We start from the raw sequence: 144,179 nt of genomic DNA on the forward strand, positions 1-144,179 counted from the left end.
TTTCTTTTACCAATTTCCTGATTTACTAGGATTTTACCAGAGAATCCACCCTACCAATACCCTTATGATTTTCACAGTATCTCTATCCAACTAGCTGCTTCATAAAAGAATTCTGCGAGATTTACCAAAATGTGAGAAAATGGTAGGAGAATTAGATGAAGTTGATGTGTATATGTTGTGTGTTTGAGGGAGAGCGAGAAAGATAGTGAGGGAGAGACAGAAAGCACACTTTGAAATGGAGAATAAAACTAGGCCTGTGTGAATCCCTGCAGCATCTAGTAACCTTGTGATTTGTCTTGGAGGCCAATGTCAGAACATCATTCTAGAGGGTGAAACCTCACAGGGTGTCAGGCCCTGATGGTATACCTGTTAATTGAAAACCTGTGCCAATCCAATGATGGGAGTGTTTAAGGATATCTGTAATCTCTCACTGCTATATTTGAAGATTCCCACCTGCTTCAAAAGGCCACAATCATACTAGTACCCGAGAAGAGCAAGGTGAATTGTTGCAATAACTATTGCCCAGTTGCACTCACATCTACTGTGATGAAGAGGCTGGTCATAGCCAGAATCAACTCCTGCCTAATCAAGAACCTGGACCTCTGTACCTAATTCTACAAATGAGTTCTTGACTTCTTTATCGAGAGACCACACTCAGTGCAATTGGAAATAACACTCCCTCCTCAAAAGCAAAACTGATGCACCTCAAGAATGTGTGATTAGCCCTCTGCACTCCTCTGTCTACACACATCTCTGGGCACAGATCAAACACCATTAATAAATTTGCTGATGATACAACTATTGTTGGCAGAATTTCTGATGCTAAAGAGGAGATGTACAGGAATGAGATAGGTCAGTTAGTTGATTGGTGTCGTAACAACCTTGCAATCAACATCAGTAAAACAAAAGAGTTGGCTGTGGATTTCTGGAAAGGGTAGACAAGGAAACACATGCCGGTCCTCATCAAGCGATCAGAAGTGGAAAGAGAGAGCAGTTTTAAGTTCCTGGGTGTCAACGTCTCTGAGGAACTATCCTAGGCCCAAAATATTGATGCAATCCCAAAGGCATGAAGCAGCTATATTTTGTCAGGAGTTTGAGGAGACTTGGTATAACACAAAAGACTCTTGAAAATTTCTAAAGATGTACCATGGAGAGCATTCTAACTGGTTTCAGTACAAGTTATACTATTCCCGGATGATGGTACATAAACAAACTGAGATTTGGAATGTCACCAAAGACTAGAAAATTTCTACAGATGTACCATGGAGAATATTCTAACTGGATGCATTATTATCTGATATGGAGGGATGAATACACAAGTATGGAAAATGATGCCGAAAGTTGCAAACTCAGCCAGCTCCTTCAGTGGGCACCAGCCTCCCCAGAATCAAAGACATCTGCAAAAGGGAATGCCTCATAGAGGGTGTATCCATCATTAAGGACTCCCCATCACCCAGGACATGCCCTCTTCTCATTGATACCATCAGGGAGGATGTACAGGAGCCTGAAGACACATGCTCAATGTTTTAGGAACAGCTTCTGCCCCTCCACAATCAGATTTCTGAATTGTCACTGAACACCATCTGACTATATTTTTGCTCTGCTTTTGCAGTACTCATTTAATTAATTTATACAGTTTATGTATTCCAGTGTACTAATGTTGCAAAACATAGAAAACATAGAAAACTTACAGCATAATACAGGCCCTTCTGTCCACAATGTTGTGCCGAACATGTCCCTACCTTAGAAATTACTAGACTTCCCCATAGCCCTCTATTCTTCTAAGCTCCATGTACCTATCCAGAAGTCTCTTAAAAGACCCTATTGTATCCGCCTCCACCACCGTTGCTGGCAGCCCACTCCATGCACTCACCACAGTCTGAGAAAAGAACTTACTCCTGACATCTCCTCTGTACCTACTTCCAAGCACATTAAACCTGTGCCCTCTTGGGGCAGCTATTTCAGCCCTGGGAAAAAGCCTCTGACTATCTACACAATCAATGCCTCTCATCATCTTATACACCTCTATTGGGTCACCTCTCATCCCCTGTCGCTCCAAGGAGAAAATACCAAGTTCACTCAACCTGTTTTCATAAGGCATGCTCCCCAATATAGGCAACATCCTTGTAAATCTCCTCTGCACCCTTTCTATAGCTTCCACATCCTTCCTATAGTGAGGTGACCAGAACTGAGCACAGTACTCCCAGTGAGGTCTGACCAGGGTCCTGTATAGCTGCAACATTACCTCTCAGCTCCTAAATTCTATTCCACGATTAATGAAGGCCAATACACTGTATGCTGGCTTAGCCACAGCATCAACCTGTGCAGCTGCTTTGAGCGTCCTATGGACACGGACCCCAGGATCCCTCTGATCTTCCACACTGCTAAGAGTCTTACCATTGATACTATATTCTTCCAGCATATTTGACCTACCAAAATGAACCACTTCACACTTATCTGGGTTGAACTCCATCTGCCACTTCTCAGCCCAGTTTTGCATCCTATCAATGTCCACCTGTAGCCTCTGACAGCCCTCCACACTATCCACAACACCTCAAAGTTTGTGTCATCAGCAAACTTACTAACCTATCCCTCCACTTACTAATCTGAGTCATTTATAAAAATCATGAGGAGTAAGGTTCCCAGAACAGATCCCTGAGGCACAGCATTGGTCACCAACCTCCATGCAGTATATGACCCGTCTACAACCACTCCTTGCCTTCTATGGGCAAGGCAATTCTGGATCCACAAAGCAATGGCCCCTTGAATCACATGGCTCATTACTTTCTCAATAAGCCTTGCATGGGGTACCCTATCAAATGCCTTGCTGAAATCCATATACACTACATCTACTGCTCTTCCTTCATCAATGTGTTTAGTCACATCCTCAAGAAATTCCATCAGGCTCATAAGGCATGACCTGCCTTTGACAAAGAGCCATGCTGACTATTTTTAATCTTATTATACGTCTCTAAATGTTCATAAATCCTGCCTGTCAGGATCTTCTCCATCAACTTACCAACCACTCAAATAACACTCACTGATCTATAATTTCCTGGGCTATCTCTACTCCTTTTCTTGAACAAAGGAACAACATCCACAACCCTCTAATCCTCTGGAACCTCTTCCGTTCCCATTGATGATTCAAAGATTATCGCCAGAGGCTCAGCAATCTCCTCTCTTGCCTCCCACAGTAGCCTGAGATACATCTCATCCGGTCCTGGTGATTTATCCAACTTGATGAAACAACAAATTTCACAACATATGTCAGTGATAGTATGTGATAGATATTCACTTCTTGGGATTTTTTTTTACTGACCTTGCTTTCTAAACACAGATGCCATTTGTAAAATCAAAACCGGATGTAACTAAACTTACAACTTACAGTTTGTTTAATTTCTGGTCTTAAATGGAAGCTGCCTTCAGTTCTTTTAATGTAAATAGAAAGTAGCAATCAGCTTGAATTTGAAAAGACAGCTGTACAAACAAGCTCTGCACTTTGAAGACTGTGCCAGTAAAGAGTTCCTGCACCTTCTTTTTTTCATGTCAAGATGTAGTATAGGACAATGAGTTGTTTTATTTGGGTTGTTTCAAACAGACATGCTGACTCGTAAGATGCTTAGTTCAAGAGAGCTTGCAAAACAGATGGATTAGCACATCAATAACTAGTGTGTTTAGAGTTGAAATGTTTATGTGATCAAAGAAGTTCGTTTTTACTGAATTCTGATTCTGATTAATTTTGAACTGTCTACATTAAGCTGAAATCTACTGTATGTCGCTGAAAATGCTTTTAGACTGTTTGAGTTAAAAGGATATCTGAGGAAATATCATTAGAATGTGAAATCATCCAAGAAGCTGAAAAAGGGTATAAATGTAGAGAGGCTTAGTAGAAATGGGGTAAAGAACATCAAGAAGCCATGAACGAAACAAGGGGTGAACAACCCATTCCTCCGGCTTTGGTGTCTGTGTCAGACAATTCATTTCTCTGCATCTTTATATGTTTTTCTACTTGATAGGAATTGTACCAGTGCTTTGGAAATGCTGAATGCTTAGTCCTTCATGTTTAAGAAATGTTTTGTTTCAGGAATCCTTTGAGTTTAAGAAGTCCTTAATGCTTCATGCTTTGTGATTGATGTTTTGTGATTTCTAAATTGTTTTAGAAATGATTAGACATTTTGAAATGTTTTGTAATGTTTCAGGATTCAAGGTAATGATTCAATGATTCATGACAAGATGTAATTTGTCTGTGAGAATGCAAAATATTTAAGATAGAAATTCTCTATGAGTTTAAGTATGTTTTAAGAATATTGCTTGGATTTAAATATATATAACTGTAGATAAATGAATGTGATTTAAATTATTTTGTTCGCTGGGAGTATCTTTTCCTTGGTATGGAGATGGGACCACCACTCAAAAAGTGATTATTGGCAGAGAATAAACAAGGAAGTGAACTAGTCTTAGAAGTTTGGGTAGTTACAGTATAATCTCACTTTAATGAGAGTACTTGTGGCTGTATCTGATAGGGCTTAAAGTCTTCATTTAACTTTTGAACTTTGTGTTCAACAAACCAAATACCATCACAATTCAAAGCTACTTAGTGTAGGTGTGAATCAAATAAACTAAAAGGACTAGACATGTGAGAGAGAATAAATTGCTAAGGAATAAAATGACAATGAATGGTATATTTGGAACTGGCTTGGAGTGAATGGGTTGAGGTTTCTTCACCAAAGAAACATATTTGTTCTGACAGTTATGAAACAATAATCTGGCACCTAATCTACCTGCTTCTATAGATCAAGTAGCCCGCTCTAAGAGTATTTCAGATATAGCACTTTGGGAAATGCATGCAGTTTTCAGTGAAAGGTAAGTTTTACCAAATGCATCAAGAAATGAAAATGAGCTAAAGGGTTTTCTGGAAACAAAATCAAAGTAATACTACAAGTATACTGGATGGAAGAACAATAACAATCTGGTTAAGTCTAGAGATGTGAGCTAGCATTTCAGATACACAAGTTCAAATCCCATTACAGCAGCTAAGGTATTTAATTTCAGTTATCTAATTCACATAACATTTATTAAGGAAAGCTAGCCTTAGTAATGACAACCATAAAACTACTGGATTGTTGGACAAATGCATATTACATTGTGAACCTCCATAGGAATGACTCCATAACCACAGAAATATGGTTGGTCCTTAGCTCAGTTTGAGTAGCTAGCTATTGGCCTGTAATGCTATGAGAAATTGGAGTGCATCACCAATTAACAACCTGGACAGTGGATTAAGGCATGAAACAATCATTGTATAAATTTCTATGGGTGAACATCACAAGATGTCCTTAAGTTGTCCCACAAACAAGCAGAGGTCTTTTCATTGTCAACCACACACAACATTAGCCAAAGCTTTGTGTGGATGACAATAAATATCAACAGCTCTTGTCAAGATGGCATCAGGCTGGCTTCTTTATCAAAGTCGTGGCTCAGACTGAGTTGTTTTTTTAAGTTCATAGAGATGGTTCTGGGACCTAGTGGGGAGCTAGAGTGAGATTAAGTTTATGAATTAGAATGTGGAGGAGTTAGCAGATAGGCCAGGGTCTAGGCCTCTGCCCTGTGCTTCATGTTCAAAAGCCAATGATGTGGTCAAGTGACAAAGGTCTAGGCCTCTCCTCCACACTTGTAGGCCAGCGACATGGATGTGTGACAAAAGACATCCGTAGATATCGGACTTTCCCAGGTCAGTGAAACTGAGGATGGATGTCTGTTTGAGCAAGAGGCACAAAGTCTGGCAAATCAGCAAGCCTGCAGTTCGAACCCTGAAGTATAAGGTTCCACCATTGGTTAGTCTGGGCAGTCGATAGTGAAGATCAAAGCTCGAAAGTGATTGGAAGTCTGGATGTCAAACTCTGATGTCCAGAGCCTAATGACTGGAGACTGGAAGTCCAGAGCCCTGTTCCGGAGTTTGAGGCTGGAGGCTGTCCGTGTATGTAGGTGGGAAAGAGGGAGGAAAGGGCCTTGTTTTCCTGTTGTTGCTTTGTTGATTTTCATTTTGCTCTGTTCTGTGTCATTCTGTTGAGCATATTGGACATGATACATTGGTGTGGTGACATTTGTGGACTGTCCTTTGCACATTCTTAGGTTGTGTTGGTTGTTATCACAACTGATGCATTTCACTTTGTTTTGATGTACATCTGATGAATGAATCTGAGGTTTTTCCATTACCATCGCTGAGGCTGCAGGAAAACAGAGATGCACCTTCATAAACGACAGCTTCTAGGAGTCCATGATGTTGATACCAGATCCCAAGAATTCTCAGATGTTATATGAGCACTGATGCTGCAGATCTCTGGGGATTCCACTCCAGGTTATCCATTAAAATCAATGCTGATTTTATTATCATCTGCACAAGTGCATTGTATGCTCAAGTGATATGAAAATCCTACTTGTAGCAGCATCATTTTCAGAAGTAATTGAAGTAGACTCTGTGTTACCCCCCTGTAGAGCTTAAGGTTTTGCAGGTTGATTCAAGAATCGAATGGTTGAAAGGAAGTAGTTGTTGTTGAATCTTCTGGAGTTTAATTCATAATTCTAGACCTCCTGCATCAAGAAAATGGCATTGTTACAGTCCCGTCTGGAGCCCGCATTCTAGGTCTTGATCCGGTCTGCGGACTCCAGACTCCAGGTATTGCAGCCGTCCCTCCTGTCATCCTTAAGCCAAATAGGATCATCTTGGCTTGAGAAGGTGCACCTGTTGTCTATCAGCTGGCAGGTGGATATAAGGGACTCTGGGACTGAGCCCAGTTGAGGGAGTTGTCCTGCTCGGAATATGTTTTGTACTGTTTGTCTTGTATGAGTTGGTTTGCCATGTTCCAAGGTGTTTTGTTTGATCGGCTCTGTTTGTTCTGGTCGTCTGGGCTTGGAGGGCCCATGGCTTCATCTTCAAGTTCTATGAGTAAGCCTTGGATTTACCCCGGACCAAGTTCCCTTCTAATCTCTTGCCTCTGTTGGGTAGCAGGCTGGACTGCCGTTGCCTGGTGGGGGGACTCTGTCCCCATCCTACCCCTCACTTCTGATGGGTTGTGCCTGGTACCTGTCCAGGTATCCTGTGTCTTGCCTGGGACTCTGTGTTCCTGCCTGGGAGGTGGCCCTGACCAGGGGTATGCAGCCATGGACACCAAGACCCTGCCTAGCCACGGACCACAGAATAGTACAGCACAATGCAGGCCCTTTGGCCCACAATGTTGTGCTGACCCTCAAAACCTGCCTCCCATATAAACTCCCACCTTAAATTCCTCCATATACCTGTCTAGTAGTCTCTTAAACTTCACTGGTGTATCTGCCTCCACCACTGACTCGGGCAGTGCATTCCACACACCAGCCACTCTCTGAGTGAAAAACCTTCCTCTAATATCCCCCTTGAACTTCCCTCCCCTTACCTTAAAGCCATGTCCTCTTGTACTGAGCAGTGGTGCCCTGGGGAAGAGGTGCTGGCTGTCCACTCTGTCTATTCCTCATAATATCTTGTACACCTCTATCATCCTCCTTCTCTCTAAAGAGTAAAGCCCTAGCTCCCTTAATCTCTGATCATAATCCATACTCTCTAAACCAGGCAGCATCCTGGTAAATCTCCACTGTACCCTTTCCAATGCTTCCACATCCTTCCTATACTGAGGAGACCAGAACTGGAAACAGTGCTCCAAGTGTGGCCTAACTAGAGTTTTATAGAGCTGCATTTCTTAAACTCTATCCCTCGACTTGTGAAAGCTAACACCCCATAAGCTTTCTTAACTACTCTATCTACCTGTGCGGCAACATTCAGGGATCTGTGGACATGTACCCCCAGATCTCTCTGCTCCTCCACACTACCAAATATCCTGCCATTTACTTTGTACTCTGCCTTGGAGCTTGTCCTTCCAAAGTGTTCCACCTCACATTTCTTTGGGTTGAACTCCATCTGCCACTTCTCAGCCCACTTCTGCATCCTATCAATGTCTCTCTGCAATCCTCTACACAATCCTCTACATTATCTACAACATCACCAACCTTTGTGTCATCTGCAAACTTGCCAACCCACCCTTCTACCCCCACATCCAGGTCGTTAATAAAAATCACAAAAAGTAGAGGTCCCAGAAACGATCCTTGTGGGACACCACTAGTCACAACCCTCCAATCTGAATGTACTACCTCCACCACGACCCTCTGCCTTCTGCAGGCAAACCAATTCTGAATCCACCTGGCCAAACTTCCCTGGATCCCATGCCTTCTGACTTTCTGAATAAGCCTACCATGTGGAACCTCGTCAAATGCCTTACTAAAATCCATGTAGATCACATCCACTGCACTAACTTCATCTATATGCCTGGTTACCTCCTCAAAGAACTCTATCAGGCTTGTTAGGCATGATCTGCCCTTCACAAAGCCATGCTGACTGTCCCTGATCAGACCATGATTCTCTAAATGCCCATAGATTCTATCTCTAAGAATCTTTTCCAACAGCTTTCCCACCACAGACATAAGGCTCACTGGTCTATAATTACCCAAACTATCCCTACTTCCTTTTTTGAACAAGGGGACAACATTCGAACATTCGGCTCCCTCCAATCCTCTGGTACCATTCCCATGGACAACGAGGACATATAAATCCTAGCCAGAGGGTCAGCAATCTCTTCGCTTGCCTCGTGGAGCAGCCGGGGAATATTCCGTCAGGCCCCGGGCACCTATCCGTCCTAATGTATTTTAACAACTCCAACACCTCCTCTCCCTTAATATCAACATGCTCCAGAACATCAATCTTACTCATATTGTCCTCACCGTCATCAAGTTCCCTCTCAGTGGTGAATACCAAAGAAAAGTATTCATTGAGGACCTCGCTCACTTCGACAGCCTCCAGGCACATCTTCCCACTTTTATCTCTAATCGGTCCTATCTTCACTCCTGTCATCCTTTTGCTCTTCACATAATTGAAGAATGCCTTGGGGTTTTCCTTTATGCTACTCACCAAGGCCTTCTCATGCCCCCTTCTTGCTCTTCTCAGCCCCTTCTTAAGCTCCTTTCTTGCTACCCTATATTCCTCAATAGACACATCTGATCCTTGCTTCCTAAACCTCATGTATGCTGCCTTCTTCCACCTGACTAGATTTTCTACTTCACTTGTAACCCATGGCTCCTTCACCCTACCATTCTTTATCTTCCTCTCCGGGACAAATTTATCCCTAACATCCTGCAAGAGATCCTTAAACATCGACCTCATGTCCACAGTACATTTCCCTGCAAAAACATCATCCCAATTCACACCTGCAAGTTCTAGCCTTATAGCCTCATAATTTGCCCTTACCCAATTAAAACTGTTCCTGTACTCTCTGATTCTATCCTTTTCCATAATAATGCTAAAGGCCAGGGAGTGGTGGTTACTGTCCCCTAGATGTTCACCCACTGACAGACCTGTGACCTGACCCAGTTTGTTACCTAATACTAGATCTATTATGGCATTCCCCCTAGTCGGCCTGTCAACATACTGTGACAGGAATCCATCCTGGACACACTTAACAAATTCTGCCCCATCTAAACCCTTGGAACTAATCAAGAGCCAATCAATATTAGGGAAGTTAAAGTCATCCATGTAACAACCCTGTTATTTTTGCACCTTTCCAAAATCTGCCTCCCAATCTGCTCCTCGGTATCTCTGCTGCTACCAGGGGGCCTATAGAATACCCCCAGTAGAGTAACTGCTCCCTTCCTGTTCCTGAATTCCACCCATACTGACTCAAAAGAGGATCCTGCTACATTACGCACCCTTTCTGCAGCTGTAATAGTATCCCTGACCAGTAATGCCGCCCCTCCTCCTCTTTCCCCCCTCTCTATCACTTTTAAAGCACTGAAATCCAGGAATATTGAGAATCCATTCCTGCCCTGGTGCCAGCCAAGTTTCTGTAATGGCCACTACATCATAATTCCATATATATATCCAAGCTCTCAGTTCATCACCTTTGTTCCTGATGCTTCTTGCATTGAAGTACATGCACTTTAGCCCTTCGATCTTACTACCTTTACACCCTTTATTCTGCTTCTCTTTCCTCAAAGCCTTGCTACTTGTTAGATCTGGCTTTACTCCATGCACTTCTTCCACTGCTCTACCACTCTGGGTCCCATCCCCCTTGCAAATTAGTTTAAACCCTCCCGAACCATGCTAGCAAACCTACCAGCAAGGATATTGCTCCCCCTCGAGTTCAGGTGCAACCCATCCAATCTGTACAGGTCCCACCTTCCCCAGAAGAGATCCCATTGGTCCAAAAATCTAAAACCCTGCCCCCTACACCAACTCCTCAGTCACGCATTCAACTGCCATCTTCTCCAATTCTTACCATCACTATCACGTAGCACTGGCAGCAATCCTGAGAACGCTACCCTTGAGGTCCTGTTCTTCAGCCTTCTGCCTAGTTCCCGAAACTCACACTTCAGGACCTCATCCCTCTTCCTACCTATGTCGTTGGTCCAAACATGTATCATGACTTCTGGTTGCTTTCCCTCTCATACCAGGATGTCATGCACCCTGTCAGAGACATCCCGAACCCTGGTACCCGGGAGGCAACAAACCATGCGGGCTTCCTTCTCACGTCCACAAAATCTCCTGTCTGCTCCCCTGACTATAGAGTCCCCAATGACGACAACTCTCCTCTTCTCCGTCCCATCCTTCTGCATCACAGGGTCAGACTCAGTGCCAGAGGCCCTGCCACTGTGGCTCACACCTGGTCGGTCATCCTCACAAACAGCATCCAGGATGGTAAACTTATTATTCAGACCCAGTCTAAGCCATGGACTCCAAGACCCAGCCTAAGCCATGAACTCACTCTGAACCCCAGGATTACCTAGCACACCCTGTCTCTTTTGCACACCCTGGTCTCCCCATCTGGTTCTATCCTTTAGTTATTCCTGTCCTGCCCCTAGTACTTCAGTGCCTGCGTCCTGCACTTGGGTCCAGCCTCTTGTCCCCATGTGACAGGCATAGCCAGGATGGTGAGGATCTTTGATAACACTGGACAACTTGAATACTTTTGAGTGTACCTTATGGATTTTGGGCTGCTAGTTATGAAAATAACCATTAAATTTCCATGTCATGCACCATTTAAAAATATTACTTTAGTTATATTTCAATTCATAATTCAAGTCAAAATAACTGATACCAAGATTAAGGAAGGCATTTTTGTTGGTCCACAAATCCAACAGGTCATCAGTGATAGGCAATTCAAACAGCTTTCAGTGAAACCAAAGAAAATCACATGGAAGACATTCAGGCAAGTTGTAGAAAAAGTTCTTTGTAACTGCAGAGCACCAAACTACCTGCAGCTGGTTAACAACATGCTTCAAACATACAAAACCGTGAAGTATAGCATATGATTAAGATTCATTTTCTGCATTCCCATTTGTATTTCTTCCCTGCAAATCTTGGTGCTGTCAGTGATGAACACGGTGAAAAGTTTCACCAGTCATGGAGAAATGGCATCAGGGCAATTGGAATTTTTCAGTGCCGGCTGATTATTGTTAGACACATAAGCAAGAAGCCTGAGATACTGAGTATAAACAAAATCAGCAACAAAACATTTTTAGCTTAGTTGAACTATTGTAAAGTGTCAGCACTGTTATGCAATTAACTGAATGGGGAAATACAGATTATAAACATGAGAGATTCTGCAGATGCTGGAAAATCAGAGAAGCACTCACAAATTGCTGGAGGAACTCAGTAGGTCATGCAGCATTCATGGAGAGGAATAAATAGTCAATGTTTCAGGCCATGACCCTTCTTTTTTTGCACTACTTAATTAATTTAGTTTGTAATATATAGTTTTTTTTATGTATTGCAGAGTGCTGCTGTCACAAAACAACGTGCCACAAGGATGTTTGGTAATTTAGTTTAGTAAAAAAACACATTTTTGATACACAGAAGGAATCAAGGGATTTGGGGTTCAGATGGGATATGTCTCCTGGAGTAAGTGATATTAATATATAACAGGGATGCCCTCAGGATGTTTTATGTTTCCTTCTTGCTTCCATTCTTCATGTTCTCATTGAGAAGGTACATTCCTGTAGTGAACTACTTTCAACTCAAACCAGTGAAACTGATACTGAATAGGCAAAGTAATTGGATTGATTTTGAAATCACATTTTCAGCGGACTGATAAGGGACATGAGAACAATATGATTACTACGTGGCTGGGACAAGATGCTCTGAATTAAAACAATCAAACTGAATGTCACTGATGGAACTAATATTGCTGTAGCATTTAAAACTTAATCTGTAAATGCCGGATTCAGATCTACATTCGACACTGAAATGACATTTTAAGTGACAGCAATTGTCTTAAAAGCAATAGGTATGAGATTGATTTGAAAACAGCCTCCAAAGGCTCAGAGAACACTGTGAAGAAAGCCATAATTAAAACTCTTGGCATTATAACCCTGGTATCACCCAAGGTTCTTTCAATGGTGATACATAGAAAAGTATTCAAAAGTGATGTAATAAGAATTGATTACAGATCTTCAAAGAGGACATAGTGAAAAGGTTGATTTTGCTTTGCGATAAGGCATATCCTGAGTAGGATGGATGAAAGACGCTGATGCCTATACGATTACTGTTGTAATGTTGCCTAAACTTTAATGACAGTTAGCTAAAACAATTATGCCATGACACATTCAGTTAGCTCCTTAATGACTTACGATCCATGAGAACATTGCATACAAGGGATAAACACTGATGTTGTTTACTTTAGTCATTACTTTGAACAAAATAAATCATTTTGCCAATATGTAATAAATACTTTTGCTGTAAACAAAAATAATTTTCCTCATTAACAATTGCTTTATGGACCACAATGATAATTAAAGAATATAAATTAGTGCAGAATACTTTCCCACCTCAATCTTGTGGCAAAGTTACTATGAATGGAAGCACTCTCATTTTTATGAAGTAATTTGAAGGGCTACTTATTTCAGAGGAAAGATTGCAAATGGACAGCAACCATGACATTGATCCAAAACTGGTAAGTAGTTTATTTTTGTCATATGCACCAAGAAGCAATGAAAACTTTTGTTCTGCAAGACATCTTCCAGATCATTCCATGCCTAAGTGTATCAGGTAGAACAAAATAAAAGCTAATAACAGAATTCAGAATGTGGTGTACAGTTACAGAGAAAGGACATGAGAAAGGATCTGGCCAAAGTTGATTGGAAGGGCACACTAACAAGGATGACAGCAGCACAGTAATGACTGGAGTTTCTGGGTGTTTCTGAATCGAAGGTGCAGGATAGATACTCCAATGTCTATTGTTTTTATGATCTAAAGTACAATGCAGCCAGGCATGGGTCACAACCAGATGAAAAGTTCATTTTTCATACCAAGAGTCTTACAAGAACAGAAAAAAAACTGGTTGTGTATATTTTCAAGCTTTTGCATGTTCTGCTTCTAGAAGTGAGGGAAGAGAGAATGACCAGAATGACAGGGTATTTGATTTTTGCAGTTACTTTTCTGAAGTAGCAAAATGTGGAGACAGAATCCAGGGAGAGGCGGCTAGCTTTGCTAATGGACTGTGCTGTGTCCAAAACTCTCTCCAATTTTGTGCAGATTTGGCTAGAGTGCTTGCCATATCAAGCTGACAAGCATCCGAAGAGGTACTTAAAATGACTCTGAGTAGGTTCACATTAAATATTATTCAATTAATTCCTGCTAGAAATGGTGCTATACAAAGTCATAGAAAATGGAATTGTGCAAGTTGTGGAAACATTTAGGAGCAATGACCATAAATCTGTCTGTTTGATAGTTGTTATGTAATGGGATAAACTAGTCCTCAAGTTAAAGTCTTGAATTGTGGGAAGGCTGATTGCATTTGCATAGGAGAGGACATGGTGAAAGTAGATTAGGAGTAAATGCTTGTACTAAAATGACAGATGACAAATGGGATTTTTTTTAAAGAGAATTAATATGAGTTCAGGACCAACATGTGCTGACAAGGATTAAAGACAAAGATGGCAAGATTAGGGAACTTTTGGTGACAAAGTACATTGCAGGTTTCAACAGGATACTAAAGGAAACATATGGCAAGTGCAGACAAATGGAATCAGTGGTGTCTCTTGTGGAATACAGAGTGTCAAGGAGAGAAGAAAGAAATTAGGAGGCTGAAAAGGTGCCATAAAATATCTAGTTGGTAAGATAAAGGAGAATCCCAAGACATTCCATAAATATACCCTGAGCAGGAGGGTAGCCAGAGCAGTGTGAGTCCACTCAATGGCCAATGCACAAATTTATGTATTGAACAAGGTGATGCCTTGAGGCTGCTACTTTTCATGTTATATATTAATGATCTGGATGACAAGATTGATGACTTTATGGTGAGGTTTGCAAATGATACAAAGATAGGTGAAGGAGCTGGTAATGCTGAAGACATGGGCAGATTAGTAGAAAGGAAAACTAAGTGGCAGATGGAATACAGTGTAAGGAACTGCATGTTCATGCACTTTGGTAGAAGGAATTAAAGTATACGTTGTTTACTAAATGGGGAGCAAATTCAGAAATTAAAGTTAAAATGGACTTGGGAGTCCTAGTGCATAATTCCCTAACGTTTGACTTGTAGGGTGAGTTGGGTGGTAAGGAAGGCAAATGGAATGTTTGCATCCATCTTGAGAGGGCTAGTATATAAAATCAAGATATAATGCTAAGGCTTTATAATGCATTGGTTGGATCACATTTGGAATATTGAGAGCAGTGTTGGGCAATATATCTAAGAAAGGTGAGCTGGAGTAGAGACAGCCCAGGAAATCATAGGCCAGTGAGTCTTACTTCACTGGTTAGTAAGTTGATGGAGAAGATCCTGAGAGGCAAGATTTATGAACATTTGTAGAGACATAATATAATTAAGAATAGTCAACATGGCTTTGTCAAAGTCAGGCTGTGCCTTACAAGCCTGATCAAATTTTTTGAGGATGTGACTAAACACATTGATGAAGGAAGAGCAATAGATGTAGTATATGGATTTCAGTAGGCCATTTGATAATGTACCCCATGCAAGGCTTATTGAGAAAATCAGGAGGCATGGGATCCAAGGGCACATTGCTTTGTGGATCTAGAACTAGCTTGCCTACAGAAGACAAAGAGCAATTGTAGATGAGTCATATTCTACATGGAGGTCGGTGACCAGTAGTGTGTCTCAGGGATCAGTTCTGGGACCCCTACTCTTTGTGATTTTTATAACCGACCTGGATGAGGAAGTGGAGGGATGAGTTAGTAAATTTGCTGATGACACAAAGGTTGGATGTGTTGTGGATAGTGTGGAGAGCTGTCAGAGTTTACAATGAGACATTGATAGAATGCAAAACTGGGCTGAGAAGTGGCAGATAGAGTTCAACCCAGATAAGTATGAGGTGGTTCATTTTGGTAGGTCAAATATGATGGCAGAATACAGCATTAATGGTAAGACTCTTGGCAGTGTGGAGGATCAGAGGGATCTTGGGGTCCAAGTCCATAGGACACTCGAAACTGCTACGCAGGTTGACTCTGTGGTGAAGAAGTTATATGGTGCATTAGCCTTCATCAACTGTGGGATTGAGTTTAAGAGCCAAGAGGTAATGTTGCAGCTATATAGGACCCTGGTCAGACCCCACTTGGAGTACTGTGCTCAATTCTGTTTACCTCATTACAGGAAGGACGTGGAAACTATAGAAAGAGTGCCGAAGAGATTTACAAAGGTATGGCCTGGATTGGGGAGCATGCATCATGAGAATAGGTTGAGTGAACTTGGCCCTTTCTCCTTGAAGTGACGGAGGATGGGAAGAGACCTGAAGCTTCACAATAATGAGGGGCATTGATCATGTGGATGGTCAGAGGCTTTTCCCCAGGGCTGAAATGGCTAGCACGAAATGGCATAGTTGTAAGGTGCTTGGAAGTAGGTACAGAGGAATGGACTACCAGCGGCATTGGTGGAGGCAGAAATGATAGGGGCTTTTAAGAGATTCCTGGATAGGTACATGGAGCTTAGAAAAATAGAGGGCTATGGATAAGTCTACGGTAAGGGCATGTTTGGCACAGCTTTGTATTGTGCTGTAGGTTTTCTATGTTTCTATGAATTGGAGACGGTTGAGAAGGCATTTCCAAGAATGATATTTAGAATGAATAAGTTAACGCGTGAGAAGTGTTTGATGGCTCTGGCTCTGGGAAAATCTATTAGAATGAGGGGAAATTCCCACTGAACCCTACCAAATATTGAAAGAGCTGGGTAGAGTAGATGTAGAAAGGTTGTTTGCAATAGAGTCCAGGATCAGAGGGTATAGTCTCAGAATAGAAGCACATCTTTTAGAACAGATATTATAAAGAATATTTTAGCCAGAGGGTGGTGAATCTATGGAATTCATTGGGTAGTATATATTTAAAGTGGAAGTTGATAGGTTCTTGAATAGTAAAAGTTACAGAAAGAAGGCAGAGGAATGGGGTTAAGTAGGAGAATCAATCAACCATGATCAAATGGCAGAGAAGATTTTAAGTCACAGTTACAGAGAGATATAGCACAAAAACAGACTCTTTGACTCACTGAGTCTGTGCCGACCATATCAACAACCTATTCTTACTTAACCTGTAGTTTCCCCTTTGTGTTCTTCTTGCATTACCTTCCTCTAGATTTTACCGTACAGTTACACACTACGAACAATTTGCAGTGGTCAATTATCCGACCAAATTGCAAGTCTTTGAGGGGCCAACTGGAGCACCCGGGGGAACCCTTCATGACCACAGTTAGAACAAGCTGTGTCCACACAGACATTGCTAGAGCTCAGGATTGAACCCTGGTCTTCTATGCTCTGAGATCACAGCTATCTGAAATTTGACTGATCAAATGTCTGTTCCTCTGGCCCGTAGTCCTATGGTCTTATGTAGAGGGGGGTCTGAAAGGATTACTTTTTATCTGTATCCAGCAATCAAAAGGATGATAATAACTTCAGGGAATATAGACTATCTTACATCAGTGGTAAGGAATCCATTTATGCTATTATTGGAGGAGATGCTAAGGAATACCTTTTACATAGATTTGGAAAGGCGAGGAAAAATAGCACAGTTTTGTGTGGTGAAATGCCTGCTCATTTTAGTGAGCTTCTAGAAAAGGTGATGAAGAATATTGATGAAAGTAGGGTGATGATCATTAACTATATGGAGCTTTGTTTGGCATTTGACAAGATCCCACAATGGTACACTGTTCCAGAAAGTAGGATGCAAATTGGAGCCCAGTGTGGCTTGGAGATAGGAGGCAGTGGATGGTTGTGGAAGCAGCTTTCTCTGATTGGAAGTCTGTGACCAGTGATGTACAACAGTTATTAGCAAAGCTTTCCTGTCTGTGATATATATTAACAATTTCAGTGTAAATATAGGTACAATTATTTGTAAGTGTATTGATGACATTAAAATTGATAGTAAGTAAGTTGTCAACAGAATGCTAGGATATTGATAAGTTGAAATTCGGGCAGAGCATTGACAGATGAAATTTAATCCCACCAGCTGCATGGCAATATATATTTGGGAAGTCGAAAAGGGGGTATGATGTAAATAGTAAATGGGAAGTGCTGAAGAATATCAAACAGAATACCTTGGGGTTCAAGTCCATAGTTTCCTGGAAGTGGCAATAATCCTGTTCACATTCAAGTTTATTGTTATCCAACTCTACATATGTGCAACCAAATGATGCAATGTTCCTCCAGACCACGGTGCGCTCACAAAAATTATATTACACACAGCACATAAAAGAAAGTATTATCACAAATAAGTTAATAAAATATAATTCAAAATGCAGTAGTGTGCCGCATAGGTAAACAGTAACCAGCTTGTGGTCCTAGTGGTGGCAGGGTATTCATTAGTCTCACAGCCTGAGGAACAAACATGTCACACAGTCCGACAGACTTAGACCTGATGCTCTAGTACCCTCTTCCTGATGGTAGTGGGTCAATAAGATTGTAGTTAGGGTCCTCAACAATACTTCAAGCCCTTCAGCTGCATTGCTCTTGGTGAATGTCACAAATGGTGGGAGAGGGAGACTCTAATAGTTTTAGTGATTTACATTATTGTCTATAGAATCATACAGTCCGATGCATTGCAACTTCCATACCACACAATGATACAGCCCGGTGGGACCCTCTTGATGGAGCATCTGTAGAAGGCTCTTAGTGGTGATTCAGTTGAGTCCACATTAATCAATGCAGGGACATTGGCTTCCCTTTTACTGAGTGTGATGACTCAATTGTGAAATTCCTATGGGAGTACGGTGAGGTTGAGTGTTTCCTCTGTTTCCACAGATTTATAGGGTGAAGTCAACTGAAGTTACAGGCAGATGGGTCACCAATTCAACAGTGAACTCGGTGATTAAGTGAAGTGAGAATGTGAATGGAGTGCCAGAGATAACCAAAGATGAAGCCAAAGCAGTTTTGGGTGAGCAGATAAGGAGGAATTGGATGGACTCGGAGTTCTCGTGCATGGGCTTGAGTGTGCTGTGACTAACCCAGACCCCAAGGGATGTCTGACAATAGCTGTGATGTTGAAGGGGTGAGAGATAGGTTCAGTAGGGTGTCCAAGCTGCACACACAGAGTCCAATCCAGAAAGTTTCCTCCCGCACTGGAATCCACCAGAGCCTCTTGTGCATACAGAGCAGAAGGAGTGAGGAGAGGACAGACAGAGTGAGATGGCCATTGGAATGAGGAGAGCTTGCCAGGTAGAAGAACCCTTGTCTCTACCTGGTTACGCTGTTTTCCCAGACACCATGGCCATTTGTTGCATTGGGTGCTGGTTTCTCCTATAGTCTCCCAGTAAAGGAGACATCCTCTCTGTATCCACTCTATTAAGCCCTTTCAACATTTAGTAGTGCAGTAAGTGCACAAGTTGTCTCTTCCCCAATGTTCCCACACTTGGTGGGGGTGTGTGTTTGGGTTGTCACTAAGGAAGCTCTTCCTAATGTCATGGGTTCTGGAGGCATTGTTGAGGGCTTCTGCAGCCTGAAATGGAACTGGGGTCTACTGATGATTTGAATGGGCATTCCATAAGAGCAGAGGACCATAAGATATAGGAGTCGTATTAGGCAATTTGGCCCATCAAACTCACCCCACAATTTCATCATGTCTGATCCATTTCCCTTTCAGCACATTTGCCACAGTCCAATCCATGAGCTCCACATACCAGTTCACAATCTGGTCCATCGTTCTTTATTCCAGGTTTTCCAGTTTTCCCTTGTTCTGTTGGGTGCTCTAATTGAGGCACCTGATGCTCATTTGGGACTGGCTACATAAATAGCTTCTGAGTTCAGCTTCATTTGCTGGACTGTTCCCTTCCCTTTGCCTGCATTGCTGGCAAGTTCTACTGCTGGAGCAAGACTGGAACCTTGCTGTGTCTAGATGTTATTTGGAGCTGTCTCTGTGTCCATGCTTTTACTCGGTAGTTCTGGCTGTTTGCCACTACCTTGTGTTGGGAAATGTCTCTCTGTGTTCTGTGTACAAGTTCTGGCCCTATGTCCTGCTCCCAAGGCCCCATGTCCTGTTCCTAAGGAGGGGTTCTGGCTCTGTGTTCCATGTCCTGATGTTCCCTTTTGCTCAAGGCCAAGGCTCTGTGTTCAGGTGTCCCAAGATTGAGTCAAAGCTTTGGGTTCTTGCCCTAACCACATGCCTCATCCTGTGCAGGAGTTCCATGTCTAGTCCTGCAGCCAAGCCTTGAAGAATCCAAGCCAAGTCCAGGCCAGTAGCCACATCATGTCCTCACCCAAGTCAAGACCCAGGTTCTGAGTCCTTGTTCAGTCTCTGGCTCGGAGTCCAAGCCCAGGTTCCCAGTTCCCAGTTCCTTGTCCTGGACCCGCTTTCCTAGCCAAGGTCCTAGTCTAAGTCTGTGTTCCTGTCCAGGCTCCTAGTCTGTGACATGTCCTGTCCCTAACTCAAGTCCAGTCTAGTTCCTAGTAATTCAGTGTCTGTGTCTTGCATTTGGGTCTGCTCCCAGACACCATTCTCATCTCCTTGTAACTATTCACAGTCTGACTAATCAAGAGCCTATTAACTTCTGCCTTAAATATACGCAATGATTTGTCCTCCACAAAAAACTCTATCAATGAATTCCATAGGTTCACCACTGTCTAGCTCCTCATCTTCATTCTAAATGGACATCCCTCTATTCTGAAGCTGTGCCTTCCGGTCCTAGGCTCCCCCACTATAGGAGATATCCTTTCTGCCACTCTGTCCAAGCCTTTCATATTCAATAGATGTCATTTTTGAGATTGATGGGCTTCTCCTGGGTTGGCAATTCATCTTTCAGTTGTCCAAGAGGGTGTGATGTTAATGGGCCAGCAATGATTTCTCTTTGCTGCTGCACTCCACTAATATCATGAATTCTACAGTGTAATCCAGCACAGAGCATAAGCCTTTTTGCAGATGAAGTATCAGATCCAATGCCCTCCTCCCACTTCTTGGATGGTTGAAAACCTGGCACATCTCAGCAGTGAAATCCTTATATTTGTTGCAAATGGTGGTCTTATTGTCCCAGTTATCAGTGGCCCAGGTCAGGGTATGCCCAGTTAAGAGAGGCAGGCGATATTGACATAGTCCATAGAATACTGGGAATTTTGGACCTTCAAGTATAAGACACATTGGTACAGGAAGTTGTGGCAACAGATTGGAGATCCTTCAAGGTGTCTGGCATTAGGAATCCAGAGCTCAGACAAAAGAGCTCCACATCACTACAACCGACTCAGAAGCCAGTTGGCTGCAGGCCACAGCCTCAGTTCAACGCAGAGACCAGTAAACCTCATGGAGAAATGAGCTGAACTATCCCGACACTTGCCTTCGGCTCTGACACTCTAATCTTTTCAAACTGATTGTCTGATTGTTACCACATTGCTATGATTACAAGCTCGCTGTGATGCACATTGACCAGCTGGCATATTCCAAAATGAAAATAGTTGCCTCATTTCAAAAGTACTTGATTGGTCTTGAATCAACTGAGGATCTTGTAAAGTGTCAGATAAGTTCAAGGCTTATTTTTTCTAGGGTGGTATCACTGATCTCATTTTCATTGAAGGGACTAGAAAAGAAAGTTAAATTCCACGTTTTGCTAATGCCTGTGCTTTTTTGTTAGTTACTGCTAAGTTCCCCAGATAACTGAATTGCATTCTGTTCCTGCAGTCACTTACTTGTGAGTTCTTCCCTGTCTTGCTTAAAAATAAGTGGTCAGCATGAAGTCATTCAACTGCAAAACACAGACCCTGGAGACTTAACAAATGGTCAGCAATATATCACAAACCAAAGTCTAATATGATAGGATATTTGGGGTAGCTTTTTATCTTTGCTCTGTAGCCAGTGGATGTTGTATTGTGTCGTAATTACAGAGGTAGCACAAAATATTTCATTACAATTGGCTGAGCTCAATAACAGAGGACCTATGTTGTCAATTTACAATCAGTGGAGAAGATGAAAAATTACCCCACTTTTCCCTATCCAGCTTGATCTGGCACTTATTGAAGAATAGGCAACTACTGCTTTCTGTAGATGGATTCGAGTCACTAAATCATTTATTCGGTTCACATTTGCTGATTAATCAATTGGTTCAGTGGTTTGTAACTTAAGCCACGTCCTGAAATGTTTATTGTGCCATCTTCCCTCCCGGCCTGCTTGTTTCTGCTTTTGCCTTCAAATCTCTGACCTCTTTGAGCAAGCTGTTGGCCACCTCAACAAAGACTTGGCATCATCAACACAAGAGATTCTGCAAACCCTGGAAATCCAGAGTAATACACACAAAATTCTGGAGAAATTCAGTAGGTCAGGCAGCACCTTCGGAAAGAGAACTGCAGGAGACAGAAGAAAGTTGTGATTGTAGGGGATTTTAATTTTCCACACATTGATTGGGACTCCCATACTGTTAAAGGTCTAGATGGGTTAGAGTTTGTGAAATGTGTTCAGGAAAGTTTTCTAAATCAATATACAGATGTACCAACTAGGGAGGATGCAATATTAGATCTCCTATTAGAAAATGAGTTAGAACAAGTGAAGAAAGTGTGTGTAGGGGAATACTTTGATTCCAGTGATCATAACATCATTAGTTTCAACTTGATCATGGTTAAAGATAGATCTGGTCCTCGGGTTGAGGTTCTAAACTGGAAAAATGCCAAATTTGAAGAAATGAGAAAGGATCTAAAAAGTGTAGATTGGGACATGTTGTTCTCTGGCAAGGATGTGAGTGGTAAGCAGGAAGCCTTCAAAGGAGAAATTTTGAGAGTGAAGAGTTTGTATGTTCCAGTCATGGTTAATGGCAAAATGAATAAGAATAAGGAACTTTGGTTCATGAGGGAAATTGGAACTCTGATAAAAGAAGAAGAGAGAGATGTATAACATGTATAGGCAACAGGGAGGAAATAAGATGTTTGAGGAATATAAAAAGAGTAAGAAAATACTTAAGAAAGAAATCAGGAGGGCTAAAAGATGGCATGAGGTTGCTTTGGCAGTCAGGGTGAAAGGTGAGCTTCTACAGGTATGTTAAGAGCAAAAAGACAGTAAGGGATAAAATTGGTCCTCTTGAAGATCAGAGTGGTCGGCTATGTATGGAACCAAAAGAAATGGGACAGATGTTAAATGGGTTTTTTGCATCTGTATTTACTAAGGAAACTGGAATGGAGTCTATGAAAACAAGGCAAACAAGTAGGGAGGTCATGGAACTTATTCAAGTTAAAGAGGAGGAGGTGCTTGATGTCTTGAGGCAAATCAGAGTAGATAAATCCCCAGGACCTGATATGGTATTCACTCGGACCTTGAAAGAGACTAGTGTTGAAATTGCGGGGGCCCTAGCAGAAATATTTAAAATATTGATATCCACGGGTCAGGTGCCGGAGGATTGGAGGATAGCTCATGTAGTTCAGTTGTTTAAAAAAGGCTCAAAAAGTAAGTCGGGAGGTTATAGGCCGGTAAGCTTGACATCAGTAGTAGGTAAATTATTGGAAGGAATACTAAAAGATAGGATCTACAAGTACTTGGATAGACAGGGACTTATTAGAAAAAGTCAGCATGGCTTTGTGCATGGTAGGTCATGTTTAACCAATCTATTAGAGTTTTTCGAGGTAGCTACCAGGAAAGTGGATGAAGGCAAGGCAGTGGATGTTGTATACGTGGACTTCAGTAAGACCTTTGACAAGGTCCTGCATGGGAGGTCAGTTAGGAAGATTCAATCACTAGGTATACATGGAGAGATAGTAAACTGGATTAGACATTGGCTCAATGGAAGAAGCCGGAGAGTGGTAGTGGAGGATTGCTACTCTGATGGAGACCTGTGACTAGTGGTGTGCCACAGGGATCAGTGCTGGGTCCATTATTATTTGTCATCTATATCAATGATTTGGATGATAATGTGGCAAATTGGATCAGCAAATTTGCTGATGATACAAAGATTGGAGGTGTAGTGGATAGTGAGGAAGATTTTCAAAGCTTGCAGAGGGATCTGGACCAGTTGGAGGAATGGGCTGAAAAATGGCAAATGGAGTTTAATGCGGACAAGTGTGAGATATTGCACTTCAGAAGGTCAGACCAAGGTAGAACATACAAGGTAAATGGTAGGACACTGAGGACTGCAGTAGAACAGAAGGATCTGGGAGTACAAATACATAATTCCCTAAAAGTGGCTTCACAAGTAGATCAGGTCGTAAAGAAAGCTTCTGATACATTGGCCTTTACAAATCAAAGTATTGAGTCTATCAGTTGGAATGTAATGATGAGGTTGTAGAAGACATTGGTGAGACCAAATTTGGAGTATAGTGTGCAGTTTTGGTCACCTAATTACAGGAAGGATATTAATAAGGTTGAAAGAGTGCAGAGAAGGTTTACAAGGATGTTGCTGGATCTTGAGAAACTGAGTTACAGAGAAAGGTTGAATAGGTTAGGACTTTATTCCCTGGAGCGTAGGAGAATGAGGGGTGATTTGATAGAGGTGTATAAAATTATGATGGGTATAGATAGAGTGAATGCAAGCAGGCTTTTTCCACTGAGGCCAGGAGAGAAAAAAAAAACAGAGATCATGGGTTAAGGGTGAAGGGGAAAAGTTTAAAGGGAATGTTGGGGGGGTTGCTTGTTCATGCAGAGAGTGGTGGGAGTGTGGAATGAGCTGCCAGCTAAAGTGGTGAATGCGGGCTCACTTTTGACATTTAGGAAAAACTTGGACAGGTATATGGATGAGAGGGGTTTGCAGGGATATCGCCCAGGTGCAGGTCAGTGGGACAAGGCAGAAAAATGGTTTGGCACAACCAAGAAGGGCAAAAAGGCCTGTTTCTGTGCTGTAATGTTCTATGGTTCTAAGAAAGTCACTGTTTCAGGCCAAGACCCTTCATTAGGACTGGTCTGACTATCTGTGTCCTGCTGAAGGGCTTTGGCCTGAAATGTCAACTGTTTATTCCTTTCTATGGATGCTGCCTGATCTACAGAGTTCCTCCAGCATTTTGTGTGTGTAACTTGGCATCAGTTTTGTTTTGCTTTGGTAACATTCCTATAAATACAATGGGGCTTGTTGCTGGTTAAAGATGCTATATAAATGGCAGTCCTTGTTGTTAGGTCCTTATTTTATTGTGGACTAATTTAGAGGTATGTTTGAAAAATATTTTGCCTAGGCAGATGCTCAACAGTAACTTATATTGTGGTTGAAAATCTTGTCTCTTCCCACACTCATAAGGAAGGTGTAAGCTCCCAGTGAAAGTGCTCCTTTTGAACAGAAATCAAGATTAAAATATCTCGGGAAGGAGGAGTTAGTTGTGACAAACCTTTGTTTCTGCAAGAACTGACAAAAGCACTGGCCCACAACTCAAAATGCATTATTTTTAATTAAGTTTTAAAACACCAAAATTTAATGGGGTAAATTCACTCAACTGCATTGAATCACATATCCTAATGCTGTTTACATGCTTTGCAATAATTTTATCTCAGTGCCAAAGCAAAAAGATGACTCATTTGAGAAGTAATAAACATGTATAATTATGCATGATTATGTAGATTAAGATGCAATTAGGTTTTAATTTCTATAATGAATTGTTCTAAAAGAAATTTGAAACTTTGTAATTGCAGCACAATATGAACATATTATGAAACACTAGAAGTTTTGTGTCAGTATCTTATTTCAGTTTGATTTTCAGTGAAACTAATCTGTGGTCAACTGTTTTAAAGTGACACCTGCATTTATGTACACCCATTAGCCACCTTATTAGATACAACTGTACACCTGCTGGTTAATGCAAACATCTAATCAGCCAATCATGCAGCAACACCTCAATGCATAAAGGCATGCAGATATGGTCAAGCAATTCAGTTGTTGTTCAGACCAAACTTCAGAATGGGGAAGAAATATGATCTAATGGAATAATTGTTGGTGCAGTGTGTGGCTCAGAAGTATCTCAGAAACTGCTGACCTCCTGGGATCTTCATCAGACTGTTCAGAAAATGGTACGAAACATTTTTAAAAATCAGCGAGTGGCAATTTTGTTGGCAAAAATGCCTTGTTAATGAAGAGGTCAGAGGAGAATGGCTGGACTGACAGGAAGGCAACAGTAACTCAAATACTCAAGTTACTCTGCTATCTTCTCACAGTCCAAAGTCATACCGGTTGGTAGGTTTATTGGTCATTGTAAATTGTCCTGTAATTAAGCTAGGATTAAATTGTGGATTTGCTGGGTGGAGTGGTTTAAAGTGCCTCCCCAGTGCCGTGTCTCAAAAAATAAGCAAATAACCACACATCAACACCGTGGTGTACAGAAGAGCATCTCTGAATGCACAACACATTAAACCTTGAGATGAATGGGCTACAGCAGCAGAAGACCACTAACATACATTCAATAGTCACTTTATTAGGTCAGAAGGGACCTAATAAACACACACTCAGTGACCAGCTTATTAGGTGTAGGTGGTAGCTAATAAAGTGGCCAACGTGTGTATTTAGTAATCATTGTTATTGCCAATGTTGTGGTGTAGGAAAAAGAGAAAGTTTACAAATAAACTGCAACATAATAATGAACCGCATTTGGTGCTGCTCATCAAAGGATAAATTTTGCTCAAGAAAATGGAGAAGGCTCACCTGAGCTTTGTTTAAACTGTGTCATGGTAATGCTTCCATCCACTGAACAGCAACATAATGTTTCAGCTGTAAGATGATATCTCTAGCACAGGAGCAATGGCATTAAATCTGTGGAGCCACAAGAGACTTCACATACTGGCATCTGGAGCAACACACAAGAAGCTAAGTTCCTCCAGACTTTTTTTTGTAAGTTGGTTTATTATTGTCACATGTACCATGGTATAGTGAAAAACCTGTTTTGCATGCTGTTAATACAGATCAGTTCATTGCAATAGTTTACTAAAGTAGTATAAGACAAAACATTAACAGAATGTAGAATAAGTATTACACCTACAGAGATAGTGCACAGAGATAGGTCCATATAGTCCGTGAGCCAGGACCCCAAATTTGGGCCACTGCTACCCTCTGGGGGAAATAATTCTTATAGTGATTTTTGGCAAGGTACATACCCCTAGCGCTAGAAAATATGTGATAGCATTGCAGCGGTGGGAGCTTTCCCCTTTGGGCAGATTCCTGTGGACCAGACTATTGAAGCCACAGTGAACAAAGACACACAGACTCCTGGAGGCACATCACGGTTCAGCCTGAATGCTGGAGCTACCGAGCGTTACTACATAACAGCTGATCACTGCAGTGCATTCCTGGGACAGTTAAGGGAGATGGTGCAAGGCAGCAAATCAGAGCTTTGTCAGGCAGAGCTACAGCGGCCAAGAATCCGGAAAGACGAGGAAGCAGTTTCAGCAGTGGTTAGCCTCATACATGAATGGGTCAACCCATTTGCAGAGAAACGGGACCTCATTAACATCTCTTCAGAAAAGGTAGCCCAAAGGACTTTCCCTCTGACCTGATGAAGGCATGAGATTGGTGAGAAATGCTATACAACCTTCAAGGATGAGAGACTAGAGTAAAGAAATTCCATGACCCAATGAAAACCAACAAGCTGAAAACATTCAGTGATATGTGTAAGAAAAGAGAGGTGAAATCAAATGGGAGGGCGATCTTTTTGAAAGCAGACAGGTCTTTGTTTGGATGCATTATAGTGAAGGTACAAAGTGCAGTCTACGTATGGAGGATATCCTTTCTCATGCCCTTGGACCATTACTCTGGGTCCCATTCACACTAGAAGGATTTCTGAGAAAGACAAATAAAGCTACTTTAACCACAACATTGCTGAAAGATGTAGCAGTAGAAGAGCAACTCCCAGGAAACTCTGCTCCAGTGGTTGATGGAATGAACTTGGTCCAAAGAGTGAAAAGTGATCGTTACTTTCAGAGATGTTGCCACAAAAATTCTGGGTATGGCTCTGAGGGAAGGCAGTCAGAGTAGCAGAATAGTTGTTGCATTTGACACACACAAGGAGAACTCTGTCAAGAAAAGTGAAAGATCTCTATGGGGTGAAGAGACTGGTCATGTGTTGCAAGGTATCACAGGCACACAGATGGTGAGGCAGGGCAGGGGCTTCCTGACCAAAGTCAGTAACAAAAATAGTCTCATTAGCTTCATAGTCTATGAATGGAGGAAGGCAGAGTACAGGGCAAAGCTACAGGAGAAGATTCTGTTTGCAACTGTGAATGACAAATGTTACAGAATCACATCTCAAGACAGTGAGGAGGTGTCAGCTCTTCAGTGGCAACAAGAAGCAGATGGCTACCTACTTCTCCATGCTGCCCATGCCACAAGAGAGGGATAGTAATCTGTAGTGATCTCCTCAGAAGATACAAATGTCTTTATCATTTTGTGACAAGATTGAAGCCCCATTGTTCCAGAGGTGTGGCACTAGATCCCATACAAGGCTTGTAGACATCAGGAATGTTGCTGCCACTGTTGGCATAGAGGTTTGTAGGGCTGTCATCGGGTTCCACGCATATACAGGATGTGACTAAGTGCTTTTGCAGGCAAAGAGAAGACAAGTGCCCTAAAACTTCTGACCAGCAACAGGGAAACTCAGGACACATTCTTAGGGTTAGGTCAGGAATGGGACCTCTCCCCAGAACTGAATTGGAGGCATTTGCGTGCCTCCTGTATGCCCCAAAAACATCGACCACCAAGTTCAATGAGCTCTGGTATCACTTTTTCTGTGCCAAAAATAGGTGAAATTGGAAGTCATCAACTCCCACCATGCAAGGACTGCTTAACAAAACATGCACAGTGAGCCATCAAGCAGGCTGGTATATGGAGAAGATGTTTGGAGAAGGACCCACAAGTGCCAATCCCTGATGGCAGAGGATGGAAGATGGAGAGAGAAGAAGAAGCTGAACAGTTGGTGGTGCACTGGATGTAAGGTCAGCCAGCACCTGATGCCATCCTGGATCTACTGGCCTGTAACTGTCCAAAAAAATGTTCACTCCCAAGATGAATGTGTGTTGCAAATGGCCTCAGGTGTACTGACGTGTGTAGACTAGCAGACTGTAAGAACCAGGCATCCACCTCAGAGAGTGTCGAAAGTTCAGACGAAGATGTGGAAGATGTGGAAGACATGGAGAAATATTATGATAGGTTATGAAAGTCTGGAAAACAAAGTATGGAAAACAGCCTTTGATTAAATATATTCATTTTACAACCAAATGGGGCCTAGGTTATGGCCATGTGGAACCCCACATTTGAATTATTGTACTGTAATTCTATATGCTATGACAAAAGCTTAAAATTGTTTTGATTTGATACAACAATATGGAAAATATCATGACATTAATGAAACTCCAGAAATCTTTCCAAATGAGGCTTTTTACCTTTTGGGGGATGGTGTAACATTTTCTGCTGTACTGATGCTAATATGGAATATATACTAAATGTGTTGACTTATTTGAATTCCTGAATAAATTCTCTACAGATCCATGTGATTATATGTGTCCTAGGGTTTTTATTGTCTTTTCCAAAATAAACAAAAGACAATTATTTTTTCTAAAAATGAAATGATTCTCTCTACTGAAATTGGGCATTGTACTGCGAGTGCCACCAATGACATAGTTTTCAATGTAGAATTTTATAACAACATTTGACGAAAAGTGATTGAACTCAGCCATCATTGTGACAATATTTCAATGTTGAGGGATCACTGATGACAGAATACCACTAGGTTGAATATATATATATATGTTGTACTTTAGATTGGCCACTTTTCAGAAATGCTTATTTTAGGGTAATGTTATAAAATTCATGAAAGCACACATAAAGCTACCACTTATGCAAAGCTATCACATACTTTCTAACTCTAGAGATGTACACCTTGCCAAAAATCACTATGAGCATTACCCCCCTCAGATGGTACCGACAACTCAACTGGCTCATGGACTAATACTTGTCTTACCTATATTGAGGCACAGTGATGACATGTATGACAGGACTTCATTTCATTGACCCAAAATTTCTCCTAAGTTTCCGTGGAAAAAGAAGGAATATGGCTGCAGAATTTGATAGTGTTTAGATCCTGGCCATAGTTCCACTAGTGCAGTGATGGGTTCAGAATGACTTTGCAGGATTCCCCATAGTTTTCAATGTTTCCTCAGCTGGCTACCCCAAACTAAATGCTATGAAAGACAAATATTTCATCCACCTCCTTGATTTGCCTTCCAGCAGTTATGTGATGAACAGCTATGAAATCTAAAATCAAATTGGAGAGCCTTTCATCTGCCTTAGCATTTCTGTAAATAAAGAAACATTGATGAATTAACGCATAAAATTTTGGATAAAAATATATCCCACAGACAGAAATATTTATTCAGACACCAAAGGAGGCCAGTCAGAACAATAAGTCCTGAAAAAAAATACCATTTCCTCATTTCCCTGTGGAAATAATTACCATACTCCTCATTTCCCTGTGGAATTAAGATGCAAGCATTTACCCCCCCCCCCTTTTTAAATTGTCCAATCAGCACAGATAAACAATAAACAGCACGCTGGACTTGTGACAAGACTTCAGTGGTGGCAGAGTATTCATTAGTCTCACAGCCTGAGAGAAGAAGCTGTTGCATATTTTGGCAGTCCTAGTACCTGCTTGTGGACAATCTCATCAGTGTTTTGGCCCTACAGCTACTGGATGAAACGTTTTACACCCCAAACAGACTCACGTCCTCTCTATCAATCTGGGCATAATTCTTCTCTGCAGCAGTAAGGGAATGTGATGCAAAGGATATGCGGCATTCACTTCCATCACTTCCATCATAAGGACATGACTGCACCTAAACCATAAGGTGAGGCATCACAGGGAACACAGGGAAGCTTCACGGGACAACGTGGATTGCAATGTGTGAGTTCAGTGCTTTGACCATTGCCATTTCTTCCCTATCTGGAGTAACGAGTTTAAAGGGTAGAGCTGAGTAACCAGGTTTGGCTGTTAAAGTAATTGATAAATCCTAAAAAGGACCACAACTGCGAGATATCTTTTGGCCTTGGGGCATCCACCACTGCTTGAATTTTCTCAGCATACGCTTGTGTAATACTTGTGTGTCAAAGGTGTGACCACAGTAAATAATGCTTGGTTTAAAAAATGCACATTTATCTCTTTGGGCTCTGAGCTTCAAATCCTTTTAACACTGTCTTGAGATTTTGGAGATGTTCCTTGTCATGCATACTGGTAACAATGATGTCACCCAGGTAACACTGAGTGTCTGGATAACCTTTCAGTACCTGGTCCATAGCTTTTGCCAGAGTGTACATGCAGCTGCTACTCTTAAAATGAGCCTATTATACTGATAAACCTTTTTGTGAGAGTTATGGTGAAAAACACTTTGGACCCCTCTTCCATCTCCACCTGTAGGTAGGCCCTGGTTAATTTCACTTTGCTGAAGTGAATCCTTCCAGAAAGACTTGCAAAGATATTCTATATCCTGGGCAGAAAATGTTGATCTACTTTCAGAATTGGGTTGATGGTGACCTTAAAATTACCACATACCCTGACAGACCCAACATTCTTGGCTACTGTGCCCTCTAGCATTGCCCAAGGGCTCCACTCAACCTTGTAAGGAATTCCTTCAGCCAACTACAATTTCGCTCACTGCATACTTTATCATGGATAGTATAAGGAATTTGAAATTTTTAAAACTTGGGTGCAGCATTTTCATTTAATACTGTTTTAGCCTTTATATGTTTGAGTTTTTCAATGCCATCATTGAATACTACTGTGGCATAATCCAGTAACTTTTATAATTCACTTTCAGTTGACTCTGTACAGGCATATGGCTTGCAAATGGTGGATGGACCTCCAATCGAGTTGTAGCTGTCTCAGCCAATCATGGCTCCACAATGCTGGCCCACCTATTTTACCATAGTGTTGGTTGTTATATTTCTGTTACAAATGTCAATCCTGCAGGAGTTATCTTTTCTTCAGTGTAATTTCTTAATTCAATTCCTGCAGGTTTCAGTTCAGTATCTTCAAAATGCCGTTCAAACTCATTTTGTGGAATGACTGAAACCATTGTGCAGTGTTTAATTCCATTTTAATTAATTTGGTATTCACTTCTGGTGTATTCTTTTTCACTTGTTAGTTTTCACCCTGCATATCTCAAGATTACACATTCCTGTGTCACTCTTGTCATTGTTAGATTTTTTTTAAAATATCAAGCAGATTAGTGCTCTTTTTGGAAATGGAACTTGAATTTTCACCTTTTTTCTCTTCCCTGTCCAATCCATTTATTTTTGTCTGCCCAACATGCTCTTAGTAAGTATCCTACTTTGTGGTATTTTCTTCACATTTCATCTTTCAAACCTACATTGGTCTGATGTATGTGAGCCTCTGCCACAATGGGAACACAATTTGTTTTGTTAGGCAGATTTGTGTTCAGACATTTATTCATGCTCCCATTCATTCTTGACTGCAACTTAATTGCACCTCTCACTACTGCTTCCATTGGTACAGCAATTCCAACTGTGTTTTTAAATGTGAGTTCGGTTTCAGTTTGGTGTGATTTTTGAATGCTTTCTTATAACATTACACAAACCAAATAACCTCTCATTGCATCATTAGGCTTAACACTGAGCTGACAATGCGCAACAATTCAGTCAATTCTGCCATGTACGCTGAAATGGACTCCCCTTCCTTTTGATTCTGCTTATGAAATTTCACAATACATGCCAGTGATAATAAACCTGCTTCTTATTCTGATTATGATTCTGAAGTTTTCTGCAATCAGCAATGGTTTTGGTTCCAAATATTCCTACAATATGTTCATCAAAGTAGCAAAAGCTAATTTTAGCTGGTTTGATTGGAGCATTTAAACTTCAAAGCAAATTGTATGCCAGTAATACTGGCACTCATTTTTCATTGGCTATTTCATTTGCTTCAAAATGCTGCTCAATTCATTTAGTATACATTCTCCAGTTACTTATAGTTCAATCTAACAGATCTATCTTTCTGATATAGCCAGGTATTTCTGCTTTTTCGCAAACAAGAGAAAATCACAGATGCTGGAAATCCAAGCAACACACACAAAATGCTGGAGGAACTCAAATTTTCTCCAGTGTTTTGTGTGTATTTCTGCTGTTTTGTTATTTATTGTTATTATTACCCAGTACTCACTGTTTATGACCCTGTGAACTTACATCGTTTTTGTGTCTTTTTTTTAACTTGACTGTCTCTGTCTCCTTTTAATGATACACGTGCAGCACATTTTTGTAACTCAAGCATCACTCTCCCTCTTCAGAGAAAAAAACTTGCTGCATTTGAACAAGTATCTAGTCATCTTGGGGTTGTTTAAAAACTATCTTAGCACCACTGTCATGTTTTGTAACTCAAGAAAATAATTGAGAAACACAGAAACCAGCTAAATGTGTCTACTTAAGTTTCTTTTATTTATTGATTTGTCACATATGACTCAGTTGTGTGATGACTTAAGCAATTTGCTTACTTTTACGTATAACCCATAATGAATTATATAAACAAATAAAAAATGCTTAATCAAACAATATCATTTACTCATTACTCAAATAATACTGAAATATTAAACACACTATGACCCTAAGCCTATGACTCTAGATGTAGCCTCATACAACCTGAAGGGCAAAAGCCTGCATATATTTGCACTATTTACACCCTTCATAACTTTGTATACCTCTATAAGATCTCCCCGATTCTCCTGTGCTACAAGGAATGAAGTCCTAACCTATTCATCTACATATCTCCTGCCCATTAGTCTTTGATAACCAAAAATATATGTCCTTGCCTCCCTTAAGATAAATCCTTAAAACATTGGTTCTGCCCCCTTATTTCAAGATACTTAAAACATTTTGCAGTTTCAGCTCCACCACTTCAAAACAACTTCTTTCCCTCTGACCTCAGATTTGTGAATAGTCCAGCAATTTCTGAACACTACCTCATTATTCCTTATTTTTGCACTGTAAATTTGTTTTAGTAATTGATGTATTGCATTGCTGCCATAGAACAACAAATTTCATGGCACCTATAAGTGAAACCAATTCTGATTTTGATAGAACTTAAGCAGAGACAGTGTAGGACTGAGCCCAGCAAACTTATGTGCAGAGTTGGGAGAATCAACAGGCAGAGGAATATGTGCAAATTATTTGCAATGTATTGAAAAGATGTAACATATTGAAGGACACTTATGATATAAATGACACCAAATGCAGCTCTAAAGTTTGTCCTAATAGCTTGAGACCCAAAGTTGCAGATTGACAAACCAGTTCTGTGCTGAGGGAGTACTACCCTGTCAGGTGCGCATTTTACTGGAGACAAAGGCCCTATCAATATTCTTTGGTGGATGCAGGAGCTCAGATGACATTAAATCAATAAAATTGCTCAATAATGTTCTAAAGCATGTTATCTGGAATTAAAATTGGTTTATGAATTGTTACATGTTCTGACACGAAACGAAAAGCTTTGTTCTGCAAACCATCTATACCGAGCTTTTAAAGACCTAAGTACATCAAGGTAGTGCAAGGTTAAAACAATAACACAATGAGAGAATAATTCCAGGAATGAAAGGGGTATTAAATGAGCAGCGATCGAAAAGTCTAGTTCTGTACTTGCTGGAATTTAGAAGAATGCGGACGGGGGATCTCATTGAAACATATCAAATGTTGAAAGGCCAAGGTAGAGTAGGTGTGAAGAAAATGTTTCCTTTGGTGAGGGAATCTAGGACCAGAGGGTATAGCCTCAAAATAGAGGGATGTCCTTTTAGAAAGGAGGTAAGGAAGAATTTCTTTCGTCAGAGGGTGCTGAATCTGTGGAATTCATTGTCACAGGTGGCAGTGGGTGCATTTAAGGCACAGGTTGATAGGTTCTTGATTAGTCAGGGTGTGAAAAGATATGCGGAGAAGGTAGGAGAATGGGGTTGAGAGGGAAATGGATCAGCCACAAAGAAGTAGCAGACTAGATTTGATGAATGGCTTAATCTTACTCATAAGTCTTTTGGTCTTGTGGTCTAGTCTATTGTTATGGTTACTGTTCCAGAGAAAGTACAATATAGGTGGACAATAAGAGCAAGACCATGAAGTTTAATCAACACACACAAAATGCTGGTGGAACACAGCAGGCCAGGCAGCATCTATAAGGAGAAGCACTGTCAACGTGTCAGGCCGAGACCCTTCGTCAGGACTAACTGAAAGGAAAGATAGTAAATTTGAAAGCAGTGGGAGGAGGGGGAAATGCGAAATGATAGGAGAAGACCGGAGAGGGTGGGATGAAGCTAAGAGCTGGAAAGGTGATTGTTGAAAGTGATACAGAGCTGGAGAAGGGAAAGGATCATGGGACGGGAGGCCTCGGGAGAAAGAAAGGGGGAGGTGGGGAAGCACCAGAGGGAGATGGAGAACAGGCAAACAACTAAGTATGTCAGGGATGGGGTAAGAAGGGGAGGAGGGACATTAACAGAAGTTAGAGAAGTCAATGTTCATGCCATCAGGTTGGAGTCTACCCAGCCGGTATATAAGGTGTTGTTCCTCCAACCTGAGTTTGGATTCATTTTGACAATAGAGGACCCCATGGATAGACATATCAGAATGGGAATGGGACGTGGAATTAAAATGTGTGGCCACTGGAAGATCCTGCTTTCTCTGGCGGACAGAGCATAGGTATTCAGTGAAACAGTCTCCCAGTCTGCGTCGGGTCTCACCAATATATAAAAGGCCACACCGGGAGCACCGGACGCAGTATACCACACCAGCTGACTCACAGATGAAGTATTGCCTCATCTGGAAGGACTGTCTGGGGCCCTGAATGGTGCTGAGGGAGGAAGTGTGAGAGCAGGTGTAGCTCTTGTTCCGTTTACAGGGATAAGTGCCAGGAGGGAGATTGGTGGGAAGGGATGGGAGGGACAAATGGACAAGCGAGTCGTGTAGGGAGCGATCACTGTGAAAAGCAGAAGGTGGGGGAGGGAAAGATATGCTTGGTAGTGGGATCCTGTTGGAGGTGGTGGAAGTTACGGAGAATTATACATTGGACCTGGAGGCTGGTGGGGTAGTAGGTGAGGACAAGGGGAACCTATCCTGAGTGGGGTGGCGGGTGGATGGGGTGAGGGCAGATGTGTGGGAAATGGGAGAGATGCGTTTGAGAGCAGAGTTGATTGTAGAAGAAGGGACGCCCCTTTGTTTAAAAAAGGAAGACATCTCCTTCGTTCTGCAATGAAAAGCCTCATCCTGAGAGCAGATGCAGCCAAGATGGAGGAATTTTGAGAAGGGGATAGCATTTTTGCAAGAGACAGGGTGGGAAGAGGAATAGTCCAGGTAGCTGTGCGAGTCTGTAAGCTTGTAGTAGATATCAGTAGATGAGCCATCTCCAGAGATGAAGACAGAAAGATCAAGGAAGGGGAGGCAGGTGTTGGAAATGAACCAGGTGAATTTGAGGGCAGGGTGAAAGTTGGAGGCAAAATTAATGAAGTCAACGAGCTCAGCATTTCTTTCTCCCGAGGCCTCCCATCCCATGATCCTTTCCCTTCTCTGGCTCTGTATCACTTTCGCCAATCACCTTTCCAGCTCTTAGCTTCATCCCACCCCCTCCAGTCTTCTCCTATCATTCTGCATTTCCCCCTCCCCCCACTACTTTCAAATCTCTTACTATCTTTCCTTTCAGTTAGTCCTGACAAAGGGTTTGGCCCGAAACATCAACAGTGCTTCTTCTTATAGATGCTGCCTGGCCTGCTGTGTTCCACCAGCATTTTGTGTGTGTTGTTTGACTTTCCAGCATCTGCAGATTTCCTCATGTTTGCTCATGAGGTTTAATGTTTGACTTTAATGTCAAAGTTGTCCACTCAAGAGTCTTACTGTATAACTCTGGTTAGAAGTGGTCCTAGGAGGTGGTGCACAGTTTCTGCCCAGTTGAAGGAGGGAAGAGAGAGAATTCTCGTTGTGGTGGAGGGGGTGGGGATAGGTTACATTTGGTTATTCTGACTGCTGCAGTGAAGGTGCGAGAAATGTAGACAGACTCCGGGGGGGGGGGGGGGTGGAGGTGGGGGGAGGTTTTTTTGTGATGGGCTGAGTTGTGTCCTCTTGTTTTTTTGTAGTCTTGGGCAGAGCAGCTGCCATACCAAGCTGTGATTGACCTGGTTATGATGCTTTGTGTGTTGCATCCGATTACCATTTGTGAGATCTTGCTGTGTATTGATTCTTCCTTGCATCACCTAATCCGTGATAGGGACAACACTTTATTGGCAGCTCCATTCTAAATGTCGCATAGAAAAGCTCCGGAAATAAAAGTTCTTCCTTTCTATTAGAATCATATTGAAAATGTTGCCCTATTATAATATTTTATTAATGATTATATTATGGCCATGTTCTGTTGTGACACACATATTCTAATGTAAATCAGTACTTAGGGGCTTGGCCCTTAATGCCACCTCCCTCCCCAGTTCCGGTTGTTCTGTGCCATGGCAACCTGGGGGAAAATGTTCTGCGATCACAGTTCATGCTGCAGCAATTATGGTGCTCCCCTAACCACTGCAAACTGAGCATTCAGCCAAGGTTCCCAGGTGGAATGTCAGAACACATTGAACCCATTTTGAAAATGCGTAGCCTCAGCAGATGGTCCTGTCAGGGTGCAGTGAGTCGTGAAATTTCCTCTGTCTGCATTTGTTGAAGGTTTGACAGTGACCCCGAGGGCAAAACGCACACACAGAGTAAGTCAACAGGGCTCCGGCTCTGCAGCTAGGGTTTAACGTTTTGATTGGCTGTAATCAATTTTGGAGTTCAGAACAGGTTTGATGCATGGTGGCTTCTGAACTGATCCATCACTATCTCAGGCTTCCATTTATCTGCTTAGAATTCAATGAGAGTTTCCTCACTGTGTCTCATGTTAACATACCTGTGCCCAGCACCTTAATTAAGCACAAGGTCAATAGTTAGTGAATGTGGGAGAAAATTAATGAGGTAGAAAGCGTAGAATGTAGTAGAAAATTAAAGTGGTTGAATGTGTAGAAATTACCAATTTTGTTGGTGTATATACATAACAAGGAGAGTTTTAAATAAAGTAATAATCCACAGATTGTTATCCATACACCTCATTAAGGAATTGATTTAGAATGTTAGGAAGGGAATTTGGCAAAACACACACCAGTTCTCACTGAGGGGTCAGAAGAGAAAAGAGAGAGCAGCTAAAAGTTCCTGGGTGCTAACATCTCTGCAGATTTATTCTGGGCCGGACATATACGTGTATCACAATGAAGGCACACCAGAAGCTACACTGCATTAGGAATTTGAGGAAATTTGTTATGTTACCAAAGACTCCAGTGATTTTCTACAGATGCTCATGGAGTGCATGCTAACTGGTTGTGCCATAGCCTGCTCTGGAGGCTCGAATGCACAAAAGTGAAAGAGGCTGCAGGAGGGTTGTAAATTTAGTGAGCTCCACATGAGCACAGCTCTCCCTGCCATCAAAAACATTATCAAGAATTAGTACCTCAAAAAGGTAGCATTCATCATTAATGATATTTGATATTCAGAACATATTCTCTTTTCATCACTACCATCAGGGAGAAGGTACAGGAGCCTAAAGACCCACTCTCTACATTTTAGTAGCAGCTTCTTCCTCATCCCCATCAGATTTATAAATGGCCCATCTCAGAAAGGATGTGCTGAAACTGAAGACAGATCAAAGGTTCATGAAAATGATTCCTGGATTGAATGTCTTGTTATATGAAGAGAGTTTGGTGGCTTTGGGTCTGTATTCAACAGAATTTAGAAGAATGAGGGGTGATCTCATTGAAAACTATCACATGGTGAAAGGCCTTTGGTGGGAGAGCCTAAGACCAGAGGACACAGTATCAGAATAGATCATAAAACCTTAAGACAGTAAGACATAGGAGCAGAATTAGGCCATTTGGCCCATCAAATCTGCTCAGCCATTCAATCATGGCTGATCCATTTTTCCCCTCCTCAGCCCTACTGTCCGGTCGTTTCCCCATAACCTTTGATGCCATGTCCAATCAAGAACATATCAAGCTCTGCCTTAAATACACCCAATGACCTGGCCTCCACGGCCGCTTATGGTAATAAATTCTACCCATTCATCACTATCTGGCTAAGGAAATGTCTTTGAATCATTGTTTTAATTAGCTGCCCCTCTATCCTGAGGCTGTGCCATCCGTTCTACATCTACTCTGTCTAGGCCTTTCAATATTCAAAAAAAATCAGTGAGATTCCCCCCTCATCCTTCTAAATTCCAGCCAGTACAGACTCAGAACAATCAAACGTTCATCGTATGATAACCCTTTCATTCCTGGAATGATCCTTCAAGGAAACCATGCTGACTTAGTCCTATCTTATCCTATGTTGCCAAGTACTCCATAACCTCATCCTTAACAATTGACTCTAACATCTTTCCAAACACTGAGGTCAGGCTAACTGGACTATAATTTCCTTGCTGCCACCTTGCATCTTTCTTATAAAGTGGAGTGACAGTTGCAATTTTCTGGCACCGTGCCAGAGTTCAATGAATTTTGAATCTCTACACTATCTCTTTCAGAATCCTAGGGTGCAGTTCATCTGGTCCAGGTGGCATACATAAATTTAGGTCTTTCAGCTTTTTGAGCACCTTCTCCCTTGTAATAGTAACTCACTTCTCTTCCCTCACACCCTTCAACGCCTGGCACACTGCTAGTGTCTTCCATAGTGAAGAATGATGCAAAATACTCATTTAGTTCATCTGCCATCACCTTGTCCCCCATCATTATTTATCCAGCCTCATTTTCTAGTGTTTCTATATCCACTCTAATCTCCTTTTTTCAATTTTTACATACTTGAAAAAGTTTTTACTGTCCACTTTGCTACTGATTGTTAGCTTGCTTTCATAATTCATCTTTTCCCTCCTAATGATTCTTTTAGTTGTTCTTTGTAGGGTGTTAAATTTTCCCAGTCCTCTGTCTTCCAAATAATTTTAGCTTTGTTATATGACATTGCTTTTGCTTTTACAGTAGTGTTGATTTCCTTTGTCAGCCATAGTTGTACTATTTTGCTATTTGAGTATTTCTTTATTTTTTGGAATGCATCTATCCTGCACCTTTCCCATTTTTACTAGAAACTCAATAACATTGTTGCATTGTTGTCATCCCTGCCAGCATCTCTTTCCAATCTACTTTGGCCAACTCCTTGCTCATACCACTGCAATTTCCTTTACTCCACTGAAATACTAATAGATCAGATTTTACTTTCTCCCTGTCAAATTTCAAACCAAACTCAATCATAATGCAATCACTGCCTCTTAAGGGTTATTTTACCTTAAGCTCCCTAATCACCTCCAGTTCATTACAAAACATCCAATCCAGGATAGCTGATCCCCTAGTAGGCTCAATGATAAACTGCCCTAAAAAGCCATCTCAATGGCATTCAATAGACTCGCTGTCTTCAGATACATTTCCAACGTGATTTTCCTAATTGTTCTACATGCAACAAACTCCCATGACGTGATTAACATCCTCAAATTCAATAAGGTCATCCATTCGCCAAAATATCAATCATTAAAATACTTCCCTTTCCAAAAATGACAGAATCTCAATCATTCAATGGGTTTATCAATAGCACAGAGTAGTAATCTTTAATCTTCACACTCATCAGTCCAATAATTGTCAATCAGTTAACGCTACTCCTTAAACCAAAAATAAGTTCTAATAATTTTTTTCCACATTCATCAGTAGTGAGGAATTGCATTAGCTAGAATACTTCCCAGTTACTATTAGCACTGAATTATGACCATTCTCATTCCTCCCATAATATGGAATTCCATTCAAAGTTTAAAAGTTCAAAGGTTCAGAAGTTCATTCACTGTCATAGTAGACAACTCTGAAATTCTTCAATTATCTGGGTAGCCATGAAACCAAGAAAGAAAAGAAAGGTAACAAATCCCCTCCCAGCAAAAAAAAATGAATAAAAATGGAACTGGTACATCAGCCCCCAAATCCCTCCTCACACAAAGAAGAAAGCAAACAAGATGGATCAATACACAGATCTCCTGCCCAGCACAAACAAATCAGAGAAGATTGGGTAAAAAAAAACACAAAATATAAAAACTATAAGACTGAAAAAAGAGTCTATCATCCAAGTCCATATTCAGCACGCAGAGAAAAACTGGGCAACACTCTCTGGGTGCAGAGGCAGTCTCTTCCCTCTCCAGTACAGAGCAGCGGATCAAAAGGCAAACAGTTGGTGCTCACTCCCTCCACTCACTTCAATCTTCCTCAAAAAAAAACTTTACTTTAATCAGCAAACAATAGGAGCTTTAACGAGCAAAATGGAGCCAAACATTGGCTTATGCCCTGTCCTGCAGCCTGTGCACTACAAGGTTAGTGCATGCTGCCTCTGACTCTTAGAATCCTCTCGGAGACTGTGCTGGAACACCCAAATGATCTCCAAACTTCTGCATACACCTTGATGTTTCAATCACTCTCATTGTTTTAATCAGCGAACACTGGTAGCTGTAATCAGTAAAATAGGGTCAAGCATTGGCACACTTGCTGTCCTGCAGCGTCCTCACCACAAGGTTTGCTCATGCTGCCTCTGCTTTTCGAAGATTGCAGAGCACTAAAGTATCCAAACGATCTCCAAACAGCAAAACACAGGCTCCAACAGTTCCAGAGTCATATACAAGATGAGAAACAAATGTAAAACACATAAAATAAGTGAAAAAGATGGTTTCATAATCTATTCAGAAAATGTTGATCAAAGGAGCATGGTATACTGACACCATTTTTACTGGAAGGTCCATTCATAATAGAACAATTCTCTTCATTCAATGGGAAATAAATTCTAATCATTGTTTACTTCAACAGCATAACAACTTCTCATTTGTTCAAAAACACATGAATATTTTGAATCCTGATGAAAAGTTTCATTTTTAAACATTGACCATTCATTTCCCTCCTGACCTGTTGAGTTCCTCTTCCATTTTTTTGTGTGTATTGCTCAACATTTGGTGTCTACTTTGCTTTCATAATGTCTTGAAGTGCTTTATAGCCACGAAGGTTCATCTGAAGTGCAATGTTGCAATAAAAGAAATGCAGTTAACTTAAACAGCAAGATCTCACAAAGATTGCTGACTTGAACTCTTTTTTTTGAATTTGATTCAAAACTAAGTTATTGCCTGCAATGCTTGGATCAAATCTGAAATCCTTTATCATGTACAACTAAGAGAGTAGGCAAGCCTTGATCTAATGGGTTAGATAGTCATGTATCTGAACTGCTGTCTGAGCTCACCGCCTTTAATAGTTACCTGCTTTTAAAGCATACAGGAGGCTGGATAGGCTGTACTTCCCATCAATCATGCAGTATGGACTATGACTAGTACCCACCCTTTTGGCACACATACTGAGGCTTTGCAGACACACTTAAAGTTGTTCAAATTGATTTGTAGTTAAAGCAATAAAAATAAGAAAATGATTTTAAAACACATTTAAATCTTATATATTAATTGAGAACATGAACATTTTAATAAAAGAAAATAATTGGGTTCCAAAGTTGTACTTGTCAATTTAACGAAGGCCAGCAACCCTACTTAAGTGAAAACACATTTATGCCAATAAGCCTTTGAATAAAAATGAGGGGTCAGGTGTGAAGTGCATCCAACCCCTTAGGTCAGTGCACCATTAGTGAATCCAAAATTGTAGTGGGAGTTCAGATTTGTTTCATATATCAATAAGCAGGTGAGAACCTTAGAGAGAGATTAGGCAATCAGGTGGCACTCCTGTCAGAGCCCATAACCAAGCCCATCTGAATCAGAATCAGGTTTATTATCACCAACATGGTAGTGTTGGGGGGTAGCACAGCTCTTTACAGTACCAGTGACTGGGGTTCAATTCCAACCGCTGCCTCTAAGGAGCTTATACATTCTCCCCATGAATTTTTTTTTGAAATTCAGAGACATATGTGATTATCTGTGTGGACTGTAGTTTATATTGTTCTCCTATTTTTGTGCGTTTTCTTTCTCGTTGCCAATTGGTGAGTGGGTGACATGTTACTTTTCTGGGTGAGGGAGGGGTTGGGTGTTTGATGTTATTGTCACTGTTTTTTTGTGTGTTGGGAGTTTAGGGGTTAATGGTTTGATGATTCAGCTGCCTTATCCAGGGGGGCAAGGGTGACGTTCGGGGATTTGGGATTGGTGAGTTTTGTCTCTTTTGCCTTTTCATGCAGAAGGGTGGGCTCAATGACTTCCATGGGTTTTCTGTATTTTTCTGTATTCTGTTTTTCTGCGTACATACTTTGATAATAAAATGAACTTTGAACCTTAGACCGAGTGGGTTTCCTCCGGGCACTCGGGTATCCTCCCGCAGTCCAAAGACATACCAGTTGGTAGGGTAATTGGTCATTGTAGATTGTTCCATGATTAGGCTTAGGTAAAATTACTAGCTGCTAGGTGTTCAAGGGGCTGGAAGGGTCAATTTCACACTAAAGAAAGCTAATGGCATGCTGGCCTTTATAACAAGAGGAATTGAATATAGGAGTAAAGAGGTCCTTCTGCAGCTGTACAGGGCCCTGGTGAGACCCCACCTGGAGTATTGTGTGCAGTTAGGGTCTTCAAATTTGAGGAAGGACATTCTTGCTATTGAGGGAGTGTAGCGTAGATTCACAAGGTTAATTCCCGGAATGGCGGGACTGTCATATGTTGAAAGATTGGAGCGACTGGGCTTGTATACACTGGAATTGAGAAGGATGAGAGGGGATCTGATTGAAACACATAAGATTATTAAAGGATGGATACTCCGGAGGCAGGAAGCATGTTCTCACTGATGGGTGAGTCCAGAACTAGAGGCCACAGATTAAGAATAAGGGGTAGACCATTTAGAACTGAGATGCGGAAAAACCTTTTCACCCAGAGAGTGGTGGATATGTGGAATGCTCTGCCCCAGAAGGCAGTGGAGGCCAAGTCTCTGGATGCATTCAAGAGAGAGTTAGATAGAGCTCTTATAGATAGCAGGGTCAAGGGATATGGGGAGAGGGCAGGAACGGGGTACTGATTGTGTATGATCAGCCATGATCGCAGTGAATGGTGGCACTGGCTAGAAGGGCCAAATGGCCTACTCCTGCACCTATTGCCTATTGTCTATCTCAATAAATAAAATGTCATGGAAGTTGCTATTTTGCGGCAGCACTACTGAGTTTACATGAAATATACTATGAATTAAAGTAAGAAAATTTTAAACTAAGTACTGCAAAAATAGTGTGGTAAAGTTTATAGGTTCATTGTCCTTTCAGAAGTTTGATGGCAGAGCAGAAGAAGCTCTCCCTAAAACATTCAAGCTCCTGTACCTCCTCACTGATGGTTGTAATAAGAAGAAGGCACTTCCTCTGTGGTGGGGATCTTTAATCATGTACATTGCCACTTTGAAACATCACCTTCTGCAGTTGTTTTAGATGCTGGGGGAGGCTCGTCCCCATGATGATGCTGGTAGAGTTCACAACTTCATACAGCTTTTTCCAATCTTATGCAGTGACCCCTCCATACCAAACGGAGATGCAACCATTTAGAGTGCTCTCCATGGTACATTTGTTGACATTTTGGTGACTTACCAAATCTCCTCAAACTCCTAATGCACCATCTTCTGAGAATACGTTTATACCCAGAAGAGGGAGCCTGAATATTGTCCAGTCCACTGAAAGCAGTCCTGTAAGCAATGCTCTTATTCTCTTGCCTATACCTTTGTAATCTTCACCACTGGTACTGCGGTCTTCGGTCTCTGCCTGTACACCAGCAGTCCTGCAGCCAAGTAATTGGACTTGCCAAAGTGCAGTATGAGATGTCTTGATGGTGGTGTAACAGTGGTCAACAACTCCTCTATAACATGCTTGTGAAGCAGTCTTGATTTTTGTACTTAGGTCTGTGCAGTGGGACATGATTCTGTAACCTACCCAAAGGCCAAACTGCAACCACTGAACCAGAGCAGGTACTTGTAATAATTGAATTTATTGAGAGAAGGTAGGTCATCCACATAAAAAAAAAGATGAATCCTTCTGCTCTGGGTAATGATCAGAACTAGGACATCTGTGGCAAGTCAGGAGACTCCTCATTGAATCTGACAGGAGAATGCAGTCTTCCTCTTATTCCCAGCTTTTAGCTTGGAAATGCCAGAGTGGAACTTACCCCAGGTTAGACCTGACATGGCCTGTCATAACTGAAATAAATGCACCTACAGAGCAATAAGTAGATATTTTTTGTAATTTATTCTTTTGAAGTGAATATAAATTTTCTGATTTATTGGTCATTTTGAATTGCTTTGACAATTTTCCAATAGTGACTTCTTATTGAATATATGAGAGCATTTCAGAATCAGAATCGGGTTTATTATCTTTGACATATGTCATTTTGTGGCAGCAGAACAGCTAAAAATTACTAAGTTGAAATAAAAATGTTAACAAATCAATAAATCGTGCACAAAGAGAGCAAAAAGGTGAGGTAATGTCCATGGGTTCATGGATCATTCAGAAATCTGACAGCAGAGAGAAAGAAGCTGTACCTAAAATGTTAAGTGTGCATCTTCAGCTCCTGTGCTCCCTCCATTATGGTAATGATGGGACATGTCCTGGATGGTGAAAGTCCTTCAAGATGGATGCCACTGCGAAGAAGGATATCAGTGACAGCTCTGACAGTCAGTGAGCCTGGAGTGGGCCTTTGCCAGTCATTACTACAGCTGGCCTTTTACATTGGTTAAGTATCAATGCGTCCTTGGTCTTGTAGATGAGTTAATTCACATGATTGTCATGCCCTAGGATTAACACCCAGAGGTTAGCAAAGTCTGGAGGACAAAGACAAAAGTCAGCACATTCAGAGGTAGAGGCTTGACGGTTGAAGCCCCTGGGTTGGGTTGTCCAGAAGCCCAATGTCCTCATGTCTGCAAGTACAGACCTGAGACTAAAGGTTGGAAGGCCGAGGTCTGCATTCTGAGAGTCTGAGATGGATTGGAGGCCCGGAGGCAGCCAGTCCTGGGTTTGGAGGCCTCTCTGCGTGAGTAGGGAAAGGCACTTCTTTTGCTGTAGTTGTTTTACTCTGGTTTGCCGTTGTGGCCTCTGCTGCTTGTGTTGTTCTGCTGGACATTGTGCTCATGCGATGCTGGCACTGGAATGCATGGCGACATTTGCAGTCTGCCCCCATGGTGTGATGGTTGTTAAAGGCAAACAACGTACTTCACTGCATGCTTAGAAGAACATGTGACAAATAAATCTGCATATTAAAATTAATATAAATATGGGAGCTGATCTCCAGCCCTAGATAGCATCACCCAAGAGAAGGCAAATGGTGAGCTTTGAAGTCTCACTTATGTGTACTTATTGATTCAAATAGATCAGGAGAAAGCAGATTCAAGCAACCTGTTTCAAAAGCACTTAGACTCAAATAATACAGTATCATCTGTTAGGTTCAAGGCATTCTTGAACTGATACATTCTGCCCAGTCACCTTCGCTTTCAGATTGAAATATTTTAATCTATATAGGGCTTCATTGGGAATATCACAGGCTAATTTTAGCATCTTGGCCCCTTGGTTATAGTTGACAACTCAAGCAGGGTGAAAATTACCCCCTTTATTACACTTAATGCAAAATATAATGTTGAAATGGGAGAAAAATGTCCCAACAATTTTCTTACGATTGTTGCTCAGGATGTGGTAATCAGTTTTCATTCACTTCAGGGATGATTAACTCTCATAAAGAACTGGATAAATATGCAGTAAGGACTTGAATGATATTTGATGCAAATTTACATCCTCAAGTGTCAATGTATGAATCTTCCACTTAAAATTGATAGTCCTTCAAAACCAAAGACTAACTTGATGAAATGCAAATTTCTACCCGCTTTGTTACCGGAAACGGATTCCAGAAAATGTAACCCTTGATAACACCCTTTTTCAAAGAAGGAGCATCCCTATATACCTCCTTCTCACTCCTATAATTCTCACATATCTCTGAGAAGGCACAGTCATGATTCCCTCTCAATATCCTACTGCCATTAATGTCTCCTGATACAGAGTTAATCTTTACTCTACTTACAGTTGAAAGTCTGTGATGGCACAGACATTTTTTTTACCTGGGAGTTATGCAGACTAGTACAAGTTGTAGAACTTACTGCTCTTTAAGAAATCCAGTAAAGCTTGAGAAATAACCTTACAACTGCTGAATATATTAGAAAAATTTTCCATTGAGGTGTTCCATTTTTAAGGAGTAAACTTGTGCTCGCATTTTGAAATTGAGCTTTATTTTAAGATTTGTTCTTATCAACAAGGTTCTGAAAATTGCTATTTTCCTGAACCCTAATGCTTTTTTTTCTTATGTCAAGTGTCTATTTTATTATCTTATACTTACAAAGAGAGTGAAGCAGGCCTTTTCACCTATTGTGTCCATGCTATCTCTCTGTGGAGTAGTTTTCTTTGTCTCATTCCTGTTTCCTCATTTCCCTGAACCCTGCAGCTTCTTCTTTGTCTCACACCTTTTAAATCCTTTTTGATCTTTTTTGGCATGCTCCTACACCAAGGGGTAACCATTCTGAACAATTAATTTCCCATTTATAATTAGCTATTCATACATTTCTGTTTTGCTTAAAATTTATTAAAAAGTCCCTCAGGCAATAGCATCATCACAAAGCTGCATACTGTATTTAAGAAACTACCTGTATGCTTCCCCTCTTCTACAGCCTCCAGCTCCCTATCACTCACAGACTCCTCCCACTAGTACCCCTTCCCCACTACTCACAACTGCCCTCCACATCTCCCTTGGTTGATCCTATGCTCCACCTTTCACTTCTTTTAGATTCTTTCATCTTTGACCTTTTGGCTATTCTATCAGCTTCTAGATCCATTCCCACTTTCTCCTCCTCCATCTTCCTATCACCCTTTATCAGCTGGGCACACATTTCACCCCACTAGCTCTCACTTAGCATAACTGAGAGCATCCTGACTGTCTGTATCACTGCCTGGTATGGGAACTGTACTTCCTTCAGTTGCAGGACTCTGCAGAGAGTGGTGTAGACAGGCCAGTGCATCTGTAGATATGAACTTCCCACTATTCAGGACATTTACAAAGACAGGTGTGCAAAAAGGGCCATCACTGGAGACCGAGTCACCCCAACCACAAACTGTTCTAGCTGCTACCATCTGGGAAACGGTACCGCAGCTTAAAAGTCAGGACCAACAGGCTCCAGGATGGCTTCTTCCACCGGACTATCAGACTCTCCTGTTGTACAGACTATTTATTATAGATTACTATAAATTGCACATTGCACATTTAAATAGAGACGTAACATAAAGATTTTTAGTCCTCATATATGAAAGATATACGAGGGGTGATTGATAAGTTCGTGCTCTAAGGTAGAAAGAGTCGATTTTTGAGAACCTAGCACATTTATTTTTCAACATAGTCCCCTCCTACATTTACACACTTAGTCAAGCGGTTGGGAAGCATATGGATCTTGCACCTCCAGAAAGTGTTTATAGCAGGGGTGATTGATAAGTTCCTGGCCTAAGGTAGAAGGAGATAAGTTATTAACTTCAAATTTTCAACATAATCACTCAAAGAGTTGAACTGCATGTGCACATAAAGAAAGCTGTATAACTTGTCTCCTTCTACCTTAGGCCATGAACTTATCAATCATCCATGCTGTGGACACTTTCTGGAGGTCCAAGATCCGTATGCTCCACGACCGCTGGACTAAATGTTTAAATGTAAGAGGGGACTATGTTGAAAAATAAATGTGCTAGGTTTCCTAAAATTGACTCCTTTTACCTTAGGCCCCAAACTTATCAATCAGCACTCGTAAGTAATAAAGTTAATTGAATTATTTTTACACTGGCAATATTCTATCTAATTTTCAGTCCACTGTATGTGAAGGATTTCATTTCCCCCCTGAAATGCTGCCCAATACATTGACCTACCCCAACTTTTAGTGTGTTGCTACATGTTTAAGAACTATTGTCACTTTGCAGTATAAGTCAAAAACAAATCACAGAAGCATAGTTTTCCTTCCAGTTGAAGGTAAGGTGGTTCCTGGTAGACTTTGAAGGAGACAATCTGTGGTGAACTATGTGCCTGTCGGGACACGCCCCTGCTGACTGCTCCTGTGGCTCCTCCCACAGGCCCCTGTATAAAGGAGACCTGCGGCCTGAAGATCGGCCTCAGTCTCCAGGACCTTGTATGATAGACACTCACTCCTGGTTCCTTCTTCCAGTCAATAAAAGCCGATATCTCGCCTACGTCTCAGTGTGAGTTATTGATGGTGCATCAATTTTATTGACTGGAAGTTTTAAAACATGGAACCCGTTTTGCGTCCGGACCGGTTGGATTTGGACCCTCAAGACCCTGACGCGGCTCTCGCTTTTGAACACTGGCTTGCATGCTTCCAATCGTACTTGGCGGAGCTTCGTGCGACTGAACCCGCCGTTATGCACAGAATCCTACTCTCGAGGGTCTCCTCCAAAGTTTACTCCTTTATCCGGGACCTGCCGACCTACGAAGGGGCACTGGACGCCCTCAAACGACAGTACCTGCGGCCGGTGAACACCGTCTACGCAAGACATCGCTTAGCTACCCGGCAACAGCGGCCTGGCGAATCGTGCGCTGAGTTTCTCCGAGCACTACAGACACTCGTCCGACCTTGCGACTGCAAGACGCTCACGGCAGAACAGCATGCGGAGCTGCTGGTGCGAGACGCCTTTGTGACGGGACTGAGGTCAGTGTACATGCGCCAGCGGCTGCTGGAGAACTCGGATCTTACCTTAAGCTCGGCGATAGAGAAGGCCAACGCTCTAGAAGCTGCGCGGCATAACGCCGACGCTGTCCAGTCGCGCGATTCCCCGCCGGTTTCGTGGACGCCTCAGACCCCGCCACCGCCGGCTCCCGGGAGCGAATTCGCCAACGCCGCCGCCAGTCGCCATTCCACGAGCTCCCCGACCCAGACCACGGCTGTGGCCCGTAAGAAACTCGTGCTTTGTTATTTCTGTGGCCAAAAGAAACATCCTCGACAACGCTGTCCAGCGCGAGAAGCGACCTGCTCCAGCTGCAGAAAGCGGGGCCACTTCGCCAAGGTCTGTAAGTCTCAACCTCGAGCGGAGTGCAGCGCTGCGGGTGAAACGTGGGGGCCGCCATCTTGCATGCCGGGATGTGGGCGGCCATCTTTGTCGACGTCAGCACGCCCCGCCCCCGATCCTCGGATGCTGACCGGGTACCCCGGATGTGAGCGGCCATCTTTGTCGGCGTCAGCATGCCCCGCCCCCGACCCTCCGATGCTGACCGGGTACCCCGACGGCGATCCAACTCTGGCCACTGTGACTCTCGACCAAAGCGCCCCACACCAGCTTGCAAGATCCATGATGGACATCCAGGTGGAGGGGCATTGGACTGGATGCCTGTTTGACACGGGCAGCACTGGGAGTTTTATTCACCCGGACACAGTGCGACGCTGCGGACTTGCAACGCAGCCGGTCAGTCGGAGGTTCCATTTGGCCTCTGGGTCGCAGTCCGCAGACATCCGGGCGGGTTGTGTAGCGACTTTGGTGGTGCAAGGCACAGAATATCGGGACTTTGAACTGCTGGTCATGCCTAATCTGTGTGCACCTGTGCTATTGGGGCTGGACTTCCAGAGCCATCTCGAAAGTGTGACTATGGCATACGACGGGCCCCTCCCACCACTCACTGTCAAGAATCCTCAGTTTTGTGGGACTTCTTCACATGCCCCGCTACTGACCACACACACACACGGACACACACATCCCATCCAGAACCAGGCCAACAGCTGCGCTACCGACACTTGCAGCCTCTCCACTCTCAAGATCCCTCCCCCACCGCTGTTCGCCAACCTGACCCCCGACTGTAAACCTGTGGCAACCAAAAGCAGGAGGTACAGCGCGGGGGACCGGGCCTTCATTCAGTCGGAGGTGCAGCGGCTGCTCAGGGAGGGGATCATTGAGCCGAGCACAAGCCCTTGGAGGGCCCAGGTGGTTGTTGTTCGGACTGGGCAGAAAAATAGGATGGTGGTGGACTATAGTCAAACCATCAATAGGTTTACGCAGCTTGACGCATACCCCCTACCCTGCATCGCGGATATGGTCAACCAGATTGCTCAGTATAAGGTGTACTCGACAATAGATCTGAAATCCGCTTATCACCAGCTCCCCATCTGCCCAGAGGACCGCCCCTACACCGCCTTCGAGGCGGGCGGCCGGCTCTATCACTTCCTGCGCGTCCCTTTCGGTGTCACGAATGGTGTCTCTGTCTTCCAGAGGGAAATGGACCGGATGGTGGACCAGTACCAACTGCAGGCCACATTTCCCTATCTGGATAACATCACCATCTGTGGTCATGACAGGCCAGATCACGACGCCAACCTCCAACGGTTTCTCCAAGTGGCCGCAGCTCTGAACCTTACTTATAACAGGGACAAGTGTGTTTTTGGTACCACCCGCCTTGCTATACTTGGGTATGTCGTGGAAAACGGGGTTATTGGGCCTGATCCCGAACGTATGCGCCCCCTGTTAGAGCTCCCTCTTCCCACCACTCTCAAGGCCCTCAGACGGTGCCTGGGGTTTTTTTCCTATTACGCCCAATGGGTCCCCCATTACGCAGACAAGGCTCGCCCCCTGGTCAAGTCTACCTCGTTTCCCCTCTCTGCTGAGGCCTGCGCGGCCTTCAACTGCATTAAAGCGGACATTGCCAAAGCTACGATGCATGCAGTGGACGAGACCGCTCCCTTCCAAGTGGAGTGTGATGCCTCCGATTTCGCTCTGGCTGCTACCCTTAATCAGGAAGGCAGACCAGTAGCATTCTTTTCTCGCACCCTCCAAGGCTCTGAAATTCGGCACTCCGCGGTGGAGAAAGAAGCCCAGGCCATAGTGGAGGCTGTTAGGCACTGGAGGCACTATCTTGCTGGCAAAAGATTCACTGTGCTGACCGACCAGCGCTCGGTTGCGTTCCTGTTCAGCAACCAACAGCGGGGCAAGATCAAAAATGATAAGATTTTGCGGTGGAGGATAGAACTCTCCACCTACACCTATGATATCCTGTACCGGCCTGGCAGACTCAATGAGCCCCCTGATGCCCTATCCCGGGGAACATGTGCTAGCACACAGCTCGACCAGCTGTACGCCCTTCATGCACAACTTTGCCATCCGGGGGTCACCCGATTTTACCATTTTGTGAAAGCTCGGAACCTGCCGTACTCCCTGGAGGACATCAGGACGATGACCAGGGACTGCCAAATTTGTGCCGAGTGCAAACCGCACTTCTACTGTCCTGACACGGCACAACTTGTCAAGGCCACCCGCCCTTTTGAACGCCTGAGTGTTGACTTTAAGGGCCCCCTTCCCTCCACTGACCGCAATGTCTATTTTCTCAGTGTTATTGACGAGTTCTCACGGTTCCCCTTTGCCATCCCCTGCCCCGACACCACTGCCACGTCCGTCATAAAAGCCCTGCGCCAGCTCTTCACTCTGTTCGGGTATCCCTGCTATATCCACAGTGATAGAGGGTCCTCCTTTATGAGTGAGGAGCTGCGCCAGTACTTGCTAGCTAGGGGCATTGCTACCAGTCGGACCACGAGTTATAATCCCCGGGGTAATGGCCAGGTAGAGCGGGAGAATGCCACAGTGTGGAAGGCCACACTTTTAGCCCTTAAGTCCAAAGGGTTGCCGGTCTCTCGATGGCAGGAGGTCCTCCCTGAGGCACTGCACTCTATCCGCTCTCTGTTATGTACGTCCACCAATGCCACCCCTCACGAACGCCTATTCCCTTTTCCCAGGAAGTCTGTCACTGGGACCACCCTACCAGTTTGGCTGACGTCCCCGGGGCCAGTGCTGCTCCGGAAACATGTGAGGAGCAATAAATACTCCCCGCTGGTGGAGAGGGTTCACCTTCTCCATGCGAACCCCCAGTATGCTTACGTGGTCTTACCTGATGGGCGGGAGGACACGGTCTCCATCCGCGACCTGGCACCCGCAGGTGCAGCAGACCACTACCCTGAAGGCTCTCCGGTAACTGTGAACCCTGCACCAGAGGTGACACCGTACTCACCAGGCCCTACACAGACTCCTCACGACACTTGTATACCGGGCGTTTCGTACGCATTTATACCAGGCGCCTCGCACATGCATGAGGGATCACCGGCGCCTAGTGGGCAAGAACACGCGCAACCCCCGTCCCCTGTGCAATCGCCAATGTTGCCGGCACCTATGCGGTCACAGCCGGTGCTACGTAGATCGCAGCGACAGATTCGACCGCCTGATCGGCTTGACTTGTAAGAACCTTCGCTACATGAGGACTTTTTCAAACGAAGGGGGGGTGAATGTGGTGAACTATGTGCCTGTCGGGACACGCCCCTGCTGACTGCTCCTGTGGCTCCTCCCACAGGCCCCTGTATAAAGGAGACCTGCGGCCTGAAGATCGGCCTCAGTCTCCAGGACCTTGTATGATAGACACTCACTCCTGGTTCCTTCTTCCAGTCAATAAAAGCCGATATCTCGCCTACGTCTCAGTGTGAGTTATTGATGGTGCATCACAATCATTGAACACCTTTTTATTCTGGGACAATGGAGGTCCAGGTGTTTCTCCTTAGGTTTGGAGCGGCATCTCTGTTTCTCCTGTAACCTCTGACATATCAGAGGATGCACTTTGAGGCATAAGGACTTCTTTTAAGCTCAGGTTTGCATTGTCATAACACAACTGAAGAAGGACAGGAACAAGTTGAATATGTGAATCAGAGTATTTATTAATGGTCAGAAATCTGGAAGGCTGATTTTACTGGGCCATATAAGCCCACTTCTGAGAGACAAGGCCATGGGAAGTAGCTGACCCATGAACAACTGACAATATGCTGTATGAAATGTGGACCAGAAATTGATCAGCCTCACTTAAAAGTTCATTACAAACAATTTTATATCAACATGAAACAAATTTAAATAAAAACATACACAAACCACAAATATATATATATATTTATGGTTTGTGAACATGAATATATGTATTTAAAAATCCCTTGTTATTTATTGCAACCCTACAATTCACTCTCATTGAATTCAATGGGTTTCCATATCCATGCCAGATCTAATCTTGTGTGGAAGCTGAGAGCAGGTTCCTTTGTGGAGGTGTAGGGTAATGTCAGTAACTCAGTAATACCTACTGTTACAGCTGACCGGTCCAAGTGCAGAAAAGAGTAAAGATAAAGATTAAATATTAGCTTTATTTGTCACCTGTACATCAAAACATCAAAATATATGGTGAAATGTATCATTTCATCGACAACCACCAGTTGGAGGATTGCAAGTGTCACCACGATGTCAGCAACAGCATACCATGCCCACAACTTCCCAACACTAATTCTATGGTTTTGGAGTGTGGGAAGCAACTTGGGCATCCAGGGGATTCCCACATGGCCACAAGAAGAACATGCAAACTCCTTACAGACAGCAACGGGAATCAAAACCCAATCGGTGATCGCGGGTGCTGTAAAGCGACTGAGATAACTGTGCCTCCCAATTGGCATTATCATTAGTGCCTGGGCAATATATTGGTGACTTTGATAGCTGATAATTGTTAATTGGTTTATTATTGTCACATGTACTGATGTACGGTGAAAATCTTTCTTTGCATGCCATCCAAGCAGATCATTTTGCAACATCAGTACATCAAGGTAGTACAAAGGGTAAAACAGAATATAATGTGACAGTAACAGAGAAAGTGCAATGCAGGTAGATGATAAAATGTGAGGTTAAGAGTCCATCTTAAAAAGTCTGTTCAGTAGACTTATTAACAGCAGGAGAGATGCTGTCCTTGAGCCTGCTGGTATGCGATTTCAGGCTTTTGTACCTTCTGTCCAAAGGGTCGAATGGGGGAGTGGAAGAGATATTATCCAGGTCGGAGGAGTCTTGGAATATATTGGCTCTTTAATGAGGCAGTGAGAGTCTTTAGAGCTTTGGGGTACATCTCCTGAATTTTTTCAGTCTGAAACTATGGAACTGTTGTCATTTACAACCAAAATCTGAGCAGTGCACTGGGCTGAATAATTGAAGGACAACAAATAATGATAACGCAGCAAAATTTAAAGTACCACTTCATTTTGGCTTTGCTTGAAGCAGAACCTTTCATTTGAGAACATGATACCCTCTTTGACAAAGTGCTGTCACTTGCTGGTGTTCATTTTGGAAATGGGTGCATGTTATTAACTTAATTAGAATGAAAACCGCACAGTTTCCTTTACAACTCCATGATTGATATTCTTCATAAGAGCTCCATAAAATTGACAGACAAAGGAAAGGCACATTGTGTGACAAGCCACAATATTTGAGCTGTATCTTATAAAAATATTTCCCATTTTTAACTCAGGAGCAGGAGACACAGCTCTTGTTATGATACATGTTGAAGATGTGGCTGGACTAACTCAGTTATCCAATGATCCACATGACTCCCATCCTTGACAAGCTAGACTAAACCAAAAGTCAGAACCTAATCTCTTGCCTAGTCACCATGGCTCGCTGTCAGTAAGCATTCATACATTCCAGATGCTTATGAATTGTCTGGAATTATAAGCTTGCAGGGAAGAAATTCAATAATAAAAGCAGAAAATGCTGAAAGCACACAACACGTCAGATGCATCTGTGGAAAATGAAATAGAGTTAATATCAGGTCTTCTTTTTTCATCCGATACTGCCTGTCTTGCTGAGTGTTTTCAGTATTTCTAGTTTATTACTTATCTGCAGTTTTTGTTCTGATATTCATTTAAGGAAGAATTACTTTTCAAGCAAGTATAAATCCGCATCTCTGTCTGATATGGGGGGGGTGGTGTGGGTACTGCACAGGATCGAAGTAAACTGCAGTGAGTTGTAAGCATAGTCAGCTCCATCATGGGCACTAGCCTCTGCAGTATCCAGTCCAGCTTCAAGGTGCAATGCCTTAAAAAGATGACATCCATCATTAAGGGCCCCCATCGGTCTCTTGGCCTAAAACATCAACTGTACTTTCTTCTAAATTTCCTCTTAGTCTAACAGGGAAAATCTAGACCTGAAGTCATTGAGACAATTGTGGTTAATTTAAGTAATGTGGATACAAGAATCTGTAGGTGCTGAAAATCTGGTGCAGCTGGAGGAACTCAATGGGTCAGGCAATATCGATGGAGGGAAATGGACAGGTTGACTTAATTTAAATAAAGATTCTTCAGGTAAGTACTTGGTATTTCAAAGTAATTTGCACCAGATTGAGGAAATATTATCTTCCTGAGCAAACATGAGGAAAAGATGATGTTCAAGTATATATTAAGGTCAATAAATTTTGCATTGATTTCAATAAGATTGTGAGCGAGACACAAGATGCTGTAGGATCTCAATAAGTTAGGCATCATACATGGAGAGAAATTGACAGTCAATATTTTGGGTCAAGACACTTAATCTGGACTGCTTTATCATCTAGTCGTGGTGAAAGTACTTGACTCAAAACATGACTGTCCATCTTCCTCCAGAGGCTGCCTGACCCATTGAGTTCCTCCAGCATATAGGGTGTTGTTCCAAATTCTGGTATCTGTAATCTGTTCCATTTCTATGAACTTAAGTATCCCCATAAACCAAGGGACTTGGGGTCCCCAGACCTGTCAGTTAATGGTATAGGTCCATAGCATAAAAATGGTTGGGAAGCCCTTGTCACTGTCAACAATGAGATTACGCTCTGGGTTAAATTAATCACCATTGCAAGGTTTGTCTAATTGCTTAGGTTTGCAGGTGTCAAAGTTGACTCTAACACTTTGCTCAGTGGTACAATGACACCAATTAAACCCTTTTAAAAAATATCCTTTTTTCAGTTTATGAAGAAACAGGCTACTCACAATTGTCTCACGATGATTTTGAAAGACATTTTTAGGTATTTAAATCATAATCAGTGGAATATGATTAAAGTGAATGATTGAACATCTCTTTTCAGAATGAGCCTATTTTCATCTGTGTTAATTAAACAACAGCACATTACCACTTTTAATTAAATCAAGGGATGTTTATAATGCAAAATCTGTGTTCTAAACACAGCTGAATTGATCATGTTAAGGTCAGAATATATATTCCATTTCCTTATGATTTAACATCCCACAAGCAATTTTTTTTAAACCCCAATATTTTTTTTTTTGCTTTTAAGTATTTTATTTTGATACTTGCTTTACTACTGTATATAACTGTCATTTGAATTGTCAGATTACATCCTTGGAGAGTAATGTCTATAACAACTTAAATGGCAAAAAAGTCCTAGGAGTTATCAAGGATGTTGTATGATTTTAACTACTTAGTAACATTAGTATTAGTGACCTATATCAACATGGCAGGTTCTAAAGAACTACTTTAATGATAGAGAGTACAGAAGTAGAGGGGCGTAGGAAAGAACTTCCAGAGCTCTTAGTCTAAAGGGATGAAGGAAGGGTGACAGCGTGACCAGAGCTAGCCAGGAACGTGTATGATTGACGGATGGTGATCCATATAGATCCAGTGGTTGGCAAATTTACAGCTTAAGCCTTCTGAATCTCACACAATGTCCTGGGTTTACTTGACTCTGTTCAATCTATGCTTATAACAATACAACCATTAAGAGAAAGAAGCAGTTTGGCCATTGAGTCTGCTACACCATTCAATCATGGCTGATTATTTCTCAACACAATTTTTGCCATCTTCTCCCTGTAATCCCCTTAACAATCAAGAGCCTATCAATCTCTGCCTTAAATACTCCAGCATCTTGGCTTCTATAGTCTACTGTGGCAATGGATTCTACAGATTTATCACCCTCTGGCTGAAGAAATTCCTGTTCATCTCAATTTTAAAGGGGCATACCTTTATTCTGAGGCCATGCCTCAGATCTTCAGCGTTCTTACTGATGGAAACATCCTCTCCATGTCCACTCCATTCAGACCTTTCAGTATCAGGCAGGTTTCAATGAGATCTTCTGAACTACATTGAGTACTGGCCCAGAGACATCAAATGCTCTGTACTCCTTTCATTCCTGGTATTCTTCTTGTGAATCTCCTCTGGAGCACCTCCAGGGACAACACTTTTTTACCTTAGCTACAGGACACAAAATTGTTCATAGTATTCCAAATCAGGAACCAGTAGTAACAATCAGTGAATTCCAGCCCAATGTCTCATAGAGTTATTGAGTACTAACAGCACAGAAACAGGGCCTTCAGCTCATCTAGTCCAAGCCGATCCTCTCATCCACGTACCATCAGACCATAAGATACGGAGCAGAATTAGGCTACTTGGTCCATCAAGTCTGCTCCACCATTTCATCATGGCTGATCCAATTTTCCTCTCAGCCCCATTCTCCTGCCTTCTCCCCAGATTCCTTCATGCCCCGATCAACCAAATATCTATTAACCTATGCTTTAAATATACATAAAGACTTGGCCTCTGTTGCTGCTTGTGGCAAAACATTCCCCAAATTCACTACCCACTAGATGAAGAAATCCCTTCTCATCTCCGTTCAAAAAGGATCCCCCTCTATTCTGAGGCTGTGTCCTCTGGTCTTAGACCCTCCCACCATAGGAAACATCCTCTCAATATCCACTTTATAACAGCTTTTCACCTTCTGATGGGTTTCAATGAAGTCACCCTTTATTGTACTGAATTCCAGTGAACACAGCTTCAGAGCCACCAGACACTTTTCATATAACAAGCCATTCAATCCTGGAAACATCTTCACAAACTTCCTTTGAACACTCTCCAGCTTCAGCACATCCTTTCTAAGAAAGTGGCCCAAACCTGCTCACAATATTCCAAGTGAGGCCTCACTAGTGTTTTATAAAGTTTCAATATTACATCCTTGCTTTTATATTGTAGTCCTCTTGAAATGAATGCTAACGTTGAATTTGCTTCCTCACCACAGACTCAAATGACAAATTAACCTTTAGGCAATCCTGCACAAGATTCCACAAGTCCCTTTGCATCTCAGATTTTATATTTTCTTTCCATTTAGAAAATAATCAAACCTTTTATTTCTTCTACTGAAGTGCATGACCATACACTTCAACACTATATTTCAACTGTCATATCTTTGTCCATTCTCCTAATCTTTCTAAGTCTTTCTGTAGTCTCTCTATTGCTTCAAAACCACCTGTCCCTCCAGCTATCTGCATATCATTGGCAAATTTTGCAACAAAAGCATTAATTCCATCATCTAAATCATAATATATAACACCACTATCCACTGGCACCCCGTCAGAAAAGGCTTGCTTTATTCCTACTCTTTGCCTCCTGCCAATCAGCCACTGCTTTATCCATGTTAAAATCTTTCCTGTAATACCATGGGCTCGTACCTTGTCAAGCAGCCTCATGTGTGACACCTTGTCAAAAGTATTCTGAAAATCCAAGTACAGAACATCAACCAATTCTGCTTTATCTATCCTACTTGTGTTTTCTTCAAAGAATTCTAATAGATTTGTTAGGTAAGATTTTCCTTTGAGGAAACCATACTGACTATGGCTTATTTTATCATGTGTCTCTAAGTACCCTGAGACCTCATGTTTAAGAATCAACTCTAACATCTTTCCAACCACTGAGTTCAGACTAACTGGTCTATAGTTTCCTTTCTTCTGCCTTTCTCCCTTCTTGAAGAGTGTTTTCCAGAACCATTCTAGAACCTAGTGATTCTTGAAAGAGTTTTACTAATGCCTCCACAATCTTTTCAGCCATCTATCCAAGCTTCTATCCAAACCCTACACCTAATTTTACAATTGAACCTGCATCTACCTGTGTCTAGTTGATGAGGCCTAATTTGGAGGGAACATTTAAAAGATGCTGCCAGGACTTGAGAACCTGAGCTACAGGGAAAGGTTGAATAGGTCAGGGGCAGGTTATTCTAAAGAGAGTTGGGGAATGAGGGGAGATTTGACAGTGATATACAAAATTATAAGGGGCTTGAATGGGTTGAAATGAAAACCAGCTCCTTCCATTGAGTTTGAGTGAGACTCAAGCTAGAGGCCAAGGGTTAAGAGTGAAAAGTGAAATGCTTAAGGGAATCATGAGTGGGAACTTCTTTGCTCAAAGCGTGATGAGAGTGTGGAATGAGCTGCTAGCAAAAGTGGTGGATTTAGGTTTGATTTCTACTTTTACAAGAAGATTGGATAAGTACATTGATGGTAGTATTATTGAGGGTTATGATCCAGGTGCAGTTCAATTGGACTAGATAGAATGATATTTTAGCATGAACAAAATTAGACCAAGAGCCTCTTGCTGTGGTGTAGTGTTCTCTGACGCTATGTCTCTATGACCACTTCTGCTGGCAGCTTATTCCACACTCTGAGTGAAAAAGCTCCCCCACAGATCTTTCTTGAGTAGTTTACAGTTCATCCTAAACATATGACCACTAGTTCTAATCATGACCAACTTAAGGGAAAAAGATGAATACATTCACTGTATCTATACCTCTCTTAATTCTGTACAGTATACCTCTTAAAGATTTCCCTTCATTCTCCTGTATTCCCGAGATAAATGCCCTAATTAATTCAAGTTTTCCTTATAGCTCATGTTCTCAAGGTCCTAGCAATATCCTTGTATTTTTTTTCAGCTCTTTTTTGCTAACCTATTGATATCTTTTTGTAGGTAGGTGACCAGAGTAGCACACAATGCACTAAATTCAGCCTCTCCATTGTCTTGTGCAATTTCAACATAGCATCTCAATTTCTATATTCTTCCTCTAGACATTGCATTTAAACAGAGAACTTGGCCACTAACAGTGAAAAGCATCCATGTATAAGTGGCCTGCTGTACTCTCTTCCTGATATTCATCTCTGCCAAAAGAAATACCTGCTGAGGAATTCATCTGCAGATCTGGACACACAATGCACATTTAACTATTTCCTTGTTAAGGGGCATAAATCGTTATAATGATGGTTAGAGTCCAAAAACAGAAGAAATTTAACACAAAACCTAGAAGTTATGGCCAATTTATTACCTCTGTATCAAATAAACATCTAATATTCTGCAGCAGCAAAGAATCTGTGAAGGAATTCAATGGGTTAAGCAGCATCTGTGTGGCAGTGGGGTGGGGGGGGGGGGTGTAGAGACGGGGAAGGAATTGTCCACACTGAATCTTCATGCAAGGTTTTTGACCCAAAATATTACTTGCTCCACCCCCTGAGTTATCAGTGGTCAATATTGTGATGGGTTGCATCATTGTCTGTAACAGCAATTCAAATCCACAGGAATATGAGAAACTGAGGGAAGTAGTGAATTTAGCCTGATACATGAGGTGCTTCCTTAAGAGGACAACATCTGTGATCAAAGATCTCCAGCATCTGGGTCATGCCATCTTAATGCAGCTACCATTGGACAGATGGAACAATAGTCATATGTTCCACACATCAGTTTCCAGTACAGTTACTTCCTTGGTGCCATTTGGTCTTGAACCAACCTTCAGAATCTAATCTCTACTTCACTATAGCAACATTAACTACTTTGAATTACAATGACCTTTTTGTTGCTCCAATTCTGCTTCTTTCTTGTATAATTTAGCAGTAGTTATGCTTAATATATGTTTTTTTCTTGTAAATCTTGTGTATCTGATTCGCTGCTTAATATGTTTTTTTCTTGTAAATCTTGTGTATCTGATTCGCTGCTTAATATGTTTTTTTCTTGTAAACGTTGTTTATCTGATTCACTGTTGCTTTCATGCTGCTGCAGGTAGGTTTTCTTATTGCACCCATGTATAGATGTACTTTTGTATATGAGAATACACTGTACTTTGACATTGACTTTCATCCTGAGTGGTTTGTTGCTTTAGCCCTAAAAGTTTTCACCCATTTAACCTTGCCTCACTCCACCTCCTTGTTCTAGAATTCTAAAACCTTATGGAACAGAAGAAGACCTTTCAGACAGTGATGACTCTCCTATCTCAAAGACTAGGGCATGAAATGAGCGAAAGCTACTCTAGTCAGTGGTAAAATGCAATAGCAGCTATGGGAAAAGTATGGGAAAAGTCCTTTCAACAATTCACCACTCAGGTCTCTTGAAGCAATTGCACCAAGACAACACACACAAGAAGCTGGAGGAATTCCCCAGGTTAAGCAGCATCAAGGGAAATGAATAGACAGTCAACATTTCGGGCTTAGGTCCAGTTCTGAAGAAGGAGTTCGGCCTGAAGTGTTGACTGTCTATTTATTTCCTTGGCTGCTGCCTGATCTGCTGAGTTCCTCCAGCATTTTGTGTGTGTTGCCTTGGATTTCTAGCAGCTGGTAGTGGGCAGGGCTTCTGGTTGTTGAATCATTAGGTTTTCTTCTATGGGAGGTATGACTTGTTAAAAAGTGACAGGTTGCAGCTGCACCCAAGGGGGACCAATATTGTTACAGCCAGGTTTGTTAGAGCTGTTGTGTGGGGGGGGGTTAAACTAATTTGGCAGGGGGTTGGAAACTGGAGTGAAGGGAAGGGTCTCAGGATAGGATGGGTGGTAAAAAAGTAAAGATAGCATGTAGTCATACTGTCGGGGAGGGCAGGCAGATGATGGGACTTAGTTGCAGTCAACAGGCTGAGTATCAAAATATTAGAAATGCAGACTCAGAAAGGATGGCAAATACGGTACTCAAGGTGTTGCATATAAATGTGTATAGTGTAAGAAATAAGGTGGATGAACTTGTTGCAATATTACAGATTGCCAGGTATGATGTTGTGGCCATCAATGAATCATGGCTGAAGAATGGTTGTAGTGGAAGCTGAATGTCCAAAGTTACACGTTATATTGGAGGGATAGGAAGGTAGGCAGAGGGGATGATGTGACTCCAGTGATAAAGAATGACATCAAATCAGTAGTAAAATGTGGCATAGGATTGGAAGATTTTGAATCCTTGTGGGTTGATTTAAGAAGCTGCAAAGGTAAAAAGACATTGATGTTAGTTATATATTGGTCACCCAACAGTGGCTGGGAGGTGGACTTCAGACTACAACAGGAAATAGAAAAGGCGTATCAAAAGACAATGTTATGATAGTTACAGGAGATTTTAACATGCAGGTTAATAGGGAAAATCAGGTTGATAATAGATCTCAAGAGAGAGAGTTTGTTGAATGCCTGAGTGATGGCTCGTTAGAACAGTTTCTCATTGAGCCTTCTAGGGGATCAGCTATACTAGATTTGGTGGAACGTAATGAACCGGGGCAATTGAAAGTAAAGTCTGATGTAGCAGTATTTCAGTGGAGTAAGGGAAATTACAGTTGTATGAGAAAGGAGTTGGCCAAAGTAAACTGGAAGGAGCTGCTGGCAGGGATGTCAGTGGAGCAGCAATGGTGTGTGTTTCTGGGAAAAATGAGGAAGGTGCAGGACATATGTATTCCAAAAATGAAGAAATACTTAAATGGTAAAATAGTAAACCATGGCTGACAAGGGAAATCAAAGCTATTGTCAAAGCAAAAGAAAGTGCATACAATAAAGCAAAAAATAGTGGGAAGATTGAGGACTGGGAAGTTTTTTAAAACCTACAGAGAGCAACTAAAAAATCATCAGAAGGGAAAAGATGAAATATGAAAGCAAGCTAGCAAATAGCGTGTTGTGTCCTTGAGCAAAGCACTTAACTACACATTGCTCCAGTCCACCCAGCTGAAAATGGGTACTGGCAAAATGCTGGGGGTTAACCTCGTGATAGACTGACATTATGTCCAGGAGGGAGTCTTGTACTCTCAGTCACTTCACACCACAGAAACCAGTGTAAGCACTGGCCTGATGAGCCTATAAGGCTCGGGACAGACTTTAACTAACTTTAACTAGCAAATAATATCAAAGTAGATAGTAAAAGTTTTTTCAAGTATGTTAAAAATAAAAGAGAAATGAGAGTAGATATAGGACCACCAGAAAATGAGGCAGGAGAAATAATAACGGGAAACAAGGAAATGGCTGATGAAAAAAATGAGTATTTGCATCACTCTTCACTGTGGAAGACACTAGCAGTATGCCTGATGTTGTGCTGAGTGAAGAAAGAGAAGTGGGTGCAGTTACTATTACAAAAGAGAAGGTGCTCAAAAATCTGAAAGACCTAAAGGTACTTAGGTCATTCAAACCAGATGAACTACACCCTAGGGTTCTGAAAGAGGTTATATTAGAGATTGTGATGGCATTAGAAATTATTTTTCAAAAAATCATTGGACCCTGGCATGGTGCCAGAGGACTGGAAAATTGGAAGTATTACTCCATTCTTTAAGAAAGGAGGAAGGTAGCAGAAAGGAAATTATAGACCAGTTAGCCTGACAGTGGTTGGGAAGACGTTAGAGTCAATTGTTAAGGATGAGGTGATGGAGTACTTGGTGACAAAGGACAAGATAGTACAGAGTCAGCATGGTTTCTTTCAGGGAAATCCTGCCTGATAAACCTGTTGGAATTCTTTGAGGAGTTTACAAGTAGGATAGATAAAGGGTGCATATATGAGGGTGCTTACCAAGTTAAGAGTTCATGGTATTATAGGACATAAGCATTGGTTGAGGTAGGAGGCAGCAAGTGGGAATAAAAGCATCCTTTTCTGGTTGGCTGCCAGTGACTAGTGGTGTTCCGCAACGGTCGAAATTGGGACCACTTCTTTTTATGCTGTATAGAAATGACTTAAATGATGGAATAAATGCTTTGTTGCCAAGTTTGCAGATGATACGAAGATTGGTGGAGGGGCAGGTAGTGTTGAGGAAATTGGGAGGATGCAGAAGGACATAGACAGATTCAGAGTATGGGCAAGAAAGTCGCAAATTAAATACAAAGTTGGAAAATGCATGGTCATGCACTATGGTAGGAGAAATAAATGTGTGAACTATTTTCTAAAATCCAAACATCTGAGATGCAAACGGACTTGGGAGTCCTTGTGCAAAACACCCTAAAGGTTACCTTGCAGGCTGAGTTGGTGGCAAGAAGGCAAATGCTGTGTTAGCATTCATTTCAAGAGGTTTGGAATAACAAGAGCAAGGATATGATGCTAAGGCTTTATAAGACACTGGTGAGGCCTCACCTTGAGTATTGTGAACAATTTTTGGCCCCTCATCTTAGAAAAGATGTGCTGGCATTGGAAAGGATCCAGAGGAGGTAAATAAGGATGATTCCAGGAATGAAAGGGTTGTTTTACGAGGAATATTTGATGGCTCTGGGTCTGCACTCACTGGAATTCAGAAGGATGAGGGGGGATCTCATTGAAACCTTTCAAATGTTGAAAGGTTTAGACTGATTAAATGTGGAAAGGGTGGTTCCCATGGTGGGAGAGTCTAGGACAAGAGGACACAGCCTCAGGATAGAGGGGCACCCATTCAAAACAGAGTTGCAGAGAAGTTTCTTTAGCCAAATGGTGGCAAATTTGTGGAATTTGTTGCCACACACAGCTCTGGAGGCCATGTCTTTGAGTGTACTTAAGGCAGAGATTATTAGGTTCTTTATTGGACATGGCAGCAAAGGCAAAGGGGAGAAGGCCAGGAACTGGGGTTGACAAGGAGAAGAAAAATGGATCAGCCATGGTTCAGTGGCGGAGCAGAGTCAATAGGCCAGATGGCCTAAATCTGCTCCTATATCTTATGATCTTATCTGCAGACATTGTTGTGTTTAAAAGTTGAACCAAGAAACTGGATTCTATTGTTCTAAGTATTTACACATTTTACCAATTGACAGCACATCTCTTGTTAACTACTATAGACCCAATGTAGGTAAATTAGATTTGTCTATATAAGCACAAAGGTCAGCATGGGCATGATGAACGAAAAGTCTATTCCACTGCTGTATGGCTCCTTGTCTCTTGCTTGCCCAAAACTGCTTCTAAATGCAATATCTCACTACTGGTGACTTAACTGAAGGAAGTTCATCTGAAGAAGAACTGATGGTAGACATGATACGTTATATGTTCTTTTGCTCCATTTCATTGAGAACATTGACTTTGCCAGGATTGGTTGCGGAAAGTTTCTTTAGATAAAAAGGGAATTAGAAAGAGGATGAATTTGGGTTACACTGAACCAAAGGGGAAGCAAGCAGAATGAACTATATTTCAAGTATAATAATTATCTAGTTTAAATAAGATATAAATTAAATTTTGATCACTGCATTATGTAGTACAATTGCTAAGACGTTCCAGCTTTAAGTAATTATATTTTACTCTAGTACGACACTGAAAGGAGCTCAGATGCATTGCTTTTTCAGGATTAAAGAACCTTGGTAGCCTTGTACTGAAACCGCCTTTCTGTGGGACAGAAGAGATTTCATTGCTCTTTGATCTTCCCAGTTTGGAGCAATGGTAAATTATGCTCCAGGATTAATCACACACTGCCAATTGTCCTCCAAGAGTCATGTACAGAACTACAGAGACCTATGTGTATTTATTAAAAGAAAAATGAGAGTGACTGCCCTTGACAAGTCAGCGTTTGACCAAGAAGCCTTAATAAAACTGAATGACAGTGAAAATCAAGGGAAAAGCTCTGTACTTACTAGCATAAGGGAAGATGTTTGCAGGTTAGCCCCCTCAGCTCGTGGAGTTCTTTTAAGTACCACCTCTCAAACAAAACAAAATGATTTATCAGTTACCATCTCTCCAGACGGCTGCGGACACAGCTTAGCCCATTTTGCACACAGATTTTGCCACTGTTGATAGAATCAATAGGTGGTACAGCCTCAAGAAGACGATATCTATTATCAATGATTCCCACCACCTAGACCACACCCTCTTCTCGCTGCTACCATCAGGGAGGAGATATAGAAGCCTGAAATCCCACATCACAAGGTTCAAGGACAGCTAATTTCCTGCAACCATCAGGTTCTTGAATGGACCTGCACAGTCCTAATCCTACCTGAGCAATGTAAAACCATGGACAACCTTTGGCATTATCACAGACTTATCTTTAAATGTACCTTTATTTTTTTATTTGTCTTTGTTTCAATAAGGTTTTCTTTGGTATTTTTTTTCAGGACATTGTACAATTAAATTTTGTTAAATTTTCTAAATATCCCAGAAATGGTCATTATTTCTTTTCACAGAGGAAAACCCTGTCATATTGCACTTGACTTAAACAGTCCTGTGTAGTTATCCATCTAATTGTAGTTAACAATTCTCGCCACAAAGACCTTCATTTTGCTCTCTGGTGCTTTTCAATGACTTTGTGTCTTTATCATAAACAGACTGCAAGACTTAGAACTTCCTCTCATCAAAACCCTTCATACATTCAAAACTACTTGGTAATTTTTGACTGCCCCTTGTGTTTTCTTTGCCATCATTAGATTGGATCCCCTTCATCCTTGTCACATGCTGCTCCCTTGTTCCCATAGCTGTGAAAATCCTGCTAATGGATTTAAATGTCCCTTGAGCCTCTTTGAAGAGTTTAAGAATTCTTAACACCCTTATGTGTCAGATCTCTTGAAATTTTACTTACTGTCTATTTTATGTTACTTCTTCTTTCTGTAGCACTCCTTAAACACAATTCCTCACTCTCTGGGAGCTTGGGTGTCTGCAACACTTGCACATAGGGTGAGTGATATGTGTCATTAGCCATTATTAAAAAAAGATCACACCAAAGATTTTAGAGATGGACTTAAATGTTACCCCATTAAAGATGTGTGGGGATCTTAACAGAAAGAGTACACCCAAGCTCTAATAATAAATGCAAAACCATGTTGATACTCAAAATTCAATATTCAAATAATAATGAAATTTTTGAAGTGCCATTGAGTTGAATTGCTGACTCTATTTTCGCTGTTGTAAGGCATTTGTTCATTCTCCCGGTGACTGGATGGGTTTCCTCTGGGTGCTTCAGATTCCTCTCATAATCCAAAGATGTGTAAATTAGGGTGAGTGAGCTGTGGGAATGCTACATTGACGCTGAATGTGTGGTGGCACTTGAGCGCTGCCTAGCACAAACTTCACTAATTTGATTTGGCACTAACAATGGACTTTACTGTCTGTTTTGATATATCTGTGGCAAATAAAGTTAACTAATTTTGTACTTAATCTTTCCTACAGTTATGACAATCTGAACTGCAAGCAGTGGTCTGGGCCTTGTAGTTCAGGTTCTTATGCAGTACTTTTTCAAAAGCATTGACTATCACCTTCCCATTTTAATTCCACTTTATATTTTTCTCCACTCTTGACCAGTGAATTGCTATTTTGCTGTAGTCTATGAACTTTCCTCCATGCACCTAACTGCAGAATTATGGAGGCAAAGAACCTGTAATAAACCAACGGGAGGCACTGTTCAACAAATTCTTGGTAACTCTTTACAGATCAAGCCACCTAGTCTATTCTTCATTCTTTCCCCTTGGATTTGCAGTATTTATCCTCTCTGAAATACATTCCATTTGTTTCCTCTATCCCCAAAGACAGTGAATTCAAGGGCATAAGTCTTAGTTGCATATGTATAGCCAGGGTGCCTAAGACTTTTGCATGATACTGTATTGGCCAACGTGGAGAAGGGAGCGAGTTTGTAAATCTGAGGGGAACAAAGGATATTATGAATAATGAGCGTGAAGCAGTGCAGGAGAGGTAAGGGACAGGTGGCAGAGAAGCAGTGCATGGGTCGGTGGGGTGTGGGTGCAGACACACCAGTCCTGAGACAACAGGCAAGGTCATTTGATTCTAAACAATTGGTTTATTGATCATTACAGAATATCCCTTTGGTGCTTCCCTCTCCTTTCCCCTTTCCCCAACCATGATTCCCCTCTCCCTGTCCCCTTCCCACTCTCAGTCAATAATAGAGACCCATATCAGAATCCAGTTTATCATCACTCACATATGTCATGAAATTTGTTTCTTTTTTTTCAGAGGCAGTACTGTGCTAAAGTCTTAGGCTCTCTACTGTACTGTACATTTTGGACCAGTACTGCAACTGGAATTTGTTGTTGTTCCTCTTGTTGTGCCTTCTGGTACATCAGATTGCAACACTGGCATTTCTTTAGCATTTGTCTATTTTTTATGAGGCCAAGTGGCTAACTTGATGCTTAACTGAGCACAGTTTGAAAGCATGTAAGGAGCCAGGACCACTCACCTCAGAGTCCAGTGCGAATGCCACTACACCACTGGCCAGCAATTGGAATTGAAACTGATTTATTATTGTCCCATGGTTCAAGATACAATGAAAATCTTGTCTTGCGGATCAGGCTTTTACACAGGGCATTGAGGTAGAATGAGGTAAAACGATAACAATGCAGAATATAGTTCAGTAGCTACGGGGAAAGTGCAGTGCAGATAAACAGAAAGGTGTAGGATCATAATGAGGTAGATTTTGAAGCTGAATGTTCAATTTACTGTACGAGGGAATTTGTTTAATAGTCTTATATCAGCCAGGTAGAAGACATCCTTGAGCATGGTGGTACATGCTTTTAGGCTTTTATGCTTTCAGCCTGATGGAGGAAAGGAAAGAGAGAATTTTCAATGTGGGTGGGGTCTTTGATTATGCTGGCAACTTCACTGTGGCAGCAAGAAGTATAGACATAGTCTATGGAGGGGAGGCTATCTTTCTTGATGTGCTGAACTGCCACCATAAATCTCTGAAGTTTCTGCGATCACATACACAGTGGTTGACGTACCAAGAAATTTTGCATCAAAAAAGAATGATTTCTATATTGCATCAACAAATATTGTCAATATAAATATAAATTGCTTTCCTTTCACCATCCAGAGTACCTCTTGCCCGTCACATAAATTCCGCGTCCCATTTATGGGAACACTTACCCTCCCTAACCCCACCATGGGTTTGTCCAGCTCTATCAAACCTTCTCTCACTCCTCTCTGTTTCAAGGTAAACAATCTCATTTTCTTCACTCTCACTCCATGATGACTCATCTTCAGTAATATTTGAGGCCCTTAAATGGCAACAAGGCCCTCCCTCTTCATCGTCCTTCCCGCTGAATCTGTGAAGAAGCATTACGGTGAAGATTCAACATAGCCGGCACATTTAGTTCTCTCTGTCTCTATACATGAAGCTCAGTAACTTGCAGGCTGCACTGACTACTATATCAACCTGACCTAGCACTCTCATAGATTCTTAGATACATAGGTCCCCCTGTTCCTAAAGATAGTTTAGAAATGTGCCTTTTATCAAGATTGTCTTACACTGCGCTTTCTGACAAATATAACACATCACCATTGCCATTAGTTTGCCATTATTTCATATAGTGACATGGCGGTAATGGACTCCAGTCGGGCAGGCTAAGATACTCCAACAAATAAGAAACATATGATAATAATAATTACAGCACAAGTGCACAAATCATGATTAAAGGCCCAAATTATCTGGGACGTGCCCTCTGCTCATTACTGCCTTCGGGCCGGAGGTGTCACATAACAACAAACTTCACAACATGTGTCAATGATAATACTACTGGTTTTGACACTGCTACACAAAGGTTGGCAAAAGCAGACAAAAACCATGCAGATCTTAGAAACAGCCTTCACAAGATCAACACTTTTTAAAAGGCAACATGCTGTTCATCATTCATTAATGAGATACCAAGTTTTATAAGTCCCATTATTAATTTTCTTGATCTGAGTAGTTGGCTTAGGCCATTTCAGAGGGCAATTAAGTCAATGGCAAAGATGAGAGCTTGGATTCACATAGAGTCATTATAAGAATGGCTAATTTCATTTTCAGAGAATATTAAAGAACTAGATAAGTTTCTACAAAAATCCAATAACTTCATAGTTGCATTACTGATAGCAAGTTTTCAGATTGGTCAACTAATGATTTTTAATTCCTCAGCAGTTATCATAACATCAGAATTCATGTTGCTAACTATTAAGCTCAAATCTCTGGGCTACTTGTCCTATAATGGAACCATGAAAATTTACTGGCAGCAGCAAGAGTTTCCATTGGCATGAAGATTTACTTGAGGTTCTTCATGATTCCCACAGGAACATTGCAGTCCTGTTTGCTTTCTGCACAATGAAATCACATCAGTTATGATGAAGAGGTCTCCAGCTCTGCTTGCTGAATAGTTCACGGCACTGCAGCATGTCCTGAAATATCTCTGCTCTCTAATCAGTGTCAGCCTCACTCTTTACCTCTCACTGTTTCTGATCCTTTTTAAAAGTAACTAACTTAAGAATTATAAGCTTCCTCTGAATACTACCAGATTTCTGATTCAATCATCTTTTTTGCATTCCCTTTCCGGTAGTGCTGCCACGTTCTCAACCCTTAGCTTTTCCTCTCTATATTATTTTGTTATTAATGCGTCACTATTTCTTTTCACCCTACTTTAGACTGCTCTACAATCTTTGCATCATTCTGCTGTTCTGTGCACATCACTGTAATTATTGTCGTATTTACTGTTACCGTGTCAACTGTGACCCTCATGTGAGCAAGGAATTTCATTTTACCATAGTGTTTATAACAATAATCCGAATTGGAATTTGGTCATTAAACCAGAGAATCTCGAAACAGAATCAGGTTTATATCCCTGGAATATGTCATGAATTTTGTTGTCTTTTCTACAGCAGTGCAATACAATACATAATAAAAAATATGTGAATTACATTAAGTATATTAAATTGTTAAATTAAATAAGTAGTGCAAAAACAAATATAAAAAAAGTAGTGAGGTAGTGTTCATGGTTTCCACGCCCATTCAGAAATCGGATGTCAGAGAGGAACAGGCTGATCTTGAACCATTGTGTGTTCCCAACAGGGGTTCCCCAACCTGAGTTCCACAAACCTCTTGGACAATAGTATTTATATAATTTCATTAAGCATTGTTGTTCATTTAAATTATTAATTATGGGTTATATATCAAAATTCATTAATAGCATACATCCTCATGCTACCACATGATACATGCATTACTCACTTAAAGTAGAAGACAAAGTTACACTCGTATTTTTTGGACTCCTGTGTTTCCTTCGGATTAGTTTAATATTTTAAAATTACAAAACATGACTGTTGGCTGTTTGGAGTTATGGCATATGAAGGCATCTTGGGAGCAGGGAATCAATACGTCATAGAGTTGTACAGAATGCAAACATAACATTTAGCACAGAAACCCACCTTGCATGCTAGTGGCACCAGTTAGCACCCATTTATGTTTTGAATTCTCCCAGCATCTCTATCAGCTCCCACGGAGTGTACCACTCACACATGAGAGTCATTTACAGGAGCTATTTAATCTGCTGATCTACATGTCTTTGGGATATAGGAAAAATCTAATCGGTCAATTTCAAATTCCAACTAGGCAGTACCTAACTTTGATCCAATGTAATCCTTTGAGGGATCCTTCAAAGGTGGGATATTGGGGAAAGGAGAACTGCCATTCGAATGACTGTAAGGAACAGTGGTAGGAGTGATCAGATAGGGTTATACCGATTGTCTGCTGATGGGTGAAGATTGGAGTTGTTGGAGTAACTATCGTTGTATAGAATAAGATCATTTTACAAAGTGTTTTATTTGCTCGGCTGATCTCCAGGTAGGAACTTCATCTTGCTCTTCTGGGGACACTCAAAAAGAGTCATCCACAGGATAACATGGTCCAAATACCTCTGCACTCTTCACATCAAAAATTGTCATTCTGACTACTGACACAGAAATCAAATCCTATGAAGCACCCTGTCCTAATTCTTGATTGGTGCAACCTGAGCCAGAAATAGTTGCAGGCATAGTTTGATGCAGTTTGAAACAATAACAGAAAACAGAATATAGTATTATAGTTACAGAGAAAGCACAGTGTAGGTAGATGGATATGGTGTTCAGGAATTGATGAGGTGGATGGAGAGATTAAGAGTTTGTGTTTATCATACAACGTTTCCTTTGAGAGGTTTATAATAGAGAGAAAGAGTATTTCATTGTACCTGGTATGTCTGTTCTCACCCATGTATGTTCTGTCTAATGAAAGGGGGAAATGAGAGAATGACAAAGGTGAAGGAAGCATTGGCTTTGTTGCTGCTTTACCAAATAAGAACGATTTGTAGAAAGAGTCAACGTAGTGGAGGCTGGTTTCGGTGAAAGGCTAAGCATTGTTCATTACAGTCTGCAATCTCTTGTGGTCTTGGGCAGAGCAGTTGCCATACCAAGCTAAGATACGTTGGGATATGGTGCATATTTAAAAATCAGCAACAGTCTCTCTTCTCTTTAACCACTATCAGGGAGGTAGTACAACAGTCTGAAGACCCACACTCAATAAACTCTTCTCGGGTTTCCAGCCTGGTACAGGTATCACTCATAACTGCCATTTTCTTCAGGGATGATGATGAAGAAGATGGCAGAGTTTGTCATAAAAACATCAGTTATAATTGATACCTCTACCCAGCTGGAAGCCCAAGAAGCATTTATTATTCATATACATCAGGAAAGCACTGGATCTTTTTAACCCAAACTCAACATTTCACGAATAGCTTCTTCTCCTCCACCATCAGATTTCTGAAAGGTCTCAGGACCCATGAGTGCTATATTTGTAAGCCTCTTTTGCCTATTTTTATTGTAACTTTTTAATGCCATGCACTGTACTGCTGCCACAAAACACAGAATTTCATGACAAATGGCAGTGATAATAAACCCGATTCTGATTCTGATTCATAACGCACACCAGCAGACTTTTGGTAGCTGAAAATAATTTTAATCAGAGCAGCTTACAACTCACAATGGTGCTTAACAATTGATCATTTAGTCTATATCTTATATTTAAGATTTATTACTATATGTTGTACTTTCTGTGCTGTAGTTTTATTGTTTTTGTTTTGTTGAGATGCAGTGTAGAGTAGGCTTTTAAGACCCTTCGAGCAATGCCACCTAGCAACTGACCGCTGATTTAATTCTCGCCTCATCATGGGACCATTTATAATGACCAATTAACCTACCGGTTGGTACATCTTTAAACTAAAGGAGGACACCATAGCTCCCAGAGAAAATTCACGTAGTCACGGGGAGAACGTACAAACTCCTTACAGGCAGCAGCGGGAACCCATGTCGCCAGTGTTGTAAAGCGTTGTGCTAACCCCTACGTTACTGTTACTGTGCCATCCCTATGACTCTATGTATTCATGCTTTTGTCTGCTTTTTAAAAAGAACCTCTTATAAAAAAGGAATTATACAATTAGCATTGATGAATAATGATAATTAGCTCAAGTGGCCAGCTCTTTGGATGTACATATTGAAAATATGTAGGGAGTAGTTAGGTGTGCTTCTGGAGGATGGGATGAGGGATGACCTCATAGAGGTGAAAGAACAACGAGGGACATAGCATAACAGGGGGAATGCACTCAGTCTTTTTCCTGAGGAAAGGGAATTGAAATCTAGAAAGAATGAGTTTCAGGTGAGAGGGGAAAGTTTAAAATGGACCTGAGGGGCAACTGCTTCACACAGAGGGTGGTGAATATATGGAACAAGTTGCCCAAAGAAGTAGCTGAGGCAAGTATAATGTCAGGGTTTTAATGACACTCAGACAGGTGCAAGGATAGGAAATGCTTGATGGGATATGGGTCAAATGTGGACAACTGAGACAAGCATATTGGTTGCCATGGACAGTTTGGGACAAAGAGCTCATTTCCTTACTTTATGATACCATAATTTTCTTAGACTATGAAGCACTGTACCTGCTGTAAAATGTTGCTAAATGACTGGTTATTTCCTAAATATTCATCCCTTCCAGTATGCCAGAAGCTGTGTCATTAACGTCTGGATAATGCATCTGGCTAGGGGAAAACAATCAAGAAAATAATAACAAACTTACAAAAATGCCCCCCAGAGACTCATTTCCTTTGAAGCATCTGACATGCATCAAAAGTATGAAGTAATTAACACTGTAAATCAATACGTACTGAAGATTTGACTAGCCATCGCAGGTACTCAACTCACCTGACCATCCAGGGTCAGGATTTTCTTTTCCCCTTGTCTACAGCTTATTCTTAGCTTTGAGATGTCAGTTTTCTATAAATGGCAGAGGAAGTGTGATGAGAATTTTATACTCCAAGATGCTAATCTTTGCAGATTAATCAATGAAGACAAAGCACTTGAAATATTAATTGCATTAGAGCCTCTGGATTCTTGACTTTCCTGAGCAAGAAGGAATTCCAACCACAACTGAACGGAGGGGTCACTGGAAGACCACATACAGTTTTGGTCTTATTTAGGAAGCATGTACTTTCCTTAAACAATACTGAAGAGAATCTGCAAATACTGGACATCTGAGCAACACACAAAATGCTGAAGGAAGTCAACAGGTCAGACACAGCCCCTACAGAGTGAAATGCTCAGATGACATTTCAGCCTGAGTCATTCAGAGATCAAAATAATCACATGGAATTTTGCTCAGTCTCAGAGTTTATCTAAGTATTTTGTAGACAATGCAATATTTCTTCTAATGTACTTAGCATGTCAGTCAATCAGTTTGTGCAGAGCAGGCTCCCACAAATTGTACTTTGAGATTTTTCTTTATTTAAAGATACAACAGAGAACAGACCCTTTCAACTCAATGAGCCCCACCACCCATAATCTACCTATTTAACAGTAGCTCCATCACAGGACAATTTACAATGACCAATTAGCCTACTAACCTGTATGTCGTCGGATTGTGGAAGGAAACTGCAGCACCTGGAGGGAAATCAACGTGGTTAATGGGGAGAACATATAAACTCCTTACAGATGGTACCAAAATTGAACTTCAAACTCTGGAATGCCCTGAGCAGAACTAGCGTTGCACTAACCACTATGCTGCCATAGTGCCCAACATATTTGCGTGACTTATTTCATTTGCCGACTTGTTTATTTGTTGGTGATGTTAATGATCAAGAGGCAACCAGTTGGGTCCTACTTTTAGAGGAGCAAAGAACAATTTCTTTACTGCTGAGCAGTTTGTTTTGAAGTGTTACTCAGATCAGTAGTCACTTTGACCAGTATCTTCACCATTGTAGCTGTTAATAAGTTTCATACTTCACAGACTATTGGAGTACACTTGTAGACAAACACAGTTAAATGATTTGAAATTAATCTTGTGGTTTGTAGGTTTTTATACATTTCTGTGCTCTTTGCTGTGTGTTTGGCATCAGAATCAGAATCAGGTTTAATATCACTGGTATAAGTCAAGAAACATGAAATTTGTTAGCTTAGTGGCAGCAGTACAATGCAATGTGAAATAATGCATATGAGAAACTATAAATAAGTAAATCAATTATAGTAAGTATGTGTATGTGTGTGTGTGTCTGTGTGTGCATATTAAATAGTTAAATTAAAAATAGTGCAAAAACAGAAAAAATAAAAGTGAGGTAGTATTCATGGGTTCAATGTCCATTTAGGAATTGGATCACAAAGGGAAAGAAGCTATTCCTGAATCACTGAGTTGGTGCCTTCTGGCTTCTGTAGCTCCTTCCTGACAGTAGCAATGAGAAGAGGGCATGGCCTGAGTGTCTTATGTGACAAACGTAAGCTTCTCAAACTCCTAATGTAATATAGCCATGGTCTTGCCTTTTTTATAGCTACATCAATATACTGGGACTAGGTTAGATCTTCAGAGATCTTGACACCCGGGAACTTGAAACTGCTCATTCTTTCCACTTCTGATCCCTTTATGAGGATTGGTTTGTGTTCCCTCATCCTATTTTCTCTGAAGTTTACAATCAGCACTTCGGTCTATCTGATGTTGAGTGCAAGATTGTTGCTGAAACACCACTCAACTAGCTGATATATTTTGCTTCTGTACACCCCCTCGTCTCCATCTGAGATTCTGCCAGCAATGTTTGTATCATTAGCAAATTTGTACATGGTATTTGAGCTATGCCTAGCCACACAGTCATGGGTATAGAGAGAGTAGAGCAGTGGGCTGAGCACACACCCCTGAGGTGCATCAGGTTTGATCGTTACTGAGGAGGAGATGTTACTATTAATCCGCACATATTGTGGTTATCCAATTAAGTTGAGGATCCAATGGCAGAAGGAGCTACAGAGGCCAAGATTTTGTAGCTTATCGATCAGGATTGTGGGAATGATAGTGTTGATTTCTAAGCTATGGTCAATGAACAGCAGCCTGACATAAGTGTATGGCCCAGGTGATCTGAGGGTGTGTGAAGAGCCATTGAGATTGTGTCTGCCATTGACCTTTTGTGGCGATAGACAAATAGCCTTAATTCCGGCCATGGCCGTCCTCTCAAAACATTTCATCACTGTAGAGATGAGTACTACTGGACGATAGTCACTAAGGCAGCTCATATTACTCTTCTTGGGTACTGGTATAACTGTTACCTTTTGAAGCAAGTGGAAACTTCTGACCATAGCAATGAGAGGTTGAAAATATCCTTGACTACACCTGCCAGTTATTTGGCACTCATTTTCAGAGCTTTACTGGGGCCCGTTGACTTACAAGGGTTCATGCTCCAGAAACAGCAGCCTGACATCAGCCTCCGAGACAGAGATCACAAGGTCACCAGGTGCAACAGGGATCTCCACAGCTGCAGTTATATTCTCTCTCTCAAAGTGGGCATAGAAGGCATTGAGGTTGTCTGGTAATGAAGCATCGCTGTCATTCATGCTATGCGGCTTCACTTTGTATGAAATAATGTCTTGCAAACCATGTACATGTTCTCAGAATTTCTAATAATTAGGAAGCAAACATTTGTTGGTGTGACTGTGTCTATCTCCAATAATTGTACAAGAATCATTTAACAATAAAAATCATATATCCCAGCACTTGTGGCACCTTGGTAGTGTAGGACTAGTACATTTTCTAGTCTGTTGTATGTCACTCCTATTAATGCCCATACATAAATTTACAAATGCTTGTTTTTCACAATATCTGCTTGTTATATAGCGGTACGAAACAAAGACTTCCAGTGAAGCTGATGAGTTTAAAGGGAACAGGAAATAAATGAGTACTCTGGGCTTTGGTTCCACTGTAAATATATTCACATTCCTCACTCCCGACTACAAGTAAGAAATATGACCTATGCTGCGGGTCGAAACCTAAATGAGTCTTTGTGGTTCAAAGTTGACCATGACATCTGAATGCAATTTTATTCCATACAATAACCTTAGAGGACATCATATGGGAAGACTTCTCAATATCTATCTTCTCAAATTTCCCTAAGAATTTTACTTGTTTTATTTTGAAATGTTCTTCTTCTCCTAAATTCCAATGAGTATAGCCCAGCCTAGTACATTAGCAACTTGATTTACTATTATTAAGTGTACTGATGTAAAGTGAAACCCTTTTTTTGCATACCATCCGTTCACATCTTTACAGCAGTGCATTGAGGTTGTACAAGCAAAGGTGAGTGAGGCTTCCATCAGTCAGGGTCAACTATGGATTTTGTTGTCTAGATACACAAGACAGGGCAGTACAGTATGGAGAGCAAACTGTTGTGCATGTAGCAAGCTCCCTCACTCCACTCATCTGATGAACCCAGTTGGGAGAGACTGATACAGTTTGGTACCAATAGCGTTGCAGGAGTACCCAGTCAACAATGAACTCAATGTAGGACTACCTTAGGGGCACCAGCTCCGGAATTCTTCCTCTGTGCTTACTCCTGAAGCTTTCCCATGCGTGTGTATTGCTGCAAGACTGTGGTGCTTCGAGGTCAGAGTTTTCCTTCTCCTAGATGAGCTGCCAGATGTTATGATGAGCCCTGTTTGCCCAAAACAATTGGATTTAGGGCACTAGTAACCTGCCTTTGTCCTCCTGTAAGTAAAAATGGTTCTGCTGGGCTTCATAGCTCAGCCACATGTGAAGGTCAGGAACTGGCTTGGTTGTCAGAGGCTATTTGAGGCGCATGCCATTGGGAGCATTTAATAGGTAATGGGAGCTTGTCCCCATTACCACCTCTGGCTATTACAACCTTAAGAAACCAGTACAAGGGAAAAACAGGAACAAAATCTTGAATATGTTTGCAGTCACAAAGAAAATGCAGTGCAGGCAGACAATACAATCCAAGTTCACAACAATGTAGATTATGAGGTCAGGAGTCTACCTTCTAAGGGAACTTATAGTCTTATGACAACAGTACAGAAGCTGTCTTTGATTTGATTCCAGAAGTACATTCTTTCAGGCATTTTTTAATCTTCTGCCTGACAAGAGGGTTCAGAAAAGGAAATGTCTTTCAGGCTTCTCAATGTTTCTTCATAAGAAAATCCTTCACACTAGCAATCCACCTTGTGAACATATACTAACTTGCCTCCAAAACAAGTCTACCACCTACAAAGTAAAAATATGAAAACCTGATAAAATATTCCATATCTGGCTTCACGGGCCTTTTTTTATAATGTTCAAAGTTGAAAGTAAATTTATTATCAAAGTACATACAGACTGCACCCAACTGGATGGAAAAACAACCTATATGAAAAAGTTAACAACTGTGCAAATATAAAAGAAATAAAACAAATAATAAATTAATAAGTAATAAATATTGAGAACATGAGATGAAGAGTCCTCAAAAGTGAGTCTGTTGGTTGTGTGAACAGTTGAGTGAAGAGGCAAATAAATTTGAGTGAAGTTATCCTCACTAGTTCAAGAGCCTGATAGTTGAGTGGTAATAATTGTTCTTGAATCCTGTTGGTGTGGATCCTAATGTTCCTGTACTCTTTTCCTGATGGCAACAGGATGAAGAAAGCATGACCTGGATGGTGGTAGACCCTGATGATGGATGCTGCTTTCCTGTGATCACATTTCGTATAGATGTGCTCAATGGTAGGGAGGGCTTTACCCATAATGGACTCAGCTGTATCTGCTACTTCTTGTAGGATTTTCTATTCAGGGGCATTGGTGTTTTCACACCAACCCATCAATATACTCTCCACTGCACATCTATAGAAATTTATCAAGGTTTTAGATGCCATGCCAAATCCTCACAAAGTAGATGTGTTGCCGTGCTCTCTTCATAATTGCACTTACGTGCAGAGCCCAATACACATCCTCTGACATGATAGTAGTGAGGTATTTAAAGATGCTGACTCTCTCATGTTTTCTCCTCCTGAAGTCAATACAGTAATCAGCTCCTTTATCTTGCTGACATTGAGTGAGTGGTTGTTGTTGGAGCACCACACAACCAAATTTTCAATCTCTGTCCTACATGCTGAATTATCACTAACTTTTATTTGGCCAATGACAATGCTGTTGTTAGCAAACCTAAGTATGATATTGAGGCTGTGCTTAGATTCACAGACCTAAGTATAAGGTGAGTAGCACAGGGGGCTAAGCACACAGACTTGTGGTGTGCCTGTGCTAATAAAGATTGTGCAGAAGATGTTGTTGCCAATCTGAACCCATTTGGTCTGCAAGTGAAGAAATCGAGGATCCAATTCCATGAGTAGGTATTGAGGCCTAGGTCTTAAAGCTTTTTGATTAATTTTGAGAGGATGATAGTACTGAATGCTGAGCTGTAGTTGATTAAGAGCATTCTGATATATGCGTCTTTGCTATCCAGACGTTCCAGGGTTGGCTCCAGCCTTTTGTAATAAAGACCAAAAACTTTCAAATAAATCCCCAATTATCTCTCTCATTCAAGTTCAAAAGAGCCTCACTTGATATCAAGTGATGCATACAAGGCACAAAGAAATGGGATTACTCCAGGACTATTCTCCGGGGTTTGATATCGGGCCTTTCTCAATGTCACAAGATGAAGGAGACATCTAAGCATGTACTGGTTTCCCACTGTACCATTTTTCCAGCCTTTCTTCAATGTTCACTCACTCCTATTCTTACCTGACCACATTTCATGATGCGAATAACTTTAATGAGAGAATTGACACACAGCAAATTCTTTGCCTGGGAAGTTGAACAGAACAGATTACAACAGGTCAGTGGATTTGAACCTGTCCCAGGCTACTGAATATCACTATCAACACAAGTTGCTTTCAATAGCTTGAAACTGACTCAGAGACAAAAGGTGACATGAAATCTTGAATAGAAACAGCTGAATCTGAAGGTCAGGAACCGCATTGGGTATATTAATCAGGCTGTGATATGTTAAAATCCAAAGCAGAAGATATTGTAAGGATAAATTTCCTTCACAGTTGATAAATATTGCATGAGTTGGGTCAGTGCTCCTGGCGAGTGTTTTAGAATGTTAGCATTGATACCTCAATCACTTTCTATAAAGGGTAGCAAGTACATGTTGGTAATTTCATTTTATTATTAAATTCCCTTGTGCCAAGGGCTTAGAGATTGAATAAGACTATAACAATGAGTTTATATTCAGCAAATATACTAAATAGTTTTCCAACCAGCCCAGTGAAAATTGAACAAACATATAGGGAATTTAATCAAGAATATTATAAGAGATAAATAACTTCATTACAATTTCCCTTGCAAATACAACATGGTAGATTTAAATTTGAACCAAATTAAGGTAAGTTTGAAATGAGATAACAATATTGGACTGACATGTCACTCTACAGTAAAGGACATTTGGAATTATCAGATCCCTTGAATAAGCACAGGCATTTCCCATTCATGACACAAGTTCACTGATATAACTTTATCATGAAAAATCAAAGTTCCTTGCTTTTCAAGTAAGAAGTAAGTGAGCTAGGTACTCCCAAGAGGAGAATTGTTTCTCACTTGCAGTCACTTTATGACTGCAGATGGCAGGTATGGAACCCTCAGTTCAGATGAATAAGGCTTTAAATCAGGGGTGGCCAACCTTTTATATTCCATGCATCAATTTTTTCACGCACAAGTCCAGATGCACTATACAACTCTTGTACCCCCATTCAATTCTTGTAAAAATATGTTAATATAGACATATTTAGCAGTTTTATATGATATATTGATTTAATATGAAAACAAAATAAACATTACTTACCTTAATGGGACATGTTTTGTCTTCTTTTGATTTCTTCCTTTTTCTTAATTACATATACTTTCCGTAATTCAGACCCAAGCACTAGTTTCAGATTTCCTTCTATTTCAGTCTGATGTTGTGTTTTATAGTGTCTATTAAGATCATGTCTTCTATTATGTGAGAAAGTGTTTTCACAAACAATACACAACGGTTTTCCTGATGGACCCGCTATAAATAAGAACTCATTTTCCCACTGATCATTGCACCACCTCTAATCATCCAACACGCCACAGGTTGGCCATCCCTGCTTTAAGTAATTCAATTGATTGTCTAGCCCACCCAAGGGCGCTCTTCTTGGTGGCATGGTAACGCAGTGGTTAGCACAATGCTTTACAATGTAGGTAACACGGGCACAATTCCTCCCATTGCCTGTAAGGAGTTTGTACGTTCTCCCCATGACCTCTGGGTACTCCAGTTTTCCCCTCACAGTCCAAAGTCAAACTGGCTGGTGTGTCACTTGGTCATTGTAAATTGACCCTTGTATAGGCTTTGATTAGCTTACGGGATTACTGTGAGGCTGGGCCTAAGGAGCCAGATGTGGTCTACTCCAGGCTATATTTCAATAAATAAATAAACAAATAAATTTCAAGTTCAAGTTTATTGTTATCTGAGTATATATGTATATATAAATATACAATCAATATACATATATACCACAAAATGAAACAACTTTCCGCTGGACCACGGTGCAGCCACAAAGTGTATAGTAAATCACACACAACACATAAAGAAAATTATTACCATAAGTAAGTTAATAAAATATAATTCAAAATGCATGTAGAGCACAATGCAGGTGAAGAGTAAATTTTACAGTAAACTGTAAATAGCTCACTGTCCTAGTAATGAGACTTCAGTCGTGACAGGGTATTCATTAGTCTCAAGTTTGAAGGAAGAAGCTGTTACCCTGTTGGCAGTCCTAATCTCGATGCCTCTGTACCTTTTTCTTGATGATAGTGGGTCAAAGGGATTGTGAGAAGAGTGGATAGAAATCCTCAAAAACGTTTCAGGCCCTTTGTCTTCAACACTCCTCGGATCTAGGCCCGAAACGTTGACAGTGCTTCTCCTTATAGGTGCTGCCTGGCCTGCTGTGTTCCACCAGCATTTTGTGTGTGTTGGGGGAGGGAGACCCTGGCAATCCTCTTGGCAGTCTTTACTGTCCTCTTTAGGGTGTTGTGGTCTGATTCCTTGCAGATTCCATGTCACTCAATGATGCAATGAGACAGGACACTCTTGATGGTGCTCTTGTAAAAAGTAATTAGACTGAGTGTGGGGAGGCTTTCACACCTCAAGTGTGATGATGCTATGCCTTCCTGACTACTGAGGAGTTGTTGTGAGTTCAAGTTGGAGCATTCATTTTTGTCTCATCCACATTGACACTCAGGTTGTTGTTCTTGCACCATTTGACAAACCTCTCTGTGTGCCAACTCATTATTGTTTCAAAGGTTTCAAAGGTACATTTAATGTCAGAGAAATGTATACAAAATACATCCTGAAATGTTCTTTCTTCACAACCACCCATGAAAACTGAGGAATGCCCTGTCAAATATTAGAAACCCAAAGTCACCCCCCTCCAGCTCCCCTCCCTTGTAAGCAACAGCAAACAACAATCACCCCTCCCACCACCGGCAAACAAAAAATTTGACACCCGCCACCGAGCACCCATGCATGCTGCAGAAGCAACAGCAAAGACAAAGACTTGCAATTACCCCAAAGACTATGCATTCACCTGGTATTCAACACACCATAGTTTCTCTCTCTTCATAATAAGGAAGAAAGAGCTGTCTCTGTTTCACAGTGAGAGGGGAGGCAAAACAAACAGTTTGCAAGTTTATGACATCAAAACTCTGTTGCATTGCTTTTTCTGAGCTCTGTGCCCAAAGATCTCAGGTGTCTGGGCACACAGCCAAAGATCTTCTGGCTCCCGCAACGCGCCAGTCTGTCAGGGCACTGACCTTCGATCTGTCCAATTCCAGAGCCCTGAGATCCTAGGCCTCCAAAGGCGAACAGAGTTTTTAGGCCGTGCCCTTGGCATGGCGAATAATGGCCAGTCGTGAAACCTCGTGAGCAGGTCCCATTCCCGCAGAGAACCGAAGTCAGTGTGTAACTCCAGGTCAGGGTCTTCAAAAGAACCCTGAAAGGGAAAAATAGGGATATTAAAGATGGAAATAGAGCTGTTTCTGAAGACGCTAGTAAAAGAGTCACCACTTAGCACCTTTTCTACTAAGCTCCGCCCTCCGTATGAGTCCAGCCACACTTATATCCTTAGTGAACTTGATGATATGGTTTGAGCTGGATCTGGCAGTGCTGCCACGAGTTGCAGGCTGAGTGTATAGGCCTGTTAGGCACTATGGAAGAGCATGGTAGATCTTGAGATGTTTCTGCCAACTCTGACTGACTGGGTTTTTGTCCATCAAGTTTTCCAAGTTCCAGGGAGGGGTGTTGATTCCCAACAAGGATAGTTTACCCACCAGCCTCTGAGGTATTATGGTGTTAAACATTCAGTTGAAGTTAATGTACCACATCCTGGTGTATGAGGCATCATTTTCTAGGTGGGATACAGGATGGAGTGGAGGGCAGAGGCTATGGCGTCATTAGTGGACCAGTTTGAGTGGTAGATGAACTGGAAATTCTAATTTCTAGACAGAGTTGAGAGCTGTGCTGAGGAATTCCTGTCTTGTACTTAGCTTCCAATGCCAGTAACAAACCTGAAAATACCATTATTTTTGTACAAACAAGCTGGATGAACTCAGCAGGTCGGGCAGCATCCACTGAAATGAGTAGTCATGGATGCTGCCCGACTTGCTGAGTTCATCCAGCTTGTTTGTACGTGTTGATTTGACCACAGCATCTGCAGTGCACTTTGTATTTACCATTCTTTTGGTGTTCTCAGAAATCCAGATAATATAATGATCCTTAAAATAAAAGAAGAACACTGACATTATTGTATCTTCCATGTGATAAGAATCTTATCTCAGATTTATTTCATGGTGGCTTGAAATGTACTGATGTTTTCTGTAAAATATGTTACCGGTAACAATTTCTTGCACCCAGATTTCTCAGATTCCCATGTCAGTAGAGTGGGAGTTGCAATGGAAATGCTCTAATGTAGAGATGCCAGATTGGCTTTGATCTGTGGATGTTGACTTCCACAGGGAATTGGAATCATCTTTTTTGGAAATCTGTAACTTCCAAAGTGCCACGGGGTTCCCAGTAACCATAAGGTGCAAATTTATGAGACATCTGTTCTCTCTTGAACTCTCTGTAAACGTGGAATGTTGTTCATCAACTGATAATCATGAGCAAAATGCAGTTTAAGAAAGCCCTGAGAATTTTCAACACTCTTAACTCTGTTTTGCTATCTGATATCTCGTTACAATAAATTCACTTTAAAAATGTGTTACTCCTGTTACAGCTTACAGTCACTATTACAGGTCTCATTATAAAATCGAGTTACAGAGTTATACAGCACATTTCGCTTGCATTCCTCTTAACGTTTCCTTTAAATGTCTTTTAAAGAGTTATTGTTCATGCCTTCCTCTGGCACCTCATTCCACTCACCCGCTACCCTTTGCTTTATTTCAGTAATCAGTATCAGAATCAGGATACTTGCGAGACCATGGATTTGCACTTTGGAAAGTTTCCAAGATGCAGGCCTGGGCAGGGTTGTATGGGAGACCGGCAGTTGCCCATGCTGCAAGTCTCCTCTCTCCATGTCACCAACGTTGTCCAAGGGAAGGGCAAGGGCTGATACAGCTTGGCACCGGTGTCGTCGCAGAGCAATGTGTGGTTAAGTGCCTTGCTCAAAGACACAACATGCTGCCTTAGCTGAGGCACGAACTAGCAACTTCAGATCACTAGTCCAACACCTTAACCACTTGGCCATGTGCCTACACTAGTTAGCACAATGCAATACAGTACAGATGACCTGGGTTCATTTCCTGCCACAGCCTGTAAGGAGTTTGCACATTCTGCCCATGGGTTTGCACACTTGTCATGGATCCAGTTTCATCCCACATTCCAAGGTAGGCTGATTAATTGCTCACTGTAAATTGTCCCGTTACCAGGGTATGGTTAAATCAGGGATTGCTGACTGGTGTGTCTCAATAGGTTGCAATAGGTCCGTTTAATGTCAGAGAAATGCATGCAATATGCATGCTGAAATTCTTTTTTCTTCACAAACCTCCACAAAAAACTGAGGAGTGCCCCAAAGAATGACTGACAGTTAAATGCTAGAAACCCAAAGCACCCCCCAAACTCCCCCCACCCACGCACAAGCAGCAGCAAGGCAACGACCCCCCCCCCATATCCACACCAGCAAAAAAAAGCATTGGCGACCCCACCGAGCACTCAAACGTGCAGCAAAGCATCAATAAAGACACAGTCTTGCAGTACCCCAAAGACCACTCGTTCAGCCGGTATTCAACATACCACAGGCTCTCTCCCTCCCTAATAAGGGAAAAAGAGGTGTCCCTATTTAACAGTGAGCGGAGAGACATAACAAAACAACTCGCTGATTTATGGCATTAAAAGTCTGTTGTGTTGCTTTTTCCATGCTCCATGCCACTGGGCACACAACCAACAGCAAGCCCGTTGCTTCCGATCTTCCCTGTTCTCTCGCGATGCATTAGACGGCAGCGGCAGCACCAGCGTTGAATCTGCCCACCTCCAGAGCCACAAATATCCAGCACTCTGAAGGCGCACTAGTCTTCTAGGCTGTGTCCATGGTATATCGAAAAGCAGCTGGTCGTGAGGCCTTGAGAGCGGGTCCCATAGAAATAAAGCAGTTTACACAGATGCAAGCAAAGTAGTCGCTATTTAGCGCCATCGTCACTCAACTCAACGGGCTGGAAGGGGCTGCTCTGTGCCATATCTCAAAAAATTATAAATAAATATTAACTAGTTAAATGAAATAAGTAGTGCAAAAATAGAAATGAAAAAACAAAGTAGTGAGCTAGAATTCATGGGTTCAATGCCCATTCAGAAATCAATGCCAGAGGGGAAGAAGCTGTTCCCGAATCATGGAGTGTGTGACTTAAGGCTTCTGCAGCTCCTTCCTAATGGTAGTAAAAAGAACAAGCTTTGACCTGGCTGATGGGGGTCCTTAATGATGGATGCCATCTTTTTGAGGCATCGCTCCTTGAAGATGTCCTAGATACTACAGAGGTCAGTGCCCATGGTGAAGCTGACTATGTCTTCTTATCTATTTTTCCTGATAGATCTTCACAATAATTTTACTTTAAAGATGTGTTAGCACTGTTAGTTACAGTCACTGTTGTAAGTTATAAATATAGCACAGAAATTTGTCCTTTGGGCCAACTGGTCCATGCCAACAAAGATGCCCATGTAAGACAGTCCTATATGCCCACATTTGGCCCATATCCCTCTAAATTTTTGCTCTCCGTGCACCTGTCCAAATGTCTTTGTAAGAATGAGTGCACCTGCCTCAGTCACGTTCTCTCACGCGTTACCATTCAGGTCCCTTATGTCTTTCTAATCTTATAATAAACTAATGACTTATAGCTTTTGATCCTCTTTTCCTGGGGGAAAAACAGTTCACATTCATCTTACAAAAGATTTCACATACAGTACTTCACCGCACCTATCATCAGTTATTGTTAGACTTTGTACCTTATTGTCTGCCTGCACTGCATTTTCTCTGTAAATGTGATTTTTTATTCTGTCTTCTGTTGTTGTTTCTCTTTACTGGTTCAATGTACTGATATATCTATACGGATGGCAAGCAAAACAATTTTAATGTATCTCCATATATATGATGATAATAAAACAATTTGCCAATTTAATTAAGATAAAGAAGAAAGGAAACAAGTTATCTGTACTTCCCCTGATAACTGAGGCCGGCAATTCTATTCAAATGAATAGAGCAGTGGTAAATATACTGGTCATGATTGGCATAAAGCTGAAAAAGAACAGATATTATCTGATTCTGGTCCAGCAGTTTGAAAAATTAATGCTCTGTAGTGAAACAGGAGACCAGAAATGACAGCATCTGATCTTCAATACATGCCTGGTTCCCTTTTCTATTGTGGGCAGGTGAAGAGTGGAGGATAATGGAGACCAGAGCACATTCTTCACAGAACTGGAGGTTAGCAAACAGCAGAATCTGTCTATGGCTGTGGATCTGGAATCAGACCAGATCAATTGATTTCCTTCACAAAATATCACCAACAAACCCAGTTACTTATCTGAATTCCACTACAATCATGGTCACACTTCAAGTAGTTCATAGTAAAATAAATCTTGATTAATTTAATTAACTGAATTAGTTTCCCTGGTTAGTTTCTTATTCTTTTCCTATGATACAGAAGGAAGTAATTTCAGCCTTTCAAGTCAATGCTGGTTAATGGAGCATTCTATTTCCCTCACTGTTTATTCACTGTGCTCTCCTCCCTGCATTCCCATTATCTCCCCTCCCCTTAGTTTATACAACCGGTTTACGAAAATGGTGCACATTATGGTGGCCATTTAATCTCATGATCCTGCACCTTTAGTCCAGGTCTATGGTGTACAGTCCATTTATCTGTGCCTACTAATCCAGTAATCCACTGACCACTGATCTACTACACAATGTAATAAACGTGTGCAGGCAGGAGAGCATACCTTGCCTTACTTTTGAAAGCACATCTTCAGATTCATTTATTTTCAAGAGTTATCAACATTTGTTCTCATGAATAAATCATTTAATTTCCTGAATTAAAGTGAATCTTTGCAACTATCCATTATTTCCAAAAATACTCTTGAAGACTTCATGCAATTGTGCTCTGAATTAGGAATACTCTGATTGTTGAAAAAAAATGCACTTCCGGAAGTGGTTTATCATTTATTGTAGCTTCAAATATATGGGTCTATTGTTAGCTAATTAATAGAGATTGATTACTTCAATTTGTTAGCATTGTTTTGTACAATGAACAGTATGGCAGAAAGTGAATTAGCAACAATTGTTCTTTCCACAAGTGTGTTTTGATTTCAGATTCAATCATTCATGCCATATTGAAACCCAGAAGAATAGAATTAAACTAGATTTTTGAGTTAGAGGCCAACAACGATGATCATTGCTAATGCAAGAGGACACGCCACTATGAATTGATTTCAACTTAGACTGGAAATATTGCCACTAGATTCAAGTCGCTTACATATACCCTCTCTCTACAGAAAGGAGTAAGAGCAAACAAAAATATGAGGAACAGAGAAACCAACAGAAAAAGAAGAGCTAGACAAATTCATTGGGGAATAAGATAATGGAAAGTATTGGTGAATGGGATTCGAGAAAAATCAAAGTCAAATTGAATGCCGTATGGACGAGTGGTGGTTGGTGATTGGCATCTGCCTGTCTCAGAGGACAATCGGTGATCATCATCCCAAGCCTGGGCAGAAGGTATGGAGTTCCTGAGATGCCCAGTCATCAATATCCTCCTCTCAGCCTCACCAGTGTAGTCCAAAGGAAAACTTATGAAGCAATTTTTTTAAATGTTGCTCCTGTAATGAACAAATTTCCTGCTTGGGCTCAATAAAGTACATATTATTATTATTAATACGTTTAGCAGCAGCTTGGTCACAGGAGTTGTCAGACAGATGTTCAATGATATCCAGCCACTTTAGGGGCTCTACTCTGGGTTTACTGTCTTGGTTTACTCCTGTTGACTTAGTCTCACCCGAAACTGCCCACAAGGCAGTGGTGCTATTTACTCATAGCTGGGGAGGATCTGTTTCACAAGCGTCAGGGTGTATCCACATGCCAAAGGGCCTGGGTGCTATGTGAGCAGGGGCCACACCTCCTCCCCATCCCTTGTAGTTCAGCCTGAGTCCAAAAGAAGTTCTATTTCTATGCGTCACCAGCAAGGAGGCCTGCTGTTGGAGAGGCTATGTACTGGCAGGGAGAGACTTACACATTCACCTCTGCTTTTCATAAGATAGCTAGCCAGCAGTGGAAACTGAAAGTAAGAGAAACAAGCACTACCTATTACACTATCACACTGGATGTGTCACAACAATCACTTTGACACGGTGTATGAATCAGAATCAGGCTCACTATCACCGACATGTGTCGTGAAATTTGTTAACTTTGTGGCAGCAATACAATGCACTACTTGACAAATATAGAACATAACAATTACAATAAGTATTAATGTATAATAAATAGTTAAATTAAATAAGTCATGCAAAAACAGAAATTAAAAAAGGAAATAGGGAGATAGTATTCATGGGTTCAATGTCCATTCAGAAATCAGATGTCAGAGGGGACAATGCTGTTCCTGAATCACTGAGTGCATGGCTTCAGTCTGCTTTACCTCCTTCCAGATAATAACAATGAGAAAAAGACAAGAATGAACATATACAACAGTTTTTAAAAAGTGTTGCCAATGGGATCCAGGGCACATAAAAACATTTAAACCAGCATTTCCATGAAAAACAGCAACATTTATTGTGGAGATAAACAGAGCTGTAAGATTAAAGATCATGAACAGTTCTGATGGACTAAATGGCCTCTTTCAATGCTGCATTCATACCATTATATCACTTACCCATTTATCAAGAGTGACAAAATTGAAAGGGTACAATTTATTGCCTTTCTATAATAGTTTTTATCAAAGCTAGTGGCTTAGCCAATTTAACTACCAATGTTACTTGAAAAAATGCTGGTCAGTGAAAACTTCTGTTAATTAGACCCAGCAAAAATACAGGAATTATGACATATCTCCAAATCAGAATGATTTGTGACCTAGGAAGACAGAACATTGAAAGAAAACTGATTTCTATAATACAAATTCCCCATTGCACACCAAAATGGGATAAGTTAGTCATTATATTTTAATACTTTTATAATTTTGGAAGAGAATAGGTCTTATTAAGTAGATTTAAGAATCAATTATTTAGGCCTTAACCACCAAAAAAAAGCAAAAAAAAAAAAATGACAAGAAATATAAAATGTCAAGAAAGAAACTTTGCTACTTATTGAGGGATAAATCATTACATTCACTGTGAGTTTTATCAACTCAATTTGCTGTGTCACAGACTATTCAGCCTGAAGATTAACTGAAATGCAAGATTAGTGGAAAATTCCTGAGCAATTGATATTTTTAATTTTCTTCTTTGCACTGTGAATAGTATATTCAATATATCAGACACCATCACAAGTTTTCCCCAGAGTTTGCAAAGAAAAGTTTGTGCAATCATTTGTCCATTTTGGGAACGTGGAGGTCATTGACAAGGTCAATCGCTAGATTTCTTTGAGAAGCTGCTACGTTATGCGTTACCTTTTGAGCAGCTGTTTTTAACGGCTTCAGGTCTTGAGGTTGGCAAAGTACTGATGTTTTGGAAATACTAAAATTTTGATGAAGCAATGATACAAGAGCAGTCTACTTTCCACATGGACAAGCGTCAAACCAAAGTATAAGGGGAAGTAATCCAATTACAGCACAGCTGTGAATAGAAGTTAGTTCCTGCTTTCTCATGCTAATCAGGTGCATTAGTTACATATTATTTCTTCTTGCAATATTGAGGAGTATTGAATTCAATTGGAGCATATTTTATGAGAGGCTTGCACAAAATCATATCTGTAGAACCTGTTTGTATCTTCAAAACACTAAACTAATTCGGAGGAAGACGTGGAGTCTGAAATGCAGGTCTAACTTCAAGTTTACTTTATGTGAGCTGCGGACATATCACATGGTCACGTGATGATGTATGCAGTTAACACGTTTTTACATATATCCTGTAATTAATTAAACAATCAAGAATGTTTGATCAACCAATATACATACAAGATTACTCAAACATTACTGAAACATTAAATACGCAGCACTCCTCCCTGCTTCACTATAAACTCCGACTCGACTGAGAATGCATATCAACTACATACACAATATATTCTGTAACATAACTGCCATACAGTCATCTACAGTGTTATAAATTCTTAAATTGTCCCATTCAGGCCTAAAATTTCAATCACTGTAGAGGATTTCTTACTCCTGTGGGATAATGTCCTTCCTCACAATGGGGATTAATCAGCTTGGCAGCTGAGACTTGAGGCAGTGAAAATAATCTCACGTTTCAGGGCCTCCTCTGTCGTGGTTGTGGGAGTTGATTTTGAACTTGCAGGAAGTGGTTCTGACAGATCTGGACACCTTTCTTCTCCTTTCCCCTCTCTGAATCTACTTTGATCTCTTTTTTTTTCTCACCATCTCTTTCTTCATTTACTTCTTCTGATTTATGCATCTTGGTCTTGGGAAGGTCCATTAGTTCACTGGAGTATTCTCTTACTATTCTTTCTATTGCTCCCTATATGATCAGATCTCTCCTCTTGATTTCTGCATCCACAACCTCTTCAGGCATATGCTCTGTTTTCATATTTGCATGGACTCCTTTCTTTTTAACCTTCCATTCATCCTGCTAGGCCTTGGTCTTTGCATTCACTTTTACAAGCAGCTTTTATGTTTCCCACTTAAAATTCATACAATAACCTTAATGCACACAGAAAAGATTCTGGTTCTTTATACTCACAAAAGCCAAATGTGTGCAACCTTCCTGAAGCTCCTTGAACTCTTTTCCTGCTTAAAACCAAGCCACATTTTCTCATATATATTGCCTACAAAAACTGTTGTAGTTGGACCAGTACTTTTGTCACTTCCATGCTTCCTCAGAGCAACTTGGACCTTCCTTGGTCCAATATGCTTTCCATCCAGGGACACAGAGTTTGGCACTAATACCTGTTTGCCCTCTGTTGGACACTGGTTCACAGTGTTCTGCATGGAGACAAATGTGGCATGATCCAGTACATTTTTAAAATTCACTTTCAGTTGGCTGCACTGCAGAGAATGTGATGGATAGTTCTCTCGTCAAGTTGTAGTTGTCTCAGCCAATCATGCCCCCAAAATGCTGGCCACCATAAGCTCAGTTTGGGTTGTTGATTGATGCATTTCACTGTTTCATTTGTCATTTCCACGAGTTAATTTTTTCTCCAGCGTAAGTTCTTAGTTGGATATCTGCAGGCTTCAGTTTAGTATCTTTGAAATAATATTCAAACTCATTTTGTGGAATGACTAAAACAGCCAATCAGTGTCCAATTCCATTTTAATTGATTTGCTATTCACTTTTGGTGTAAGCCCTATTGCATGTCCATTGTTAGTTCTCAGGTTAAAAATCTCAAGGCTAGTCAGTCCTGTGTAATTTCATCATAATCAGATTTTTTTTAATCAACAGCATGCAGAGTAGTGCTCTTTTTGAAAATGTAAATTGACTTATCAGCTTTTCTTCTTCTCTGAGTAGTCCATTTATTTTCATCTGCCCAACATTTCTGCATGTTTCCTACTTTGTGGAATTTTCTGCGAGTTTCGCCTTTAAATCTGCAATTGTTTGGAGTATGTGAGCCCCTGCCGCAACAGTAACACAACTTTTTCTGCCAGGCCGGAGTCCGTCTAGACGCTGCAATGTTTTCAGCTCACTTCTATTCCCAACTGCACCTCATTACGTATCTGTCTGCAGTTTTGATTGCAACAGGGATTTCAACTGCTCTTTTAAATACTGTACTGTATAAATTGTGTTTCAGTGACAAGCCATTTTTGAATGCTTTCTCATAAGATTCCACAAACTAAGCACCTTTAAACCCATCACTGAAGTGAGAATGCTTAGACAATCTCTTCAATTCAGCCACGCACACTGAAATGGACTCCACTTCCCTTTGATTCTGCTTATGTAACCTAAAGCATGTTGCAATCAACAATGGCTTTGGTTCATAATGTTCCTGATTTACTTTTGCAATAGCAGCAAAACTCACTTCTGATGGTTTGATTGGAGCAGTCAAACTCCAAAGAAAACTGTATAAATCCAATAAACTCTACAAAATAGGGAATCACTTCTCACTGGCTATTTTATTTGCTTCAAAGTAATATTCTAACAGTTCCACTTACACAAGCCAATTACCTGTTGTGTAATCAGACTCATCAGACTTTCCGATATAGCTAGCCATTCCTAATTCTTTTAATGATCACCTGGTACTCACTCTTTATAAACCTTGAATTCTTCAATTTATGTCTATTTTTTAAAAACTCGAACATGTCTTCCCTTCCAAAGAATGTCTGCTCTGCTGCTTTTATTTTTAAACTCAATAGTCTGCACGTGCTGGGCTGCGTATTCTACTTGACATTTCTCGCTGCATTTTTTATAGTTTGAACATCTCACTGCAGTTAATAGGTCAGTAGCCATCCTGGGTTTATTTTTTTAAAAAATCCATGTCGTCAGTGCTATGTTTCGTTATTTCAAAACATTAAACTAATTCTGAAGAAGACATGGGAGTCTGAAATGCAGGTCTAACTTTGGGTTTACTTTAAGTCAGATGTATGTGTATCACGTGGTAGTGAGATAATGTATACAATTAACATACTGTTACATTTAACCTCTAATTATTTAAACTAATATAGGCTTAATCTATATATATGCGCACACACACACACACACACACACACATACACACACACACACGATTACTTAAATATTACTGCAACATTAAATATACAACAGAACCCATTGATTTAATTTCTCTATTTTTTCCATATACTATTCATTGCCAAGGTAAATATTTACTGCCAATCTTTGATTTTCTTGACCTGACCACCAACAATTTCCGAAGGCAGTTAAGACTCAAGCACCTTGCTGTGTGTTTGAACCAGAAAGGATAAAATAGGCAGATATTCTTTCTTTTTTCAAAAATATTATTTATTTATTAAACTTTAGAAATTACAAAGAATAAATGTGGTGATAAAATAGTAAGAAAAATAATATTAACCCTCCCCCCCTTAACCCTTATCTAAAGAAAGGAAAAAAAAAAGAAGAGAAAGATTGCCTGGATATCGAAGGATCCCCACATGCTCCATGGAGTTCAAAATAATTTTGATATTTATTTTTACTTTCCCCAATTACTATAATTTTATCTTCAAAGGTCTTATGTATTTAATCCTATCTTTTGTAAGTATGGGAACCAAATTTTCAAAAATATATCATATTCATTTCTTAGATTATACATAATTTTTTCAAGTGGAATACAACTATGTATTTCATTATTCCAACGATCCATAGTTAAACATAAATCAGATTTCCAAGTAACTGCCAATGCAATTTTTATAAATTTTTTCTGATACTTACTCTATTTAAGTTTCGGTATTGTCCCTTCAATGTCTCCTAATGAAAATAATTGTGGACTTTATGGGAGTTGTACTCCAATAATTTGTTCCAATAAAAGTCTTAAATTTATCCAAAATTTTAAAACAAGGCCAAGTAGCAATTTCTTGATTACATCGAAAACATTGGTCAGACATATTTGAATTGAATCTATTTATTTTCTGTGGTGTTATATATAATTGATGTAAAAAATTCTATTGTATTAATCTAAGTCAAACATTTATTGTATTTCTCATACTATCAGAATATAATCTTGACCAGTTTTTTCCATCAATTTTAACATTCAGATCAGATTCCCATTTTTGTCTTGATTTATGAATTCCTAATTTAATTGTCTCCTTTTGAATCAAATTATACATACAAGATGTAATTTTTTAAATTTTTCCTTTCTGAATTAATATTTCTATTTCACTAGGTTTTGGCATCAACATTGTTTGTCCCAGCTTTTCTCGTAAATAGGCTTTAAATTGAAAATAACAGAGAAGAGTGTTATTTGATATCTTATATTTTTTTTAATTGATCAAATGACATCAATATACCTCCTTCAAAACAATCACCTATATATTTAATCCCCTTTTGGAACCAATTATGTAAAAGTTTATTATCCATTGTAAAAGGAATAAGCCTATTTTGAATTAAAGTTCTTTTTGCTAATAAAGATTTCTTTATCTCATCGTCCATATTTACCTTATTCTATAAATCAATCAAGTGTCTTAATATAGGAGATTCTTTTTTTTTTCCTGTATCCATTTGGATTCCCATTTATATATAAAATCTTCAGGTATATTTTCTCCTATCTTATCTAATTCTATTCTAATCCATGCCGGTTTTTCTTCATCAAAAAAAGCAATAAATCTAAGTTGATAGATATTCTTTCTTGAAGGATTTTAGAAATCAGATATTACAACAGTCCAGTAGATCGGGTGTCACAGGAGACATGCGAGACTGCAGAGCCTGGAAGCCAGAGCAAAAAAAACAATCTGCTGGAGGAGTGGCCAAGTGGTTAAGGCTTTGGGCTAGCAATCTGAAGGTTGTTAGTTCAAGCCTCAGATGAGGCAGTGTGAGCATCCTTGAGCACTGCTCCTGCAAGTTTACAGCCCAGTTGCGGCAGTAGGTGCAGTATGGATAAGACAGGACAAGACAAGAGGAACTCAGCAGCTGGAATATCCAATAGATTGGGTGTCACCACAGTTAATTCGATGATGCTGATTGGATTAGAGGGCATGTGCTATAACAAGAAGTTGGACAAACTCAGGTTGCTTTTCTCTGGAGTGGTGGAGGCTGAGGGGATCTGATTGATGTTTATAAGATTGTGAGAGGCATAGACAGAGCAGACAGACAGTATCTTTTCTCCCAACGTTGAAATGTCTAATACCAAAGGGCATGTATTTAAGGTGAAAGCTCTTTACACAAAGAATATTTGGTGCTTGGGGTGGAGGCAGATGCATTATGGAATTTGAAGAGCTGTTCGATAGACACATGATTGCATAGAAAATGGAAAAATATGAACATCATGTTTACAGATGAGGTTAATTTAGATAGCGAACCAATAATTAATTTAATTGGTTCAGTCCAATCTTCCTGCACCGTAATGTTCTACCGTTCTTGACACAACATGGATTGGTAATGTCAGAATCCAAATGTGGAGGAAAGACAGACTCCCATGTAAAGGTGGTGACCAGAGTTTATTCATAGGAATTCCAAATGAGTGACATCATGAGGCGTAACATTCTCAAAACTAGGAACTCGCGATTAGCCCTAATCGGGCGTCTGCTTAAATAAGGCAAGGAACATAGAATCCCCAAGCCTATCAAAATAAACTTGACAAGTTTAAACAGAAAGCACCAGGAGACCGCTTTACAAAGAGTGAGTCATTCAAGAAAAAAGAACACAAGGAACTCTAAACAATCAATAATTCTCCTTAAACAACAATTAACTAATTCTGGTGATCTAAAATCCTCAGAGCTCAATGCTCTCCAGTTCACCACGGAGGCCCAAAGACATGTTACAGTTCTAAGTTCTATGCTATGATCTGTATTCTGCTTTATTTCCCTGAACTTATGCCCCCAGATGATGAGTCCGTGACTAGATTGTAACCCAATAACAGAAACATTATCCACCCATTCCACATTTATTTGCTGTATTCTGGAATTAGCAGGATTGATCTTTCCCTTGCAGTGCACAAGTTTTTCAAACGCCTACATATTTCATCTCTAGGCTGGTAAGTCTGGATTTCAGCTGCATTATGTCCCAAAAGTGTATCCAAAGTCATTACTGTATTCAGTGTCAAAGCTTTATATGTGGAATAGTGCAGTAGAGGTAGAAACCACTTGGTCTATTGTGATGTCTCTTTGGAAGATTGGCTTACTAGTGTAAATAATGCAGTTCTTTGTGTTCATCACAGATCAACATATCTTTCAAAACACTGTGGCAAATCCTTCAGAGATGTTTCTACTCCATCTCAATAATGCAGACTCCCACTGACATACAAAAATGTATTCCACCAGGAATTTAAAAACAAGTATTTCAGTGATAGACAAGCAGTTTCAGTGTAATTCCCAGCAAGTCATAAATATTCAGCTAGATGTGCAAAATTCAGTCCTTTCTGTTTATTTATTTTCCTTTCCTCTAATTATGCATTGTTATATTAATGCAGGATTATCTAACTTTTAATTAATTTTTCATCAACTTCACATGAGAATATTAAAATTGTATCTGTGGATAAGTAGGTAAAGGGAATAATTATGAAGGTGGCTCCAGAAATTTACCCTGAGTAGAGTCTAAATGGCCAAAAGCTATTTTGTTTATTACAGAAAGATGAAGGAGGGCTCAATTCAATTAAAACAAAAGAAATAGAAACAGGAATTGGAAATAAGTCCACTGGAACCTGATCTATGATTTAATACAATCAAGGATGATCTGAGAAATGGATATCTTTTATAAATACGAGAATGCCTGCAGATGCTGGAAATCCAAAGCTACACACACAAAATGCTGGAGGAACTCAGCAGGTCAGACAACATCTATAAAAATGAAGAAACAGTTGATGTTTCAGACCGAGACCCTTCTTTGGGACTAAGAAGGAAGAGGGGATGATGCCAGAATTAAAAATAACATGAGGGAAGGGGAAAGAGGTTAGCAGATGTGTGGAAAGGTCAACAGCTAGAGAAGAAAGAATCTGACAGGACAGGAGAGTGGACAACAGGAGAAAGGGAAAGAGGAAGGGACCCGGAGGGAATTATTAGGGTAGTGAGAAGTAAAATGTCAGAGTGAGGAACAGAGGAAGGGAGGGGGCAAGTTAGTTACCAGAAGGAGAAATCTTTTGTTCTCATTGTGCCCCTTATTGTAAGATGTGTTTAAAAGATTTCCCTTGTGAATGTTGATGTTATGTACCTGTGATGCTGCTGCAAGTGACTTTTCATTACACCCACACATACCCGTACATGTGCATATGATGATAAAGAACATTGATATTGAAAGCAAATTGCTTTGGGAATGGATGTGGCATTAAAATGGCATGTAACTGGGAGCTCAAAATCATACTTGGTTTCAATTGAAGGGCTGTTATAAGAAGCATTTCATGTTCTGGACCTGTAGTCATTGGAGTTTTGAAGAATGATGTGGCATCTCATTGAAACATAACAAATCTTGAAATGTCTAAATAGAGTGGACATGGAGAGGTTATTTCCATTAGTGGGAGAACCTAAGAGCAGGGGACACAGCCTCAGAATAGGATATCACATTAAAACAGAGATGAGGTGCAATTTCTTTAGCTAGTTGGTGGTGAATCTGTGGAATTCATTGTCACAGACATCTGTGGAGGTCAAGTCATTGAGCCTCAAGATGCAGGTCCTGATGCTGTGTCTCAAACCAAAACATTGATTATTCCTTCTCATCCACAGCTGCTGTCCGATCTGCTGAGATTCCCCTGCAGCTTATATATCTTTTTTCTTAATTTTCTTGCAAATATTATGATGCAGAGTTTGTTTCTGAAAGCATCTTTGTGTAAATATATATAAAAATATAAGAGCATCAGTTGTTTATGAAAACTGTCTCCAGCGCATTACGATGCATCCCTTATCAATAACAGACTAGTGTTATTCCCTTAGAGATTAAACTCATGCATAATTTAACATTTTTATGATTATATCAGGAGATGTGTGTGGTTCAATAACTAATATAATAAAGTGATTGTGGTAAGGTCTGTCCTTTCTCAGCTAAATTAGATATGTATTTAAACGAATATTGTAGCAGTAATGTCTTCTTTTGTTGTATATCATTAATGCCTATCTCTTACAGGCACACTTTATATTAATTTCCAATCGGTTTTCATTACTACTCACTGAAAATCTCTATTATAAGAAGTTAGCTCTATTTAACTGAAAAAAGAATCACTTTGTTGTTACTTTTCTTGTGAACTGTACATGCTTAAATCACTCTTATTCTGTCCAAAGAAGATATTCTTGCATAATTTGTTCAAAGGTTTAAAGTTCAAAGTTCAAAGTAAATTGATTGTCTAAGAACATAAGTGTCACCATATAAAATCCTGAGATTCATTTCCTTGCAGGAATACTTATAAAATCCATAATAGATTAATTACCATAATAGAATCAAGGAAACAACTCACCATCTTGGGCATTCAACCAGAGAGCAAAAGACAACAATCTGTGCAAATACATAAGAAAGAAATAAGAATAATAAATAAATAAACAATAAGTATTGAGAACATGAGATGAAGAATTATTGAAAGTGCGTCCATTGGTTGTGGGAACATTTCAAGGGTGGGTCAAGTGAAGTTGAGTTAAGTTATCCCCATTGGTTCAAAAACCTGATGCTTGATGCATGTTCAGTTCCTGAACATGTTGGTGTGAGCCCTGACGTTTCTGCACCTTCTTCCTGATGGCACCAGTGAGAAGAGAGAATGTTCTGGATGTTGGGGGTCCCTGATGATGGATGCTGCTTTCCTGCAACAATGCTCTGTGTAGATGTGCTCAGTGGTGGGGAGGGCTTTACCTGTGATGGACTGGACCATATCCATTACTTTTTGGAGGATTTTCTGTTCAAGGACATTGATGCTTCCATACCAGGCTATGATACAGCTAGATTGTGCTCTTTCAGTTAGGAAGTTGAGGAGCCAATTGCAGAGGGAGGTTCAGAGCCCCAGCTTCTGCAACATCTCATTCAGGATTGTGGGAATGATGGTATTAAATGCTGAGCTATAGTCGATGAACAGCATCCTGACATAGGTGTTTGTGTTGTCCAGGTGGTCTACAGCCATGTGAAGAGCTATTGAGATTGCAAGTGCCATTGACCTATTGTGGCAAAAGGCAAATTGCAATAGGTCCAGGTCCTTGCTGAGACAGGAGTTCATTCTAGTCATGACAAACCTCTCAAAGCATTTTATCACATAGATGTGAGTGCTACCAGGTGATACTCATAAAGGCAGCCCACATTATTCATCTTAGGCAGTGGTATAGTTGTAGCCTTGTTGAAGCAAGTGGGAACTTCTGCCTGTAGCAGTGAGAGGTTGAAAATTTCCTTGATTACTCCCACTAGTTGGTTGGCACAGGTTTTCAAAACCTTACTAGGTACTCCATCGGGACCTTCCACCTTGTGAGGGTTCAATCTCTTTAAAGGCAGCCTAACATCGGCCTTTGAGACAGAGATCACAGGGTCATCAGGTGCAGTAGGGATCTTCACAGCTGTAGTTGTGTTCTTTCTTTCAAAGCAGGCATCGAAGGCATTGAGTTCATCTGGTAGTGAAATATCACTACCATTCATGCTATTGGGTTTCGCTTTGTAAGAAGTAATGTCTTGGAAACCCTGCCAGAGCTGTCGTGCATCCGATGTCACCTCCAACCTTATTGAAAATTGTCTCTTCGCCTTTAGAATGGCCCCCTGCAAATCATAATCTGGTTTTCTGGTACAGGCCTGGGTCACCAGACTTGAATTCCACAGATCTAGCCTCCAGCAGATGACATACCTCCTGGTTCATCCATGGCATTTGGTTTAGGAATGTACAGTAAATCTCTGTAGGTACAGTACACACTTATCCACACAGGTTTTAATGAACTCAGTAACAACTGCAGCATACTCATCCAGGTTCGCAGATGAATCCCTGAATACAGTCCAGTCCACCGATTCAAAGCAGTCCTGTAGGCACTCCTGTGCTTCCCTTGTCCATATCTTCTTGGTCCTCATTACTGGTGCTGCAGTCCTCAGTCTCTGCCGATACCAGGGTGTAGAAATACAGCCAGGTGATCAGACTTCCCGAAATGAGGGCGTGGAATAGCACGGTATGCATTCTTGATGGTGGTGTAGCAATGGTCCAGTTTATTGTTTCCTCTGGCATTGCAAGTGATTTGTTGATGGTAATTGCTTAGGGATATTTTTCAGTCTGGCCTGGTTAAAATCTCCCGAAACGATGATGAAGGTGCTAGGGTGCGCCTTACCAGCATGTTGATTCTATTGCTCAGATCATCAACACCCTGCTTGACATTGGACTGAGGTGGAATGTGCACTGCTACCAAAATGACCCTGGATAACACTCGGGGTAGGTAAAAAGGATGGCCCTTAACTGCTGGATATTCCAACACTGGTATATTTGTGCACCAAGAAGAGATGATCATGAGGCATACTCCTCCACCTCTGCTTTTGAGAGTCTCTATAGATTTATTGTGTATAGTTAACCCGTCAATCTGAATCACTGCATCTGGTATAGAAAGGGTTAACCGGGATTTCGTGAAACAAAGGGTACACACAATCCTAATGTGGAATCCTACAAAAAGTAGTGGACTTGAACCAGTACATCATATGTAAGACCTTCCCAAGTATTAAGCACATCTACATGAGATGTTGCTATAGAAAAGCAGCATCCATTATCAAAGTCTCTTACCACCCAGACCATGCTCTTTTCTCATTGCTGCCATCAGGTAAAAGGTACTAGTGCCTCAGGACTCACACCACCATATTCACAACAGTTACTACACCTCAACCATCAGGCTCTTGAACAAAAAGAGATAACTACACTCACTCTAATTGAACTGAAAGTCTGGTTTTAGGCATTATTTTGTTATTTCATGCTTTATTCATTGTTATTTATCTAAATCTGCATTTGCACAGTTGGTTGTTCTTTGATCCTGTCTACAGTTACTGTTCTATAGATTTGCTAAGTATGCTCGCAGGAAAATAATCTCAGCATAATAAATTTTACTTTGAGCTTTCAACACCTCCTGCTGCAGCACATCCACTTTAGTATTCAACAGTTTATGTTCTTAAACACACCATTGTTGTAATACTTGCTCACCTGAGTTACGGTCACCATCCTGTCAGTTAGAACCAGTCTCGCCATTTTCCTCTGACCTCTCTCATCAACAAGGCATTATTTCCCACTGAACTGCCACTTGCTGGATAATTTCTTAGGCTTTTTATACCATTCTCTGTCATTTCTAGAGTCTGTTACACATGAAAATCCCAGGAGATCAGCAGTTTCTGGCATACTCAACCATCAAACAATAATTGTGACACAAGTAATCATTCCACGGTCAAAATCATTTAGATCACATTTCTTTACCATTCTGATGTTTGTTCTGAACAAGAACTGAACCTCTTGTGAATGTCTGCATGCTTTTCTACATTGAGTTGCTGCCACATGATTGGCTGATTAGATACTTTCAGTACCTAGCAGGTGTAGGGTATTAGCTAATAAAGTGGCCACAGAATATAGATAATCTGCTCAAACTTCTATCTTTTTATTATCACCTTGACTACTGTAAAATGGAATGAAGACTGGATTATTCATAACAAAAAATCTGAAATTATTCAGCTCATCATACTGTATTGTTGAAAAAAGAAAAGTCATTTCTCTATGATGCTCTTTGATCAGTAAAGATTAAAAAAGAAGCATATTTTAAGTGATAGGAAATGAAGAGTAACACAGAAAACAGAATGGATGCATGTGGTAGGGTGGAAACCAAGGAAAATTGGATAAAAAAAGACGATGTTGGTGTCAATTAAGAATTAATTACGCTGGCTCTATTTGGAGGAGATATAAGATGCCACTACCCAAGTCTGGTAGTCAAAAAGATAATAAATCCAACTAAAAATATCATTAAAAATACCTATTCTGAGGTAAATTGTGTTAGATTACTGCTACAAACAGTGATGGTGTGGAGAGTTCAGGGGGATGAGCCGAGATGATGTGTTACCAAATCATTGCTGACAGAGTTCAGTACAGCTGGCATGGGAGCGAAGTTGGATTATTCTGGGCACTGACATGAGCAGCCAGGGTCATTGCAGAGAAGTTCCCATGCTTGTTCAACTGGCCTGAGGTTGGATTGCTCTGGGTGTCGAGTTGATTTGAAGAGGTCGTGAGCAGGTTCGGGCTAGATGATGAAATCTGAGCCTGGAGTGAGTCACTGGATGACATGGTCTAGACTGGAGCCTTTTGCAGTAGCTGGGTCAAAGTGAGAGGTATTTGCTGCTTAGACAATTTAAATCTGGCCAGATCTGAGGAGAGAGTGGATTTTGCTCACTCTCCATGATCCTCACTCCTCTCTCCAGGGCACTGGAGCCTTGTGCTGTTCTGTTGTTTAGTCAATTTAAACATCAGCCCAGATAGGCTGAAAGAACAGAGTGTCAGGTTCTGGGGCAAGAGCTGATTTTGCTCATTCTCTGCGATGGTTATCTCCATGGCGCTTAGGTTGTGAAGACTGCCCCGTCTGTTGTGATCTGTGCCTGGTAAAATAATGAACTGATTTGAGGCATTGGTCCTACTCCAGGCTGCTCCAGGGTTCAGATACAAGAACTTAATTTCAGTTTGGAATGCTGTTGTTCACTTCAATGTTTTGCATGATTTGTGTTCTTTCCTTTCTCTTGTGCATCAAGAATTGGTCTTCTATTTTTTTAATTCATTTTTTTTTCCTTTATTTGGATTATTTCAGGTTTCTTGCTTTGTGGCTAACTGGGAGCAAGCAAATCTCAGGGTTGTATTATTTATACATTCTTTGATAATAAATGTACTTTGAATTTTGAATCTTTGAAAATTAAAGTGATAGAAAAAAAAGATTTAGAACTTAACAACTGCTGAAAATTTGAAATAAAAAGAATAATGAAAAAACTCAGCAAGTTGGTGTTACTGCAAATTATAAAATAATGTAAAGGGAAACAAGAGAACTGGGAGATAAGTCATGTGCTCTGTTATTACCTTGTACAAGTCGTGCACATATCATGTGGTAGGGACATGGCGTATGCAATTCACTTATTTTACATATAACTCATAGGAAATTATTTAAATGAACAAGCATTCTTACCCAAACAACATGTTCACAATATTACAGTAATATGAAACTTTCAACAGTTGGGAGAGAGGAGAACCAACTTAACATTACTGTTTGATAACCTTATATCAGATCTATCCAGTTCTGACACAAACTAGGTAAGCTGAGGTTCTACAGTTTATAACAAGCCCAGACAGAATGTGAAATGCTGTCCTTCAATCTTATATTGGGCTTGATTGTTAAAGGGCAAAAGTAGAGATTCAGAGTGGAACTAGGATTGAAAATTAAAGTGACAGGCAGGTAGAGCCTCAGGATCACACTTGCAGGCTGAAATATTGGTATTGTCATTAGAAAGGAAGTTTCTCTAATACATTTCCATTCCAAAAACAATTTTTTCCACAGATGGTGCATACTACTTTGATTTTACTTCTTTTTGGCCCCAGTTTTCTTCAATATGTCAATCTTGACAAAGCTTGGCAGAAAGCCTAGCCTGAAGATTGTTGCTTTCCAGAGGTAAGCTTTTCTTGTTTCATTAGATTGTGTTCCACAACTTTGACTGGAGCAAACAGAAAGTGAAGTGTCTTTTGATACGCGTACTTTAAGCTTACCTATCCAGTATGTATTAACAATTTTATGTGCTAATTACTTGAGTTAAAAAGTGGATAAACACCTATCTTAAAATGCATCCAGATATTATCTATTTATCTCCTTAACATCATGAGCTTTTCAATGAACTCATCAAAATTATCAAGGATTTTGAAAAGTTTGAAGGAGAATAACTATTCCATCAGTGAGGTAAGTATTAAGCATGGGCTCATAAAGTTGCCAACAGGAAATTGAAGAAAGCTTGACCTTATCTCAAGAGTCCTGAGAGTATTGAATCTGCTACCATAGAGGGTATCTGGAGTGACTTCTCTTTTCTCTTTATATTTGTGCTTGGCTGCCAGTTAGCTGTCTTCTAATGTTTTTGCTGATAGCATATGCTTTCTTGCCACTCTTCTTTTCAAAATGCATCACCTCAATTTCTGAGTATGAAATTTCATCATTTCTCTATGTGATTGGAGTTGTGGTTACCAAAACATTAAACAGAAATGTTATCTGAATTTCAAGATCAGAAATAAACAGAAAACAAACAGTTGATTGTGTTAATGATTACAGAACAAGTTATGCATTAATCATCCAAGCATTGCATAATAAGTTATGATAACTGTTTATGTGTAATTCAATATTTTAAATAGGATGTAATTATGAATATTAAAAATTAAACTGTTTGACTTTGTCATCCTAGGCTCTGCTTTTGAGGGATCTTTTATTCAATTCCAATTGAAATAATATTTAAACTGGTGTTCAAAACTAATGTGTTTGTATTGTTTAAGGCAAATTTAGGAAGGCATTTCATAGTAATGAATTGATCTTACCCAAAGGCAGCGACAATAAAAACAATGTTGATGTACTTATACTGATGTAGGAATAGATTATTGATCTTATATAGAGGAAATAGTAAGTAGGATGAGTATCAAGAAAGGAGTTGAAATTATTGAGGCTGAAGCAATAATCTTGATAGTGGGGTAATTCAGAACTGAATAAGTTCTGAGTAAGCTATTTAGGACTGAGATAAGGAGAAATTTCATCATTGAGAGTGATTAACCACAGAAGGCAGTAAAGCCTAAATGATTAATTACTCTCATGAAGGAGCTGGCTCTTGATACGCATCTAGTTCAGGTGTATGGGGTGATCAGGGACCGGTAGCAGCTCTAGCTGCAGACTTATCGTGCTCCACCCAGGAGTAGCTCTTCCACCCGTGGTTTCCATCTGCCACCCAGCTCTCACCTGTGGCTTCAAGTAACTGTTTGCATGCAGTGGTGAGCTCACCTTGGTACACCACTTCGACCGGTGGGCTAAACCAGATGAGGGGAGCTGGGAACCTTTCACCCCAGTGAGATAGGGATATGCCTACCCATGCAGGCGAAGCTAGTTCCAGCGGACTGGTCAGATGAGATCAACTACAAGATCCAATGACCAAGAAGGTAGTGGTGCAACACTTTGAGGAGGGCAAAGGGCATGGCAAGGCACAGAAGGTGTCATGGCTATCCAATGCAGCCAAAGAAGTCTCCAGTCATGACGATTCTTTATACCAATAAACCAAGATTTTTGAGGCTGACAGTGGAACTGCCCTAGCGCAACTGTTTTTTTTAAATTAGAAAACCCTTCTCACACAGGTTTATGTCATCTTCAGAAATGACGGACAACCAACACAGTTGTAAAGGACAAAATAATCAAGATAGCTCAGGATAAGCAAGAAGAGTACCAAATTTGAATAATCAACTGTGAACATTTTGTATGGCAGGTTCAGAGGGCTAAGTGATGCACCCTGATTTTTTAAATGTTTTCATGCTGATAAAACCTTCCAATGTGCTCTAAAGTTCAAAGTTCAAACTAAATTTATTATCAAAATATGTACATGTCACCGTATTTTCTTTTTCAAGATTCATTTTCTTGCAGACATTCACAATAGGTACAAAGAAACACAAAAGAACCAATGAAAAACTGCACACAAAGACAGATAAACACGCAATATGCAAATGAAGAAATACTGTGCAAATACAAAATAAAACAATAATAATATTGAGAACATGAGTTGTAGAGTCTTTGAAAGAGAGTTGATTGATTGTGGGATCAGTTCAGTGTTGAGCTGAGTGAAGTTATCCACGCTCATTCAGCAGCCGGATGGGTGAAGAGTAATAACTGTTCCTGAACCTGGCTCTTGTATGTCCTTCCTATACAATAGATATGACAAACAAAATTATATGTCAAGATACAAAATATAGTATGAGGCCAGGTGATAGTTTTAAGGATTGACTTGATGAAAAGCAGTAAAGTGGTTGCAAAGGATAGTGATGAAAGCAGATATAGCAGTTTAAGAGACTTTTACATATGCACATGTATATGCAGGATATAGTTGGACAGGAAGATGAGTTATAGTTTAAATTGCCATCATATTCAATATGGGAATTATGGCCCTTTGCACACATTTTCATGGTTTTGTAATCAATCATATTTAAATTCCTACATCTACTTGTAACAACAAAAGAGAAAAGCAGAGCAGTTTGGGAGGATATCCCAGTTGCAGTGTATTCCAGACATGATCTCTAGAAATACAACAACAAAATTATTCATGGCAGCGAGGAAGACTATCATGGATTGTAGTGGGATCTGGACCAGCAGGAAGAAATGGGCTGGAAAGTGGCAGATGGATTTTAATGCAAAGTGCTGCACTTCGGTAGGATGTACCAAGGTGTGTCTTATACAATGAATGGTAGGGCACTGAGGATTGTTGTAGAACAAAGGGATCTGGGAATACAGGTCCATTATTCATTGAAAGTGGTGTCACAAGTATATAGAATCATAAAGAAAGCTTTTGGTACATTGCCCTTCATAAATCAAAGTATTGAGTACAGGAGACAAGATGTTATGTTGAAGTTCTACAAGACATTGGCGAGGCCTAGTTTGGTGCATTGTGTGCACTTTTGGTCACCTGCCTACAGGAAAGATATAAATGAATTTGAAAGAGTACAAAAAGACTTTACAAGGATGTTGTCAATATTGGAAGACCTGTTTTTAAGGCAAGTTTGAGAATGAAGGGAGACTTGACAGAATTATGCAAAATTGTGAGCAGTATAGATAGGGTAAATGGAAGCAGGGTTTTTCCACTGAATTTAAGTGGTGTTACAACAAGAAGTCATGGGTTGAGGTGAAAGGTGAAAAGTTTAAGGGGAATATGAGGGGCAACTTCTTCACTCACTTCACAAGCTGCTAGTGCAAGTGGTGTATGCCAGCTCAAGTTCAACTTTAAGAAAGGTTTGGATTTGTTTATGGATATTAGGGGTATGGAGAACTATGGTCCCAATGCAAGTCAATACGAATAGGCATCTTAAATGGTTCAGCATGGACTAGATGGTCCAAAGGGCTTGTCTCTGTGCTGTACTTTTCTATGACTATGGCTCTAAGAAGCCAGTAAAGAGATTATGTTAGATTGTAAGGCTGGAAGGGAAGAAATGGGGAAGGACGGAATCTGATCCTGGTGGGATTTGAATGCAAGGATGAAAATCCTTCTCACAAATGTGTACGTAAAAAAGTACCTAGTGTTTTCCCAGCACATGTGCCAAATAAACTTTACTCGGGCTTCCTGCTGGGTACCTATATATTTGCTGAATGGACATCTCTGATGATGGCCCGTGACATGCCCATTTTGAACAATTGGTGCAGTAAACAGGAGAATGCACAAGCTGGATACAGGCCTGTGATATATTGTTCTACTTCATAGAGCTATACAGAAAAAAAGTTCTTTACTTTTCTCTGAGGCTTCGGAGTCTGAAGGGGAGAGCTGGTAGAAGTTTATACAATTATCAGAGGCATAGATAGAACAGACAGTCAATAGCTTTTTATGTCTGGGTAGAAATCTCAAATGCTAAACAATATGTATTTAAGGTGAGAGTGAGGGAAGGTTAAGTGAGATGTGCAGAGCAAGTTTTTATACAAAGAGTTGTAGTTGCCCTGAATAGCTTGCAAGTAGTAGTGATGGAAGCAGATATGACAGTGGTGTTTAAGAGGCTTTTAGAAATGCTCATGAATATGCATAGAACAGAGGGATATGGAGCATGTGCAGGCAGAGGAGATTTAGTTTAATTTGCCATCATGTTCAGCACAGATACTGTGTGCCAAGGGGCCTGTTCCTGTGCTGTACTGCTCTATATTATTTGCATCCATGTCCATGTGCTTAACGTGCTTCTCTAATCAATTATACTAAAATTCCTGCATCCATCTGTTACAGCAAATGAAGAGACGGGGATATCAGAAATTAATGGCTAAAAGAGATTACAGATAATTTTGTCATCATCCAGTAAACGCTAACAAAGTCAATGTGTCACTTTTAATTCCTGACAGTTTAATCTCAAGTGTTCCATGCTGTAGTTTAGCTGAAAAACCATCTTCACTCTTTGTCTGATTGAAGGTTTAACTTTATTACATTTGAAGAAGCACTTTCAAGTATTATCAAAGGTACTGTGGACATTTACTTTGAATCCTCTAATGGGTTACTGTTCTACTTACTTTGTGTTCTTGACTTTTTTCCACTTTCCACCACAAGAGATCTTTTCATCACTCAAGATCCCAGCAGGACCACAAAAACCAGCCACTGAAAAACAAGTTAGAAAAGCACATTGGTTGCAGTTTGATAGGTTCTCTTCAAGAACCTATCAAACTCTTCTTTAAATATACCCAATGACTTCACCCCACAGCCACATGGCAGTGAATTCCATAATTCCACCCCCCAATAGCTAAACAAATTACTCCGCATCTCTGTTTTAAGGGGACACAATTCATTACAAGAGGACATAGCTTTAAGGTAAGGGGTGGGAAGGTCAAAGGGGATATTAGAGGAAGGTTTTTTACTCAGAGAGTGACTGGTGAGTGGAATACACTGTCTGAATCTGTGGTGGAGGCAGATACACTAGTGAAATTTAAGAGACTACTAGACAGGTATATGGAGGAATTTAAGGTGCAGGGATATATGGGAGGCAGGGTTTAAGGTTCAGCACAACACTGTGGGCCAAAGGGCCTGCACTGTGCTGTACTATTCTATTTCTGAGGCTATCTATTTCTGGTCCTAGACTCCGCCACTGTTGGAAATATTCCCTCAATGTCCACTCTAGGCCTTTCAATATTCAGAATGTTACAAAAAGATACCCCTCCTCATTCTTCTAGGATGTACATTGTGCAGCCCCAGAACCATCAGTTGCTCCTCAGAGATTGGCACTTTCATTGCATGATCATTCTTGAAAACCCCCTCTAATCCTTCTCCAATTGTATGACCTCAGTTGTGATGAATGATTTGAATGGATGTCATGTAAAACAAAGTTATTTACTTTACCTTGGTGCATGTGACAATAATTAACCAATGACCACTAACCCTTTTTTACTCTCTACTGATGCTGCCTGAAATAGTGAGCAATTCCAGCAGTTCTCAATTTTTTTTTCTTTTCGACTGAAAGGATGGGTTTTACATGCATCTACTTGAAGAAAAAATGATTTTTGATAATCTCATAGATAGTTTAGGATGGTTGAACCTATATGCCTTCTTCAGTTTAATTGGTCCAGCTGGATTAATTTGGGATCTTATTGTGTTACACTTGTGTATAATGCTTCATTTCCTAAGGACCGGGGAGTTTTGATTTGCCTCTGGACATTTCCTCTAAGGATTGTTTACATCAAGTAATGAGGTTGAAGGAAGCACAGGATGCCACTCTTCTATACCATAAAAATAATGAGAAGAGTCATGAGCTGACAGAGGAGATTTTAATTGTGATCAATGATCAATGTGAACTCAACACATCCGTGTTCAGTGGGCTGAAATAATTATTTTCAAAGGAAAACCATCACAGTTTACAAGCTGATCACATAAAAAAGTCAAAATATTTTTACTGGTTTAGACAGATTGGCAACATTTGTTCTCTTTGATAAAGTGGAATTCCACAATTTACTTAACAAATCACCATTCAATTAAGGTACCAGAGTAGGAAGAAAATTGTAAAATAAAAACAGAAAGAGAAGCAAAGTTAATGTTCCAGCTCAGTCTTTGAAGTCCCTTTATCATTCCATAGATGCTGCCTGACCTACCGAGCATTTCTAGAATGTTCTGTTTTAAATTCAGGCCTCCAAAATTTGTGGTTTCTCTTTTTACTTTCAGAAGCAGAATCATCCTGGGCTTTAGGCTGACTGTGCTAAATCAGCATCTTAATGAAGGAAGTAAGTTATTAGTAAGATGGATGAATGAGAAATGCTGAGAAAGGAAGTGTAGGTAAATATTTCTTAAACCTATCCAGTTTATATGGAACACAAAGCAATACATTTACTTTTAAAATTAAGACTGGACAAACACAAACTATTAATGCAATGATTGCAAATAACCAAATAAAAACAGAAGTGAGGTATCACCCAGTAAAATTTGAGTAATTAAATTGTATCTGTACAATTAAGCACTGACTGTGGCATCTGTTAAAATTAGGCAATTCGGTCATCCAACTTATAGAGTTTGCTCTATCGAGGCCTTTTAATATTTGCTAGGTTTCAATGAAATCCCCACTCTTCCAGCGAGTACAGGCCCAGAGCCATAAAGCACTCTTCACACATTAATCCCTTCTTTCCCAGTATCATTCTCATAAACCACCTCTGGACTCTCTCCAACTCCAGTACATCCTTTTCTACCCTCCTTCCTAAGCATTGATAATAAACTTGAGTTATTTGTAGAAAGTTACATATGAGGCAAAAAATTGCTCACAATGCTTCAAATGTGATCTAACCAATGCTTTATAATAGCTCAGCAATACATTCTTGCTTTTATATTCTGGACCTCTGGAAATGAATGCTAGCATCACATTTTGCCTTTCTTATTTGCCTTTCTTGCATCTCAATCTGCAAGATAACATCTAGATATTCCTGCACTCAGACGGCCATGACCAATTGAATATCTATGAACCTCTAATTCTAACTTAAATACTGCTCACTCCTGCAAACATTCAACAAGCTCTATCCACAAACTCTAGCCCCCACCGCTGGTCATAATTCCTTTTACTTACTCCTTAAAACTCAAATACAGTTCACCTCAGCACACACACACAGGAATATGTCCCCATGTGTTAAGGACAGCAGTCCTGCATGTAGCTTCCTACAAATGCCCCAAGATTATCTTCTATTCATCAGGAAGGAAGTAAAGAGTGAAGGAGAGAAGGGAGGAGGGAAGGAAGTAAGGAAGGAAAGGAGACAGAATTTTTGGATTTCTAATAGTCTTCACAATCTCAGGACAGCTTAAATCACTTTACTTCCAGTGACACAGTTTCTGATGCAGTTACTGGAAGAAGCATCATGCTTCAAACAACAAAGAAACAATGACCAGTTAGCTGTTTGTTTGTTGTGCTGATGCAAATGAGCTAAGAGAAGCACTCTGAGTTTTTCAGATTGAGGCCTGAGACAACTTATTATTTTTTTCATTGATGCTTCTTAATACAATTCGTATTATGATATGACCCAACTATCAGAATCAGAATCAGGTTCATTATCATCTACATATGCTATGAAATTTGCTGTTTTGCAACAGCAATGAAGTGTAATCCACAGTTACTGTAGGTTACTATTAGAAATAAATAAACAAATAAATAAATAGATAGATAAATAAATAAATAGATAGATAGATAGATAGATAGATAGATAGATAGATAGATAGATAGATAGATAGATAGATAGATAGATAGATAAATAAATAAATAAATAAATAGTGTGAAAACACAGATCAAAATAGTGAGGTGTTTCTCATGGGTTCATCAATCTGATAGTGGAGGGGGAGAAACTGTTCCTAAAACACTTGTGTGTGGGTCTTCAGGCTCCTGTGCTTCTTCCCTGATGGTAGCAAAGAAAAGTGGCCATGACCTAGATATTGAGGGTCCATCATGATGAATGCCACTTTTTTAAGGACTGTCTGTCTAAGATGTCTTCAATGATGGGCAGGTTATAGCCCATGGTGGAGCTGGCTGAGTTTAAAACCTTCTACAGCATTTCTCAATCCTGTGCATTGAAGGTTCTACACCAGGCTGTAATGCCACCAGTCAGAATTCTCTCCATGGTACATATGAGTCTTTGGTAACATATTAAATCTCCTCATCGTATGCCTTCTTCATAGTTGTATAACTAAGTTAGGTCCAGGATAGATTCTCTGAAATACTGACACCTTGGAACTTGAAGGGATCACTTTTTCAACTAATGACCCTCAATAACGACTGCTGTGTGTTCTCCAAACTTCTCCTTCCGGAAGTGTACAAGAAATTCATTGACCTTACTGATGTTGAGTGTAAATTTGCTGTTGTGGCACCACACAAAACGCTGAATATCTCACTCCTGTATGTTACTTTGTCACCATCCGAGATGTTCTTAGAACAGATGTGTCAAAGGTGAAGTAAACATAGAAACATACAAAATAGGTGCAGGAGTAGGCCATTCGGCCCTTCAAGCCTGCACCACCATTCAGTATGATCATGGCTGATCATCCAACTCAGAACCCTGTACCTGCTTTCGCTCCATACCCCCCGATCCCTTTAGCCACAAGGGCCATATCTAACTTCCTCTTAAATATAGCCAATGAACTGGCCTCAACTGTTTCCTGTGGCAGAGAATTCCACAGATTCACCATCTCAATGTGTAGAAGGTTTTCCTCATCTTGGTCCTAAAAAGCTTCTCCTTTATCCTTAAACTGTGACCTCTCGTTCTGGACTTCCCCAACATCAGAAACAATCTTCCTGCATCTAGCCTGTCCAATCCCTTTAGAATTTTATAAGATCCCCCCTCAATTCCAAATTCCAGATAAATAAAGATGGTGCTTAAGCTGCACCAAGCTACTTATCATGAGTGTAGAGAGAGTAGAGCAGTGGGCTAAGCACACATCCTTGAGGTGCACCAGTGTTGATTGTCAGTGAGGAATAGATGTAATTTCCAACTTTCACAGACTGTGGTATCCCAGAAAGGAAAATCGTTGTTCCAGTTGAAGAAGGAGATACAGACCCAGGTTGTTAAGCTTGGTGATTGGTATTGAGGGTACAATGGTGTTGAATGCCAGGCTGTAATCAATAAACAGAAGGCTGAAGTAGATATTGCTGTCATTCAGGAGGTCCAAGGCCAAGGGCCAAGTGGTGAACCAATGATATTGCATCAGCTCTAGACCCGTAATGGCAGTAGGCTAACTGCAGCTCATGTAGTAGTTAATTCTACCCGTGCATGGAGACATCCATTGGTTTCCTATCTGCATTGTATTCTCTGTTGCACGTTTATTATGGTAACTAATCACATGGGTAGAGGCATGGTAAAGCAAACGGAATAAGTTATGTATATGTGCTTTGTTCAGGACAGATTGATTCTGGGGACTGCCAGGTGTCATATCTTCTGTTGACCTCTTAACTTCGCTTAATTATGCTGAACTTTGGTTAATTCGTTTTAAGATTTTATGTTTTGCTAGCTGAGAATAAAGAATGTCTTCGACTTTTGAAACATTATTATTGGATCAATTGGAGGGCACATCATACAAGGATAACAACCTGTGTTAGGTCATCAGCAGTGGCATCGGTTTGTTAGAATAGCTGTTACACTAGCCTTGGGTAAACCTCTCAAAGCACTTCATCACAGTAGATGTGAATATTACTATTTTTTTTCAATTGCTGGCATCTACTCTGAGTGAGTTTTGTTTTTCAGTGATTTTTTTTTTGAAGAATAAGCATCAAGTAAGCCAACATGAAGAACTTCCTTGTTTTCATCTCAAAATAGCACCAGAGAGTCCTGAGGGTGCCCCAGAGGCCTTGATTTCATGACATCTCCAATAATGGAGTTCTCTCTGAATGTTTGATGGAATATGAGTTTGAATTTTGGAATGAGTCTTGAGACTTCTGACTCAAGTCAAAGTTCTAGCAATAGCCAACAGTAACAAACTCAGTCATAAAGCAAGCAGCAGACTATCCTGAAGTAGCTTATTTGTGCTCAAACCTTAATAATGAGAATCCGACCCGGATTTCAGTGACCCCCGGAAGGTGGCAGCCCGGGCAGACTTGCTGTGGAATGCCAAAAAGGTGAGCGGGGCATCCATCGCACGGATCTCCCAGCCACGCTCCCAGCAGCAAACCAGTCCAGGCCCAGCCGCAGAGCCCGCCAACCCCCGGCCCAATGAACACTGGTGCTTCTTCCACCAGCGGTGGGGTGCAGAAGCCCGCCCTGCAAGTTCCCAGGAAACGCCAGGGCCAGCCGCCGCTGATGGCTACGGCGGCTGGCCATCGGGCTAGCCTCCTGTATGTGTGGGATAGAAGGTCAGGACGCCAGGTTTTGGTCGATACTGGTGCCGAGATCAGCGTTTTACCTCCGACGAGTTATGACACCCGCAGCAGGGCACCGGGGCCCCCCCTGAGGGCCGTGAATGGCAGCACAGTAAGGACCTATGGCACCCATCAGGTGCAGCTACAGTTCGGCTCCAGCCAGTTCACGTGGGACTTTACACTGGCCGCCGTAGCCCAACCGCTTCTGGGTGCGGATTTTTTGCGGGCTCACAGCCTACTGGTCGACCTGCCCAGGAAGAGACTGGTACACGCCGAGACCTTTCAGATGTTCTCCCTGGGTGCAGCCCAGTTGCCAGCCCCTCACCTCGGCTCCATCACGCTGTCTGACAACGACTTCACCAGGGTCCTGGCGGATTTCCCATCGGTTCTGGTACCGCAGTTCACAGCGGCCATGCCCCGACACGGCGTACAGCACCACATCCCGACCCAGGGACCACCCCTCCACGCCCGCGCTCGACGGCTTCCCCCGGACAAGCTCCGACTGGCGAAGGAGGAGTTCCAGAGGATGGGGGAATTGGGGATTATCTGGCGGTCCGACAGCCCATGGGCCTCCCCCCTGCACATGGTGCCCAAAGCGACGGGAGGCTGGAGACCGTGCGGCGTCTACCGCAGGCTGAACGAGGCTACCACACCAGACCGCTACCCTGTGCCGCACATTCCGGACTTTGCAGCAAACCTGCACGGCGCACGGATCTTCTCCAAGGTAGACCTCGTCCGAGGATACCATCAAATCCCGATGCATCCTGACGACGTCCCCAAAACGGCTCTCATCACCCCGTTTGGCCTTTTCGAGTTCCTCCGCATGCCGTTTGGCCTGAAGAATGCCGCACAGACATTCCAGCGGCTAATGGACGTGGTGAGACGGGACCTGGACTTCGCGTTCATCTATTTGGATGACATCCTCATAGCCAGCAGCAGTCGTCAGGATCATCTGTCCCACCTCCGTCAACTCTGCGCCTGAATGAGTGAGTACGGTCTTACAATCAACCCCGCCAAATGCCAGGTCGGACTCGATACCATTGACTTCCTGGGCCACAGGATTACTAAAGACGGAGCAACCCCTCTGCCCGCTAGGGTAGATGCGGTCCGTCACTTCCCCCGACCCACCAAGATCAAAGGCCTTCAGGAATTCGTAGGTACGGTCAATTTCTACCACCGCTTCCTCCCTTCAGCTGCCCGGATTATGCGCCCCCTGTTCGCCCTGATGTCGGGTCCGAGCAAGGACATTACCTGGGACGAGGAGTCCGCCGCCGCTTTCGTTCAAACAAAGGAAGCTTTGGCGAATGTCACAATGCTAGTACATCCCAGAATGGACGCCCCTACCGCCCTCACAGTGGACGCATCTAACACGGCAGTCGATGGGGTGCTGGAGCAACTCATCGCAGGTCGCTGGCAACCCCTGGCGTTTTTCAGCAAACACCTGCGGCCACCCGAGCTCAAGTACAGTGCTTTCGACCGGGAACTGTTGGCGCTCTACCTGGCAATCCGGCATTTCAGGTACTTCCTAGAAGGTCGGCACTTCACCGCGTTCACGGACCACAAACCGCTTACCTTTGCATTTACGAAAGCGACCCCTGGTCGTCCCACCAGCAACGCCACCGGCCCTACATCTCTGAATACACGACGGATGTCCGGCATGTCTCGGGTAAGGACAATGTCATGGCTGATGCGCTCTCTCGCCCTACCGATCATGCCCTTTCCCAAGGGATAGACTTTGAGGCACTGGCAGAGGCACAGCAGGCGGATGAGGAGATTCTGAGATACAGAACCGCAGTCTCCGGTTTGCAGCTCCAGGACCTCCCCATGGGCCCAGGTGAGAGGACCCTACTCTGTGATGTCGCCACCGGCCAGCCCCATCCCGTCGTCCCGACAGCCTGGCGGCGCCGCGTTTTCGACTCCATTCATAACTTGGCACATCCCTCCATCCGGACGACTGTCCAGATGGTTTCCAGCAGTTTTGTTTGGCACGGACTCTGCAAACAGGTCAGTGAATGGGCCAAAACGTGCATGCACTGCCAGACGGCCAAGGTACAGCGGCACACCAAAGCCCCACCGCAGCAGTTCCATCCCGCCCACTGGCGTTTTGACCACATTCATGTGGATATCGTGGGCCCCCTGCCAGTGTCGCGAGGAGCGCGGCACCTCCTGACTATCGTGGACCGGTTCACAAGATGGCCAGAGGCGGTCCCGCTCACCGACACCACCTCCGAATCTTGCGCCCAAGCCCTGATCACCACCTAGATATCTCGCTTTGGTGTACCGGCCCACATTACCTCCGACAGAGGCGCCCAGTTCACCTCCAGCCTGTGGTCAGCTATGGCCAGCCTTTTGGGGACTCAGCTGCACCACACAATTGCCTACCACACACAGTCGAACGGGCTAGTGGAGCGTTTTCACCGTCACCTGAAGTCGGCCCTCATGGCCCGCCTGCGAGGAGCCAACTGGGCGGACGAGCTTCCCTGGGTCCTACTCGGCATCCGCACAGCACCCAAGGACGACCTGCATGCCTCGTTGGCAGAGTTGGTATACGGCGTGGCCCTGGTCGTCCCCGGGGAGTTGTTACCAGTCCCACGGGGGCAAAAGGAAGATCCCGCAGCAGTCCTGGGCAGACTACGCGAGAAGCTTGGTAACCTGGCCCCCATACCCACTTCACAGCACGGGCGGAACCCGACCTGCGTACCCAAAGACCTGCAGAACTGTAAGTTTGTGTTTGTACGAAGGGGCGGGCATCGGCCACCGCTGCAGCGGCCATACGAGGGGCTGTTTATGGTGCTGTTTATGGTGCTCTGGAACAATGGGTCCATGTTCGTGCTGGACGTTGGGGGGAAAGAGGAGGTTTTCACGGTGGACCGCCTCAAACCAGCCCATGTGGACCTGGCGCAACCAGTCGAGTTTCCGGCACCTCGGCGCAGAGGCCGACCTCCCAAGCAGGTTCCGGCCCAGACTGTGGACATTGGGGGGTGTATCGCCGGTTCTGGGGGGGGGGGGGGTTATGTGGCGACCCATTTCCTGGCACATCCGAACCGGCTCACAATTAGATAGCCTATGGGGGTTTGCGAGCACAGAGCTTTGGAGCCCCTGCACCACGGGGGGCAGGTTGAGGGAGGCTTAAAAGTGAGGCTGAAGATTTCGAATAAAGTTTTTCCTTCGACTGCAGTTACCGACTCCGTGTCGTAATTTTAGCGCTGCATGTAGCACACCGCTACAATATCACAAAAGCATATGACAAAACAGAGTACACTAGAAAATCCACATAACGTTTGGCAATCCCCAATCCAGAGTCCGGAGAGGCTGCTGCGTATTAATATCATGCTATGGTCTTAGCGCATTCCCCGGAAAGGAGCTCCAATCCCACCAGACAAACAAGACCAAAAACTAAAGCTACAAGACCTGCACAAAACCACATAGTTACAACATATAGTTACAACAGTGCAAACAATAGCATAATTGATAAAAAAAACAGACCATGGGCACAGTAAAAACAGTCCAAAGGTGTTAAAGAACTATAAGTTCAAAAGAAATCACCACACAGTTCCCACAAGTCCCCAGGGTCCCGACAGACTCGCCATCCTATGCCGGCGGCAGAAGGGAATACCCCTGCTATGGACTTCCATGGCGCCACCCGACTCAGCCTTGCAGACACAGCAGACAATGAAAGCTCTGTCGAAACCAGCCTCGCAGACGCAGCACACACCGAAAGCGACCTGACCACAGCGGACTCTGAGTCCGTCGAACCTCCAAGCCGATGATCATCCTCTCTGCCACAGCTTCTCAGAGCACTATCCTCTGCTGAGCGTATTAAGATGGCCCTGCCAACGGCCATTGACAACACAACCCCAAGGTCTGGGGGCCTGTTCTTCCCAGCAGAGTCCCGGACCTCACAGCAGTAGCAGCAATAAAGAAGGTCTTCCTGGAGATTTCCAGATGTTCCTCCATGCTCCCATGTCTGTTTTCAATCGATTATGATTGCACATGGCACCCTGCTTCACAAATAACAGATAATCAGCTCCGGAGTGGCCGCTGCAAGCTGCGTTGTGCCGCCATCTTAGATTCATCTTGGAAAATGTAGAATTAGCAGAGAATGGTAGAAATACTCAGCAGGTCTTGCCAAATCTTTGGATGAGAGTAACAAAATTTTTATTAAGTTTTTGGTAGAATTACTCCAGATTCTGACATTCCCTCCCTCTCAGTGATAATCTCAGCCCTATTTAAATCAATTCTCTCAGTGTTACTTGTGGTTCTCACTAATCCTCTTGCAACGTTGCAGAGAAAAATTGGAAGAACCTTCAAGTGTGTAACATCAGACAAAATGAGAGCCTGTGAACTCGTGGTAGATTTATATTGAATTAGTTTTCCTAAATAATTGATAAGCCTTATCTGGAAATTCATATTTCAAGAGTAATGCAAAATACAAAATAAGTTAGTAGCTCAGGTTGTTATTTTGATGCCAAAATTGCAGTACAACCAATGGAATAGAATTTGGAAAATAGACTAATAACATAGCTACTACTATATGTGCATGTAACAAACATGACTAGTGTTAATTTGTCTTCCATGTGAAGAACTAATTTTTTTTGTCCGTGGCAGAAGGGAGATGGAAATCTACTTGCTGGGGTCAAAAGACAAGCAGAAAGTCACAAACTGTATCGATGTAAAAAGACCTTTCAGGACCTTTCCTGGTTGCTTACATCACAAGTAAAAGCTATCTCATATGAGGGAAAAGGAAGAGTAATCTTGGGTATGAGCAGAATAATCATGTATAATTAAAACATTCACAGTATATGGTGAAATAAAAGCTAGTTTCCACTGTTTAAGATCATGCAAGAACTTATGTCCCTTTGTGATATTTGAGATTTTTTTTTTGCCCAAAGAGAGGAAAATTACAAATGCAGATACTAAAAAATTATCTGAAAGCAAGAGAACAAGAGTGGTTCAAAACTCCAGGATATGCTGATTTTATTGATGACTGTTTTACTGCAGGCATCAAACCTGACTGATTCAGGCATGAGATAGTTGAATAAAACAGGTGAATTAGTGGCAGAGAAGTTCATTTCAAGTGAAAATGTGGGTCAGAGGAAGCATGTATTTGAAAGACAACATTTAAATGAATTCCATCCCAGACATTCCCTTTTCTCTCTTCTAACTTCTGCAAGAAGATTCAAAAGCACGGAAGAACAGATTTAAGACGGGCTTCCACCCCAATGCTGATAGACTTCAAAAGTAATAACCTCTTTTCACATCGGCTTCCAGATGTTGCTGCAGCATTTTCAGACTCTTAACTCCACCTCACACCGTTATTCCATTATTGTTAACTTAGCAGTTCTTTTTGCCCTGCTTCAGATAACACGACTGGCTTTGCAGCATTCTGTCCTGTGCTCATCGCTGTGTTTATTGATGCATGTATACTGTTTTCTCAGTGAGCAAGGAATTTGTAAGAAAGAAACGAATTTCACTGCATCCTGGTGTATATTTGCATATTGCAATAGACTAGTATGAATCCGAAATCCTGCATTTGAGCTTGCAAAACTGGCTATCAAAGAAGATCATCCTCAGACCAATCATTGCAAGTGAAATGCATTAGAAATCAGCATAAAATTTATAGTTTGTGAATAATGGAAGAGAAAATTCTCAGTCAAGTGAAAAAAGCGCAACCAAAAACATACATTTAATGTTAATACTGAATAATTCACGTTAATATTTCAGTTTTAAAGTTCTGCAATATTCATGCACATCCTGAAAAATGAAACACTAATTTAAATGTCTGCAGTAATAATCATTTGTTTACGATAGCTCTTGATCACTTACCATGTTTCCATTCAGGAAAACAGTACAGAATGGAAAACAGAGATCAAAAAAGTTTCCAAGAAAGTATCCGACTACATAATTGATCAGCTTCTTTTATAGATCATCATGTCTGGTGTCCTACCTTCCTATGGGAATATAAAACTCTCAGAACTTTAATGGCAAGCTGAAGTGAAATTTATTGACTTCTCATTAGTCATTGTTTCCTAATGGTGGAACACAAACCCACTCTTCTCAGGTTAAAGCCTTGAGCAAGATTGAAATCAGTGAAGATGAGAGTGGAAGATGAGCAGGACTTCAGTGCTGACTGGCTGTGTTTGATCAGTCTCCGTCTTATTGTTGCCAGAGAAACAGGCAATCACCTCGGCGTGGCTTATGCTTGAGGGACTGTTTTACAGTGGACTCTGCCGTTTGATGTTTAATGTCCTCAGCACTGAACATGTTACGTGGTTATGGACTCGTGCTGTAGGACTCTGTGGCTCGTGATCCATGTGTTTCTGGTTACCATTCTTTGTAATTGCACAATTTGATCTGGGCACTTCAGCACGAAACTGGCTCAGTGGTCGAGGCCTGCAGCTATCAACATGGTACTGAACTGAACTAACTCGATGGCTGTCACTCCGCCACCACTTCATGCTCTCGGCAGTTCGAGGTTTAATGTTCCGTGTTTACTTGCTTGTTTTTTGCTGTCCGTGTGATTTGTTCTTTTTTTGGTATGTTGTGCGTTAGATGTTTTCTCTAAAGTGTTTCCGTGGTGTTTCTTTGTTTTGTGGCTGTCTGCGAGAGAGAAAATCTCAGGGTTGTATAATGTATACATACTTTGATAATAAATGTACATCTAACTTTGAATTAATGAATGTTTATCCATACTAGCTCAGAAAATGAGCAGCAAATCAATGTAAGTTTACTGTCATATGCACAAGAATGATGGGGTGCACATAAAACTAAAAACTTGCCACAGCTGCATTAGAGATTTGTTGATTCAAGCAAAAGTGAACATAAGTTATACATACATTATGCAAAAGAGTAGAGAGAATAAAGGAATGTTCAACACAAGAACTTTGTGCAAAACACATGATCAGAGACAGTTATTTTGCTGCTGAGTTAAGAACAGAATTTTGCAGATAAGACCATAAGACCATAATATATAGGAGCAGAATTAGGCTATTTGGCCCATTGAGCCTTCGCTGCCATTTCATCATGGCTGATCTATTTTCATCTGAGCCCCACTGTCCTGCCCTATATGCTCTGACAAATCATGAATCTATCAGGCTCTGCCTTAAATATACCCAGTAACTTGATATCCACTGCCACCTGTAGAAATGAATTCCACAGATTCATCAGCCGCTGGCTAACAACATGCCTCCTCTTTTCCATTCTAAATGGATGTCCCTCTCTGCGGTTGAGGCTGTGTCGTCTAGTGCTGGACTCCCCACTGTAGGTAACATCCACTATCTATTGAAGCCTTTCAACTTTCAAAAGGTTTCAGTGAGATTCCCCTCGATGTTCTGAATTCTGGTGAGTACAGGCCCAGAACTTTTAAATGCTCCCCATATTCAGATTCAGGTTATTGTCATTTAGAAACCACAAATGCAATGCAGTTAAAAAATGAGTCAACGTTCCTCCAGAGTGAAATCAGAAAAGCATATGACAAAACAGACATACAATAGAAAATCCACATAACGTTTGGCAATCCCCAATCCAGAGTCTGGAGAGGCTGATGCGTGTTAATATCGTGCTACCGTCTTAGTGTGTTCTCCAGAAAGGAGCTCCAAATCCACCAGACAAACAAGACCAAGAACTAAAGCTACCAGACCTGCACAAAATCACATAGTTACAACAGTGCAAACAATAGCATAATTGATTAAAAAACAGACTATGGGCACAGTAAAAATAGTCCAAAGATGTTAAAGGAGTACAAGTTCAAAAGAAATCACCACATAGTTTCTACAAGTCCCCAGGGTCCCGACACATTCGCCATCCCACGCCAGCGGCCGAAGGGAATACCCCCACTATGGACTTCCACGGTGCTGCCAGACTCAGCCTCGCAGATGCAGCACACACCAAAAGCGACCTGACTGCAGCGGACTCTGAGTCCGTCGAACCTCCGAGCCGACGACCATCCCCTCCGGCACAGCTTCTCCAAGCACCATCCTCTGCCAAGCATATTAAGACGGCCCCGCCAATGGCCATCAGCAACGCAACCCCGAAGACTGAGGACTTGTTCTTTCCCAGCTGAGTCCCGGACCTCACAGCAGCAGCAGCAGCAACAAAGAAGGTCTTCCTGGAGATTTCCCGATGTTCTTCCATGCTCCCACGTCTGTTTTCAATCAATTATGATTGCGCATGGCTCCCCCCTTCACAAATAACAGATAATCAACTCCGGAGTGTCCGCTGCAAGCTGTGTCGCACCACCATCTTGATAAACTTTTGAATCCAGGAATCATTTTCATGAACCTCCTTTAAACTCTCTCCAGTGTCAGCACGTTCTTTCTTAGATAAAGGGCCCAAAACTGCTCACAATATTCCAAATGGAATATTCCAATATTACATTATATCCTTGCTTTTATATTCTAGACTTCTCAAAATGAATGCTAACATTGCTTTTGCCTTCCTTTAGATCAGTTAAAAAACCTGATGGCTGTACAAAAGTAGTTGCTTCCTACCCTGGCAATGTGGAACTTAATTTTCTGTACTTTCTGCCCGATGGTAGCACTGAGAAGAGGGCCTGGCCCTGTTGGTGGGTCATCACACCTCCTACACTTTCACTCACACAAACTTACTCATTATTGTTCTTTTTCTCAGAAATACCAACAATAAAAAAATTGTTACTACCTCTCCACTAACTTGCCAATTATCTCCAATAATTTGTGTTTATAATAGAAGTAATAATGATGTGGCAGACATCATAGTGATGCAACTAGTAGAGATGGTGGTCAGGGCTCCTGAATACTGACTATACGGAGTTTGCTTGTTCATCCTGTGAACTGGTGGGTTTCCTCTGTGTGCTGTCGTTTCCTTTCATATCCTAAAACATGAAGGCTGGTGGGCTAAATTATTCAGCATGATTTGATGGGAATGTGGGAAGAAAATTATGGAGAAATGGGGATTGCATTATGAGCTGGCATGGATTTAATAGGCTGAAATGCCTTCTAATCTATCATAAAGAAATAAGAAAAGTAAATGACTTTTACTTTGTATTATGCTTTTGAACACTTTGATTTCTTTTTATTCATTCACAAAATGTGGATATCACCAGCAAGAACAACTTTCTATAAGTAATTTTCAGAGGACAGTTCAGAGTTAAGTAACACACACAAACTGCTGAAGGAATACAGCAAGTGAACTCAGCAAAATTTGTCTGGATCCTTGTTTTCGTTTGACCTGTAGTGAGTTCAGATTTCCTTCCTGATGAATTTTGGTAAACCTGATGGGCTTTCATGATAATCATGATAAAAAGGTATAAGAACCTCGTGAATCTTCCCACCAGATTCAAGAACAGTTACTACCGCTCAACCACCAGGCTCTTGAACCTCAGGGGACAACTTTACTCATCTTCACTTGCCACATCATTGAAATGTTCCCACAACAAATGGACTCACTTTCAAGGACGCTTTAGCTCATGTTCTCAATATTTATTGCTTATTTATTATTATTATTATTATTATTATTATTATTATTATTATTATTATTATTATTATTATTATTATTATTATTATTATTATTATTATTATTATTATTATTTCTTCATTTTGTATCTGCGCAGTTTCTTGTCTTTTGCACACTGGTTGATTGCCCTATTTGGGCGGGGTTTCATTGATTATTTTATGGTTATTATTTATAGATTTATTAATTATGCTGACAAGAAGATAAACCTCATGACTATACATGGTGACATGTATGTATGTTGACAATAAAATTTACTTTGAATATTGAACTTTGAATGTTAATGGGCTCATGTATTTTAAAGTTGAACAGCGACGAGATCGCAAAAGCTTTTCCATTGGTTATGAACTGATTATACATAGATTGAAGTTATGGAAGGTGCTACGTTAAATGTCTGTATGTATCAAAGAATGGGTACAGTAGGAGTTAAAAATTCAACCCTTTGACCCTGTATGTCAATCATGAATTGCTTTGCTGGCTCCCTACCACAAACGCAGTGGCTCACTCAATTTCAAAATCCATCAAATCATTTATATTCAACCACACTAATTTCATCCACTAGAAAACAACTTACCTGTTCAAGCCCCATAAATTTCAGGTGTGTCAGGCTTCATCAAACCCATTTAAATTATGGTCCTAATCCCATACGTTAGAAGTGAAATCCATTCCAATGCATTGGTCTTCTCCTGCAGTGTAACAGACTCTTTAAGGCTATAAAGAGTTGAAGCTAACATTGGATGAGTTCAGTGAAAGGTTAATTGCTACTCAGGCTGCAGAACAAAACCCCTGGCTATGTTTGTAGGAAGGTCAATTAAGAGCCAACAACTGTATGGCACATTGAATGCCGAGAGAGCTTTATAGTCCATTATAAATATTTGCTATTTGTATCTTTACATATTTTTAAATATGTGACAGAAATTTAAATGGATATGCTTCATCATTCATTATAGAGTATATTCCAGATAATTCTTAAAACTAGGAAAGAGTCAGAGATATAAGGATTCTTATGGACTGACAGTTGTTCTTCTATGGCATTGTATTAACAAAGCAGATGGTATGATGAGGTTGGTATCCCTTTTTCACAGATGCTAAGATGGTTGAGTGGAATATCTGCCCAATATTGAACCTGACCCATCTTCATTCAACAGAAAGACAATTCTTTGGAGTTGAATCAATGTTTCACCTCTGTTATTTTCCCTCTGCTAAACTGGATGAGACGGTGACCAACTCTTCTAAATGATATAATGGGACATTAAAACAAGTGTTTTTTTTTAAGTTCACAAGACTTTAAATGGCTCTCATGTTGTAGGGCCAGGGTCAGAAGGGTTCAATAAATTACCCAAGAGTCAGTGCATGAATCTGTTTCAAAATTTTGCAGTAATTGATGGAACAGTATTCCTATCATTACTTTGCCATAGGCTGGATTGATGTAAGCTTCACAAGGTATAGGGTGGAGGTGGGAATAATGAATGCCATTTCAAATATGCATCTACTGAAACTCAGTAAAGTCTGGGACAATTGCCCTGACAGGATCTGTACTGGGTCTGAAGGCTGATCATTGTATTTCCAGCTAGTGGTGTCCAGGAGGGATGAAATGAACATCTTACATCTTCTTGTGGAGCATTGCCAATGAGATACAGTATCATTTTGAAGAGATAAATTATTCTGCATAATGTTTGTACCACAATTAACTTCAATACACTCAGAACAGTTGGTACTTTGGCACATGATCCCATGTTGAGCTGGAGGTAACAAAAGAAGATAAAGACAAGGAACAGGAGTGACCACAATGGACCCCCAAAGACTGCTCAGAATCAGAATCAGAATTAGTTTTATAATCACTGACGTGTCATGATTTTTTTTTTTTGTTTTGTCATAGCAATACCGTGCAAGACATACCAATTACTGTAAGTTGCAATAAATAAGTAAATGTGCAAAAGAAGAATAGCAAAGTAGTGTTTATGGTTTCATGGACTATTCATAAATATGAAGGCAGAAGATAAGATGATGATGGTGATGACATCGACTCAGGCCTGAGAGTCAAGGCACGGAACGAAAGACTGAGTTGCGCGCCACTCCTCACACAGACATTTTCACAGTATTTTTCATTATTTTAAGAGGTTGAGTAATGAGCTCAACACTCAACCTGGCACGAAGGGAAAGCGTACTCAAGAATGGCCTGACTGGATTCGAACCTGGGAACCTCCGTTCCAGAGTCTGGCGCTGATATCGCTGCACCACCAGCTGTAAAAAGGTAAGAAGCTGTTCCTAAAACATTAAGTGTGGGTCTTCAGGTTTTTATACTTCCTCCCCAATTGTATTAATGAAAAGAGGGCATGTCCCAGATGGTGGGGGACCTTCATGATGGATGCTGCCTTCTTGACCAGCTGCCGTTGAAGATATTCTCAATGGTGGAGAGTGTTGTGCTGGCATGGAACTGGCTGATTTTCCAATTCTCTGCAGCCTCTTTATTTCCACCAATACAAATAAATATTAATTCTCAAATTCCTACAGCTTGGTGGAGTCGCAACGAGAATATACTGATCTAATATATGGCCTCAAAATTTCCCCTCGATCCCCATAGCACCTGATTCTTATAAAGTTCAAAATTCTACCTTAGCTTTGAACATACTAAATGATGTCTATCCTGTGACTGAAAACTCCAAAAACTCGGTCCTCTATCAGCAGAAATTACTCCTTTTCTCTCCCTCAAGGAGTCACTCCCCTATCCTGAAGCTGTGCCACTCCCCCGCCAGAATCTACCATTCAGAATCTTAGAGATCTCAAAGAACTCATTTGCAGCCTGTACAATAATTTCTTAGTACGTGATCCTTGTAGGACATTCCAGTAATTAATTCAGAAAGTTTTGAATATTATATACCTGTTCCTCCTAAAATAAGAATCTAATGATGATAGATTACTCCAAGTAAAAATAAAACAGACATGAATTCTCCCTGCCAAATGCTGCTGCTTACCATGGGGCACTCTGACTGAGTTCATTGGGCTAACTTTCTAGGGACTGTGTTTTATTTTAATTTCACATTTCTGCAGCATCTGCAGTACTTTGCTTTATACAGATGAAGATTTATCAAAGATTTATTATTGAATGTCTTCAATTATCTATTGAAGACTTATCAAAGTCTGCATCAAATTAAACAGAAAATATGCATACACTTACAGAATGACACAAAGTTCACAGAATGAAAAGAGGTTTTCATTGTTGACAAGTGAATAACATTAGGTAGCAAAGGTGGGATGGTTACTTATTGGGGAGCATGATAATCTGGGACTGAGCATACACATGTCTGAATGTTCTACCCATAACAATAGCAAACACACATGAGATATTTTTAAGTATATTTAAGAAGCAGAGAAGTAATGCAGAACTTTGGCATTATAAAAAGCAGAACTGTCAGGTTGAGTAACAGCATCATGCCCCAGGATGTTAGACTTCTCAAAGCCCTGCAGCCACCCAGCGCACATGTACAACCTGTCAGAGTACCTCGCTGTCGCAAACACACTCCCGTCCTCCACAGGTAATTTTTCATCTTTTATTGCTGCTGTTTCACATATTCATACCCCACAACTTGTTTTTTTATATAATAGTGTCAGTAACATCATACTGTCTTACATAAGCATGGGCCTTGCACTTTATGTCAAACTGCCAATCTTCATGCCATGACACTTTGGGACTTCTGCTAATACTACGCTGTGACTGTATGTGCTTGATCATAACTATATATATTGTGTGTGACTACATGTACTCTATTTTGCACCATGGCCCCAGAGAAATACATTTGTTTAGCTGTATGCATATGTATGGTCGAATGACAATAATTTGAAATTGAACTTGTAGCTTAGATCACATTTTGAAGATGTTGATTCACCAGGAATGAGCAAAGGACATTTATCAAAGTAGAATCAGTGGATCTATTTCCCTTACTGGAAATCTGATTGTAAAGTGACATGGATTTCTGACAACTGTTGGAAGGGTGAGAGGAAAGAAAATCACCCAGGCTGTTGTGGAGGTCTGGAGCTCATTGGCTTGAAGGCAGAAAATCTCATATTTAAAATGTAAGTGTACATATGAGAACTGTGTTGTGACATTCAAAGTAAGGATAGAGTGCAAATACATAGGTTTAGCGAAAATATCTCTGAAGCCTTCCAGGTATCTCAGCATTGACACATTGGTGAAGTGACGTCCTTCTGGATTTTGAGCTTTGGTGATTTTATAGGGTGAGGGAGTAATAGCTGAACCATCAGGAGGGAATTCACAGGGAAGAACAAAGAGTTACTGAGTCAATATCGTTAAAGGGTGTTGTCAGTGATGAGGAAACTGATTAAGAAATCAAATGGAAAACCCTACAAAATATCATGGATTTGGCTCAGAACATCATAGGTAAAACCATCCCAGCCATTGAGCTCATCTACATGAAATGTTGCCATAAAAAAAAGTTTTAATCGTCAAATATCCTCATCACCCAGGTCATGCACTTTTCTCACTGCTGCCATGGTACCTGGTAGAAGGTACAACAGCCTCAGGACTTGCACCACCAGGTTCAAGAACAGTTACTACCCTTCAACCATCAGGGTCTTGAATAAAAGGGGATAACTGCATCTATTTAAGTCATTTAAAGACTCTGTTATAAATTTTGTTACTTAATGCTTGATATTTATTGCTGTTTATTAATATCTGAATTTGCACAGCTTGTTCACAGTTATCAGTTCCTGATGTTTAGAGTTTACGGTTATTGTTCTGTAGATCTGCTAAGTTTGGTCCCAGGTGTTCACCTGGTGGAGAATCTCACCTGGTCCCTCAACACCAACTCCATTCAAAGAAAGCCCAGCAGTGCCTCTACTTTCTGCAAAGGCTGATGTAAGTCCATCTCCAACAACCCCCCCCCCCCCCCCAAACCTCATCACATTCCACAGGGGTTGTATTGAGAGCATCCTGAGCAGCTGCATCACTGCCTGGTTCAGAAATTGCACCATCTCGGATCGCAAGATCCTGCAGTGGATAATGAGGCCAACTAAGAAGATCATCGTGGTCTCTCTTCCTGCCATCACAGACATTTACACTACATGCTGCATCCGCAAAGCAAACAGCATTATGAAGGACCCCATGTACCCTTCATACCATCTCTTCTCCCTCCTGCCCTCTGGAAAAAAGCACTGAAGCATTCGGGCTCTCACGATCAGATTATGTAACAGTTTCTTCCCCCAAGCTATCAGACTCCTCAATACCCAGAGCCTGGACAGACACCTTACTGCCCTATTGTCCTGTTTATTATTTATTGTAATCCCTGCACTGTTTTGTGCACTTTATGCAGTCCTGAGTAGGTCTGTATTCTAGTTTAGTTGTTGTGCGCTTTTTTTTCTCTATGTTGTTATTTACATAGTTCAATCTAGTTTTTGTACTGTGTCATGTAACACCGTGGTCCTGAAAAACATCTCATTTTTAGTATGCACTGTACTGGTCGAAATGACAATAAAAGTGACTTGACTTGACTTGAAGGAGTTTCATGGTTGTACGTGGTGACATGTATGTGCTCCAATGATAAATTTTACTTTGAGCCTTGAACTTTGGATAAGCAAATCTCACTAGGCATCATTGATGGTTGACTTCTAGCCTATCCTATGGATCTCCAGAGAATGCAGCACTAAGAAGAATGTTTATTTGCTAATCAAGGATGGAGTTCAATCTTGCTGGTTCCCCAACAGTAACTATGGAATTATCTCTTGGATTATTTGATTAGTTTTTATGTAGTTAATTTACTTATATGTAATATTAAAATTATTTACAAAAGACATTATGTATTTTAATGAACTTTCTGTTATCTTTATATTTTGATAGTAATTTTTAAGTAATTATTTTCATCAAGATTCAGGAATATATATTTGCCAATAAATCTATCTACTGCTCCATACAACCTGTGCCTTTTTGCTTTGCCATTTGCTGGGTCAGTGAAGAGGGTCTGCACCACTGCCCATTCATCATCCAGATCTCACTGACCACAGTGTGTGGAGGGTCAGAGAGATTGGGCCTCGAGGAAATGGAGCCATGTGGCAAGCACAGATGCTTCCATAGGCAGAAATTATTTCAGAACGAACTTATTATAAGTTCTATAATACTATGGAACTTGCTACATCAAGCTAAGTAGCAGCATTTAATATAATATATTTAAGTGAGAAAGGGGTTAAAGGCATCTGTGATGGACTAAATGAAGAAAGATGGAAGGATGTTCCAGTTGAACACATATGCAGGGGTCTAGCTAGGCTGTGCGACATGTTTGGAGCTGTTTTACGTTCTGGGATACCACTGATGAGAAATATTCTGCATGACCTTCACAATAAATTAAAATTGGTAAGTTGATTTATTAATGTCATATGGACCAAGGTACAGTGAAGATTTTTTTTGTGAGGCAAAAATACAGATCATTCTAACTGCTTAGTACATTGAGGTAGCATAAGGGGAAAACAACAACAGAGGGCAAAATAAAGTGTTATAATTACAGAGAAAGTGCAGTGCAGGTAGACAATAAGGAACAAGGCCATAATGAGGTGTGAAGTTAAGAGTCTGTCTTATACTAGAGGCCTGTTCAGCAGTCTTAGAACGGAAACTGTCATTGAGCTTGTTGGTGTGTGCGTTCTAGCTTTTGTACCTTCTGCTGGATGATGGGGGAAAAGAGAATATTTGGGGTAGGAGGGTTCTTTGATGATGCTGACTGCTTTACTAAAGTAATGAGAGATGTATTATGTATATTCAAAATAAGCCCTCCCTCCTGCAAGGTGTCAATTCCATATAATCAATTCCACTCCGCGTCAGTCTGGTCAAGGTAGGATCCCAAACTGTGAAGCACTTGTGAAGGAATAAAATATTCCCCCAATTATCTATATTTGGATGTTCAGCACAATAAACATAGTCAGTCAGCAGTAAAAAATCACCTGGAGGCAACAGTACATTTCGGAAGACTAATTGTTTTTCGCATAAAATAGGTTTTGTTAATTGTTTCTTCTTCACATTTTTGTTTGCAATAATTTGTTGAATGAATAATTAAATGAAGCACAGCATAAAAACATCTAATTTCCATCTGTAGTTTGCAGAAATCCTGACAGAAGCAAAATTCCAACTGAAACTTCTTTCTAAATATTCACTTTATACATATGCCCTCAAGACATTGTACCTGTCGTGAGCCCAGGACCGATACTGTGACAGAAGCTCCCTAAGCAAAACACAAGGGTGGAGTATACTAGATCTGGAGAAAATATGCAAGGGTGCCAAACATTGGGCATTGCATTGAAACTGATAAGCACAGTAATGTCTCTTCGGCTGTGGAAAACTTTAGTCAGGATTTGTACTGCTATTTACTCTACTTTGTTTTAAGACCCAAAGAGTACCCTGTTCTCAATGAGAACTTCCTTTCTTTTCTTATGAGAAAAATAATACTGTGGACTGCAGTAACCTTTCAAGGCTTCTCCACCTATACTTCTCAAATGAGCAAGTTCTACTACCAAAAAGGGTGAAGGGAATAATGTAAGGAAGATATCAGCCTCTCCAGATTAATCATCTCTGTGACTGGAAGTATGTTCTTGTAGCTTTTTTGTCACCAAGTCTATTCCTTGGTGCACCACCAAATAATACCTTCACCAAAAGGACTCGGGTAGTTCAAGGCAGCAGCTCGTCACCACTTCTCAAGAGCAATAAACGTTTACCTTTCCTGCAAAGTCCATGTACCAATAAATGATTAATTAAGAAGCTGTGAGGAGGGACTGAAATGTGTTGACCATTTGTCTTTTAGACAGACCCAGTGTTTATGTGACTGGCTACAACGAGATACAAACATTAGAAAAGAACAGTTTTTATTACATGGGTTTTAAATGTTGTCTGTGTTTAGATGTTAGTTTGCGACTGTGATATTGCTGTATGCATGATTCTCTTTGGAGGAATCCTGATTGAAGCTAAATTTCAAATGGGACTTACTTACAATTTATGTACATGCACTCCTAGACATTGTATAGCATGTCAGTGCAAATTTTCATTGCACCATTCTTGCACTTATGCCAATAACTCAACTTGACCTGAGATATCTATACTTCCATGAAGTTCCCTTGAGCATAAGATACAAAGTCTGAAGGCACATACTACCAGGCTCAAGTACAGCTTTTATCCTACTGTTATAAAACATTTGAATGTTCCTTATTATTATAAGATGGATTCGGGCCCTCAGAGTGTATCTGTTTATGTTCTTGCACCTTATTGTCTACCTGGACTACACTTTTGCTGTAGGTGTTGACCTTCATTCTGCAGTTTGTTACTACCTTAATGCACTGTGTAATGATATGATCTGTATAAACAGTATTCATAATAATCTTGTCACTGCACCTTGGTATATTTGACAATAATAAATAAATTCCAATTCTAAACAATGAAGCCACTTGCTGTTCCTTAATCTGCTTCTAACACAAAGGATGTGGAAATGCAGAGAATACTGTTCAAAGCCTTCACTTTTTTAATAATCCCATTTCTATGCAATGCTCCTCTTTGCTCAGGTTATCCTTATTAACAAGAGTGAACTTTACAAAAAGATTATATATGACATTAAATCACTTAGGATTCAGTACCTTCATTGTGTCTGGTCATCAGAAACTGGCAGCATTGCTAGCTCTTTTTATCATTTTAAGTGTGTCCACGTGCACATTTAGGTAACAAACCTTCTCATTCAGGTTGTCCTTACAGACAGGTTTATCAGGACTATTTTTAAAAAGGTGGTTGTTTTTTGATGATTAAATGGAGTATTGGATAAATGAGAACAAAGATATGAGAACAAAAGTATAGATTATGTGTGTCATAAATTGTGCTTTCAATTTCCATTGTAAAGACCTGAAAACAAACAAGGTTAACAATAGTTCATCAATGAGGTATCAGTAGTCAGAGTCGTCCAGTGAAACAGAATTTTAACAAGTATTGGTCTAATGAGATCTCACTGACTATCAACCACGCTTGCACTAATCCTGTTTTTTATTCATCTCACATTCCCATTAACTTTTCTAATTTCTCCCATTCACCCAAGTACTTGGGACAAGTTATATTGTCCAATTAAATTCTTAACCAGTGGAGTAGACTCAATGGATTAGATGGCCTAATTCTGCTCCTATGAATGTTGGTCTACGGTCTATTGTCTTAATTTTACCCAAAGCTATTTCTACCCTTCTTGCATCTGTTACTATAAATTTCAAGCATTTTCTCTTTAAATTGTTCAGGTAGAATCAGAAGCTGGCAGGTTGTTGGCAACGAGCCATCAGATGTCTACACTGATCAAATCTGAGTGAAGATGAAGGGCTTCTTTACAAGAAAGAGCTGAAATCATACAGAAGGTTTTACTGGATAATTGGGCTTGAATAATACTGAAAGCCAGATCTGAGTTGATGATAGGTTTTAATGAAGTTTTGAGGTCATTGTTGGACGGAGAAGAATGTAAATATATGTCTCAATGCTACACCACTGCTGAACCAATGTAGAAATCCTGCTAGAAAATTCTGATTCTAGTTTTCTTCTTTTCCGGGGGACACACGGCAGTCTTCATCAAGGGGTCAGCAATGACAAGGCTGAGCAGCCTCAGTTCCTAGGTATCAACATCTCAGATGATCTATCCTTGGCTCAACAAGTTGATGTAATTATAAAGAATGCATGCCAGCAGTTAGATTTCATTAGGACTTTGAAGAGATTTAGCACGCCGCTGAAGACCCTAGCTAATTTCTACTAATCTATTGTGTAGAGCATTATGAATGGTTGCATCATTATCCTCATCATCATCTGGTATAGAAGTGCCAATGTAGAGGATCAGAAAGAACTGCATCTGGTTGTAGACTCAGCCAGCTCCATCATGGACACAAGCCTCCTCGGCATCAAGGACATAGTCAAGAGGAGTTGCCTCAAGAAAGTGGCATTCATCATAAAGGATCCTCATCATCCAGGATATGCCCTCGTGCCCTTGTCTCATTACTTCCAATCGGGAGGAAGTTCAGGAGTCTGAAACTGCACTTTCAACATTTTATGAACAGCTTCTTCCCCTCTGCCATTAGATTTCTGAACAGTCCATGAATCCATGAATATTACCCCACTGTTTTGCTCCCTTTTTGCACTATTTATTTATTTTTAATATATTCTTATTGCAACCTATTGTAATTTTTAATACCACTGTACTGCTGCTACGAAACAAAAAAAACATACTGTATGTCAATGAGAATAAACCTGATTCAGATTCTGAATCTGATTCAATGTTATCCTCAGCTTATCTTATCTGTGCCCTATATGCATAAACTAGCTTGAGGTTCTTTTCTAACACAGCTAAGCTATGGAATGTGAATCATGGACTTCACAGAATTTGAGAGATATCCCTAACTTTGCAAATATAGATTTCACTTTGCAAATGATTTTCAGACAAAATTATATGGTAGATCTCGTGAAAGCATTAGGTTATATGATATAGTTTTAAGCTAAAAATGGCAAGGATAATATTATTCAAAATGTCAACAGAGTTCAATCTCTCCTCATCAACCAATCATATAGGATAATTATATGTGTTAATGACCAGAGATGTAAAGGTATGAAGACAGATTCTGCTCCCAAGACCTATGCATTAAGAAAATTTTGACAACTATTCTGCAAATGATAATGAAATTATGGCCAGTACTTTATTAATTTTAATGCTTTGACAATGTTATCAGTACATTAATTAATAGCCATTAGAAGCAATCTTTGAAGGTCTATTTTTGCACTGTGTACCATAAAACTTCAATAATCTGCAGTCCGTTTATTCAAAATTCCAATAGCTGATCTCAGGCTTACCAAGCATTGCTTTTCCATTGGAAATTTTCAGTTAATACTATGTACCAGATACAAACTAAGGAATTAATGGAGCTTAAAGTGTGTAGAAGTATCAATAGAAATAATATACATTAATATGGGAGATCTACCACTCAGGTAGTACAAGATATCTCAAGAAGATGGCATCCATCAATTGAGTCACAACATCCATACCATGCCCTCTTCCCAATGCTGCCATAAAGCAGGAGGTACAGGAGCCTGAAGACCCACACCTGGAGGTTCAACAGCAGCTTCCTCCCACTGAAGTCGGATTCTTGAACTGACAGGAAAAATCCTAACATTACCTTAGACTAGACTTGGTTCTCACTCTCTCAACTTGTGCTAATGTCATTATGTTTATTTTGTTGAGTTGTGTATAATTTACATTAATTAAGTTGATGTTAACTTATGTTTACTCCAAGAGGACCACAAATTTCTCATTGTTTGGAGATTTGAGTGCCTCATTGACCTGGAGAGCTATGTTGGCTGGAATCAGCGCTATATGCATTGGCTCCTATGTCAGATAGGTCAAAGGGTATAGGGCAGACTAGGTGTGGTCTCTAGGTCTCTAGGTTTGGGGCTCAGCTCTAATAACTTTGATGGATCAGGAAAAAACTGTTATGGGAACAGCAATGAGGAATCTTTCTAGGGCTAAGTTGATGCTGTTCCTGAAATTTCACCTGGGACTTGCATGATGGAAAGGAGTGAAAACTGAGCGAAAGCTATCGGCACGAAGAAGAATCCCTGAATACCGCCAGAGATGGAGGACTTCATCGCTGCCCTGAGCACCAGAAGTGTAACAGGCAGTAAGTAAGTAACTTACGTTTGTCATACCCATAATGCACTCAAAGAATAGAAAAATTAATACCCGGGAAATTCCTTCGTGGGCCAGGCATTCCTCATGAGCCCAATGTAATATCCACTTTTCCGATGTGGGTTTATCCACATCTAAAATGTTTGGTCTATGGAGTTGTCACTGCCTATGCAACCAAAATCATTTGTTCTTATTCTTTTCTTATTAGATCAGTCAATGATGTTCCAAGTTTGTTAGCTCATCTGATTGACTGGTGTTAGCTTCTCATTGGATGTGGCCCAAGGCTACGAGCAGTTTTGCTTTCTGGATCTTGCCTCCAAGCTGGTTCCCTAGCTAATTTCTTCCATTCATTGAAGCTCAGTCTAACTAGGTCAGCCAAATCCTGAGCCCAGACGATCAGATCACCAGCTGTTCTTCCTACAAGCCTGCCATTTTACAAAATAAGCAGCTTTTTATCAGAAAATGGTCTTATGTTTGGCAGATCATCAGCAGAACCACATTGCAGCCATGTTCAAATCTTTTTATTAATGTATCCTTAGCAAGAACCAATATACCAGACATTTCCTGTAGGACAGCTTCACAAAATGATCATATCCGTTCCCACATAACAAGAACAAAGACTCTGGTTTTGCCTGTTTATGCTGTTCTTGCCTCATTCCTGGTGACTGATCTGTAGGTTGTAGTTACTTCTAGTGGCACCTTTTCTCAAACATGTACCAGATTCAGAACCAGACTCAAGCATGGATATTGGATCTCAAATGACCATGGGTTGAAGATTGGAGCCAATATCAAGCTGAATGAAGAAAGATTCAAGTTGTGGATTTGAGGGATATAATCATGCCTGACCACTGAGTATATTATGAATGAACCACAGAATCCTAGAGCGCAGAGAGATGCTACTTTGTACATAATTTCCTTTTTTTGTATAGAACAAACTATTTCCAGTCCTCTCTTATTCACACTCAGCAGTTCGATTTTCATTTTTTTTAAAGTTGAATAATGTCTCTTGTGATGAAGGAGATTCATTCTTGGAAACTAAATCTTCAGAACAGGAGGCAATTGTACAGAGAAAGTTTGCAACTGGAATCAGAAAGGAAACTCCAGGAGAGACTTAGATCTGATGATATTTCATAAAATCAGATTTGTTACGAGGTCTCACTATAACTATTCAATGCCCTTTGGAAGGTTTCATACTAATTGCATCAGTTTGTCAAACATGGAACTTAACCTACATTACTGTTTGCTTGTGCATAAAAATACTTCATCAGCTAAGGTAGTGTTAGTAGCATTTCCATATTTCCTTACAATAAATGGTGAGGTCATTTCAATCCATCATGGCTATGCTTTTCCAGCTATTTTTTCTAAAACCTGTTCTCCCCATGCCCCCGTCAATTCCATCCAGATTCTACCACCTGCCAACTTGTGAGGTACGATTTACCAATTAATCTAGCAACCTGTATCTGTGGGATGTGGGAAGAAACCACTCGGGAGAAACCGCGCAATCACAGGGAGAACGTGCAAACTCAGCACAAACAGCAGCAAAGTCTTGAACCCATGGTATTGGAAATATGAAGCAGTGGCTTTAATAACTGGACTATAGGTATATTGCTGGGTCATGGCCAGGTCTCATTCAAAGAGTCGTAGAATTGGCCTGAATATTGCCCTCATCTTTCAGATTATGCAGGAGGAGCATACTACTACTGTAAATGCCATCTCAACAGTATTAGTGTGGAAAAAAATAAAAGAAAATCGACTGCTCTCACCTATACCTCAGTTCAACCTCCTCTCACTGAAGAATAACAAGCCAAAGTGTCATTTCTTCCACTCACAGTGGCCACTCTCACAATGACCACACTAAAATGATTGTTTCATCATATCTTAACTTTTTTTTTATTAGTTGATAAGCCTCAACAATTTTCAATCTTTTATTTAAATCTGCTGTTTGTCCTCCATTTTAACCTTGTTTATATAAACTGCTGAGGTCAGGAGCAATATGCCAATTCTGTACTCGTAAGAAACTTCCATTAGAATCTTCCTTCTTAGACTCAATCTCACCAACTTAGGGAGTAATAAGCTAATGTCACCTGTGTTGGCTTCAACCCTCCTGACACAGTCTATTTTCCATTATTTCTCAAACTTTCAAACAAACCATGTCCAAATCAGAGATAATTAACCAGACTGATATCTAGCCAAACTGGAGGGGAAACCTGGTTCTGGTGACTGGAAATCTACCTACTCAGCTCCAAGCAAATTTGCCGGTGAGTTATAGGGTAGATTTCAGCAAAGACTGGAAGGTGTACCAATGATGGGCAGCATACCTTTCATGTAATCATATAAACCTAATCATATTCTGTACACAGTCTGAGATCATATCTCTGCTGTGTACAATTACATCTCAATTACTGCATGCAGGTGATGTTGTGAATAGAGAGAATAGAGTAGAAAGTTAGCATAGGTTAAAATAACACATTGATAGAATGGAGAGCTGGGCTGAGAAATGGCTGATGAAATTCAATCTGTAAGTGTGTGATTGAAAAATTGAACTTGAAGGCTGAGTACAAGACTAATGGCAGCTTCTTAGTAGTGCGGAGGAACAGCGGGATCTTGATGTCCATGTCAGCAGATCCCATAAAGTCACTGTACAAGTTGATAGGATGATTAAGAAGGTATATGGAGTGTTGGTCTTCATTAGTTGGGAATTGAGTTTAAGCGCGATGAGGTAATGTTGCAGCTTTACAAAGCTCTGGTTAAGCCACATTTGGAGAATTGTTTTCCATTTAGCAGAGGAGATTTACCATGATGCTGCTAGGATTAGAGAGTATTTTCTTATGAGGATAGCTTGGATGAGCCAGGGATTTACCCTTTGCAGTGAAGGAGGATAAGAGATCTCTTGATAGAGGTATGTAAGATAACATGAGGCATAGATAGGGAGACCGGTCGGACTTTATTCCGATGGTGGAAATGGCTCATGCAGGAGGCCATCACTTTAAGGTGATTTGAGGGAAGTATAGAGGGGGGAATTTCAGAGGTTGCTTTGTTTAATACATAGAGAGTGGTAAGCACATAGAGATTTGGTATGTCACAAAAGACTAGCTAATTTCAACAGATGTACCATCTTAGGGTGGTTGAGGCAGGTATATTATGGAAATTTAAATGAATTAAGAGAAACAACTTTATGGAACGTAAGGGTTAGATTGACCTTGGAATAGGTTTATATGTTAGCACAACATCTGGGCTGAAGGGCCTGTACTGAGCTGTACTGTTCTACATTCTATATTCTATTCTCCGGATTCTCTAAAATTAACAGAGCATAGAATACTCTGATACACCAGACAGCCACTCAACTTTTTAATCTGGTGGAACCCAACTTTAAGTATCAGGTTCAGGTTATATATCACATAAGAGAATAAGTCCATAGGGTTGGATTAGTACCAGCTTAGATCAGATCTCTATAAATAAATTCACCAAGGCTCTATACAGAATCAGAAGTAGAAGCAGGTTTATCATCACTGATCTATGTCATGAAATCTGTTGTTTTATTTTTGCAATTACTATGTTGTTGTTGAGTGCCATTGAGTCATCATTGAGTCATGGTGACCCTATGGATAGTGTAGATGTCCAAAGGGTTTTCCTGGAAGATACTGAAGAAAATTGCCCAGACTTTCTTCAGCACGGGTACTGCTGCTGCTCAGGTAGGGACTCAACCGTATTCAAACTCAGGAAGATCCACCTTGAAGTCCAGTGCAGCTGACATTACACCACTAGCCAGCCCAAAGAAAAGATTACCACAAATATATTTGATGGCATTAATGAGAAGAGGGCATGTCTTGGATGTTGAGGGTGCATCATAATGGACACAAGCTTCTTGAAACATTGCATTTTGAAGATACTCTCAATCATGTGGAGGCCTGTGTCCATGATGAAGCCGTCTGTGTCTATAACACTCTGGCAGTTCCTTTCTATCCTGGGTACTGGCACCTTATACCAGATGATGATGATGCAACCATTCAGAATGCTCACCATATTATTTCTGGAGAATCTAGCAAGAGTCCTTGGTGACATACCAAATCACCTCAAACTCCTAAGGAAACGTAGCAGATGTTGCACTTTCTTCTTAATTGCATCAATAATTTGGCTCCAGGATAGATCACTGAAGACAGAGGCATGAGACTGGGTTGACTGCCTGTAGATATCCAAGAGGGTTCAGGGAGCACAGAAGACACTTTCTGTTTGTTAAAATTAGATCCTAAAATACTGGAAAAAAAATCACTGCTGGTCAGCAGCATCAAGCAGCCAATATTTCAGGTTTGTAATCCTTCATCAGAACATTTGTTTATAAATGTGTGTCTACACTGCAGAGTCTTGAGGAAGGAATCTAAGGAATTATAAGAAAATTGGGAATATTTGTAATATAGTTGACTTAAGCATCAAATAAATTTAGTTGATGGAAAAGAGGCCAATATTGGAAATAGCTTAAATGTCACTTAGAAGAAACAGGCCTCTGCTAAGAAGAGCAGGGAAGTATTTAGATAACAGGACACTGGTGACTAAAACAGAGATAAACAAGTAGAGATTAGAATACATCTTGAGTGCAGGACAACTGATGGTATGATAAGCTGAGTCACCATGAAGAACAAGGCCATAAATCAGAGCACTTAGTTGCAGGAAGAATGGGAGAAACTGCTGCCTAGCAAAGGAAGCAAAGTTCCATTTGACAGTTTGAGGCAATCCCTGCAGAAATAAAATAAAGATTAAATACTGCTAAGAAAAGTGAGTTTTTGATTAACTTGTCAACTCTGCATGTGACTATTGCAACACTGGTACTCTGAATTATTACAAACCCTTTGATCAGTGGAGGATCTCTGAGCTCTCACTTGAACTGACACTGTAACAGGCCTAAATAAACCGACTTGCTTGGGAAACTCACAGCTGCTGTGCAAGAGCAGGACATTTTCTTGAGCATAGTCCTGATCTAAGCCACTATTAAGAGGGCAACAGAGCTCAATTTGGGTTGTAGGTTAAACACACAAAACCCTCCAACAACTCTGAGCATTCACTTGACTTTTCACTACTTCAAGATTGTTTATTGTCATTTGTCAATATATAAGTGTTGGGGTGTGGGGTATAATTGACTACATGAGCAGGGACCATTAGATTGCCCAGCTATCCAAATGACTTAAGTCTTCCGGCTTAGTCTGAGTTGTGATTGCCCATACCCAAGTTGTGCTTGGTCAGATTTTAACACCTATAACGACATCAAGGTTCAAAGTAAAATTTATTATCATAGTACATACATGTCACCAGATACAACTCTGAGATTCTTTTTCCTGTGAGCATACATAGCAAATCTATAGAACAGGAACTGTAAGTAGGATCAATGAACATCAAACTGTGCAAATGCAAGTATAAATAAATAGCAATAAATAACAGGAGCATGAAGTAACAAGATAAGGAACCCTTAGAGTGAGCCGACTGGCTGTGGCAATGCCAGTATGAGAATAAAAGTAGTTATCCCCTTTTGTTCAAGAGACTGATGGTTGAAGGGTAGTAATTGTTTTTGGAGCTGGAGGTGTAAGTCCTAGAGCACTTGTGGCTTCTACCTGATAATCCAGTAGTGAGAAAAGTGCATGGTTAGAGCATGGCCTGGATGAGGATCTTTGATAATTGATGCTGCTGTCCTCCAGCGATATTTCTTATAGATGTGCTCAATGGTTGGGAGGGCTTTACCCGTGATGTACTGGGCTGAATTCACTACCTTTTGTAAGATTTTCCGCTCAGAGACATTGATGTTCCCGTACCAGGCCATAATGCAGCCAGTCAGTACACTTTCCACCACGGGTGTATAGAAATTTGTCAAGGCTTTTGATTACATGCCGAATTTCTGCAAACTCCTGATGAAGTAGAGGTGCTGACGTGCTTTCTTTGTAATTATATTTATATGATGTGTCCAGGTAAAGTCTTCTGAAATAGTGACACCCAGAATTTTCAAGTTACTGACCCTCTCCTCCTCTGATCTTCCAATGATTGCTGGCTCATGAATCTCTGGTTTCCTTCCCGTGATGTCTACAATCAGTTCCTTTCTCTTGTCGACATTGAGTGAGAGGTTGTTGTTACTACACCACTCAGCCAAATGTTCAATCTCCCTCATGTATGCTGATTTGTCACCACCCTGTATATATCCCACAACAGTGGTGTCATCAGTAAACTTGCATATGGTTTTGGAGCTGTACTTAGCCACACAGTTGTAGGAGTGAAGCAGGTAGAGCAGCGGGCTAAGCACACATCTCTGTGGTGCGCCATCAAAGACTTTGAAAGTAAAGTTCAGGAAAATTCACATTAGTTTAAATGTTCCTAAATATGATCCAGAGTTGTATTGTCCTAATGGATACCTACACTAATCTATTCACAGATGTCCAATTAAATGATGTCCTGCACCTAAGCCTACAAGCTGTAGCCAACACGATGTAATAGGCTTCCAGTGACAACTGCACTTGAAGCAGGGGTCCCTGGACGACACTTACTTAAAATCTCTGCATAATTTACGAATAATTTGTTTATTTTATGATTTTTTGTAAATTTGTCTCTAATGCTATGTGTCTATGATGCTGTTGTAAGTATGTTTTCCATTGCTTCTGTGCACACATGACCTTGGGCAAATGACTATCAGTTGGACTTGCCTTGACCTGAAAATATCAGCATTTTATTTAAATTCTCCAAAGATCTGCAGTTTGGTTTTGCTTGCTCAGACTCCATGGCTTGAAATTTGTGACTTTTGGAACAATCCAATAATAAATATAATCAATATTTACGTTTAATGGTTTTCAATGGGAATAGAGCATATTTACACTTTATTAATGCTTGAATATTTTTTATAGCTGGAAGATCCATTTGAAACTTCTTAATGCTCAGCTGCACTACTGAGTAGGTAGTCAATCGCGAAAAGGATTGGTTGACAAGTAATTTGCTGATGTAATTTTTTTCTCTTAAGACCCTGACTTTTAGGAATGTGCAAATCGAACAATTCTGAATGTTACTGTGACTGCCCCCCCCCCACCCCCAACCCCATCACACAGGATGACACCAGGAATTTGTGCTTGGTGTCGTGTTTCAAATAAGCAATTCTCATCTTCTAAAAGCTGGATTATGCTATTGCATCATTCCCCTAATGATGTTCACTAGCTATAGTCGCTTCCACATGCTGGCTAAAAGTCCTCCATCTTTCACACTATTAGCTTTTGATTTAATTTATTGAAAAGTAACCTTGAAGCCTTTTAAGTAAGCTGAGATAAGCAAAAAGGAATTCTGTCTTTTAAACTTCACTCATTTATGGCTCTCTCAGCATAACTGAACTCCTTCCATAAACATGCTAATGAAGTAATAAAGCTGTATAACTTAGATAAGTGTTTCTGAATTCCAACGCCTTTCCGTCAGGGGAAGTAATTAGCATCAGTGCATCATTAAATAACCAGTTGGTTATTAACTCTTTATCTGCACCAGGTAACAACATACATGCTCATCATTTCAAAGGAAGCAAAGCACATATTTTGTATTTTATGTTGCGTTGAAGTCGTGAACTCAAGAATTTAGTCCACAGCAGCAGAGGAGATAAAGAGAAGCAAAATCGAATTTTGAAAGTTGCTGGATCCACAGCTTTCTCTGTGGAGAGAGTTAGATAGCATAGTAATCTCAATGCTGCATATAAAGATGGAAGGAATTCTATTTGCTTGTTGTAACCTTGTGGCAGAGATATGGACGCACACAGTCTGTCAACTCTGTGTGTAAAATTATGAGGGTCAAAGATAGCATGAATCAGAATCAGAATCAGGTTTAATATCATCAGCATATGTTGTGAAATCTGTTGTCTTTGCAGCAGCAGTACAATGCAAATGTAATAATAGAAAAAAACTGTGTATAAGAGGAAAGTTAAATCATATAAATAGTGCAAAAAAGATAAAATAGTAGTGAGGCAGTGTTCATGGGTTTAATGGCTTATCAAAAATTGGATGGCAGAGAGGAAGAAGCTGTGTCTGAATCATTGAATATGAGCCTTCAGGCTTCTGTACCTCCTTCCTGATGGTAGCAATGAGAAGAGGGCATGTCCTGGGTGGTGAGGGTTCTTAATGATACATGAAGCCTTTCTGAGGAACCACTCCTTGAAGATGTCTTGAATATTATGGAGGCTAGTGTCCATGATAGAGATGACTAATTTTACAACTCTGCTGTTAAAATAAGTGCAGTCTTATTTTCCCCAGTTTGGGTAGTCAAGATCTAGAGAACACAGGAATAAGGGGGGAGGGGCAGAGGAAGATTTAATAGAAACGAGGGTCAACATTCTTACCCAGAGACTGATCTGTATATGTAATGAGCTGCCAGAGGAAGTGGTTGAGGCAAGTTCATTAGTATTTAAAAATGCTTGGATGGGAACATGGATAAGACAGGTTCAGTGGGATATGGGCCAA

The sequence above is a fragment of the Hypanus sabinus genome, chromosome 5, assembly GCF_030144855.1.
Source record: "Hypanus sabinus isolate sHypSab1 chromosome 5, sHypSab1.hap1, whole genome shotgun sequence".
Taxonomy (NCBI): domain Eukaryota; kingdom Metazoa; phylum Chordata; class Chondrichthyes; order Myliobatiformes; family Dasyatidae; genus Hypanus; species Hypanus sabinus.